This window comes from Erpetoichthys calabaricus, chromosome 10 (assembly GCF_900747795.2).
Source record: "Erpetoichthys calabaricus chromosome 10, fErpCal1.3, whole genome shotgun sequence".
Taxonomy (NCBI): domain Eukaryota; kingdom Metazoa; phylum Chordata; class Cladistia; order Polypteriformes; family Polypteridae; genus Erpetoichthys; species Erpetoichthys calabaricus.
Window position 1 is genome coordinate 138,522,888 of NC_041403.2, and position 144,179 is coordinate 138,667,066.

General features: G+C 39.4%; 2 protein-coding genes across 2 annotated transcripts; both read right to left on the bottom strand.

The window, feature by feature from the left end:
• Positions 1-27,634: 27,634 nt before the first annotated feature.
• On the bottom strand, positions 27,635-101,994 carry bpifcl (BPI fold containing family C, like). Its single transcript, XM_028811935.2, has 16 exons — positions 101,855-101,994; positions 91,479-91,595; positions 85,976-86,090; positions 83,801-83,929; positions 78,069-78,224; positions 72,896-72,959; positions 72,530-72,590; positions 57,873-57,964; positions 56,304-56,480; positions 53,721-53,780; positions 53,005-53,172; positions 51,376-51,443; positions 47,931-47,973; positions 42,096-42,159; positions 31,246-31,322; positions 27,635-28,011 (listed from the first exon to the last, which is right to left on the bottom strand). The coding sequence occupies exons 2-16, from the start codon at positions 91,585-91,587 to the stop codon at positions 27,955-27,957; spliced, it is 1,440 nt and encodes a 479-aa protein (XP_028667768.2). The 5' UTR covers positions 91,588-91,595; positions 101,855-101,994; the 3' UTR covers positions 27,635-27,954.
• Positions 101,995-130,246: 28,252 nt separating this feature from the next.
• Positions 130,247-135,337, bottom strand: slc32a1 (solute carrier family 32 member 1). Its single transcript, XM_028811937.2, has 2 exons — positions 134,566-135,337; positions 130,247-132,326 (listed from the first exon to the last, which is right to left on the bottom strand). Exons 1-2 carry the CDS (start codon positions 134,944-134,946, stop codon positions 131,139-131,141), a joined length of 1,569 nt encoding a protein of 522 aa, XP_028667770.1. The 5' UTR covers positions 134,947-135,337; the 3' UTR covers positions 130,247-131,138.
• Positions 135,338-144,179: the final 8,842 nt, after the last annotated feature.

Consider the following 144,179-nt stretch of genomic DNA (forward strand, 5'->3'; position numbering starts at 1 on the left):
AGAATATAACTGAAGAAAAAGAAAATCGGGTTAGAGTACAATACTGACACGATCGCTTGGCTGGTGCAAAGGTAAGAACTTCTGACTCAAGAGATTGTGGGTTCATTTCTGGGTCCTTCCTGCATTTACTGTTTTGAGTAGTGAGCTACTCTTATTCTTAATATTATAGAACAACAACATATGTTTGATTTGAGTCTAAAAGCCGCTGTAAATTTATGGTGCTTGTAAAGGTTAACTGTTTATTATTCAGTTTTATTCTCTCAGTCATGTTCTTGCTCTTCCCAATCTGACACTGATAGTTTTCAAATAAAGATGTGCTATAACAGAGGTGAACTCAGAACTACATCTGAGAAAGAACAGAAGCCCTCCCCGCGAGAAACGTCCAGTCACACAACGCAGCTGCGCCAGGCATAAAGGCAAAAGGTGACATCGTTTGGATGCAGCAAGAGGTTGTGTGTCATCCTGCCAGTGAACCTGCCACACACTTGTCCTTCAACGAAACAGCAGGGCCTACAGACCTTGCCAAGGTATCATGCAAGTGCGGTTTGTGATTGTTTTTTGATGTTCTATCAAAAAAAAAACAAAAAAAAAAAAACATACTTACAGAAAAGTCACATCGAATGTTTACCTATATTTACTTATCTTATGCACATGTACTTTGTCAGCATGCCTATGTCGATCAAACACAGGAAGCTCTGCAGTCTACTTGAGCTGCATCGGTGAGGTGGATGGGATAGCAGGCGGCTTGCTGTTTGTGCTGATTGAGGCATTTTCAAAACAGAAGTTGTTGAGGAGGTGCCAATGAATTTAAGGTGGCCATGCATTATGACTTTTTGTGTAGGCTTCAGGGATTCTAGTGTTAAGAGCCACCAACGCACATCAGCTTTGATCGAGCAGATGCTGAAAGATATTTTAATATGTTGTCTGTTGCTTGCACATGAGTGTAGAATATCAGTGCTTGATCCAGACAATCGCTTCAGCACTCCTGTTACCATATCCTACCACAGCACAAGCAAACTTGCCAACTTCCACATTTCCCCTGATACGCACATGGACAGTTGCCACATTGTGAACAGTGCTTAGGACACAAGTCTTTCTTACCCTCCCTTGCTAGATTGTCACTACTGTACCAAACCACATCTTTTTTGCATTCACATGACCAGAGTCTGAAATATCACTACATTTCAGTCATATAGCACCATATGCTCAATTATCCTTTGAGGTAAACCTCAAGCAGATCAGGGGAAATGGGGAAAGTGTCCATCATTACAAAGTTGCCTTTTTTTAACAAAAGGGTCCACCAGCAATGGTACAGATGATTTAGCAATGCAGTTCTGGCTAAAGCGAGAGTAATTTCTGCAGCATCATGTTATTTTATCCACTAGATGGCAACAGAACACTATTCTGAGGTTTATTCTGGCCAAACACTGTAAAGCAGATCATTGCACATCCCTGCATGCAACTTTGGCTTCACCTTATTTAGAAAGAATTACACACCTGAGCCACCTTCAGGGTTAACATCAAGGAGGTTAACAGAAGGCATCACACACAAGAATCCCAAGTCAAGACACCGCAGACCCCAAAAGCTACAGACCTATCAGCAGTTTGCCTATGTGATACAAAATACTTAATACATGCATAACAAACCAAATCTACACACAGATGTTGATAAAATTACAGAACAAACACTTGACATGATCCCATGTGCAGCTAATGCAAATACAGTATTAATGGAAAAGCCAGTCTTTTGAAAGTTAATGCAACCATTTTCAACTATTTCTGTAATAAAATAATTTTTATTAGCCAGTTAGAAAAGTAACCTCTCTGCTAGGAGCAAGGAGTGCAAGATGGCAGCTTACAACTCCAACAATGGCAGATATGAATTGATGTCCAGACCTTCTGTGTATCCTGCAAGTGTAGGATAGGAACTTCAAGAAATGGAATGATGTCACAGCCATAAACTGGACTCTGTACAAGACCCTTTCCTATTTTACTCTGAATACAATTAACTTTTAAAATTAAGAAAGAGGCTGTTCACACGCATCACATTTATTGCCTGGATCATTTTGTGACATAATATGAAGCTGCAGATTTTAGGAAAAACACTGGACAAACATTTAAACTTGTACAAAATAGACACCCGTAATCAAACGCTAACAGGACACTGGAGACCACCACTCCATGGGTGTACCACGAACACAACACAGACGGAGACTCAATACAGATAAGATGAGACGTCATCCAGGGAGATTCACTTAGCCCTGTGTGGATTTGTTTTACTCTTGACCCACCATCAAACAAATGAAAACAAAATATGAAGAAAGTCAAAAACCAACAAAACCAACCATAAAGTTATCTGCAGAAACAGATGAGAGTTGTATAAATATTCAGTGTATTCTGGAATAAGCAGGTTAGAATATGACACCCCCAAGCTACATACATGGAGCTCAGACTGGACAAATGTAAAATAGGTTTTTTTTCTTTTTTAAAAAAAAGTGAATCTTTAGAGATGGTAGGCATTCCCTGAAAACGGGCAGCCAAATTCCAGGCCACGGCAAATGGTGAGCTATACAAATCTCGGTATCCAACAGGACAAACTTAAACATGCACATCTCTATATAAAACTTCAAAACTTCTGGGGCCTCAGGTATAAAGGGTGCGTACGCACAGAAATATTGCGTACGAACGTTTCCATGCTCAAATCGCGATGTATAAAACCTAAACTTGGCGTAAAGCCACGCACATTTCCACGGTAACTCATACCTTGGCATACGCAATTTCTCCGCTCGGTTTTGCAGACTGGCGGCACCCAGCGTCAAAGCAGTGCTACTGTTCCTGTGTGGTTACCCTTTCTTAGATCCACATCCACGGTGGTGGCTTTATCAAATACACTGAAATTAACCGCATATTGTTTATTAGTGTAATGCATCTGATGGTAATTAACCTGTAGCAATATAATGGTCCAGGGAATAGCCATAGTATTCCAAATACCATAACTGCTTTAGTGTTGTTACTCTCATTGCATCTTGTTCTTCTTTTTGCTGCTCCCGTTAAGGGTTGCCACTGCGGATCATCTTTTTCCATATTACTCTCACTGCACCACTCGGAGTATTTATATCACTGTATCTGAGTGTGAATCACAGCAGCAGCTGATCGGAAAGAGAATTACAGTAATCCCTCGCTATATCGCGCTTCGCCTTTCGCGGCTTCACTCCATCGTGGATTTTATATGTAAGCATATTTAAATATATATTGCGGATTTTTCGCTGCTTCGCGGGTTTCTGCGGACAATGGGTCTTTTAATTTCTGGTACATGCTTCCTCAGTTGGTTTGCCCAGTTGATTTCATACAAGGGATGCTATTGGCAGATGGCTGAGAAGCTACCCAGCTTACTTTTCTCTTTCTTTTGCGCTGACTTTCTCTGATCCTGACGTACGGGGATTGAGCAGGGGGGCTGTTCGCACACCTAGACGATACGGACGCTCGTCTAAAAATGCTGAAAGATTATCTTCACGTTGTGATCTTTTGTGCAGCTGCTTCCTGAAACGACATGCTGCACGGAGCTTCGCATACTTAAAAGCTCGAAGGGCACGTATTGATTTTTGATTGAAAAACAAACTCTGTCTCACTTTGTCTGCTCCTGACGGAGGGGGTGTGAGCTGCCGCCATCAACAGCTTTGTGCCGCGGTGCTTCACATACTTAAAAGAAAAACAGCCATATTGATCTGTTTGCTTTTCTCTCTAACTCTGTGACATCATCTGCTCCTGACAAGCACTCCTTTGAAGAGGAAGATATGTTTGCATTCTTTTAATTGTGAGACGGAACTGTCATCTCTGTCTTGTCATGGAGCACAGTTTAAACTTTTGAAAAAGAGACAAATGTTTGTTTGCAGTGTTTGAATAAAGTTCATGTCTCTCTACAACCTCCTGTGTTTCTGCCCAAATCTGTGACCCAAGCATGACAATATAAAAATAACCATATAAACATATGGTTTCTACTTCGCAGATTTTCTTATTTCGCCGGTGGCTCTGGAACGCAACCCCCGCGATGGAGGAGGGATTACTGTATCGGTATACAGTTTCAAGTACATACTGTACCTCAACCACAGCAAAAAGCGTCAAAGCCTTTCCTGTACGGACCTTGCGTTTCAGAAACAGTTTCATCCCAAGAACTATAAACGCACTCAATCAGTCCATCAAGTGCTCCTTGTAGAACTGTTTGTACTTATAAGTACAATCACCTCACTGTAAACTTACACTAGTTATAATATTGCACAACCTGCACTACTTCATAAAGCACGTATGATGATGATATCATTTTTAAGATGAAATGCAGCAAAATATGTTGCTTATAGTATACAGATAAAACTTTAACTTCATTTAAATAATCTGTATTGTTAATAATTAAACATGTGAGGACACGGTGCTGCAGCGTATAGCTAGTTCACGGATAGCTCCTGCCTTGCGTTGTATTCTTGCTGGTGCTGACGCGACACTGTAAGGATAGATGAACAGAATAATTAAACATGTGCTACAAAGATATTTCAATGTTCCTTAAAAGTTTTGAAGAATCGGCGTTCTAAGCTTACTAATGGCTTAACATCTATTACAGAGCTGATTGTGTGGCGATTGGGTATTTGGAGAAAGAAAAGTAAGGACAGGAATTGGAGGTTAGTACGTTTGAAAGAGACAGTACTTCTGTAATAAATTATTTGATCGAAGGTCGCACATGGCACAGCAAGCCTCTTGCGTGAGATATGAACAATCACTGTGCCACCTTGTTCCCATGTTTAATAACATGCTTTCATTCCTATCATCATGAAAATGATATCACGTATACATCTCAGTATTTTAATTATTCAGAAAGCTGTAATATCTCGAATGTAATGGATTCTGTGTTCTGTCGAAGAAAGAGAAAGAACGGAAGCACGTAGTGATTCACACACATAGAGCACATAGAAGATCAAATACAGAACAAAGCATTTATCGTGCTACTTGAGAAACTAGTAAAAAATGATTTTAAGATGAAGTTTATGATGTTCTACATTAATGGCAAAATAAACTACGTGATTAAAGTGGAAATTTCGAGATTAAAGTTGACATTTCATGCTTTTTTCCCACTGTGTGCCTATGTTTTTTGTTTGTACCCTAATAAGCTTTTATATGACACTCAGACAGTGGGCTACGACTCGCCTTTTCACGGCGACTTTGATATGTGATTTCTTTTTTATTTCGGGCACTGTGCGACTTTGTGAATTTGATCTTTCGAGTTTTTCCGACACTCTGTCACTCGATCAGCTTTCTTTTGTTGATTATACCACTGTTTAAACCAACAAATAGCACGTTTTTCCTTTGCCTCCACTTGGTATTCGCTGAAATTCTTATATTTTCCCCCGTGCTTTTCCCATTGTCTTTTCACAGAAGGCTATTTATATTGATTTGCATATTCAAAGAGGCGTAATTCTGGGAGGAGTTGGGGAGGGACAGAAGGCGCGTGCACGTGCGTTACTTTTCACGCTGATCGGGATTTATGTAGTGGAAGAACATGAAAGTTTGTGTGCGCACATATTCCTGCATCTGGATTTTTCTGTACGTACGCACAATCCCGCTTTTGTGCTTACGCCATGTTATAGTGTGAGTTCTACGCACGGCGTTATACATGAGGCCCCTGGTGTCTGGCATCCATCCATGCCCAGGTGTGACAAGGCAGCCTTTACAGGTGTTGATGTGGCTCATGTTGTCTGGCATTCCGAAGAATCTTTTTAAATGAAGTTCATCCTCTCTGATGTGTACCAGACCTAGTGAAGTGCAATCTTACACAAAAACTAATAATGCAAACACCAACAAACCTGCTACTCAAATGCAGCCATCAACACACACACCATACCAGTTCTCACATACTCCTTCAGGGTCCTACATTGGTCACAAACAGACCTAGAAGAGCATCCCAAAGCAGCCATAGAATGGAGGGAGGAAGAGGTCTCATATCAATCAATAAACCACACAACAGACTCAATTTAAAAAATTCCACTCCAGAAAAGAGACATCAAGACCACACAAAGCAAAAAGCTCCTGCGGACACCGTGCGCCTCACCGAACCTCCACACCAGTCAACAGAACTACCATGACCAATATGGACCAAGAAAACATCACCCAGCAGACCTCCTTGTGAACTGCCCAGCCGGATGTGGACAAAATGGTGTCAAACAGCTGGGAGATGTTTGGAGAAATAGATTATCACTTGATCTTGTATGACCAGCATAAGCCAAAGTGGAGAAACTGCAGACATTTTTTTTCTTAAGGATGCTCACAAAAGCAAAGGCAGAGGCGTAACCAGCAAAATTAGCACAGGACTTGACAAGTCAAAAACAGAAGTTCAGCCCAATTCGTGTCATCAAATCGCAAGTGAGATGGGCTTTTCAGAGCTCCAGCACAAACTTCTCTATTAGTCCTAAAACTTGTGGTGCTATAGGGATCTCAATATCAGGCAGAGCAGGCACCAAACATTGAGAGAAGATTTCTATTCAAGTTACATTTGTAGTCATGGGAGTGAATTGTGTTCGACAATCTGACAGGCACAAAACAACGCTGATCCCATTTTAAATGCAGGGGAGTTTGTTCTTCTACACTTTAGCAGCTGACTGAAATGGATAAACCCACCAGCCGTGCCACTGCAACAACAGTTAACAGAGCAACAGGCAAATGGGAATTGTGAAATTAAAGGCACGGCGTTGCCAAATATCTGTCAACTGCTGCTTGGAAAAAGCCTGTTTTTCATTTTACTAAACTCATTTTTATTCATTGTGTTATGGAAAAAACATGCATTCATAATTTAAAAGGAGCACATACTGTAATACCTGGCATTGCCCAAACCAAGTAGATGCCTACCATCTGACGATAGCAGTCGCTGCCATTGCCCTTATCATCCGTTTGATCCAATCTGATTTTGAACAATTTCTGCACCCATACAATCATACAATAAACCTTTAAAATTCCCTTTAATCAAGAAAAACTGGGGTCCCTTACAGCAACAGGGACCTCTAAAGAGAACACAAAAACACACAAATTGTTAACAGCCTGAACACAAAAGAACTCATACAACTCAAAAATTAACAAGTACATCTAAATCATCACTCGAACTGTGCGAAAAAAAAAAAATGTCAACCATGACATGCACGTAACAGTCTTCTGCCCCACCACCCAAAAGATTCACTTAAATTCACCCAGGACCAGATAACTGCAGTTTTATTTGTTGGTGGTCTTCTCTGCACAAAGCAATGAGTGCTCCACGCAAACATCAAGGTCTCAGAGTTATACCAAGTAAAGCCAATGATGACTACACAGGCTTAGCTGCAAAAAAAGAACAGTAAGAACCTGAAAAAACAAAACTAAGAAATGAGACAACGGGTGCTCCATCAAAGCAGAGATCTTCATTAGCCACTGTTGCACAGATGACAAGTTAGTCACAAAGCAAGGTTTGAAATGTCAATTCCAGATAGCTGGAAAAGCCTAGAAATGCTGGAATGTCAAACACTGGATGCCGTAGAAACAAGCTTCCATCACACAACTGGACTTTCTGGGTTTCTTTGCATTAAAGTCCGATCCGGGAAAACTCCAGCACCACCAAGCCCCTGTTCTGGATTAAGTGAGGGTCACACACATGCACATAGGAGGCAGTTTTTGGGCTTGACTAAATGTGTTGTTATGCTGGACCAAAGGTTGACAGTGTGCACTAATGCCTTTTCCTCTTCCTCTACAGAAGGAAAACTTGCTTAACCTTACTTCCGGTTCCTCCCCAGAATCCACTTCCAGTTCTTCCTCCAAAGATCTCCCATCCAGTGCAGGTCCCAAGACAACTCTTCCTCCCTGTCCTCTATAAAGCCAACATTCCCTCTGTATTATGTAACTCTTATGTTAGTCTCGGTCTTGGAAGGTTACTCTATTGCGTTTCCTGAAAATGTTTTCCAAACCTTTTTTGTGGTTCTTTTGCTTCGTTACAGCAAGTTAGAAAAATGACATGCCAAAGTCTTCATTTGGATCGCCATTTCCAGTTGACAAAGTCAAATGATCCAGTCTGTCAAGGTGGTCTGAGTGTTGTCTTCACCAGCCTGCGCTTGGAGGACAGTCACTCTGCACTGGCATTTATGACGGGCAACACCACATAAAGCCTGAAAGCAACATCTATGCTTGGGAAGTTGTCATGACACAAAATTTTTCAATCTCTAACAAGGAGGTGGGTTTAGAATCAACTAGCTAACCCACCCAGAGCAAGTAAGTATCAAAAACAAAAAAGAACACCAAAAGATAAAGTACAGTTTATTACCGTCCATCCTAAACCTGTGTCACATTGAGTGACATGTGGGAACTTAATAAAGAACATTTGAGCAAAAAACCACCAACCTTTAACAAATCCTTAAGAATTATTGACTTATCAAAAATTTGTATTTATGATTTGGCTTACTTTAAGAAATCATGTCAAGTACATTTTGCTTACCCATTGGCACAGGTGGGGCTGGGTGGTCTAATGACCTCTGAAACCCTGCAGATGGTTTTTCTCCTGCCCTGTGGATTTTTTTTTTATGTTTTCCATCCTCCTGGCCATTGAACCACACTTTATTCTTTGTTACTTAGTATTGCCTAATCTTATTTTTTTATATAAAGTTTTCTTCATCTCATAAAGCACTTTGAGCTACAACATTCGTATGAAAATGTGCTATATAAATACATGTTATTGGCAGATTTTTTGCTACACAAAAGCAAAACAGCTCCCATTTAAGTTTTTGCATATGCATTTTTGCAGTGTGAACACAAGTGTAAGAGATAATCTTAGAAAGTTAATGTTTATATAAGCACATGTAAGTGCTTGCTTAATTTCAACAGGATCAGTTTTATAGTTCCATAGAATATGTTATAGCCTTTTACCCCCTGTAAGTTAACATAAGGTAGAACTTTCTAAGGTACAGTATATCTGTAGAACAGAGTGTTAGTTAAGATATCGTCTTATTGCTAGCAAGGACTATTAGATACAGTATGTCTGCAAATAGAAGATGGCATACAGTTTCCGACTGTTTAACATGCTTGGTGTGCTTAAAATGCCTCAAGTATGACTGTATAAATTATACAAGTGAAACAAGACATATAAACCTTAAACAGTTCTTAAACAAGAAATTATTTTCTTTAATATCAGTTTCTTCATTTTTGTGCAAAATGGTTTGCCTCGAGTTTTTACTAAAATTTAAAATGAAGATATTTGGTCTGGAATTTGAACATGCATGACACTATTGCCTGAATCCTACTATGAAGCAACCTAAAAGCTACAGAACTTTGGTAATTTGGGACAAATGCAGCTGCAAGTGATATCAAAATAAATCACAATATACATGTGTAATAAAAAACATTAACAATTCTGGGAACAATCTAACGTTATACAGAATTAGAATAACCACCTAAAAACATCAGCTAATTAGCACAATAAACAGTGTAACCTTAATAGCCTCAAAGCAGCAGCAATTAGCACGTCAATTGCATAAAGAAAAACAAACCCCTTTTAAAACTCCAAGCTCCCCTTACCAGATATAAACCGTCAACATGGCATCTCACCAAATATCGACAACTGACTGGGCTGCCTGTGACGATGCGGGTTCTGCTTCATGCTCCCATCGGCTGTTAGGGAGCCCTTGAACCCAACACCATCGGTAATGTCACCGATGAGCTAGACAGTGAGGCAATAACAATGAGCAAGGGGATGGTAGAAGTGCAAAAGACAATCAAAAACAGTGTTCAAAGTAAAGTGCTGTGCAGTTCATTAAATCTATACTAATAAAAGGCAAAGCCATCACTGACTGACTGACTCACTCACTCACTCACTCACTCTCCAACTTCCCGTGTAGGTGGAAGGCTGAAATTTGGCAGGCTCATTCCTTACAGCTTACTTACAAAAGTTAGGCAGGTTTCATTTCAAAATTCAAAGCGTAACGGATATAACTGGAACCTCTTTTTTGTCCATATACAGTAATGGACGGCAGCTCGCTGGCCGTGGGAGGCGGGGTTGCAGGGGTTGCATATCGCATCATCACGCCTCACACATAATCACGTGAACTGACTGTGAAGGAGAAAGGACGGCCTTATATGGCGTTCGTTTATAAAACAGCGGACAGGCTGTGTAAAGGAAGCTTCACAAAAAAACAGATCCTTAAATTGTTATTGGTATATTTTCCCTCAGTTTAAAAAGGTTTTCTTTTCTTCTTAATAAAAATTTAAAAACAGAACTTCGCCGCTGCAAAGCGCGCCTGACTTTATTGAAAAGAAACTAAACTTGCAGTGCCTCCGCTATTCTGACACTTGCCTAACGCCTGACTTTATTGAAAAGAAACTAAACTTGCAGCGCCGCTCTTCACTGACGCGCCGCTATTCAATGACACTTGCCTAATGCCTGACTTTATTGAAAAGAAACTAAACTTGCAGTGCTGCTATTCAATGACGTGCCGCTATTCAATTACACTTGCCTTACGCCTGATGAGCCAAGAATTAGGGCGAAACACGTGTCGCGTACTCTTTGCATTATTTGACAGTAAACTATTTTCAACCATTCTATGATCTGCTTCTCACAACTGAAGGCACCGTGGCTGATGTTAGCTGACTTGCTGGCCAACCATAAGCGTTACCTGGTAGGTAACCACCCATACAATCAGATTGTGATTCAGACTACAAATGCCGTGAATGTAATTACCCCGATCTACATACTAGAGAAAACCTCAATGAAGAAGAAACAGTGTGTAAGCATACATATTAACACATGTGCAATTAAACGTGTGCATTTATGGGGTGATTTCTCAGGCTTAAAAGCTCACCTTTTATTAAAAAGGTAAATGCAAACTGTTTTCATTCTGAAGGGCACAAACCACGTTGGATTTCAGCCATTAAACGCGCAAAAATGTCGGTACACCAGATAAATAAGCGCAACATATTATCAGCTGTATTGTATGCTTACAATACATATAGAAATGTGTTAATCGTTAACTAATAGTATGGGATGGTGTTTTTCGACTCGCGCCTTGATTTAAACGATTCCATGTCTTGGTGGGTTTGCGTAGCTTATTGTCAATATCTTTACACCTGTTTTTAAGACTTATTGACTGAAATAGGCTTTCACGAAAAAAGTTAGGGCTTTGCTACAGGATACACCCTCCACAAGTTAAGGAAGTAAAAATAAAGGTATATATTTCTGTTTTATTTAAACCTTTTAAGTTCGTATGCATAGCCCCATTTGGCTGTTTTAGTTTTTTTTTTTTTCTTTCTTCAGTAATATTTAATCTCCTTAAAGAAAAACAACATATGCATTTTACTTTTTTGGTATCTCTTTAGTAATATTTTAGTGTAAAAGGATAACCAGTATTTAAACCTTTTAAGTTACTTTATAAAGTTATTTTACACAATGTTGAAAAATTAATAAGAAAGCTACATATTTTGGCAGCTGCTGCTTTAATTTTCAATGAAATGAAAAAAGCTCTCCAGGAGAAAACCTCAATGAAGAAGAAACAGAAAAGGAGAAACCCTCATTTATAAAGGTTTGCTGCAAATGACTTAACTGAAAATAAATGAATAGTTCCTATGTGTATAATACATATTTATCTATTTGACTTATGCCTTTATTCCAGCAACTTGCAACATCTGAGGTACAATTTGTTACATTACTTTTGTTTTTTGCAGCAGAGGCAGGTGAAGTGACTTCCTCAGGGTCACACAGTGGTGTCAGTACCAGGATTTGAACTGACAAGCTCCGGGTTTACTGAAATATTACTGAAGAAAGAAAAAAAACGAAAACAGGCAAATGGGTCTATGCATACAACGGTTCATCCATCCATTATCCAACCCGCTATATCCTAAATACAGGAGCCAATCCCTGCCAACACAGGGCACAAGGCAGGAAACAAACCCCGGGCAAGGTACCTGCCCACCGCAGGGTGCACACACCCACACACCAGGGACAATTTAGAATCGCCAATGCACCTAACCTGCATGTCTTTGGTCTGTGGGACGAAACCGGAGTACCCGGAGGAAACCCAGACAGACACGGGGAGAACATTCAAACTCCACGCAGGGAAGCGAACCCGGGTCTCCTAACTGGCACCTTTCACTGCGCCACCATACCGCCCGCATACAAACTTAAAAGGTTTAAATAAAACAGAAATATATACCTTTATTTTTACTTCCTTAACTTGTGGAGGGTGTATCCTGTAGCAAAGCCCTAACTTTTTTCATGAAAGCCCCTTTCAGTCAATAAGCCTTAAAAACAGGTGTAAAGCTAAACTTGCAGCACCGCTATTCAATTACACTTGCCTAACGCCTCTCCTAAGGGGAGATACTGTGGGATCTGGGCATCCGTCAAAGCACCAATCACAGGCCCGATTAGAAAGGGGGAAGCTGTGATTTGTCGTCTCCCTCCCATGTAACAATCACAGCCCGTGTTACAACACACTATGTATGTATATATGTATATATATGTATATGTAGATATGTGTATATGTAGATATGTGTATATATCCATCCATCCATTTTCCAACCCGCTGAATCCAAAGACAGGGTCACGGGGGTCTGCTGGAGCCAATCCCAGACAACACAGGGCACAAGGCAGGAACCAATCCTGGGCAGGGTGCCAACCCACCTCAGGACACACACAAACACACCCACACACCAAGCACACACTAGGGCCAATTTAGAATCGCCAATCCACCTAACCTGCATGTCTTTGGACTGTGGGAGGAAACCGGAGCGCCCGGAGGGAACCCACGCAGACACGGGGAGAACATGCAAACTCCACGCAGGGAGGACCCGGGAAGCGAACCCGGGTCCCCAGGTCTCCCAACTGCAAGGCAGCAGCGCTACCCACTGTGCCACCGTGCCGCCTGTATATATATGTATATGCATATATATATGTTTACATAACCTCTTTAACACACTACTTCTCCGCTGCGAAGCGCGGGTATTTTTCTAGGAAATAAATAATCCATAAAACAGTTGTGAAGTGGAGGTTAAAACCAATAGAAAAAACTCTTCTAAAAAACCACGAGGTAAAATAGCACAGAAAGCAATATGTTAAAATCAAAAAGCCCGATGTCTTCTGTTTAGCCTGGCGGCTCCCCTGCTACACCCATCTGGGCTGTTCTACCGGAGAGTCGCCCTACATGCAGCTGACCTTCTCTCTGCCTGCTTCAGCTGTTTGGATCGCCTCACCGACCCCTGGCTCCGGTAGGCTCTTCCAGACAGCGACTTGGGTTCCTCAGCGACCGGGGCGCCCACGCTGGGGAATACACACCCCAAGTCTTAACTCCCGCTGCCGTCCGCGGCCTTATGCAGAGAGTCATCCATCTTCTGGTCACTCCCGCCCTTCAAAATCAACGCTGCGGGAGCGACCACTACTGCTACTCCTCGGGTGTCGGCCTAACACCCAAGCTACCTGTACAGCTGCTGCACGAGCCTTCACTCGCTCGCTCACTCTCCTGCACCGACTTTCTCTCTCTTTCTCCACTGCTTCCTGCCTCCTCCTGCAACCTCCATTTCTTTCCTTTTCTCTTCTACTTCTTTTTCCTTTTTTCTCTCTAACCGGCTCACGCTTCTCTATATATGCAGAGAGGACATGGCAGCTGCAGCCCATTAGCCACAGGAACGATCACGGATGTGGGCAGTCTCTCACCTGTGCACTTAGGTGAGAAACGCCCACACCGCAGATCGCCCTGCGGCTTGCTACAGTTACCACGCCCTCTCGCTAAGCCGCGAGCGTGGCGATTATTTAAAACAAAACGGCCTTTGCTGGAAGAGCTGTGGACCCATAACACCACACTGCCTAAATCGAATTAGGTCCCGCCTACTACACCAAGACTGAAATTTCTGCAGTGGATTTAGTGCTATATCCTCTGAAGAGGAGGATCAGCTAAGCACTGCGCTACCCTGCCACAAGCTGATAGCCATGCCCAACACTAACCCTTCACCTCTCCATCTCCCGCGCTCTTTTCTACTGCCCGACTACAGCAACAAATCAGCATTATCTCTGCAATGTATATTGTTTGTTAATTTTTCCTGGATGGATTTTCAGTCCAGCCACAGGGGATGCACAAATCAGTGTTTCTTTGTGCTGGTCCCAAGCCCAAATAAATGAGGAGGGTTAAGTCAGGAAAGGCATCCGGTGTAAAATTTTGCCAATCAATATGCAGACAACAATACAAATTTCCATACCAGATCAGTCAGGCCCCTGGTTAACAGCTGCCACCAGTACTGTTAGCCAAACGATTAAGCTTGCAGCAACCTAAAAGTAACACTATTTTATAATGACAGGAAAAGTTGAAGTTTGCCATTCTGACCCAATGCCATATTTGTTTGTTGCTTTGGAGAGATCATCAGCCATTACTATAGCAGTCTATCCCACGATCATCAAGGAGCACAGTAGACCCCCACGAAGTCGCGGTTCAGTGTTTGTGGCCTCAGTCGTTTGTGGATGTTTCATTAGAACCTAACTAATAATTGTTAGCGGAAACTGCAAATATCCTCCACAATTTTTTTATGGCTTTTTTCGTGGCAGTACTGCACTGTAGAGAGAACACAAAGCAACCGTAGAGGGAAACATGGCTTGGGATGGTGAAAGTAGCCAATCCAAGAGCATTATCCATTTCTCCTTGCTGCTGATTGGCTGCTGCCCTGTGACGCATCTCCGGCAGATGCAGCCTAGCTTTCCCGCATCATAACAGTTTACCGTGTGTAGCTATCTTGAGTGTTTTGTCGAACGTGCTTATTTTTCATTTTGTACTTCTTAAATCCCTAAGATGCCACCCAAACACCTTGCACCTTCTAAGGCTTCTGACAATGAACTAAACACCAGAAGAAGTTTAAGACACTCCAGGAGAAGGTTGAACTACTGGATTTGCTCCAGGAACTGAAAAGTTATGCAGCAACTTCCCACCACAACGTACCTCAAACCTATCAAGAAAAACCAGCACGAAACCTCACCAGAAGACGACCCATCAAAAGATACGACTCCTCCTGAAGCGCCTGAAGAAGAGCCGCCATAAATCCTCTGCTTTGCAGTAATTATCTTCATTACATACCTTCATCGTACTGCACAGCCAATTCATCCTCAACATCTTCAATCAATATTTATTATTGGCGAGTACCTGTACATTTTACTGTATTTATTACATTGTTACATATTTACCCTACTTATACCAAAGAAAACAGCGCATACCAAAGAAAAAGTGCTCGCATGAATTACAGTACATACAGATGTAACACTGGTATTTTACATTCTAGCACTGCGGGAGACATAGCAGTACAGTACTGTACAGTATAGTATAGTATACTGGTTTACCTTTACATTCTTTTTTTTAGGGTAATGTACAGTATTAAGCCAAGTTTCAAATGAAATTAAAGTTTTTTCTTCTTTATTTCACCTTATACAATTTCTTGTATTAGGAATTTGTTAGTTTTTGCATACCCATTGGGGTCAGAACACAGGGTCAGCCATTGTACAGTGCCCTTGGAGAAATTGCAGGGTAAGGGTCTTGCTCAAGGGCCCAGCAGAGTAGGATCTCTTTTGGCAGTGACAGGGATTCAAACCAGCAACGATCCTTAGCCTCAGAGCCACCACTCCACCCCAAATATCGGGGGCATTTAGGGTTTAAACTATAATAGGCATTTTTTGACAACATCCAAAATTCACGGTTTTTCACAATTCGCAGGTGCTCTAGGAACATAACCCCCACGAATTTCGGGGGTCGTCTGTACTTGACATGTGACACTGGCATTATGAGTGCAGGGATATAGAAAGAGGGCATAAGATGGCTGAATGGCAAGTTTTCATTAAATAATTACACAAACCAGGTCATCAGCAAACCCAACCAATTTGCTTAACAAACTACTTTTGGGGCTCCCTGCAGTCTGGGGACCCCAAGCTACCACCCCAGTAAGCCCAAGTTAAAGCCGGCCCCCTCCTAAAAATGGAACACACTCCACTCCTCCCAACACAATTCCCAAACTGTGACTAAACATGCCTTTTGTTAGTGAAAGCTCAAACGCCCTCAATGAAAACCTTGTGCTCCGTCCATAAAAGTTCATCTTAAGACACACTGACTGTGACTTTCTGGCTTTACGACATTGAGAAGACCTGCCCATAAAACCATCATATCAGTATATCCCACAATTTTGAATTCATAAAGCAGCAAGTTAAAGCCAGTCTGGTCCCTTTGCTCCTCATTTCTATTAAGGCTGCAGTTTGTCAGGTTTTTAAAGCCAAACTTCACCTTTCAAATCTCTGGCCTCCCTCATTAGTGTCCACTGATGTTGAATTCCGCTGTAAACTGCTGTAAAAGTTTAACTCATCCTTGTTTGTATTATCACGACAAAGATTAAGAGAAGTAGAGGTCTAACCAGGTGAAGAGACAATACTAAAATGTGGAAAAGCCAGAGCTGCCTTCAGGGGTCTAGTTTAAGCTGATGCCATTAATTAGTTGTCAATGAACGCCATAATGTAACTCGTTGTTCAATTCTGTGGTTTGAATTTGGCAGCGTCATTTCGCTTTTTGTCTTCCTGGTATTTTACCACCGCATGATTAGTAGTTCTCACCACCTTACTTTGTCCTCTTCCATTTCTTTCCAAATATTTCACTAATAGAAGTAATGACCACTCACAGGTGTTAAGGGGGCACGTTAGATGGCGAGCTGCCCACCTCGTTGTTAATTAAGAGTGCATGAACAAACCACCACTGAGAACATGAAGTGCAGCAGTATTACTTCCAAAAGTGGTCCGAGGAAAAACCTGGTGAATCAGCGACAGGATCATGAGTGTCCAAAGCTCACCAGTGCATGTTGGGAGTGAAGGCTAACCTGTTTGGTCCAATCCCACAGAAAAGCCACTGGAGCACATAATGTTGAAAGGTGACATAAAGGTGTAAGAACACACAGAGCATCACAGCTTAGACAGCTCGGAGTGTCCATGCTGACCCTTGTCCACCACCTGCAATGGGCATGTGAGTGTCAGAACTTGACCAATGGAGCATTGGAAAAAGGTGGCCAGGTGTCATGAATTCCATTTTTGCCCTCGCCAAAGAATGTTGGGTGTTGACTAAGCATCCGGATTCCTCAGATCTCATTTAGAATGAGCATCTGTGGGATGTGCTGGAAAAACAAGTCTGCTCCATGGAGGTCCCAAATCACAACTTGCAGGATTTAAAGGATTTGCTGCTGGAATCTTTGTGCAAAATGCAGCTGGGCACCTTATACAGAACTTTTTGTATCTATCTATTATATAGTACCTTTTATTTCTATTTCTTTAACTATTATATCATGCCTTTCACATCTATCTATCCATCTATCTACTACATAGTGCCTTTTATTTCTATCATTTTAAGTATCTACTATAGAGTACCTTTCACATGTGTCTCTACTATATACAGTAGGCCTTTCATCTTTATCTCTTTATATATTGTGACATGTGAGTCACCTTCTTGCACCCCAAAATACGAGGCTGAGTCTCAACTTTAGCAAAACCAGCTTTATTCAATGTGAAACAGGAACAGCAGGGTTATTTATGGAAGCGTGAGCTACCACTCTCTCATACACAGACACAGCAAATGGGTATAGTCGGGGCCAGGTCAGTGGCCAAGTTATACTGTTCCCTGCATCACCTATTGGTGACAGGCGCTTATAGCGTGACTGCGTTTGGCTCGCATTTGTTTCCATGGCACTATGCTGCTGTGTTGTGAACCTGCAGTTGCCTCGGTGATGGACAAGCAGTCCTTCACAGACAGGCTGCACAGCTGTCAAGCTTCTGTGCATCATCCCGTTTGTCCTGAAAGAGTTCAGAAACCTCACAATATACGGTAGACTTCAGACTTGTGCTGCCAAGTATTCATGCCTGACGTTGAGAATGGCATGAACCAGCTCGCTTTTTGGGGGCAGTTTTGCCAATGCTGGAATCAGCTTGTTCTGATATTCCATACCATCTCCAATGAGTTGAGAACCGGTGACCTGGAAAGCCAGTATGTTTCAGTTAAAAATACATAAAGGGTGTAAATAATATAACAAAATAATGTTTAATTATACCGCTGCCATGATACCTAATTAGGAGGTGCTTTAAGCTGTAGTGTATTCCTTCAACTGCAATGCACTTGGCTGCATTATTATGCTTCAGGTTGTTGTCTATAAAATCTGGGCATTTAACATCATTATTTGTGAATGCAGTTGTATATTGACAACAAATGCATATTTACTTTTAAAATAAATCACAATATTCTGGTAAGTGCAAAACATACTTTGGGAAATGCTGTTTGAAGTTTTGTCTTATATAACTCTTTAAAAAATGTGGCTGTGCCAGTTGAGGAGCTAATCATTTAACTGTCAGTGTCTGTCTTGATAAAATGAATGTAGTCAACAACTGTAATTCTGTCATCACTATTACTACATTGAACTGTTTCATTTGTATCTTAAAATTGTCAAGTCAAAAATGACTTATTTGATTTGTGTTAGATTAATATATTTATGTATATTTTATTTACACAGTACAAAGTACAATGCACAAAGCAACTTTTTTGTTGTTCTAAGCTAATACCAGTTATATTTTCACTCACAAATGAATTGCAATTCCTTGTTTTAGCTTTAGGATGTCATCCAGTGTTTACAGAACCCAATTCATGTTGTCCAGTGGAAAAAGTGCTATTTTGAAAATAATCATAAATTAGCTTCCATATCCATAAAAAAAAAAATCAGAACACACTGAAAAATTTTTGATAACCATGGTTTCAGCTGTAGCATTCAAGAGTGGATAACAGATTTGTTCTGTATTTACCAACCTTCAAAAAGTAGATTTTGCCCAGTTCTACTTTGGGAAATTGCCAACTACCTGTGATTTTTAATAGGATTCTGAGGTTTAGGCTGAAGTGGAAATGTCCATTTCTCCTGTATGCTGTCAGGGTGTGCCTTTTAGGCTGACAAGAGGGCTCATCTGTGAAAATAGCATCGTCAAACATTTCTTTGACTTGAATTGATTTCTGTGCGTGATACTTCAAAGCAGATAATTAATGACGTATACTGTAGAATACAGAGAGCTGGATCAATGTTACTATATCGTGCACTCCCATAATTCCAACCAAATTTAATCTGTAGACTTGAGATGCTTTTGAAATAGAATGCCAAATAGTTTTCTGATCATATATATGATGTCCCATTCACTTCTTGTGCCATCTTCAAGCAGCACTGCGTTGTTTAAAAAAGGTCACTGAAAATGCAGATCAGGTCTGAAATACAGTATTCATGGAAACAGGGAAGATAAAAAACACACAGTTTGTCTGTCAGTGTTTATTTCTTACCAGTAATATTTCCTCGAGTGGTATAACAATGTGCTGGCTCATTTATGGTGTCATATGATGTCTCCAGTTACTGTTTTAATCCCTGCATCCAGTAAGCAAACTTGCATTTCTTTTTGTGTCTTTCCCTTGTTCTTCATTTAAAACAAAATATTCCCTGTTTCTTTGTTGATCTTTGTTATTTTCTCTAACTCCCAAAAATCTTGCTTTTCCACAATTAAATGTTAAATGTTTACTCTCCAAAGGTTCTGCTAAGTGAATTACCTTTTTGAATTGTTTTGTGTGAGCATTCTTTTTATTATACTGTAATTCGAGACAAAAATGATCTCCCAAAAGTGCAGCGACCTTATAAAGACTGGACAAGATTGCATAAGACTCATGTGTGTGCGCGTGCTCGTGTGTGTCTCTCCTGCAGTGAGAAATTCTAAGTCTATGAAACTCAGAGATTATTAAAAATATGCTTAGGTTTCAGAGTTTAAGATGAAGGACAGCAGAGACAGTCTAAACTTAATGCCAGTTCCTTCCATTAAGAGATTTTTTACAATAAAGTACAACTTATAAGAAAGATGGTAGTGGAAGAAAAATGTGAAAGCAAGGAAGGAACACCATGATTACATCGTGTAGATATCAATTTACAGACTGTGAGTCGGATGCAGACCATGAAAGCTCAATACCTGAAAATCCAGAAAATGACTGAAACATAGACACAAGCAACACTCTTATTAAGGGTCCTGTAATTGCACTTTACTGGGTTGTGTGGTTCCTCATAGAATCATTGCTTGACAAAGACCTATTTCATTCTGGGAAGGGTACTTTGCATACAAAATCAGTTATTTGGGCTTTGAAAAGATTCTTAATACTTGGACAAAACAGAAATCTTATATGGTAGGCTACCTAACAGGATACTAAAAGATCAAGAAAATCTGAACTTAGCTTGTGTTGTTAGAAACCAAGAGTCCTTTTAAATCATCATCCCATTGGTATTTCACAAATCTGTTATCATCTGTTTCTGATTATGGATATAATTAAAAGTTTTTTTTTCTGGATCTTTCATATGGATGGTTTTTTTTTTGGAACCAAAAAATGGTTCCCCTGTGCCATTACTTTGAAAAGCCACTGTGGCACCTTAACTTTTTAATCTGTATAGTGATACTCTGCAATCTCAATGAAACACACAGCTGGCCCAGCTGAGATCATCGATTTGATCTTCCTTATGATGACAAAGACAGAGAGCTGCACAAATACTGTGCTGTTAGACCCGAGAGATAGTGTTGTGAGCAACTGGTTCAAACTGATATCCAACCACTATGAGTATCCAGTTAGAGATGAATCAAGCTGACTAAAACATTTATTAATTATTGTCCAATATTCACTTAAATCAGGAAGGTGTGGTCTAAACATGTTATGAATTGAAAACTAGTTATTACAATGAGTCTAATCTCTCTATTATAAAAAAAAAATCTTGGAAGGAGACGAGACGAGACGTGATTTTCTCGGACAGACACTTATACGTCCCGCGAGAAAGAGATTTAACCACACCCGGGGCCCGAAATAAAGGACAAAGAATAGATGACAAAGTAGAACGTTGTAAAGAATTAAAAAACGTTGGCATGGTACACATGCAGAGCAGGTTAGAGATGATGGAAGTACAAAAATTCAAAAGTCTCAAAAAAAGGACAGTAAAGATCACATTAGCACAAACAAATGGAAATTATTACTCGGTGAAATAATGGAACAGCAAAAAGAGATCGAATATATTGTTCGGATTTAAACTAGATCATCTAATTCGTGTTGCCAGCGAGAATTAAAAGATTCCAAAAATGTTGGCGCAGTATGAAATCCTGTGAGAAGGAGACTTTTAACATGAGATTCTTTCAAGTCACGCCCTACTTACAGCTATTTTCAAACAAGACCACAGTCATCTAACCTCAGTCGTGTGAATGCTTTTGTCAGACACACTTCCAGTTCTTATAAGTTTTATCAGAAAATAATTTTATACATTCTAGTTGAGACGTCAACAACAAAGCAAAGAAGAAAGAGCATGGTCAAACATTCGAAAAAGTTGTTTTATTTATTAGAGAGAAAGAAACGATATTCACTCATAGGCAGTTATACATTTGGATATAAGTCCAAACACGGAATCAAAATTCAATGCAATCTTGAAGAAAAGTTAATTCCAAATATTGTTTTTACTAAAGTTTTAAAGTAAAAGTGAAAATAATGCATATGTAACAATTCCCATGAAAATAACAATCTCTTTAATTTGTATATCCGGTACATCAAACCCTAGAATTTGTGAGCGAAGCGAGCAGGGGGCAGAGCCCCTAGTATTAATTTGTTACTGTCTGTTAATTGTGTAAGTTAGAGTTAACAATACATTAGTTAGGAAAACAATTTCATGAAAACTCCACTAGATGGCATGCTAATCTCAGAATTCGATCAATAAGGAGGCTATAAGAAATAATTGTAAATATGAAATATATAAACTACTAAAATATGTAAATCACTCTTCATATATATAAATATGAACTCAACAGTATTACATATATATGACATTAATCCTAACTGAAGATAGCATGCATGTATTTTCCAATGTGGTGTTAGTTTGCAAGTACTTTAAATTCTCTTTATTCTGTGAAATGTTAGTCAGTCAGTCATTCAGTCATTTTCCATCCCTCTATATCCTAACACAGGGTCACAGGAGCTGGAGTTGGAGCCAATCCCAGCCAACACAGGGTGCAAGGCAGGAAACAAACTCCAGGCAGGGCGCCAGCCCACCACAGTCTGTGAAATGTAGTGTAGGTAAATTAGATATATATAAAATGAAAGACCTGCCTGTGTGAGCGGAGTGGTGGCTCTGAGAAGATTCGCAGTTTGAATCCCATAAACGCCAAAAGTGATTCTACTCTTTTTGGCCTTGAGCAAGGCCCTTAACCTGCAATTGCTCCATCCTGGGTATGATGTTAATATGCATCCAGCCCTGCAAACAGGTCCCCCAACTTGCAGGGAAAACGTGGGGGTTGGTGGCAGGATTTGCACTCCAGCCACAATAAAAACACATCACGCTGTTCAGTGTGGTGCTGAGGTGTCACCTGCTGCACTTGGATCCCAATCTGGGTGGTTTACCGTGTGGTGGGTGCATCATCATGTTGTAATCAGTGCATGCTCACAACCACCTCTGCCTGTGTGTATGGAGCTGTCTGCTCTGCCTATGGTCAACCACAGCCATGAGCATTGGTGTGAATTCTATGGAAGATGTAGAAACGTATACAATTGTGACTTGTACATGGTGAGAGGGGTATGCCTGCACTTACATTTTTTTGGCGCTTTCATGCTTCTCATTCAACCCAAGCAGACAAACTCAGCTTTGTGATAGATTCACACAACGAGCTACCACACATTTGCCTAAGACAAGCTCCAGCCTGTCCCGCTCAAGTTGTGCCACAGCTGCACTCAATGACACATCCGTCTTGGACATGATATGACCTGTCCTGGCCCACTTAGCTGACGCCTCTGCAAGTTCACCAATATAGGAAAACTGCTAGGGAGTCTTTGGGTTGATTTTTGTCTCAAAGGCCACATGCAGCTAAAATTATACATTTAAATTTATAAAATTAATCAGCTATGTAACATACTTTAAAAGCATTGTGAGAAGACAGCCCGGACACAAACAGATGGACACCAGCAGTTCAAAAAAAAACACACGTTTATTCAACAAGGTCCCAAAACACAAGTCCCACACACACACAGTGCTGCAGCACCAAACACCCTTTAGTTCAGGGCCTCTCAATGGTCATCCTTGGGCCGCCTTTCCTCCTCACTCCCGAGGGTTGCCTTCTTCCACCCGACTCCAGCTCTCTGACTGTAGGAAGGCACCCCCTTTTATATTCACCTTGATGTGATCCAGGTGCTCCCTGACGTCCTTCTGGTGGCACTTCCTGGTGTGGCGGAAGTGTCGCATGAGCACCTGGAAGCACTCTGGGTGTCCCTGGAAGTTCTTCCACCCGCACTCCCAAGTGTGGTGGAAGTGTAGACATCCTAGGCTGTATGAAGCCACCCAATGGGGTTGAGCCCCTATGCTCCATTCCCGTGGTCCCCACACTAACCAGGGCGGTTGCCCCCTCATGGCCTGAGGGATGTCTAGTCCACCTCCAGGTCCTTCCAGGTGTCCCAGCTGGGTCTGATCCCCAGCCACCTGCCACAGCATATAATTTAATCATATTGAGATGAGATTCAGCAGAGTGTTTCCTGCACAGGTGAAACAAATGCAGATCGACATAATGAGCAAATCTGAAAATCATTAAAATTTGTAACTTTGAACCATGTGTGAAATTCTGTGAAGAAGCTCAAAACCAAATTCACATATAAAAAGAATTAGATCTTCGAGCACGTTGTTGCCTGTGCAATGATATTTTCATAACAAAAACGAGGACTAGAACTAAAAATATTGTTTTTCATTTTACAAGTGCTAGAACTGAAATTAAGGCAAACAGAGAAACTAAAACTAAATAAAAATTAGTGATATGTGAACAAACTAAAATAAAAACGAAAATAGAGTACAAATGAAAAAAAACAACAATAGCATTTTCGTTCATTTTGGTTCAGTCGTGCAGAGGGGTTGTTTGTAGGTCACCCTGAGCATTCAGTTATGTTGCGCTGTTCACTATGCGGTGATCTTGTACCTTGGGCTTACTATAGTCATGTGGCGCAGCTTCCGTAAAAATGCAGTTGTAGGCCTACCTATCCAGTAAAATCCAGTAAACTTTCGTTTGTTTGTTGAGCACATTTGGCTCATCGGGTTGAAGCAGTAAGTACTTGTGGTTGACGATGGCGAGTTTTGCACAGATGTTTGTGTGTAGAAAGCGAGAAAATAAGGTGTGGAAATACTTTAATTACAACGCAGATGATAATAAAAGCAAATGTAGCGTGCGAGAAGAAGAAAAAGAGTCTTGACTTTCAGCACAGGGCCAGCTGGATCAGCATTTAGTGGAAGTCCAGCACTTCTCTGGCACCAGGACTGCACTTCAGTACTGGCAGCAGAAATCGTCAACATGCAGTCTGCTGATGCCAGTGGCCGAGGACCTCGTCTGTGCACCTGCATTATAGGCGCTTGTCCAGTGAATATTTTCACTGTGTGGCTATCTATGCAGTGGACGTCGTTGCAACACGAACAAATCTCTCGAAATGCGTGCTTGTTTAAAGCTTAACAGTAACGTGCTTACACAGACTGGTTTCTTGGGTTGAAACCTTTGATCTTGCTGACTGTACTCATTAGGCCACTTAATCTGTTTGATTATTGATAGTCAAGCTGTGTTTAATGGCATTATGAGCTGCGAGTGTATTTTGTTGACTAAAACATAACTTGCATTGAAATATGTGTAGGCTGGTGTTTGTGGTCTTGCAACAGAAAAAAAAAAACTAAAATTGTGTAACAACGCTTTCTCTTCTAAGATGGATGGAATCCTTTTTGGGTGCAAAAAGAACTGGATGGAGACAGATTTCTGTTGTTCATACAAGCTGTATTCTCTGCAGCTGTTAGCACATGGTCAGGCCAAAACAAAAACAATAACAATCTTACTTCCTCTCACATATCCTTCCAGGGGGGTATTTTTCGTACGTCGCTTAAATCATCCGAGATCAGGTGCCTCATCTTGGATAAGTTAATGCCGGTGACACTCATCCGGGATAGGTCGGTTTTTCAAACGCAAATGTGTAGTAGATTAGTCGAGCTGGATCTAATCATACGAGATGAATGCGCACGCCTGCGCTGAGTGAAAAGCCCATATATATTGAGTCTAGAAAACATGATCAGCAAGTCTTTGATAGGCTGCAACAAAATGACGAAAGAAGGGGCGCATTATTTTCCACACACGCGGCACAAGACCTTTTATTCGAAGGACATGAAGAATTTCAAGATTTAATATGCACAAGGGGTAACACTGCAAAAGCAGCCCAGACCAGAAAAGACGGCTGGCAAAAAGTGGCAGACAAATTAAATGCTAAGTAGTGTGCATTGTACATACTGAATGCAGCGTTTCATTTCCTATGTGTCAGATTAATTATTATTTAATATGTCATAATTCCAGATCAAACGTGAGCACAAGGAGAACATGGGAACAGGTTAAAGTGAAGTACAAGAATATACTTCAAACTGTTAAATATTGGTATATAACTATTTAAAGAATTGTTGACATTAATAATCATATATAATATAAAAAACATTAATTTTAAAGCTAATAAGAAGGCAGACAAGCAAAAAACAGGTGGAGGTCCAGGCGGTCCAGACCTAACCCCTGCAGAAGAGTTGGATCTCCAGCAAAATGCCCATCGCCCTGTTTCTGAAGGGCATTCCAGGGGAAGCTCCTCCTCAGAACCAGTGGCAGGATGCAGTGGTCACTTCATTTCAGGTAAAGGATGATCATTGCATATATTTGTCCTCCATGTGTGCCATAGTTATGTTCCATATAGCCCTCTTTTTTGTTGGGTCAGTTGCAGGGAATGTCATATCCCTTGAACCTGTGTCTGACCAACGAGATATTGACGAAGGTCATATATTTCATGAAGACACTGTGTCTGATTATTCATCAGGAGGAGAGGTACATTTTACAAATAATGTTTGATCAAACTCCACTCTGATCAGTCCCATGTGCCCCAATCACATTTGGAAATCCAGGTAATGAGAATGTTAGGCTGATTGAGATTCTTCATGGAACTGTGGGTGTTTTAGCCTGTGTATTACCTACCTGCAATGGCATGAAACGCCTCTTTTATTGTCTGCACACGCAGGTGTCCAGGAAACACTATGAAAACCCTCCATCCATCCATCCATTTTCCAACCCGCTGAATCTGAACACAGGGTCACGGAGGTCTGCTGGAGCCAATCCCAGCCAACACAGGGCACAGGGCAGGAACCAATCCTGGGCAGGGTACCAACCCACCGCAGGACACACACAAACACACCCACACACCAAGCACACACTAGGGCCAATTTAGAATCGCCAGTCCACCTAACCTGCATGTCTTTGGACTGTGGGAGAAAACCGGAGCACCCGGAGGAAACCCACGCAGACACGGGGAGAACATGCAAACTCCACGCAGGGAGGAAGCGAACCCAGGTCCCCAGATCTCTCAACTGCGAGGCAGCAGCGCTACCCACTGCCACTATGAAAACCCGAAGGAAATATTTCAGAGCCAAACAGATTTTACGAATTGCCTGGCAAACTGCACTTTGTTAGATTTTCCGCATCACCTACAGTATAAAAAAAGTGCCGCTTGTAAAAAACGTCAAAGCAATGCCTACTGTCTGTGTGGTTGTGAGAGCCCGACTTCACCGAGTTTGACTTCGAATATAAGGTGCTAATAAATCTTTGAAGTACAATATTCCCCCTAGGCTAAAGCGGTATCTTACGAAAAGAATTTCCTCTGGGAGCAATAAAGGATCTTGCTGATCGCGCAAAACCCTCTCTATATGAAATTCTCTTCTTATAATTTGAGCACCAATATCAATTGGTCGCTCATTCATGGACGGCGAAGCCATGACTGGATGACTTCCACGCACCGTCACTGATTACGTGTGTAAACTAATCCTTGTTTACGAAGAACAAACCTGCTCCGAGCAGGTTTGAGGATTAGGATGTGCTGCTATGACAACACGTCCAGCAAGAGTTTCGAAAAACCGACAGATCCAGGATCAGGCCAAATCGTCAACAATTACATCCGGCTAAACGACTAATCCACGTACGAAAAATACCCCCCAGATCTTGAATGCCTAAGTTTATAAACACTACTTTCTAACACATTACAATGTAACAGAGAGATTAATATTGCAGATCTAAATGTAGGTATATTCCTATTCTCATTCTAATATAATGAACATTGACTTCTCTAATTTAATACTTGTGATAACATAACTTTACATGACTCCTCCCTCAGGAAAGAAACATCCACGTTTCTAGCCTTGTAAATCTACAACTTAGAAAATACATCAACAAGTTAACATTGTGGCAGTGATTCCTAAACTTATGTTTTCATTTAGACAGAACTTTCCAATGTATCTGGAATAAAATGTACACGTAAAAGCTGAGAACATTTCTTTTTACTTATACCTGGGCTTTTTCTTTTGTTTGTTTTGTTTTTTTTTTTCCTTTTCTTTTTAAGGTTCAGCAAACTTTTTCAAATGATGAACATTCCTTCAGAAAACCTGACATTATTAAATGATTGAATTAATTTCAAATACCCACATAAATAAAAAGCGAGTTACAGATAATGAAATAACCAAAATGCTGCTTAAAATTTTCATTTTAATATGCAAGTACTTTTAATGATGACCCATGTAAACTCATTTTAGGCTGCAAACAGCCTAATAATCATCATACTGCGTCACAATATTTTTTTGTTTCTCTACATGTTTTGAAGGAAGTGATAATAGAAATGATGGCTTCACAGTATTTAAAATTTGGTGAAACATCTCACTCATAATCAGACTTAAAGAAAGTGAATTTAGCCCCCATGGCATCTTGGGTAGCTTAGGGAGACTATAACAGCAATGGGCGTCTTCCTTTTCCAAAGGGGATACTTGTCCTTACAATATCTGACAACTCTTCTTTTATTCAGCAGCTGACTGAGACCGGTATTTAACATCTGTGGCAAACATTAGAAAGCCCTAGAAAGAAAAAGACAATAGTGAGGATTGGTGTGCAGTGCATAGTACAGTCTGGTGCTCTTATTTTACCTTTTGGGTAATAATCACAGTTATAATCATACCTGTGCTTGATGGGACATTCACTTTGACAAAAGGTGTCTGTGTGTGTCTGACTGTGTGCCCGTTTGGATGCTATTTCTCTGTTACTCCAACAGATGGTGCATCACAAACATTCTTCGTAAAAAAACATTGCCTTAGTTATTCCAACAGATGGCATATCACAAACATTAAAAATGCAGTTACAAATCCCATTCTAAATGGCTTATTACAGAGACATATGCATTGTATGGTGCACTGCAAAACATTAATGCTGAGGTCTACATTGATTTCTTAAATTTCAACCCATCTTAGATGGGTAGCAGATCTAGTTTTTAAAACAAGTCTTCAGCACACAAACTTAAAGGATAATGTAATAATTTTCCAAGTCAAAATAATTTCTTCACAAACATGATATGTATGCATTTGCCAGGCAAAAGTCCAGTGATTTCTATAAATTTTAAAAATGCTCCCAACACTGGCATTTAACATTGGAGTGAACAGAGCACAGGTATAGCCTTACAACTTACCAAATACTTCCATTTTTCAAGCCAAGATAGTTGTCGAGTATTGATCTGTGTCTTGTGATTACACTAGCATATGCATGTTATTTTTGAACAAAACAATTTGGACATGAGTGCCAACTGGCTTTGTGTACTAGGAACCTGAACTACTGTATTTTATGACATTTCAGTAATTATTTACTACTGTGCTACTGATTTTTCTGACCATAAAATAGGTCATTAGGATAGCAATTGACAAGAAGAATTCATAATTAATTGCAGAATTACAGTATTTGAGGGTTCCCCTAGAGTGCCCCTTTATCTTGCATGATTTGGATCAAAATCTAATCAGCTGTGGCAGATGGCCGGGACCCCTGCCCGGCCAGGACGCCTGAAGAGCAAAAAGACCAGGAGAGGGACAAAATGCCAATATTATGAGATTCAGCCATTTTAAAAGACACTTGAAGTCTTCTGCTATCTTTTCTCCAAACTGGGCAGTTGTTTCCTCCAAATTAGGCCAAGTCACAATAAATTGTTTGTGCCACATGGTTGCTTTTATTTTGATTTACTTCCATATCTATGTGTGAAAACATCCAAGTAATTTATGATAAAAGAATATGCGATAAATTATTATTTTTAGGCATGTTTTCTAAAATTGAAAGAGGATGTATTTGTTAAATTTTTACGGTTTTATTTTCTAGTTGTGTTGTTCCCCCTTTGCCTCCATTGTAAAGTGCCAGTGCAGGCAAGATATATTTTTGAAATTTAATAGAAAATGCTGGACTTTGGAGCACTAGTTTGGCATGGTTAAGGCATACAATATATACCATGTTTGTGAAGAAACAACTTCGGTTTATCCCTTAACAAGTGCTCAGCCCTGTGACAATTGGTATTTTTTAAAACTGGTTTACTAATCAGCTGCTACCCGCTGCCAATAATGTGCATTCAGTTCTTTTTAAGTCATTATTTCCCTGTTTGCAGAGTAATGAACAAGCACCTAGCCCAGTCACTAAAGAGTATAGCGCAGACTATTAAAAATAAAAACTACTTAGATGTTCTGGAATCCTAGTAAATTTAAAGAAACTCCCGCTAAACAGTAACCCCTGGCATACGTGTGTTCTTCTAACCAGCAGTTGCAAAGACAGCTTGAGTTTGAGTTCTGTTTTGTGTGTTCTGCTTTGCAACCCAGTCCATTGTATTATAAAATTTACTTTGCACTTTAATTATTAGGGGCCGTTGTGGTGTGAAATTTTGCACAGAAGTTGATAAATATTTTGTATGTCTTTATTTGTAACTTACTGTAGGCAAAGCAATGTAATATTAGTGTTACATCAGTGAGAAGCATTCATGTTTCCCCCCTAAGACTAAGTCAGGACAATGAATTTTACGACAGATTTTGGGGAAGTACCTCAAACAAGTTTGGCAAATATTTCTCTGCCGGACTCTCTCAGTCGACCCCCACAGGACAGCCAGACTGCCTAGCTGGCAAACTTCACCTTAACACATGGTTTGGAGGGCAGGTGTGAAGGTGTTCTGACCCCCCATTTGTCTGAAGTATGGCTGTTTGGAATTGGCTTGTATCAAAAGCCTTTAAGTACCATGACGCCCTATTGGTTCTAGGGATTGGACAGAAAATCTATAAATTTGCTTGCTTTACGCAGCTCTCTCTCTCTCTCTTACCAAACTGATGAAAGACCATCTCACACACCATTTACTGAAAAGGACAACACAATGAAGAGCACAACTTGGCAGTCATATTGAGACAGGCATATAGCCTGTTATGAAGAAAGCTGACCACAAAATGAGGACTTAAGTAGAGACATTTTAAGTAACTAACAAGTCTGTGTGCTGCCTGAAACTCCACATCCACATTTATCAGATTGTATGGTTGCCAATATTCAAATGTACTTTGCATATTGTCATTATTTATGAATATTATCAACAATACATTTTTAAAATTGTAACTTAACTCCTGCTTGTCTTTTACTACACCTAATTGCCTGAGGTTATAAATGTAGAAGGGAAGGTGAGGAGAAGTTATATGGCACAATACCTTATAAACAGTGGCAAGTCTGGGAGTTTCGAGGCATTCTGACAAAGGCTACATATTAATAATACAAAAGGGGAAAATAGAGTAATATATCACTCTACCAAGACAAAACAGGGGCCTTGTATGTACATTTCCTTGTATTGCACTAGTTATCATATTTCATTTACTTGTTTCCCTATGTGTATTTAAAAGTGCCTTGTTATGTTTTTTTTGGTACAGTGTGCTTTATAAATAAATCCTGCTTCAGCTGTGTCTCATTTTCTAGCCATACTACCTTTAATTTCAGAGAACAAGGGTGCCCAGCCTGTTCATGTCCAGTGCTAATCATGGTGAAATGTAGTTTGTTAATCAACTCTAAGCCGTGCCCATGTGATGGTAGATGCTTTCAACACAGAATGAATGTTTCATGGGCCCAAGTGTCATTGTCTATGTTGACTCTCTCTGAACGTGTGTTGTGCATGAGGTTGTTCAAATGATCAAGCAGCATGGAAGAAACAACAGCTGCAGAAGTCTTATTTTGCACTGATCCTTAGCCAGACCCACAAGAAAGCTGTAGCCAGAAGAAGACAAACTACTTTAGAAAAGGATAGAATACAAAACGCTCACCTGGTTTACTCTGAGGAGCGGATTTACCAGGGCAATGCCCTTGAACTCTGGTATTGGGAAACCACTCTTCAGTTTTTCTGTAAAATATGTAATTAGAAGTTCTGTTAGATAACTGGAGGTAAAGCATCACTAAGTTAGCACAATATAAATGTTTGTATAAAATCTGTAGAAAAGGTAAAGTCATGGCTTGTTTTCTCAGGATACACAGTTAACAACCCCATAACTTCAGGGATTCTCCTCTAGAGCTACTGTATCTACTCCATGCAGAACTATTCTCATAAATCTCACACGCCATTTTTCATCATACAATTTGAGTGACACGTGAAACTTATAGAAATAGCAATTGACCGTCCAGTGTTAGGATGTGATGAAGCCTGGCTGGTAAAGTGATTAGTGTGAAAACTTGCTAATTACCAAGGTTTATGATATTTCCTAAATTCTATATGTTTTCATTCAAATGTCTTTCATTTCACGCCGCTATCTTAGAGATCCACTAATGAAATGAACACATTAAGTCTCATTTGTCCACAGACGTTTACACTTCACAAACAGCATTATATTTACACACAATCATCTGAAAGAATTAAAAATGTTAATGCTAAAAAAGCCTACTTGTGTGCAATGTAATTAGCTTAGGTTTAAAGACCAAAACAATGTCTTTTATTTAAAAGTCTTCAATATCATTAATTATTATCAATTCAGTTGACATAAAATAAATGGGAAGAGTGATCCATTTTGGCCTTTCAGTGTAAAATGTAATCTACGAGGGGCGTTCAAATATAAACAGAAATTTTTGAGCTAAGCTTTATTTATTGAATACAATGAAATGACTTACACACTATTTTTCTATGTGATCTCCTGCCACTGCAATACCCTTGTTCCAGTGCTCAGGAAGCTTCTTAATCCCCGAAGAGTTGAAGTCTTTTGACTGCATGTTGACCAACAGTGTCAGAAGAGCAGCTTCAGCGACAGACTGCTGTCACTGTCCTGCTCCACAGACAGATTGAGGAGATCGTTCCTCCCCCAAACTATGCGACTCTTTAATTCCACCAGGGGGGGTAAACGTTAATATTTAACATTATACATAGTTACTGTCTGTTTTTTTCACCTGTATTATTATCATTCTTTAATTTAATATTATTTATTGTATCATTATGCTGCTGCTGGAGAATGTGAATTTCCCATTGGGATTAATAAAGTATCTATCTATCTATCTATCTATCTATCTATCTATCTATCTATCTATCTATCTATCTATCTATCTATCTATCTATCTATCTATCTATCTATCTATCTATCTATCTATCTATCTATCTATCTATCTATCTATCTATCTATCTATCTATCTATCTATCTATCTAATAACCTCCTCATTTGTCTTGAAAAATTCCTTAAGTGGACCAAAGAGATGATAGTCCCTCTCTGAATGACTTGCACCAATCATACACTCTTGATTGAGAGACACTCATCCCCAAACTGTTTTTAAGTCTCAAATAAATCTGAGATGGAATGACTCCTTCATTTGTCAAAAATTGAATAATAATGCGCTGCGCAACACTACTGTGTACCTCCTGCTCCGACATGTTGATGACAACTGACAGGAAGGGGGGAAAGAGCAGCTAGCACTACTAATGACAAGTTTATATATGCGTGTGTTTGTTCAATGAGTCAGGTCTACTTTGCACTATTTATAAGAACAGAGCATGAAAATCCCTGTTTATAACTGAACAACCCTCGTATTTGACTGTAAATTACAGAATTTGGATCCAAACATAATAGGCATTCAACAAATTTCCAGTCCAGGATCCTCCCTTGAACTTCCTCATGAAACTTGCAGAACTGGTTCTTACCCTCAAAGATTTCACTTTTGATTACAACTTTTTTTTGCCAGGTAGGTGGTGTTGCAATAAGTACTAGAATAGGACATGGCTATGCCAACATCTTCGTTGGCTGGGTAGAAGAGCGCTTCTTTTCTTCCTACCTAGGCTGTGTGCCATATCTGTACAAAAGATTCATCAATGATTGTGTTGGTGCTGCCTGCTGCACCAGGAGCCAGCTAAAGAATTTCATTAAGGCATTTATTAGTTTCTATCCATCTCTGAGGTTTATTGTCATTTCCACCAAAACTCGACTGTTTTTAGGTATCAGTCTTTCCATCTGCTTTCCTGGACTTAAAAGTTCTGTCTGTTACGAGCCAACTGACTCAAACAGTTACCTTCTCTACAGCTCCTTTCATCGCTGGCATACTAAAAACTCTCTGCCTCTTTCCCAGTTCCTTAGACTCCACCACCCCTGTGAAAATGAATCTGCCTGCAAAACTCTCTCTGAAAAATACACATTTGAGGTGTGACATTGCAGAAAATACATTAGAAGTAGGCTGTACTGGCAGGTTTTCTTGTTTTCCATTCTTTTCTAAAAAATATTAATCACATGAATTGAAAATGTATTATCTTTAAAAGACAGTATTAACACGTGTTTAGGGTTTCCCTCTGTTTAAACAGACAGGCTACTTCACAAGAATAATTTTACTACATTGCCCCATAAACTATAATCATATAGAATATATTATATTTAGGCTTTTGAACTGAATTAACTAACCAAATATAATCACAAATTTATTGAAATGGAAGTGTAATAATTAGCTCTAAACATTAACCCACAATTCCTGTTTAACTTATTCACACTAATGTATGAAAGGAACACAATTTCACCAACTAATCAATGCACAACATCAGTTCTTCCAGCTAGAGATCAACCATGGAGAACATTTTTAGCACACCAGAATAAAATGTCAATAGCATATTCATCAAATCATTGATACTGGAGAACAACAGAGGATGAAATTTGGAGTTTTAATACAAGCCCATTTAAGAGATGCTTATTTGAAAAAAAAATCAGTCAGTAGCAATGTCTAGTTGCAGTCCTGTGGCTGTGTTAATTGTTATTTTACTTTGCCATGTCTACTATGCTAGGGCAGATTGTCAGGATTGTTATTACCATATATACTCACGTATAAGTCAGGTCTTGAAACCCGAAAAATCAATCATAAAATCAGACCCCGACTTATACGGCCGTTCAAAAACACGACACTTAATTTTTTTTTTTTTTTTTTACATCTTCTTGCTTTCTCCACTCTCGCACCAGTTTCTAAGACACATCAAATTTTTTTACAGTAGCACAGCCACCAATTTCTTTCGCCACTTCAACAACTTTTAATTTAAAACCAGTTTCATATTTTCTTCTGAACGAACGCTCCATCGTAGATAAGGGATGTTCTTACGATTAAATTGTATGAGGGTGTGAGATACAAAAAAATACAAATCAGTGTAAAGGTCACTTTGGAATAGTTCAGGTATTACCATGTAATCACATAGGCACAATACATAGGAAAAAAAGGCAGTGTGCTCCGTGGTTACTTTCCCAGGTAAGGAAGCGTATTAGGGCCACGGAGAAGAAAAAAAAATATGGACACAGTGAAGAAAAATAAAGCATATGTTGAGAATAAAGTCAAGGAGATGAAGTCAGTTTAAGAAGCATGTACCGAGTTGGTCTCGTTCGTTATAGGAGATGGATGTCTGAAGCAGAGCTCCGCTAGCAGCGGCTTTATTTTCCCATGTATTTCATATTATTTAGAGGTAACTTGACCAAGGAACTTCCACTACAATATACAAGCATGAGTAACAAGAAGCAAAGTCAGAAAGAACCGGAAAAGAAACTTAAAGCTGAATCAAAGTCTGAACAGACATCCGGCCCGAGTGCAAGGTATGGCCTCTCGGAGACTGACCTGGAACAAGCAGACGAATGCGCAGATTTCCTGGGACACCGCTCCATTGTATCTTCTCCAGTTGAGAGTGAAAATGGGAGCGAAGGTGCAAGTGATACAGGTCGCGATGGATCACTGATTTCTGAGGATCATTCGAGATGATGCGGGATGTGCTCTCATCTACTCATCACGAGTCCGCAGCACCTGCTGTAAGAGGAGCTGCATTTCCACTCGCGGAGCATGAAATCCGAAATGAACTGTCCGAACTGAAAGAGATGATCGCTACACTGGCCACTGCCATTGCTATGGCCATAAATGAGCTTAAGAAGGATAACAAGAATGAGCTTATGAATGAGCTTATGAATGAGCTTAAGAAGTCTAACATTGAGCTTAAGAAGGATAACAAAGACTGGGAAACGCGTCTATTTAAATGTTTTGACGTGAACTTTAAAGGCATGTTGGAGAAATTAGAGGAACACATCGAAGAAAATAGATCCAAACTGAAAATACTTGCCGACCAGATTAATGACGTTACAGATCAGCTGGATGACGCTAAGCAGGCATTCACGGCTCGAGTTGAAACAGCAGAACAGTTGGCGTCTAACGCCGATGAAAAAGCTACAGCTGCGAATTTCGAATGCAAAAAACTCGGAGACAGACTTGCAGCCCTGGAAGATGGGTGTAGAAGAAATAATATAAGAATTGAGGGTATACCTGAGAAACGAGAAAGCTCAAGCCCAGTGAAATTTGCAGTAGAATTAGTCTCTAAAATAATTGGAGATGATTTTAAACTCGACATTGAGATAGCAGCTGCTTATCGCATATACAGATCAAGCACCTTCAAACCTAGGTCTTCTATTGTCCGCTTCGAGCGACTACGATGTAAGCTTGATGTGATGGCACTTCTCAGACACAAGCAAGAGATTATATTTGAAAATAATCTTATTCGTATTTTCCCCGACTTCTCACCATTAACAGCTGCAAAACGCGCAGCCTACTTTAACATTAAAAAGTTGCTACAGAAAGCCAATATCAAATACAGCCTCTTGTATCCAGCCAAACTGAAAGTGGAAGTTCAAGACCAATATTATGTATTTTCAAGCAAGGAGGAAGCTGAAAAGGAACTAAAGAAGCTGTTTCCGACACTCTTTTGAAAGTTAATAAGGAGCCATATTCTGTCAAGGCATGGGAAGGACCTATCATCTGCTGTCGGATCCACTTTTAAAGAGACTGGTATTATAATTATACATCCTTTTCTTTACTTGGACATTATATGTTTGTCTTAATTACAGTTATAGACGTGAGTGTAGAAGTGTGGAAGTAATTAAAGTAGGGGTTTTTTTTTTTACTACCTTAAAGTAGACTGTTTAACATCATACTCTTGGTTTTTAGCTACTTCTACTATTACATTACTATTACATTACTATTACATTTATGCTATTACATTAGGATTTACTGTTTATCCTAGACTACTTTTTAAAATCATTCCCAGGGTTCATTGTTTTATTATCTTAATATCTTAAAATTGCTGAAGATTATTTTAAGCTTAAAGACTGTTAATGATTATATTTTCGGCAGATAGTATTTAGAATTCAGCTGCAATAGATATCCATCCATCCATCCATTTTCCAACCCGCTGAATCCGAACACAGGGTCACGGGGGTCTGCTGGAGCCAATCCCAGCCAACACAGGGCACAAGGCAGGGAACCAATCCCGGGCAGGGTGCCAACCCACCGCAGGACACACACAAACACACCCCACACCAAGCACACACTAGGGCCAATTGAGAATCGCCAATCCACCTAACCTGCATGTCTTTGGACTGTGGGAGGAAACCGGAGCGCCCAGAGGAAACCCACGCAGACACGGGGAGAACATGCAAACTCCACGCAGGGGGGACCCGGGAAGTGAACCCGGGTCCCCAGATCTCCCAACTGCGAGGCAGCAGCGCTACCCACTGCGCCACCGTGCCGCCAGCAATAGATATCTCTTTGTTTTAATTCTCAAATGCTGCTGCGGGGTGGGGTTTGTTTTGTTTTGGACGTGCTCTGTCTCTTTGTATGTCAGAGGATCGGGATATCGCGAAGTGGGATCAAGCCTCATGTGGGGAGGCAAAATGGGGGGGGGGACAAAGGGGTTAGAGAAGGAGAGCAGGCTATATCTAATCTATTCTTCTAATCCTTATAACTATAAATATCAATGCAACAATAGGCTAAAATGCAATAACTCATGGGGAATTTTGAAATTAAGATTAAAACTGCCTCACTACCAATTAAGACTATAAAATGACATTAAAAACTCAGAATCAATGTCTCCATGATGGGACAGTTAACTTTGTGAGCTGGAATGTTAAAGGCCTGAATCACGAATTAAAGAGAAGGAATGTATGCTCTCACCTAACAGGCTTAAACGCTAAAATAGTATTTTTACAAGAAGCATGTACTGAGAAACATGGATCAGGGAACACTTAACACAAAGCATTTGCATGTAGCATGTGCTGCATTACTTATGACAGGTTTTGAGAAAATCTAGTAAATTTAACATTGATTTTAAAATGTTGTTTACGACGTTGTGCTTTAATGACAAAATAAACTATGAGAATAAAGTCAACATGTCAACTTTAATCTCAACATAAACTTCGAGATTAAAGTTGAAATGCCTAGAGTAAAGTCAGCATGTTGACTTTATTCTTGACATACACTTTTTTTTCTTCACTGTGTCTGTATTTTTTTTTTCTTCTCCGTGGCCCTAATACATTTCCATACTCAGGTGGCCGTTAGCATATAATCTCTTGGACTAATAGTTTTCCGCATTCGACTTCTATGACCGACATTATAAAATACCTGAAATTATATGGTAAAATCAAGCCCCGATTTACCCGTGGGTGAACTTAAACGCGAGTATATACAGTATCTCTTATATATATTTCTTTTCTGGTTTGTCCTGCTTCCACTTCAAAATCGGTCCCGCCCACATGCCACTGACACAGCATTTCTCGATTCCTATTCGTCCTCTTCCATGTCTTGCACTATACTGGCCTGCTGAGCGTAATACATCCAACAAGTACTCGAGATGCTGCCACAATGGTAAAGTAGCTTTACCACCTTTGCAGGAGCTACCTGTGTCTTTACAACAGCTTCTTACACAGCAAACATCAGAAGCTAAAAATTATCGTGAACACATTCGAGAATACAACTCTTCTCTAGTGATTGCTTCCATGGGTGCACAGATAACTCAACCTCCTGGCTACGGACCATACTGTTTTAAAATACACGGACAAATTTATCACCAAATCTCTCCACTATACGCTAACACTTCTACCTCTCCAGGATATGGACAGTTGTATGTTTTTGACACAGCGCAACCTACTGAAGTGCGCTTACAAAACAAAGCAAACTATGAATGCAGCAAAAATTTACTTCTCCAGCTAGATTCCATGCTCAGAACCATCAACCCCTTCGCTAAATCATACAAACACATGCACGAAATCGCTTAGTCCAATCCAACAGCATCTGTACAAATGGTTTTCAAGGAAAACCCTAGGCAGCATTTACGATGATACAATGCCCCAACATGTCACACCGATGCTGCAGCGAGTTTCATCTGAGAAGATGGCGAACCGCCTGCCGAAAGAGAGATTTGCATCTATCCCATAGGCAACTCCTGTAACCAGATTTCCACGCTCAATATGAATTGCGATCCTATGGTTTACCCACTTTTATTCCCTTACGGAGACATTGCCTGGCACAAAGATTTACAACATGTTCCCGATAAAAGAACCACCAAGCGAATAAGGCTTACTCAATGCCTTATTGAGTATGCCTCAATTCCTTAGAATCTACAGCGGGCGCCGGCTAGTTTTTATTATTGTTGTTGTTGCTGAAATATTACCTATGTTGTAGCCTAGAATTTTTGCCCCCCTTCCTCCAAATTTTACCATAGGTTAGCTTCCATTCAAGATGTTATTCACAATGTCTGCTAAAAGTATCTTAAATTTGCACTCCGCTTGTTTTGTTGGAATGCCTGGAATATTTTAGTTTGGCAGATTGAGCTTTAAACTGCAAAAATATTTAGAGGAGCATGACAAAGTATTTCACATTAAGTTTAATATCATATAACTGTATTGGTTTTAATTAATTGTTTTAATGGTAATCTTTTTTAATGTTTAACATTTTTTCTAAAAATAAAATTTTATTTTTGTCTGATGTTGAGTGTATCGCAAAGCCTGTTTATTAATAATTATTGTATTAGAATTAAGGTTACTGTATCACGCCTAGTAAGGATAAGGGGGGGGGCGTTGGAAAAACTGTACTTTGTCTCAGACAGCTTTATTTAATGTGATGGCCCTGACAGTTGTGTCCTTCATCTTTGGAACAATGCATCCATTGTCATTCACTTTTATAACTCTCTGACCTTAACAACCAAACAATGAATCAACCGTCACAAAATCGTCATGCTCCCAGAATATAGCAAGACCCCATGCTGTCCATATGTTCACAGTAAAAGGCATTGCACTAAATACTGGCAACAGTATGCAATTTTATTAGGTGATAATGTAACAGAATAACCCTTCATATCCAAATGTTCACCAAACCCATATTCTACTAGCAGCGTATGAAACAAGGGCACTGCTTGTGATGGGGACCCTTATTGTTTTCCCATAGGAAGCATACAGAGCACAGTCATTGTATATACTGGTGTACATGTAGGCAGCATTTTGAGGACAAAGACAGAGAAAGCCTACGTGAGAAAACGAATCAGCAAGTTGGTAGAGAGTTTAACTCAATACTAAAGAGTAAAGAACACAGAGAACAGGAGAAATTGGCATTTTATTTCATCAGCTTGATTAGTGTTTTTCTTCTTCATGTTAAATTCAGTAGCAGCAGTGAATTTCACACTGGCTGAATAATGAGCATTGTACATAACAGGGATATCAGGAGAGAGTGCAGGATGAATAAATGAATAAGAGGCTCTCAGCTCAAACTCCGATTGTCGCAGACAAATCATCCCATTACATAGATTCAAACACTATTGCAATACTGAATCCTATTTTTGATTTAAATTTAGAGATGGTTTACACACATTTGCACGGTAATTAATACAAATATAGACATCTGCTGGGGCGGCACGGTGGCGCAGTGGGTAGCGCTGCTGCCTCGCAGTTGGGAGATCTGGGGACCTGGGTTCGCTTCCCGGGTCCTCCCTGTGTGGAGTTTGCATGTTCTCCCCGTGTCTGCGTGGGTTTCCTCCGGGCGCTCCGGTTTCCTCCCACAGTCCAAAGACATGCAGGTCAGGTGGATTGGTGATTCTAAATTGGCCCTAGTGTGTGCTTGGTGTGTGGGTGTGTTTGTGTGTGTCCTGCGGTGGGTTGGCACCCTGCCCGGGATTGGTTCCTGCCTTGTGCCCTGTGTTGGCTGGGATTGGCTCCAGCAGACCCCCGTGACCCTGTGTTCGGATTCAGCAGGTTGGAAAATGGATGGATGGATGGATAGACATCTGCTTGATTTTCTCTTGAATATGCAAATGTCATGATTAAGTTTTGTGCAAATTCATTTGGTATTTTCTATGTCTTGAATGCAGTTTTTATTTTATTATTACCACACTTATTTTTTAACTTCACCTGTTTGTTGTCTGGTACAAATCTTGTAATCGATATTTAATCTACTTCCTATTGTCCAAATGACTTGAAATTTTGCACACTTACTCACTTCTGATGACAATACATGAATCAATAATCAGTTTTACTAATTAATCAATTAATCCATGTTAATTAATAAATGAAATTTTCATATGAAGAATAGTTAAAGATTTCACCAATAGATGGCGCTAGTAACAGATAGAAATATTAAAGGAAGTGTTAAAATATTGATTACAAAATTACTAAAACAAACCCAAGACTAAAATGTTGAAAATAGTATATATATAAAAATACTTTTTAAAAACCAAGCATATATTAAGTTAAAAACTGTACTAAAAAGTAAAAAAATAAGTCTCTCATATACCAATCATAAAATAAAACCGTGGGTGCTTTTCATCAATCAACATTCAAAAAACACTTCTTAAAATCTTAGCAAATGCACCCACCTTTTATTTTACTTTAATGAATGAGAGACTTATTTTTTACTTTTTAGTACACTTTTTAACTTAATATAAGAGTGGTTTTTAAAAAGTATATATATATATATATATATATATATATATATATATATATATATATATATATATATATAATTTTTGTTGTTGTTTTGGTTTCATTTTTCATTAACTTCAACTCCCACTGGTCCCTGCAGTGTCTCTGATTGGTCATCTGCTTATGGTGCAGGGGCTGCTGGGGACAAGGAGGCCAGCATGAGAATTAAAAGGAGGCCAGTTATACAAAGGGAAAGTCTTTTGTTGTTTTCATGCTTGGAGTACCCCGTCTGTTTCGTCTTCCTGTTCAATTCCCGTGGATTCTTGATTTGTCATGGATTATCTCCTGTTCATGTGTATGGACTGTCTGGTGTTTTCCTGCTGTGTGAGGACTGATTTGGATTCTGAGTCGACCTTCAAAGAAGGGGGCACTCCTGATCCCATCATTCGTCATCTTCAGGAAATACAGGTAGAACTGTCTTTACATTCACATACAGTGAGTTGGTCTCTGGACTATCTATCTCCATCATTTCACACATCAGTTGTCGATTTCATGGACTTCGTTGTGTGTGGTTTTTGTTTGTTGTTTGTTATTGTTGAATTTGTGTTTATTGTACATCGCCATAAAGGGAACTGGGTTGGGATCGTTTAGTTTGTGTAGTTCTATTTCTTTTATTATTGTTTAATACATTCATCAATTTCTGTTTTATTACCGGTTGATTTTTTGTCTCTGTGAGGGAGTGTGTGTAAGTCAAGCCAAGGCTGGGTGCGTTCCTGGGATCCCCACCGAAAAATAAATAAATCACTATCAGAGGTGATGTGAATCTTAGCTGGGTTTTTTAGTCCGCTACAGATTGTCTGTCCTACACAGGACAGCTAATAAGTGCCAGAATGCTTTCAGTTACTTTTACATATACAGCCTGTAACTGGTCATAGAAGTAAAATAGTCATACATACCATTGACCTTTGGCAGCACTGCAATCTGCAAACCAAGCCGAAAAATCTTCTCCATTGATGTGGTCTGAAGTATAGAAAAGTTACTGAGTTAGGTCTCATAAAAAACTGATTGGGCCATGACAAATTAAAGGATTAACAGCTTTTCTGCACAAATGGTCGATCTGATGCGGGCACAACCTCCTTTCATATTAGCAGCACCTTTTGTAAAAAATTTGGAAACACATGTTTCATTTAAAATATTACTAGAAGACTCTACATCACATGGGATTCAATGAATTCAGAAAGCCTTGCTATAGTGTGTCTAAATACTTGAAGACAACTATTTTCCATCACCCATGCACAATATCTAAGTTGAAATTGCTGTCTGAGCACTAGAAAGAGTTGATATTTTCATCCAGATTTGACTCATGGATAAAGTGACTTAACTAAAGAATGAAACCCTTGTGATGGATCATATACAGAAAACAGTGGAGATTAAATTTTATATACTGTATGTTGCCTCATTCCAGATTCCAGTAACACAACCTGCCTTTGTCTCCCTTGGTATGTTGCAGCTTCTGTCAGAATACACACAGATCCATAACTGGTGCATTACACTTGAATGCAATACCAATGGTGTGGACAGTCCAGTGGCATAGATGTCCCACAGCTTCTAAAACCTGGGCCTGATAATCATTGTATGCAGTTGGCACATTTTCTGCATGTCTGAGTAGGTTTTCTATCAAGAATTTTGGTTTCTTCTAAAATTCCTAATTCAAATTATTATTATTACTCCTAATACAGGAGAAGAACCAGAAGAACAGAAAATTGCAAGTCTGACTCTAGTTTACAAGAATGGAGAAAAAATAATGGACCCTGGCAATTACAGACCAATTTGAAGTCTTACTTCTATAACATGCAAAAATATGAAACCATAATAAGAAAAAATCTCATGAAGTACCCGTATGAAAATGGCATACTAAATAAAAGCCAGCATGGATTTGTGAGAGGAAGATCAATGCCAAGCAAATCTATTAGATTTTTAGAGAAGGCTATAGAAACAGTTGACAAAGCAAAGCATATAACAGGATTTACTTAGACTTCCAAAATGCCTTTGATACGGACCCACAACAAAGACAAATTCTGAAACTAGAATCTTTTGACATCAGAGGTCACCTACAAACTGGATCTCCAGTCGGTTAACCGACAGAAGACAACAAGTATAGACAAATGGTGAATGCTCCATATAGAGTGAGGTCATCAGTTCCTCAGAGGCCCATCCTTGGTCATCTGCTTTATCTAATTTATATTAATGATATTACAGTAGATTCTGGTGTAGTTAGTAAACTTATGAAATTCACAGATGATACTAAAATTGAAGGCATATCAGATACTGATGAGGCAGCACAAATAATTGAAAAAGACAAGGACAATTTTCAAATTTAATGTAGGAAAGTGCAAAAGGAATAACAATTGTAAATACACCATATGATGAAAGACTGGAACAATGTTCACAGTTCTCCCAGGACACTTGCAAACCCACTCAGACTCTCAGACACTCAGACTCCTTGCTCAGTCTCTCATGAGCTCCGATAAGAGCATCCATTGAACACTGAGAAGATCACAGCATCATCAGCAAAGTCAAGATCAGTGAATCTTTCTTCATCAAATCAATCAAATCAAATCCAATCAAAATCTTTATTGTCATTGTAGCAATGAGACATTGTACAACAAAATTTAGGTGCAATTTTCCAATGCAAAAATAAAATGTAAAAAAAACACAATTACTCAAGTTAAAACTAAAATAAATAAATATATAAAAAAGGTAATAAAATAAGTACCAAAAGAGTTCATAACAGCAGAACACTGTTTTCCATTCATACATTCGTCATATTGCACTTGTCCCTTAGCCAATGTTGACTTAGAGCTGTATTGTAAACATGAGAGTGTATTGTATTATAAACATGAAGGTGCACTTGGTCTGACTGACCATTTATCAGCATTCAGCATGGTGATGGCGGAAGGATAGAAACTGTTTCTCAGTCTATTTGTCTTAGTCTTTATGGATCTGAAACGTCTGCCTGAAGGCAGGCATTCAAAAAATGCATGTCCTGGGTGTAATGGGTCCTGAAGAATTTTCTTGATGTTCCTGAGACAACAGGAACTATGTATTTCTTCAAGTGAGGGGAGAGGACAGCTGACTATCCGCTGGGTGACCTTAATGACCCTGTGGAGGACACCAGCAGTTTCTCAGGGATGTTGTTCTTCCTGAGGACCCTCAGGAAGTAGAGTCTCTTTTGGGCCTTCTTCACTACCTCAGCAGTGTGTGTTCCCCAGGTCAAGTCCTCCCTAATGGTGACTCCCAAGAAGCGGAAGTCTGAAACCCTCTCCACACAGTCCCTGTTGATGATAAGTGCCTGGATGTTGTCTGCCTTCTTCCTGAAGTCCATGTTGAGCTCTTTGGTCTTGGCTGTATTTAGGAGCAAGTTATTATTTCTACACCACGTTGTCAGCTGCTCCACCTCATCCCTGTAGGCAGACTCATCCCCCCTAGAGACGAGCCTTACCACCGTGGTATCGTCAGCAAACTTAGCAATGGTGTTACTGTGATGGGCAGGAATGCAATTGTGGGTGTAGAGGGTATAGAGCAGGGGGCGCAGCACACAGCCCTGTGGGGAGCCAGTACTGAGGCTGATGGGTGTGGAAAAGTAGGTGCCCACTCTAACCCTCTGAGTGTGATCACTCAGGAAGTCCTTGATCCAAAGTCAGGTGGAGTGTGGAAGACCTATGTCTGACAGTTTGGTCACCAGTCTGTGGGGTAAGATGGTATTAAAGGAAGAGCTGAAGTCTATGAAGAGCAGCCGTGCGTACCTCCCCTGCTGCTCCAGATGGGACAGAACAGCATGGAGAACAGTGCCCACAGCATCCTCCGTAGACCTGTTTGCCCTGTATGCAAACTGTTGTGGATCAAGCATGGGAGAAATGAATGATATGATGTGGTTCCTGATGAGCTTCTCGAAGCACTTCATAACCAGAGGGGTCAGTGCAAGTGGCCTGTTGTCATTAAGACTGGTGATGGTCTGTTTCTTGGCTAGAGGCACTATGACAGAGGATTTCAGGCAGGATGGCACTGAGACAGAGACTAGTTGAATATCCTGGTGAAGACCCCAGTCAGTTGGTCTGCACAGTCTTTCAGCACGTGTCCTGAAATGCTGTCAGGTCCAGTTGCCTTCCATGCCTTCTGTGCATCTTACCTCATGCTCCTCCACTGTGAAGATGGGGATGTTGTTGGTTTCTGGATGGAGTCTGGCTGTCTCTGGTAGATCCACTTCAAACCGGGCAAAGTAGTGGTTCAGTTCCTCAGTCAGTGACAAATCACCTCCCACCACTCCAGGACTGGTCCTGTAGTTGGTCATATGCTGGACACCCATCCACTCTTGCCTGCCATTGTTGCTGTCCAGGTATTCCTCAATCTTCCTTTTATAGTCTGACTTGGCCTCTCGGATGCCCCTCTTTAGGCTGGCATGGGCTGTGCTGTAGAAGACCTTGTCACCAGACCTGAAGGCAGTGTTCCTCTCTTTCAGCAGCCTCTGGACTTCCCTGGTTATACAGGGCTTCTGATTGGGGTTGACCTGGATACGTTTATCCACTGTGACAATGTCTGTGCAATTCTTAATATAACACAGTACACTGTCACTAAACACTTCAAGGTCTGCGTGTTCAAAGATGTCTCAATTGGTCCTACTGAAACAGTCCTGCATCTGCTGAGAGGCTCCATCTGGCCAAGTTTTAACTGTCGTTGTGCTGTTAGGGGAAGTTTTCCTAAGTGGGATGTATGCCGGGATTAAAAACAGTGATGTGTGGTCAGAGTGGCCCAGGTGTGGTAGCGATGTAGCCCTGTAGCCCTATTTAATGTTTGTGTAGACTTTATCCAATGTATTAGCTTCTCTGGTGGCACACTTGATGTGATGATGGAATTTAGGGAGCACAGGTTTTAAATCCACATGGTTAAAGTCCCCAGCAACAATATACACAGCATCAGGGTGCTTGGTCAGCTGACTGCTAATTCTGCGGTGAAAAAGTTTGATAGCCGAGTTTGCATTAGCGTCTGGTACTATGTAAACAGTAAACTCTCTAAGGAGATATATGGGTCAGCATCTAATAGTCACATACTGCAGGTTCAGGGAGCATTTGTACACCAGTTGTTATTTACACACACAGCCCCCCTCCTTGGCTCTTACCGGAGTCACTGGTCCTATCATGGCACCGTGCAGTGTAGCCTGTTAGCTGAATAGCAGAGTCCGGGATCAATGAGTGAAGCCAGGATTCCGTAATCAACAGAACGCAACTGTTCTTTACGATGTTATTTGTTGCCCCCTGTAGCCTTTAACAGGCTGCCTAAGTTTTTTTTTTTTTGTTTGTTTCTTCAACAGATGCTCCACAGCCAATGGATCCCATGACCCTGCCCAACACCCAGTCCATGCAAGTCCATGAATCCCATGAATTCTACCTCTACTCTGCACAGCACTTACAGTACCAGTGTGCAGGCCGGCTATAATATACTGCAACTTCGGGGGATCCTGCAAAGTCTCTGGATACCCCACAGGGTAGTTCAATCAACTGAGTCGAACACTTTATGAAAATCGACAAAGGCTGCTAAGAAACTCTGCCAATAGTTGTATTTGTGCTCCATGAGAACCCTCAGTGCCAGGATGTTGTCGATGATAGACTTCTTAGGCATAAAACCAGATTGCTGTAGTCGCTAGTAGGTGAGGAAATGATCACGGATCCTATTGAGGATGACCCTAGCAAGGACCTTACCCAGCACCGAAAGCAGTGTTATCCCCCTGTAGTTGCCACAATTCAGGTGATCACCCTTCCCTTTCCAGAGAGGGAGGACAAGTCCTATTTTCCAGTCAGTTGGGATGACTCCCATCTTCCAAATGGAAGCAAAGATTGCATGCAATGCAAGAAGGACAGCCTTACCACCAGCCTGGAGAAGTTCATCCCGAATACCACAGATCCCTGCAGCGTTCATTCCCTACCCTCAGCTGGTTCATCACCTGCGCAATCTCAGTGAGTCTGGGTGGTTCACAGCTAATTGGAGGATCAGCATCAAGAGCTGTAGACCTAGAAATGTCCAACGTCATAGCTGGAAGATCAGCTTTAAACTGCTGTTCAAAGTATCCTGCCCAGCAGATCACAACTTCAGTGTCATCCATAAGGACCGTTCCATCACCTGCTCTGACTGAGACTCTCTGAGGAAAAGATTTGGATGTGCTCAGTACACTTAAGAACACAAATGGAAATTAAGGGATATAAAATTAAGAACATGGCACGGCTACTGTATTTAGGCCAGCAGATACAGATTACTAAACATAGCAATATCATTACACAATGGCAGTAAATATATAACAATGTAAAAATATTTTGATATATAAGTATCAGATATAAGCACACAACATGTAAGAATCAGAGAAGTAACTGAGCTTCATTGTGGTCAGTGACATTGAATTGGTAGTACTGGCTCTAATATACAGTAATTGAGTCATGGTCCAAGGTCAAAACAACGCCAGCTGTATGTAGGTGACATCATTTTTCATGTAGCTGAGAGAAATGTCAGATTGAAGTGTTGTCATGCTTTTGTTATTATTTCTTATTAATTTTAATATGCTCATTAATATTTGGTAAGAACTTCAAGAATTAATTTAATGATTATATATTTTTACCTTTTAACCAAAATCTGATTCGGTGTAACATTCAGTTTTATCATTGTCTCACCAAGTGACACCAAACCTTTCTGTTAATCTGTAACTGGCAGTTAATTATTTGTGTAGTTAGTTTAGAAATGTTTACCTGAAATGGACCAATTTCTGAGGATGACAGACTGAGGTTGAAGCTGAAAGGTGAAATAATAAAAAAATAAATTTAGAAATTAATAGGTTTACAAAAGTTTGACAGACAATGGCATGCCCATTTGATATTACTCTAATCAACACAGCAGAAAGAACTTACATATGAAGTCTAAACCACAGACAGAATTTTGCTGACTTTCATCTTTAAGAAAAACGCAACACAGAGAACCAGTCTATGCCGAAACTGAACATAGCATGAAATTGTTATAAAGGGGATTATAGTATGAGCAACACCAGCTATGTCAGCTTGAAGATTTGATGTGATGAATTTAAAAATAAGCTGTGTCAAAAACAACCTAACTTTAATATTTTTAGACTTTTTCTTTTTAAAAGGTGCTAATAATGAAAGACTGCTATATTACTGTATATACTCACATATAAGTAGGGTCTTGAAACCCGAAAAATTGATCATAAAATCAGACCCCGACTTATATGCCCATTCAAAAATGCAACACATTTTTTTTTACATCTTCTTGCCTCCTCCAATCTCACACCAGTTTCTCTGACGCATCGAATTTTGTTGCAGAAGCGCAGTTACCAATTTCTGTTGCTACTTAAATGACATTTAATTTAAAACCAGCTGCATATTTTCTTCTGATCGAATGCCTCATTGTAGATAAGGGATACTCTTACAATAAAGAGGTATGAGGGTTTGAGATACAAAAAACATGAAACAGTGCAAACATTTCTTCAGAATAGTTTGGGTATTAGGCCTACCGTTTGGTGTACGTAGGCACAATAGAGAGAGAGAGAGGTTAGGAGCACACACTGATACAGCACATTGCCACACCCACATAGATGAAAAAGGCATGTGTTCCATGGTTGCTCTCTCAGGTTGGCGTTAGCATATCATAATCTCTTGGACCAATAGCGTGTGTTTTCTGCATTCAACTTATACGACCGACATTATAAAATACCAGAAATTATACGATAAAATCAAGTCCCGACTTATCCATGGGAGAACTTATCCGTGAGTATGTACGGTAAATAAATACATGTTAAAAGAAATTTCCATCATTTTATTGAACTTTCTTAATTGACTTTCAGAGTTGATAGGAGCATCAGCACAAGAAAGAAGTCACCTCTAGACATCATACCAGTCCAGAGTAGGTTAGGCTCACTCACACCCAGTCAATGTACAAGACCTGCATGTTGATGAGATTATTCTGGGGACTGCAGACATTTTGCCTGGAAAGCCACAGCAGTCTGCTTTTGCCATACGCTTTGCTCAGATGAGCTATGACGAACTGTAATTGAACTCTGGAACTTTTACTCACAAATGTTTAATACATAGCAGCACCTCCAGAATTTGTGTTATTATTTAGTTCATTACACATTGTAGTTTGTCTAAGTTTAATTTTGCTTTAACTCAGTGTGTAACTCACAATTAATCTGAGGTTAGAATGATGAGTTAATGTATGACTCAAACGCAAGGTGCACAATATCTGCCTCAAGAGAACTGGACACAGCATAGATTAACAACCCTGACAAGATATTCTAAGGTGCCTATAAATATTATGTGAATAAAGCTGTTGGGACAAGCTGGCAATGACCAGAGAAGCTAACCAATTATCTGTATATAGCATCATAAGGTCTGGAACCCCACATGGGTTATTTCACATTAAGAACAGACCAGACAATGGTGAGAGTGAGATAGACTCCATCCAGTTGAACCTAAGAGACACCACCCATGCACCAGCGTGACTTCGGAGTCAAGACAAGTCACCTAGAAGACAAATTTTCTCCTTTCTTTCTCTCCCTCCCTCACACAGATGTTTCTTTTGATACTGTTCTTCAGCTTCTGTACACTTACAGAAAGTACTGTTTAAGCATTTTTGACTTTGAAACAATACTGTTAGTAGGCCTTTACATCCAACATTTACTACTATTCATTGTCATTTATTTAGTTTACTTATATCATTTGCTGCTATTATTAATAATTACTGCTATTATCCTATTTTATTAAACATTGCTTTGCTTTACATTTCTGTATTTTATCTGCACATCTTGAGTGGTTGAAGTAATAAATACTGGGCTCCTGGTGTGGGTAGATAGTCACTTCTATTTGACAGGGATAGTGGCTGAGATGGCACACCTAGTAAATAAATAAAATAAATAAAAGTAAATAAATAAATAGTGTGCAGCACAGAAGATAGTAAGGCACTGTTGGGTAAGTGGTTTTAACCAATCTGTAATAGCATTGTGCATCTAGGGTACATCCTGGGACCAAGATGTGTACACCTTTAGTGTGTAGGAGATGTTCAGAGACACCTGTGTGGGACACTTAGGACAATGCTGGAGAGTTCCCATGTACAGTAGAGTACCATGGAAGGCTGTAGAGACCCCGCTCATAATCAGTGCTTAAGTGGATAGGGTGTGTCTGTATGTGTGTGTCTTCCTGAATTAAGGAATTAACTTACTGTGTGCGAGAGTAGACTAATCCATAATGAACTTGATGAGCCCCAATCACACCACTTTAATACAATAATAAAACAGAAGTATGGGAATAGCCAATACAAGCTCTATGATGAAAGTAAGTACACTAGGAAAATAGGGAGATGCAGTGGGACCATCTACCAATCTCTAAATGTATTATAGTCTTGTTAACTCATATGTGCTTATTACAGATGATCATATATAAAGTTGACTGACTGATAGTTGGGTGGTATAATGGCACAGTGGTAGCACTGCTGTGTCATAGTAAGGAGGAGTCCTGGGACCTCTCTGCATAACGTTTGCTTGTTCTCACCATGTCTGCATGGGTTTCCTCCAGATGCTCCAGTTTCCTCCCACAGTCCAAAGACATGCAAGTTAGGTGAATTGTTTGTCAATGCTAAATTGGCCCTAGTGTATGCATGTGTTTGTGAGTTAGCCCTGCAGTGGACTGGCACCCTGCCCAGGGTTTGTTCCTGTTTTGCACCCTATGCTAATTAGAATAGGCTCTAGCTCCCCTATGACCCTAGTTTGAATTAAGCGGGTTAGAAAAATTATATGACATGGTTGACTGTAGATCAAAAATTTTCAAGTCCAGTCACAAATAAGAGAACATGAAGTAGTCCCACATCTGTAGTAGAAACAGCCCTAGAAAGGACCCATCACCAAAGTCATTCACAAGCACTCACCCAGGGATAAACATGGACTAGAACTGATGCTCACAGACGAAGAGTTATGGTGCTGACGCTGTGAACATGGCATATTGTACAGGGAGAGCCAGATTCAGAATGGAGTAACTCACATTTGATGGAACCTTAACTTTTAAAATGCAGATTATAGTGAAACATTACAGTATTGAAATAAAGAGATGAGAAGTAAAGAGAAGAATACCAGACTTCACATTTCTGAAGAAAATGCATCCATCAACAAATCCATACAAGAGGAGTATTTACCTTGTTAGCTGAATGCTTCCACACAACTTCTGGCCAGACACAGACAGATCAATTTTGAAGCTGGAATTCTTTAGAAAAAGAGGTGGTAAGATATAATAGGTTATACAATCCTATCTCCCCACTTGAAGCATTTATGAATATTAATTAAAAATCCTTAAATCCACTTCTAGTCAACAACAACAGCATTTACTTATATAGCACACTTTCATAAAAATGACGTAACTCAAAGTGCTTTGCATGATGAAGAAAGAGAAAAAAGACAAAATAAATAACAAAATAGAATTAGGGAATACTAATTAACATAGAGTAAAAGTAAGGTCCATTGGCCAGGGAGAACAGAAAAAACAAACAAAAACTCGAGACGGCTGGAGAAAAAAATAAACTCTGCAGGGGTTTCAGGCCACAAGACCACCCAGCCCCCTCTACCTAACATAAATGACCTCACCTTAGTCAAGCCCAAGTGTACGAGGAGGGGAGCTATAGATTTGATGTGATCATAGAAGTGTGTGCTTTCCAGTCAATTCCTTAGGAGCAGGATGCTAAAAAGTGTTAGATGATAAAATGAAGCATTTTGTGCTGTATCAAAGAAGGTGCAGTGCCTCAGTCAGCTCTTTGAGATAGATAGATAGATAGATAGATAGATAGATAGATAGATAGATAGATAGATAGATAGATAGATAGATAGATAGATAGATAGATAGATAGATAGATAGATAGATAGATAGATAGATAGATAGATAGATAGATAGATAGATAGTAGGGACCATTTGTAACCTAAACAGGGACCATTTGTAACTCATAGATAGATAGATAGATAGATAGATAGATAGATAGATAGATAGATAGATAGATAGATAGATAGATAGATAGATAGATAGATAGATAGATAGATAGATAGATAGATAGAAACTTTATTAATCCCAAGGGGAAATTCACAATAAATTTCGGTGTCTTAGGTGTCTTTATCAGTTTTGTCTATTCCTTCCCCCCTCCGTACATGTGCATTTTGCCCCCTTTCTGTTATTTATCCCTCTATCCACATATATTTGTTCCTGCTGTTGTTCATGGCTTAGGGGATTCACCCAGAGAACATCCACCCTCTGCAGGTGAAGTCCAAGCAGTCTCAGATTCCAGAATTGCTTGGTTTTTTTTTAAATCAATATCCATTCATCTACCTCCTAACATCTGTCTTCTAACACGCTTGCACTATGCAGACACATCCTAAATGAAACAAGATTTTTATGTTTGCCTAGAATCATTTGAAAATATGTTTTGATCCACATAATACTGGTACATGACTGAAGAGTTGTTAGCCATTATCCAGACTGAGAAAGTCTACTTAGAAAATCATAGTGATAGATAAAGAAAGTGCATTTTGATCAAATGTACAAAGCACTTCAGATAACTCTGCTTCCATAACACATAGCATTGCTCTGCAATATCAGAACAGTTTTTGTTTTTTTACAAACACTATTATTCAGCACAATTACACCATTTAAAGAAAATAGTAAAACCTTGCAAATTAAGAACCACATATTTCTGTTTTAAATAGAAATGAAACTGAGAAAGTCACAAAATGTATAAATAGCCAAATGGAATGCACTTTACTTTATCTGGCCATCTACTCACAATTTCCAGGGCAAAGGCAGGTGCCAGGGTCTTATTTGGTAGGACCACAAACATTTTGGCAATTCCAAACACGGATTCTGTGATGTTGTCAGCTTGAACTTTAGTAAGCGGTGGTTCTCTGGCAAGCAATAGTATTTCCATGGACATGTTGGGGTAGCGTTTTGGAAGCTGGAGAAGAATAAAGGAAGTGTAAATGACTCTGCACAAAATTAGACATATCTTAGATTTTTCTGTTCTTTTACTATACACAGCTAGAGCATCATATTCATCACATTGCATGATCCTACTTTATATCAATGTTTCAGTCCAAAGGCAAAATCTTTCCGTGGATGGGATCCTAGTCTCCTTGCCAATTTACAGTTGTGTCACATCATGAACTGATGGAAATTAAGGAGCCTTAAATTTGTGCCAAGTTTATTTTTCTATTTATTGTGCTTCTTTAATTGAGGGGCTGTGTTGTAGGAGATTAAGTAACATTTAGAAGGGCACTTTATGTGTGTCCATCACTGTAGCACTCTTACCATCCAGCACTGAAGTTAAATGCTGACCAGTGTGGAAATGGAAGATTATTTCAAAACCTCATTTTTAAATCACACTTTGGTACACATCAAGAGGTTAAATGTGACTCCAAGTAAAGTAAAATGTTATAAAGACTTGAACAAATCTTGCTAAAGCAATACAATTTTACAAAAAATGAAATAAACACTTATTCTTACCTCAGGTATAAACATTCCGAAACTATTGGTGGTAAGCCTGATGGGAGATGATTTTGGAACCTGAAAGAGTCAGAACAAAGACTGTTAGAAACTAAGAGATGTACCTATAAAAGCTTAGTTTATATATTAAAGGATAATATTCAAAATACCACTAGAAGACCTGGAAAGTTAGATTCATTCTGAATTTCTGGCTGCTGTGTCCTGAAGACAATCTCTTTGACCTCTTGGCATCACTGCTGTCTATTAGAACAACAACCATTTTTCTCTTCTATAGCCCAAAATCACACAAGGAGTTCTTTAACAGCTCCTGTTTTTTGACAGCCCCCCTAACCTTGACTCTGTAGGAAAACAGGGAAAATTCCCACAAGAAAACCCTTGAAGGAAAAAAAAACATTGAAGAAATCTTGGGAAAGACAATTAAGAGAGAGACCCCCTTTCAGGTAGGATGGACATGCAGTGGATATCAAAAAATGCAATACACAAAACTGAACACAAGTAGATGGCCAATCTATCACCTCAGAAATACAATACAATAGTACAAACTACTTTGTTCTTGTGTTCCTCTCTGGATCCTTTCTTGCCGCAGATCAGGATTGAAAATGGTTGCACCTCACGTACAGTGACCTTGACTGTAATAAAGATGTTCTTAACTACCTCTTAAACCAGTTCATTTTTTGAACCCCATTTTCCAACACCAGGATAACATAATCCAAACATGAGCACAATTGCTCAGGCCCAGCCATTTTAGAATTGCCAATCAGTCAAACACGTCCTTGGAGAAAGCTCTGATGAACACAGGCAGGAGAACAGAAGATCTGTGCACACTGTGTTTCAGTCAAGGATCACACTGGGACTGATATTCATGTCAGTTTAAAATAACCATGATGATAAACTAAATTTCCCTCTTGGGACAATAAAATTTTGAGTGGAACTCAGTTTGTCAGGTAGTTACATTACCTTTTGCACAAGGAGGTAGCAGAACTACCTACTTGGACCACAATTCCCAGCAACCCCAATAGTACAAGATGAGGCACTAATTTTAAAAAGTAGTTTTAAGATACCCGAAGAGGTGGCTGTGATCATCAGATGTCTATTTGTTGTAAAGCTTCATCCCACAACTGGATTACAAATTCTGCCACACATTGAAGTACAATTTTTTATAGATTTATGTTCTTGTCCTGTGCCTTAATGTTCATGTGGTTTCATTTGGGAAGTCCTCCTAATCACTACAAATCCTCACGTAACAAATAGAACGTAGTACGACAATACTTTATGTAACTGTGACACCCCAGGTAAGGACACTGTTGTACCATTCCCGACTTGGGGTGCCAGTAGGTGAGACCAAGCAACCAGGGGATGGAGTAAGAGAGACTCAAGCTGAAAAAGATTATTCAAAAACAGAATTTTGTTTTAATCCATCTGTGTCCAAACTATTTTACAAACGAATATCTTGCTAAATATTTACAAAGTCCAATGCAAAGACGCTTTCAAAACAAAAGAAAATTAGTGCAGGAGCTACAAAAGTGAAAAAAAAGTTACAAGACAGATAACGAAGGTCAGGCTGAAAAAATAATCAAAAACAATAAAAAAACTAAGCACCTACTACATGCACAAAGGTCAGTACGTATGTCTACTACTAAGCTAAGCAAACCAGTAGCACTGATGTATACTTTAACCTGAAGATCTGGTCAAATGACGACCCCTGGTGTTTGGACCATGATTTTATACCGCAAGCCCTTTTGTCCATCCTATCCTCATTTACATTACCCATGGACCTCCAAAAAACCGTCACGTCGGGACATGCACCGTATGACAACACCTGCTCAGGTGCAGTTCGCCCTATTTAAACGTTCCTGCACTTGCGCGCGCATACCCATCTGTCTTGGTGACGTGAAGTTTCCTCGTTCAGCCTCTAATAAGGGAGTGGTAGTAATAGTATTTTCATGTAAAAGCACACACCATCTCAAGTTGTTTCAAAGGAGAAAATGATTTCAATTCATTCCAGTAGCCTGCTTAGTCACCAGATCTCAGCCCAACTGAATGTGCAGGAACCAACAAGTCTGCAGGAATAGCCTGTGAGAAGAGGTCAAGATCAACTAATTAATACTTTCAGGGCTTGCTTGAATGCATGCATTGAAAGAGTCAGGCTGTTGTGGTGGCAAAAAGGGTTTGTATTCGGTACCACCTAAGTGGACCTAATAAGAGGTGCACTATATTTATAAACTTTGGTTAGGTGACATACCTAGTTGCCAGTACTTACACTCTCGTTCTCCCTAATAATGTTACCTAAATGCATTGTATCCAGTTGGCTGATAGTGGCCAGGCATGGGAGCACAACATTCACTTTCAGTACACAACAAAGTTTTGTTATGTCTGTGTTAATTATTTTTAGAAGAACTTCTAAAGTCCTAATCTTGCTTCTTCATTTAAAACATACACTAATGCACATGCACAGGGATTTTCTTTGGGACATACTGTGACATAATCAACCCAGAATAAACTGTAAAGTGTCTCTGCACAATATTAATGTTTTTAATTTGGGCATTTAGAAAAACAGTATAGATTTATGTAATATCTACTTACCATTTCATCAGTCACATATAACTTTAGGACTCCAGCTGAGAAATATGCAAAAGCTGCAGAATTTACAGAGAATGCTGACAGGCCAAAGTACAGCATGAAGTTGTTCTCCACTGGCAGTTTAAATGGACATGGTGTAAAGGGAGGCTCCTGGTGGTGTGCAGTACTGTACCACTCTCCCTGTCAGGGAAAGAAATGTTTCAAGACTGAAGATGCCTTGTATTATTTCTAACATGCTTAAATAGGGTTTACCATTAGCATAATAGCAAGTGTATGGCAGCCGTGCTGGGCCTCTTAAATGGGAGTTACTCCATCCATCCATTTGTCCATTGCTGTAACCTATTTGTTCCTATTCAGGGTCATAGGGAGTTGGAACAAGATGTAAGGCACAACCCTGGACTGGACATACATTTGCTGTAGGGCATACGTAGTCATTTGGGGACAGTTCAGAGTTATCATCTTCCTAGTATGCACATCTGTGGGATGCCATTTGGAGTAACCAGAGAAAAACTCATGCAGACATGAGGAGAATGTGCAAAAGCCACAGAGTCAGTGACAGGGTCAGGATTCAAAGCCAGCTCTCTGGCATTAACCACTGATCCACTTTATTGAAGCTGGGAAAACGCTGTATGCATAAATTATTTATTTTCAGTGATTTCTTTGCCTTATCTTTTGTATGTGGGCCAAATTTCTACATACTGTACCTGAAATAGAAATACCCACAGGTGACGCAATGGTCAAAAACTATGACCAACTCTTTCATCTACACCTACAAGTTATAAAGGGAGGAAATATACTTAGCTTGTATGGCACCCGGCTGGGGTTCATGCCCAGCCGGGATGCCCAGGAGGACCAAAGGAGGGCTTGTGCCTCCTCCAGACCATGAGGGGGCGACTGCCCTGGTTCTATTGGGGGCCACGGGTACAGAGCTTGGAAGCTCAACCCTATAGGGGCACCGTGGTCACCGCCAGGGGGCACCCCAATGCCTTGGGAGCCCTGGACCTCAGCACTTCTGCCACACCCGGAAGTGCTGTGGAGAAGAGGATTGGGGACACCCGGAGGACTTCCGGGTACACAGCCAGAGCTTCCGCCACACAGGGGTGTGTCAACAGAGGCTCCTCAGGAAGCACCTGGAGTCCATCCAGGGGTGTATAAAAGGGGCCACCTCCCTCTATTCATTGGCAAGAGTCGTTGGAAGTAGGACGGAGCTCAGAGGAGAGGAGTGGAGGCGGACCAGAGACAGTGAAGGCATTGTGGTGGCCAAGGACTGAAGGGTGATTGGTGCTGAGGCACTGGGTTTGTGCACTTCAAAACTTGTAAATATTGTAAATAAACGTGTGTGTGGTGAAACCATCATGTCTACCTGTCTGTGTCCGGGCTGTACCCCACACTTGCTAATTCAACTTTCAGTACTACTCTATTATAACAGTGTTACTTTCATTTAAACATTTTTCCCCAAGTTCACTAAAATGTTCAATTAGCATCCTGTTAGATTTTTTAAACACCATTTTCAAGTATCAAGTTGTCCTATTTTGCAAAAAATAAGAAATTAACAAATTTAATGAAACCTACCTTTATGTCAAGCTCAAGACTGGTGTTCTGGATAAGAGGAGGATTGATGAGTGGAAACTCAAGGACAACAGCTGGGTCGAGCTGAAACGTAACTAAGGAGCAGATAAAAATGCAGTTAATTCAGATTATCATCGTTATCATTAACATCATCATTATCACCGTCATTATACAGTGCCCTGAACAAAAATATTTCTTTTCTGCTAGCCACTTTAGTGCAGAACCATCAAACACAGAGTCACCATATGGTATACAGTATAGTGTCACACACGTGTGAGTAGGAGACAGCTAAAGGGCCTAAATGATAGTAATTCCATGCCAGACCAGGGGGCGGCGGGGTGCACTGACTGTCTCTCTCAACCTCTTGCAGACCACTCTCGGGAAATCCTGCCAGGTTTCGGCCCTAGAGAGGATGTCACCTCCGGTCCCAGGCCTAGAGAGGACGTCACTTTCGATTCCGGCCCTAGAGATGTTCACTTCCTTAACCGGCCTTTAAAGCCGCCATCTTAGCTCTAAGACTTCAGTTCTGTTTTGGACTCCGACTTGTGAATATATCACAATTATTTAAAACCTTTTGCAGCCAGGGCACATTATATGGGTGGCTGCCCCAAACCTTCATAATGGCTTTGTCTCATTATTCTGACAATAGCAACACTGTGCCAGCACCATATGGTATACAGTATAGCAACTCTGTGCCTGCAAAACGGATCACTAAACAAGGCAATGGCAAAGAAAAAAAAATTGCAACCAATTGCAATTGTATCAGATTAAAAATACAAATATCACATCCTAAATATCAAAATGGTAACAGTCAACCAATACAAGCAACTGAGCCACTGAATATTCATAATCTACGATTTGCAGAGCAAACAGATTGATAGTATAAAAGCTTTCCAAAGTCATTAATCAAGTCAAACGGCTGACTATAGAGGACATGTGCAGACTAAGATGAGGGGTGACTACTTTACTGAGGCATCTTATAAAAATGTCCTGTGTGATTGGGAGTGTCCCAATTGATGGTCATTTGAAGTACTTGCCACAGGGCCTTGTGGTCACTCATGCTGCAGTTGTTCTACCAGACTGTGATGTATCTGGCTGGTGAACCCTCCACAGTACATCTGCAGAAGTTACTTAGGATGTGAGGGAACCACCAATCAATGCCCAGCTCCCCAAAGTGAAAGCCATCTTGAGCATTCTTGGCAAGACTAGTTTGATTAGCTGTGCTACCTGTCTAAGACAAGTTGAAATCTAAGTAATCAATGTAGATCTCAGCATTAACGTTTGCAGTACACCATACAATGCATATGTCTCGGTTATATGGTGTTTGCTACGGGAATGGTAAAAGCAGTATCAATGTTTGTTTTGCACCATCTGTTGGAATGACAAATGTATTTTTATTACTACACATGTTTGTGATGTGCCATCTTTTTCACACATAGACACTTGTCCTTTTATTAAGTTGGATTAAAGGATCATGAGAGATCTTAAGTGATTTAGACCCCTAAAAACTAAAAGCTACTTAGTCTGTCCATAGCAACCTCATTATTATCCGTAGGCACATGACTTGTTCCAAATCTTGCAGAAGTTCACAATCCACTCCTTTGTTTTACTAATACTGAGTGACAAGTTGTTTTTATTGCACCATTCATGAGAAGTCTTGTTAGGGCAAACAAATCTAACACTGCAAACTTGAGGATAGAGTTGGTGTAATTCTTGATGATACAGTAATGAGTAGACAGATGAGTAGGCTGAGCTGCGGTATTTAAGATTGGTCTGTTAGATGTGCAGCCTACCAGTCAGCAAGTCCTTTAGCTGGATGGTGTTTAGTCCAAGAATTCTGAGCTTTGGGAAATGATGGTACTGATTAACAAGCTAAAGTTAATAAACAGCACTCTCTGTAAAGTGGTCCTTTTGACAAAATAGGTTAGTGCTGCATAGAAAACTGCCGAACTGTTTCAGATCCAGGGGTCCTGGTATGCTTGACTTGATATAGGCCAGCGGTTCTCAATCTGTGGTAAGTAATCAATGTAGGGGGGCGTGAAGTAACAAAAAAGGGGGCGCGAATGTTGCCATATGTGGTGTAATTTTGCTATTTGTAGGGAAATTTTTAACTTGTAGCGGTGTATCGGCAGCAAAAAATATAGGAATAAATTTTATTAGGGTTTCAAAAAAACATTCGGGGGCACAATTAAAACTGTTATGAAAACTCGGGTCGCAAATACTTAAAGGTTGAGAAACGTTGATATACAGTAGGCTATGACCAACATTTCATCAATAATAGGATTATTCTCCACCTGACTGCAGATTTCTCTATTAGTGGAACAATGGTAGTTGGGTCATGATGTCTGGTCTTGCTAGTCTGAATGTCTTGGAAAGGTAGGTTACAAGTTCTTCTTATTACCACCTCTTTCTTTGCTGTTTTGCTCTTGGCCTGGCCAGGAGGAATTCCTTCTTATTCTCCACTAAAATAAGTGTAGTCATGATGTTGAAATTTCCTTCCGTGTTTACTAATTTTATACTGGTTATTTGTATTTGTTACACACCTATGAAATTTAGGGATACTTAGTCATTTTGCTTTCTAGATTTGTGTGTGAGCAAGAATTTATATTATAAATATATATTATGATGCACTTGTGTCTCACAAATCTTCAGCAAGATTATGCAGCTTCGATAATAGATAAATAGATTATTAGGTCATGTATGTTCCATTTCTACATACATGGTCTGCAATGTCTGCTTTTCTTCTTTCTTCTTCATTGCTCTGATTATTGTATTTTAGATAGATAGATAGATAGATAGATAGATAGATAGATAGATAGATAGATAGATAGATAGATAGATAGATAGATAGATAGATAGATAGATAGATAGATAGATAGATAGATAGATAGATAGATAGATAGATAGATAGATAGATAGATAGATACTTTATTAATCCCCAAGGGGAAATTCACATACTCCAGCAGCAGCTTACTGATAAAACCAAAATTAATTAAAGAGTGATAAAAACACAGTGCAAGTTAAAAAGTGCAAGGTGGAGAGTGTGAGGCAGGTATAACAATCAATAACTTTATATAATGTTACCGTTTACTCCCCTTGAAATTGAAGAGTCGCATAGTGTGGGGGAGGAACAATCTCCTCAGTCTGTCAGTGGAGCAGAACAGTGACAGCAGTCTGTCGCTGAAGCTGCTCCTCTGTCTGGAGATGATACTGTTCAGTGGATGCAGTGGATTCTCCATGACTGACAGGAGCCTGCTCAGCGCCCGTCGCTCTACCACAGATGTCAAACTGTCCAGCTCCATGCCTACAATAGAGCCTGCCTTCCTCACCAGTTTGTCCAGGCGTGAGGCGTCCTTCTTTATGCTGCCTCCCCAGCACACCACCGCATAGAAGAGGGTGCTCGCCACAACCGTCTGATAGAACATCTGCAGCATCTTATTGCAGATGTTGAAAGACGCCAGCCTCCTAAGGAAGTATAGTCGGCTCTGTCCACTCTTGCATAGAGCATCAGTATTGGCAGTTCAGTCCAATTTATCATCCAGCTGCACTCCCAGGTATTTATAGGTCTGTACCCTCTACACACAGTCACCTCTGATGATCACGGGGTCCATGAGGGGCCTGGGCCTCCTAAAATCCACAACCAGCTCTTTGGTTTTGCTGGTGTTCAGTTGTAGGTGGTTTGAGTCGCACCATTTAACAAAGTCCTTTATTAGGTTCCTATACTCCTCCTCCTGCCCACTCCTGATGCAGCCCACGATAGCAGTGTCTTCAGCAAACTTTTGCACGTGGCAGGACTCTGACTTGTATTGGAAGTCCAATGTATATAGGCTGAACAGGACCGGAGAATATTGTGTATAGATCAATGATAGTGAGTCCTTTCTTCTGATGGCGTTGCGATGTTCCTGTATACGTGTTGTGATTCTTTTTGAAGTTTGTCCTATGTACGCATACTAAATCAACAGAACATACATTTAACTGGGACAATGTACAAGTAAAATTTAAGGCCAGTACTAAAAGTGCCAGAGAGCTGGCTGAATCTTGGCTATCAAATGAGAACGCTATCAACAGACACTTGGACATAAATCCAGCATATGCAAACTTAAGATGAACATGTTCATAATAAATAAACTGTACACCCAATACCTCCCCCAATCACACTGACTAAGCCACCTCCCCCACCCCCCACGTAATTTTGTGCTATATATTGCCTTTGATTCTTGTAAGTCTAAGCATTATCCTCTGATGAAGACCCCTGGCTGGGCTTGAAATCTCAGGAATAAAAACTACTTTATGATACGTGATTCATTTTTCTCCCTTTATGGATCTCCAGCTGCAAATATGCAAACCGTATCACAGACCTTCTCTTCCATGTATTTATATATATATATATATTGTGGACACAGACAGGCAGACACATTGACTTTACCCACACCACATTTATTTACAGTCATATTTACACAAGTGCACTTCAAAACTCCCAAAAGTCCCCAAAGTCCAGGCCAACCTCGAATGCCTTTCTCTTCAGACTGCCTCTTCTCCTCTCCACCTGAGCTCTGTCCTTCTCCCCACCCAACTCTCACTCTCGAATGGAGGGAGGCGGCCCCTTTTATCATCACCCCGATGTGCTCCAGGTGTCCCCGCATCTCTTCCCCCAGACACTTCCAGGTGTGGTGGAAGTGCTGAGGTCCAGGGCTCTAAAGGCATTGGGGCGCCCCCTGGTGGTGACCACGGGCCCCTACAGGGTTGAGCTTCAAAGCTCTGTACCTGTGGTCCCCCTTGCAACCAGGGCGGTCACCCCTACGTGTTCTGGGGAAGGTGCAAACCCTCTTCCAGTCCCCTGGGGTGTCCTGGCCGGGTCGCCCCCCCAGCCACCTGCGACAATATATATATATATCTATATATATGTATATATATATATTTATACTAGGGGGTTCGCTCCCTGCTTGTTTCGCTCGTCAATCCCTCTGGCCTGCGTTATGCACCAGCCATTTCATGTCTCTGCCACTCGCGTTGTGAAGAGGGCAGCCTAACGCACCCAAAGGAGACGCGGTCGCTCCTCCTAAACCCCCTCTTAAACGGTGATACAATGGGAAACAAATACAGTTTCTTTTTACCTCCTCTTTGCTCGATCAGCTGCTGGCTTGCTGCTGCTGCCGTGCCACGTGATCTGCATTTCGAGCGGCCTGTACAGCAGCTGTCCTACTCTTTCTCTTTTATTTCCAGCTCCGGGCATGGTTAAATCTCTTGGCACACAGTCTTGTGTCGCGGGACGTGAGTTCTTGATATTTTTTACTTTATAATTTAAAAATGGAATAAGAATCTGAAAATCTAACAACATCACATTAAAGTTCGATAAATTCTGAAAAGAATGATACCAAACATATATAGTGCATCCGGAAAGTATTCACAGCGCATCACTTTTTCCACATTTTGTTATGTTACAATTTTTTATTTTTATTTTTTTTAATTTGCAAAAACCTCAAGTAAACTTTTTTCACGTTGTCATTATGGGGTGTTGTGTGTAGAATTCTGAGGAAAAAAATGAATTTAATCCATTTTGGAAAAAGGCTGTAACATAACAAAATGTGGAAAAAGTGATGCTCTGTGAATACTTTCCGGATGCACTGTATATGTAGGTTTTAAAATAAGCTTGGTTTAAAGTGTGACAAAAAACATGACATAAAATCGGTGCACAAAATTGTTGCTCTTTTAGGCTTAGGATTTTATAGAGTAGATATATATATATATATATATATATATATATATATATATATATATATATATATATATACATATATATATATATATATATATATATATATATATATATATATATATATATATATATATATATATAAATATATATATATATATATATATTTAATATGCACATATTTTTCAGCTTTATAATGTAAATTAGATTTTGTTGGGATTTTTTGTAATTAATGAGTAATTTAACTAATTTACTTTTAAAAGTAATGTTCCCCACACTGCTCAGGAGACATAGGCTCCATGCTTGTTTTCAGGTTCAGAGTGGCCAACCGATGATGGCGTTTAAGTAGTTTTTGTGTGGTTTAATGACTATGAAGCATTTTGCCAAAGGAGAACTCCAGAAGTGGGCTTGCACATATACACAAAGGTTTTTGCCTTAAACGGATTACTTACCTTATCCTGGTTTTCTATGTGCAAATAAACACACTTTATTGTGTTTATTGTATTGTGTGCACACTTTGTGTTGCACCTTCCACTGGACTGCAGTAATGTGTGGCCTGTTCATTGGACATGACAGTTACTGTATACTATTACTACAGTCCTTCTTTTAATAACTTAATCACACCATCACTTATAGAATAAATAGTTAATAGTTTTAGCAATTTTTTTATGTTATCCTGTTTACTTTATATCTTAAATATTTCTTTCTCTAGTTATTATTATTATTATTATAGACTGTCAGTAGCATATTACTATGGAGATAGTATTGTAATTTTCGTAAACACTTTGAGCTGTAACCAATATATGAAACGTGCTATATAAACACATTAGTATTTTTATTGAACTTTAATAATCCATTCATCCATTTATGGAACCCAATAGATCACATTTTTGGGTCAAACAAGATAAAGCCGATCCCAGCAGAATCTGAAGCTAACTCTGGGTGGCACACCAAGCCCTTACATCCAGTTACTGTACATGCTGTGATGTCTAATACATGAACTCCACTTCTCCAGTTGTTTTCACTATCTTTTCATTTCCTTCTCTATATTTCTGATATGTTAATGTTTCTTCACTCTTGCAAACTGTCAGACACCTACACTACATATGTACTGTTTCTTAGAATTTTGGACATTACAGCTATCAGTCTGCTTAGCACAAGAATGCTCAGAGTCAGTCCTCTTTGTGTCGGTCTGCTCCTTGTTCACTGTCACCATTCAGGTACATTTCAGAATTACTACTATTTAAACTAATTGGGCAATCGGCTCATCCATTTCTGTTCTCATGATGTAGTCAGAAAGACTTGGCTGTGTGTATTTATATTTTCAATATATATTTTATTAGAGGGAGCGTCCTTTTTTCATTTTCTTCTTTGAATTGACGTTCGTTGTTCTGTAAGTTCACTTCCTTAATTATATTCAGGCAGTGACATTAAACAAAGAACAGACCAAAAGAGGAACACAACTAAGTACTCTTCATGGAAGAAAGTTGGCACCAATGATGGGCGAAACGTGTGGGAGTTAACTTCAGGAGCCAATGGTAAAGAGAAGCTGCTCTTTAAGTGTCATTTCAACAGATGGGATAAACAGCTTAAATCATATTAATATCATGGGTACAGTATTTCAAAAGCACATTCTTAACAAGCTTAGTCAGAAAAACTGAATAATGTTTGTTACATTCGTACAAAAATGGATGAGAATTTTTAGACTCAAAACGACAAAAGAATAATGGAAATAGGATGAGGTTTAATTGACAAGGGGTCTAAATAAGAATAGTTTTGAAAACCTGCAGATGTTACAATCCACTAGGATGAGGACTCAGCTGATATGACACAATAGAGAAGGAGACCACCACTTCATTTTACCAGCAGTTTTCATGTTCTCAGCTACTTGGTCCTGTCTTCTTCTTGGTCAAGTGGCTCTGGTTAAATGTTTTACAAGCTTGGATTTGAACTTCTCTTATAAATTACAAAACGCCTGTGGTAAAAGTAATTGATTGTCTATGGCAAAATTAATTGATCATCCAAGACTTGTCCTCTGAGTACACAGCAGTAAACACTGTGTTCGTCTCAAAGAACACATCTTACAGCGTGAAATATGAAGATAATGTGGCCTAATGGGTATTATTTCTGCCTCACAGCACCTGTTTTTAAGAGCATAATTCTGTTCTCACAGTGTGAATAGAATTTGTATTAAAGATTTTAATAGCAAGTAAATCAGAAACACAATTATTAGCCAGATATAAGGAGTTTATGACTGGCAGCCTGTCCAGGGCTGGTACCTGTCTACTGCTCAATGCTGCTGAGGTCATTTCTGGTCTCTCACATCTTTTAAAAGAAAACTGACTGAGAAACATGATGGATGGAAAGTGCACTTTATGTTTGCTTTGTTTCCTTTTTCATTTAATCTTATATCCCCTAACACTTGTTACAAAGTCTTCCACGGATAAACTACAGTGAATTCAGAAATGGTTGTAAAATGCACAATTCTTTCAGAAAACATGGTTTCACTTTGTCATTATGGGTTATTGAGTATGTAAAAATGACAGACTATTCAATTAAAATGGAAAGTGTGCAGAAAGTGAAGGGGTCTGAATCCACTGTATATGAGACAAATCTCGTGAAAAAGAAAAAATGAAGTACATGAATAAAAGAGCAGCAATATATATCTGTGTATCAGCTGTTATAACATGAAAGCCATAAATGTAACTTTGTCAGTAAACTGATTTTAAGCCTCACATTATTTATTCCATATTTCATCACAATGATCTTTTCTCACTTGGAACATGACTAGTTGGTCACAGTTCTTAAAATACACAACTAATTTAAATGTGAGTCAGCTGAGTGGTTTAGGGATGACAAGCAGCTCAGAAGATGAGAAATTAAACTTAGCAGAGCAAGAGCCATAGAGAAAAGAAAAAGGGTGAAGCCTGGAAAATCTAAAGCTGATAACAGAAATAGCAAAAAAAGAAAAAAAATTGAAGGATGAGGTAACAATAAATCCCCACAAGAGAGCACTGTGGGCTTTGGTTATACTCAAATTAGAACTCTCAGAAAAGGAGTGTGTTCTCGATGCTCAGTAACAAATCAAATGCCTTAAAGAGAACAATTTGAGAGCATATCATTCATTTATCAATGTATTGACTGATTGATTGATTATATATAGTAGGGTGGCACAGTGGCGCAGTGGGTAGCGCTGCTGCCTCGCAGTTAGGAGACCTGGGTTCACTTCCCGGGTCCTCCCTGTATGGAGTTCACATCTTCTCCCCGTGTCTGATTGGGTTTTCTCTGGGTACTCCGGTTTCCTCCCACAGTCCAAAGCATTGGCGATTTTAAATTGTCCCTAGTGGGTGTGTGTGTGCACCCCTGTGGTGGTTTGTTTCCTGCCTTGCACACTGTGTTGGCTGGGATTTGCTCCAGCAGACCCCCGTGACCCTGTAGTTAGGGTATAGCAGGTTGGATAATGGATGGATATAGTTTTGAGTGGCGGCACGGTGGCGCAGTGGGTAGCGCTGCTGCCTCGCAGTTGGGAGACCTGGGGACCCGGGTTCACTTCCCGGGTCCTCCCTGCGTGGAGTTTGTATGTTCTCCCCGTGTCTGCGTGGGTTTCCTCCGGGCGCTCCGGTTTCCTCCCACAGTCCAAAGACATGCAGGTTAGGTGGATTGGCGATTCTAAATTGGCCCTAGTGTGTGCTGGGTGTGTTTGTGTGTGTCCTGCGGTGGGTTGGCACCCTGCCCAGGACTGGTTCCCTGCCTTGTGCCCTGTGTTGGCTGGGATTGGCTCCAGCAGACCCCCGTGACCCTGTGTTCGGATTCAGCGGGTTGGAAAATGGATGGATGGATGGATAGTTTTGAGTCTGGATTCTTGTTTTTTTATGTTTCTGTTGCTGTATGATTCTGAGTTTATCTAATCTAACTTATTATAGTGATAATTCCTGAAATGAACACTTAAGACATCATTGCATCACTTGAAGGATTTGGGGATATAGTTACAGAAGTAATTCATCATCAAGCAAAGCCTCAAAATATTATGTTGTGTTTTAAAAAGAATATCCGAGAACAAATTCCATCCATCCATCCATTGTCCAACCCGCTGAATCCGAACACAGGGTCACGGGGGTCTGCCGGAGCCAATCCCAGCCAACACAGGGCACAAGGCAGGAAACAATCCTGGGCAGGGTGCCAACCCACCGCAGGACACACACATACACACCCACACACCAAGCACACACTAGGGCCAATGTAGAATCGCCAATCCACCTAACCGGCATGTCTTTGGACTGTGGGAGGAAACCGGAGCACCCGGAGGAAACCCACGCAGACACGGGGAGAACATGCAAACTCCACGCAGGGAGGACCCGGGAAGCGAACCCGGGTCCCCAGGTCTCCCAACTGCGAGGCAGCAGCGCTACCCACTGCGCCACCGTGCCGCCCCGAGAACAAATTTCATATGTTAAAGTAGCTTGCGATTTTAAAATTTTCAGCCATCATGGACAAATGTCTGAGGGTCCCCAGATAAGCTCGACTGGGGTAAGCGATACCACTCCTGGGCGAGAGAGGGTGCTGCCACCAACAGTATCCTGTCCTTCGTCCACAGCCCAGGGAAGCCACCCAGTGAGGGCACTCTTGCCATGTCGTGACATCCGGAGCAAGTCCAGCCTCTTCTGGCACAATCTGCCATATAATGCGACAGCACAGAAAGGTGCTGTGATTATGCTGACCAGGACCTGAGTCCGAGAAGTGCCAGAAATGCTTACGTGGGGGAATTATGTACGAGAAAACCAGAGTAGCTGACCTTACGTCAGTGTATTTTAAGTTGTGACTTTAAGCAATTGTTTTCCTTTTCTTTTTTGGTTTAGATAAAAGGGGTTACTGAGGTGGTACCCCAACACTTCTCCCTGCTTCTGCATGCTTCTTTACTCCCAGCCGCACAGCATAATCCATTATAAAGTAAATGACAAAGCAAATAAAATTTTCAATTGAAAAATTACACATGTCAAATTAGATTACAAATATTATTGAAAAAGGAAATTAAAAGAAAACAATGAAAGAAAACCCTATACAGAAAACAAATCACATGAGGTATATAAATATTTCAAAATTTTGTACAAATGTGAATCACAGTATATTGAGGGCTTTGGCTGCAGAATCAGGAAAAAAAAGCGTGCAAATTAAACAAGTCATTCATTTAAAAGCAAGAATCCATCCTGAGTGGAATCATAATCCATTCCATTCAGTTTCAAAGCATTTTCTGCCAGCAGCAAATCTGAAACCATTAAGAGGTGGCGCATGTCCCTGCGGCTAGGGTAATCAAGTGTAAACTGTTGGATCAATCGCTACCACTGACTCAATGAAAGATCCTGAGGAAGTCTCTTAACCTGCCTGTGTTTCAGCTGCAGACATCAAAACTACAATAAGTGTGTGACATTTGTAAGCTGATTTGCAAAATAACATCACAACATTTGCAAAATAACATCTGCATATGCATTAGAGTCCCACCTGAATCACTCAAAAAGCAGAATGTCAAGCCATCATCACACTCTGCCTGGGCTAAAAGCGAGCAATCAGTTTGAAGCAGAGGTCAAGTAACTAGGCAAGTGGGGGGGGGTTGGGGGGGGGGGCAACCTGGACTTTCTCAATTGCAACCCCTTAATCAGAATCAGAATAATGACCTTTGATTACATACACCTAGTTAAAAATGCTAGGAACTGACTGGCACTCGGTTCAGGGTACTTCCCCATTTTACATTCAGTGTTGCAAGATTACAGACAAAAGCGTTACAATCAAATCTGATTGAAGTGACCATTTTAAAATATATGCTACTATACTTATACCCGAAATTCCCATTATCCCTACTAATTACAATTTTAAATGTAAAAGAATTCAGTTTCCTGTTAAATTTTATTTTGCAGTGACCATCAACAAAACCCAAAATCAGTCACTAGGAAAAGCAAGAATTAATCTATGGTAGGAGTGTTTTACTCCTGATTAATTATATCTTGAGTAAGGAGTCCAGTGAACTGATAATATTAACCCCTGGTATACAGAGAAGTATGCAATTAGTTACATAGTACTTTAACTGCACTGTAACTGAGGCCTATTACCTTGGGAATTTTCCTGTGTAACATAGTTAGTATATCATAATATACTGCTGAAAAAAATTAAAGGAACACTTTTTAATCCTAGTATAGCATCAAGTCAATGAAACTTCTGGGCTATTGATCTGGTCAGTTAAGTAGCAGAGGGGGTTGTTAATCAGTTTCAGCTGCTTTGGTGTTAATGAAATTAACAACAGGTGCAATAGAGGGGCAACAATGAGGCGACCCCCAAAACAGGAACGAATGGTTTAACAGGTGGAGGGCACTGACATTTTTCCCTCCTCATCTGTTTTTTCACTAGTTTTGCATTTGGCTACGGTCAGTGTCACTACTGGTAGCATGAGGTGATACCTGGACCCTACAGAGATTGCACAAGTAGTTCAACTTCTCCAGGATGGCACATCAATACGTGCCATTGCAAGAAGGTTTGCTGTGCCTCCCAGCACAGTCTCAAGGGCATGAATGAGATTCCAGGAGACAGGCAGTTACTCTAGGAGAGCTGGACAGGGCTGTAGAAGGTCCTTAACCCATCAGCAGGACCGAACGGTATCTGCTCCTTTGGGCAAGGAGGAACAGGATGAGCACTGCCAGAGTCCTACAAAATGTCCTCCAGCAGGCCACTGATGTGAATGTCTCTGACCAAACAATCAGAAACAGACTTCACGAGGATGGCCTGAGGGCCCTGTGCTCCGCCCAATACTGTGGAGCTCGATTGGCATTTGCCACAGAATACCAGAATTGGCAGGTACACCACTGTGGCCCTGTGCTTTTCACAGATGAGAGCAGGTTCACCCTGAGCACATATGACAGACGTAAAAGGGTCTGGAGAAGCCGTGGAGGACATTATGCTGCCTGTAACATCGTTCAGCATGACCGGTTTGGTGGTGGGTCAGTGAAGGTCTGGGGAGGCATATCCATGGAGGGACGCATAGACCTCTACAGGCTAGACAGAGACACCTTGACTGCCATTAGGTATCGGGATGAAATCCTTGAACCCATTGTCTGACCCTGTGCTGGTGCAGTGGGTCCTAGGTTCCTCCTGGTGCATGACAATGTCCGGCCTCATGTGGCGAGTGTATGCAGGCAGTTCCTGGAGGATGAAGGAATTGATAACATTGTCTGGCCCCCAATAGATCCAATAGATCACCTCTGGGACATTATGTTTTAGCCTGTCCGACGCTGCCAGGTTGCACCTAAGACTGTCCAGGAGTTCAGTGATGCCCTGGTCCAGATCTGGGAGGAGATCCCCCAGGACACCATCTGTTATCTAATTAGGATGTTGTCAGGCATGCATACAAGTACGTGGGTGCCATACAAACAACTGAGTTTGATTTGGAGTTGCTGCAATGAAATTTCAGCAAAATGGACAGATGCGATTAGACAGGAGTCCCTGTGGACTATGATGTTTGCTGATGAAATTGTGATCTGTAGCGAGAGTAGGGAGCAGGATGAGGAGACATTGGAGAGGTGGAGATATGCTCTAGAGAGGAGAGGAATCAAGATCCATAGGAAAAAGACAGAATACATGTGTGTGAATGAGAAGGAGGTCAGTGGAATGGTGACGATGCAAGGAGTAGAGCTGGTGAAGGTGGATGAGTTTAAATACTTGGGATCAACAGTACAGAGTAATGGGGATTGTGGAAGAGTGGTGAAAAAGAGAGTGCAGGCAGAGTGGAATGGGTGGAGAAGAGTGTCAGGAGTGATTTGTGACAGACACGTATCAGCAAGAGTGAAAGGGAAGGTCTACAGGACGGTAGTGTGACCAGCTTTGTTATATGGGTTGGAGATGGTGGCACTGACCAGAAAGCAGGAGACAGAGCTGGAGGTAGCAGAGTTAAAGATGCTAAGATTTGCATTGGGTGTGATGAGGATGGACAGGATTAGAAATGAGTACATTAGAGGGTCAGCTCAGGTTGGATGGTTGGGAGACAAAGTCAGAGAGGAGAGATTGCATTGGTTTGGACATGTGCAGATGAGAGATGCTGTATATTGGGAGAAGGATGTTAAGGATAGAGCTGCCAGGAAAAGTGAAAAGAGGAAGGCCTAAGAGAAAGTTTATGGATGTGGAGAGAGAGGACATTCAGGTGATGGGTGTCACAGAACAAGATGTAGAGGACAGGAAGATATTGAAGAAGATGATCCGCTGTGGCAACCCCTAATGGAAACAGCTGAAAGAAGAAGAAGAAGAAGAAGAAGAACAAGAGTAGAGTAATGCCATAGAAGAAGCAGTTTTGATTCCTAAAAGAACCATCTACTTGAATGTTCCAGAGAAAAAAAAAATACACAACTTTCATTTATTTAGACCTGTAACAGGTTCCATTAATAGCCATGAATAGATGGTAACAGATTTGAGAAATACCAATGGGTTCCTGATCTTAAGAGGATTCTTTCTGTGTATAATAAACTTGACCTAAGTTCAGGTTTTCTTGATCTGTTTGTGTCCTGCTGGTTAGCCAACTACACATTAAAGATTTGCTTTTCACATATTAGGAACCTTTTCAAAGCACCAAAAAACATTTTTATGCAGTGAAGGCTTCACAGAATTAAACAGTTCTTTGTGTAGCAATGTTTCAAATCACCATTTTAGAACCATTATTTTTTAAGAGTGTACAGCCCTGTCACCAAAGTCATCAGGATGAGCAGGTATAGAAAATTAACTAAACAATCAGTGTAAGGACTGGGTTTGCTTTTTTATCTAAAGAAAATGTCCAAAAAACAAAATGGTGTTAACAACAATGAATTAATCACATCACTGCAGAAGACACTGTCATTATTACAGGCATTTTTTCTTTTCTTTTTTTTCTTTATTAATTATCTGCCTTTAAACAATATTAGCATACAGACATCCCTACCTTTCATGCGTTGAAGTTGGGATTCAAAGTCATTGATTTTCTCATTGACTGTTGGACAAAGCTGTAACATATGATATGAAATTACGCCCTTGCTTGTAGTTTGCAATTCATTCATGATTAACTGTCTCCAAACCCTAACATAACTGTAATCATATACATATTGAATGCATATGTTTTTAAGGAATCATAATTTAATTTATTAATATAAAGTAGGACCAGGCAAAAACAATACTGCTAAAACTGGAGAGCAGGAGGAATGATTCTTGATAGTATTTTACTGATAGAGAGCAGGACAATGAGGCATTCACGTTATCATTTTTTAAAATTTTAAATTAAATTGTTTAAATGCAACATTAACAATTTTACCTTTCTGTCTAACTCTTCGCGGATTCTCTGGTCAATGGTGTCACTGAAGAGGTTATACAGCCAGCTGTTGAAATACACACATTAATAATGCCTGGTGGTACTCTGTATATTGGTTTACATAAGATAGAACAGTGTGTGTTTTATATTAAAATGATATGAGTATTTGTTCATACTTATTGTATATTAAAAGCTTCTGAGTAGCTGCTTTGCCTTTTGGTAATTACTGATAATCTGACTTTAGATAAGATAAATGATCAGAATTAAAAGACACTGAAAGATTAAGAAACCTGTATAAAGGAAAATCACAGAAAAAAATGAATGAAAAAAAAGAAAATCCATCAGCCTAAACATACTGCCAATGGAACATGCCCTTCAGCCTGATTCAGCCTATATTATATGACCCGCTTCTCCATGAATCCTTTGTCTTGCCTTTCTGCTCCACTATCTATATGATTCTAAAAGAATAAAGTGGGAGATCCTGTCATTCCCAAAAAGGACAAAGATATCCACCACCATGTGGTAGCAAAGGACAAAAGAATACAGAAAATGATTATTTATGTAACCACAGGTTCATATAACAGGCAGGGCCGGATTTACACATTTCTACGCCCTAGGCCAAAGTACATAATTCTGCGCCCCTCCCCATCCTCAAAAAGTTGATTTAAAATTTTCAATTTAATATGTAATAGTTTATTTTTAAAACATATAAGCCCTTAATACAATCTTTATAATCTTTGAACACCATTATATTTTTAATTCAAAACTACACTACTACACTACTTATGAAAGTGCATGGGAAGTTGATGGCAGCCATTGTTTCAAGACTTCGCTGCTTTTCTTTTCATCCTGCACTTTCAGTTTTACTCTCTTTCTGAATTCTGCCCCAGATGGTCGTTGCTTTGGTTGATTCATTTCCACTCCTGAAAAAATTGTCCTTGTGTAAAAAAGCCAAAAAATCCATTCCAATTGTTTTTTATTTTTCAATTATGATTAGACAGTAAACTAAGTGCCATGCGTAACCACATTTACAATAATTTTTTAAAACTACCACATCTTGTCTTGACAAGACGATACACAATAGATAGTTGTGGGAATTAAAAATTATGGAATAAACCATTTGAATGCTATGCGAAAATAAATTAAGACTATGAGTACTTATCATTATTGTATTATTTGGGATTTTTTGGAACTATAGGTGGCACGCCGAACAACTGATCAGCTGATACGAAAGAAGTAATCAAGATTTTAAATAATAATTAATTATTTTAATTAATTAATTAATTTTTATCTGTGGTGGGCTGGCGCCCTGCCTGGGGTTTGTTTCCTGCCTTGTGCCCTGTGTTGGCTGGGATTGGCTCCAGCAGACCCCATGACCCTGCAGTTAGCATATAGCGGGTTGGATAATGGATGGATGGATGGATTATTTTTTATTAAGAAATAATAAATTTAAAATCACTACTTTAAAACCAGTTTTTAAAGGTAAAAGTAATTAACCAAAATAGCCTATATAACCCATACGTGATACGATGATTACTTATTTGGTTAGGTCAAATTATTCCCCCAGATGGCGTATTCAATATGATAAACAGCAAATAAAATTGACATAAAATGCAAAAGATTTACATCGATTCTCATCTGACATTATAGAATTTTATTGAAATTTTTTGAATTTTGTGTCAAACTTACATTACACAGTGGCGTAGCGTAGTGGGGGTGGCAGGGGCGGCCCGCCCCGGGCGGCACTTTCAGGGGACAGCAAAATTTCACAATAAATAATAATAATATCTTGTAAAAATTTGAACCATACCTAAATAAGGGGGCGGCGGAATTTTCCTCCACCCCAGGCGGCTGACACCCACGCTAAGCTACTGACATTACACCACATTAAATGATGCTGCATAAACAAGCCATAAGTTGGGTATGTTTCATGTTTTGTAATAAAAATCTCAGCCCCCCTTATAATTTGGCGAACAACTCTGTCAACTTTTTCTGTTTATGGCTTTCAGGCTTATGGCCCTGAGTAAACTAAACAGCATATAAAAGTAGTAACAATATATTTTAGGTACCTACTATTAGTAGATATGTAGAAGTCAAGCGATATGAGCGTAATGGATCACTTGGAATCACTATTGTAATGCCAAATCTGGAATTTTCCTTTAACACGTGGTTTATGCTGAGTGTGTGAGAGAGAACTAGAAAATGCTTTTTGCCTGTGACCGAGCAAGACAGCGCAATCTGTAGAGATGGGCAACGTAAATATACCGCTCAATTTCTTTAATGTATATGGATGTAAATTTAAAAAACAGCATTTTATATGGCCTTTTAAAAATAATATTGAAAAATGTATAAATATTTGGTTGTTATTTCTTCTGTATATACGCCCCCCCTGACTGCTGTGCCCTAGGCCATGGCCTAGGTTGGCCTTATGGGAAATCCGACCCTGATAACAGGTAATACTTCTGTGACAAAGCTCAAAGAAAAAGGATTAGAGCTCTTTGCAACTTGTGGGGTGAGCTTGCCATTACTATGTAATAAACGACTCCATGTCAAATGATTTTTAGGGGCTTCTTGATGTTGCTTAGATTTTATACCCTTCTCTTCTCCTCCAGGATACCTACAGCTGAACCAGCGTTGTCCACTGTCAGCTAAGCTCTGCTTTTCTTACGAGGAATGTCTGGTAAATAATTTTCATACTGGGCTTTTCTGCTCAAATTTAAATGTTACTCAGTATTGTTCATTAAGATTGTATTTTTTTTGCCTCATTCAAATTTGTTTCGTATTTATTGCTTTTTGTAAATTGTTTTAGATAATAGACTCTGCTAAATAAAGAAAAATAATAAAAAAGGTAATGGACACAGGAGGCTTACCACATCAGTGTGTCAGATGGTTCTTATTCATGTTTTAATGTATTTATAATTAATATAGACTGAGAGAGGAGCTAGAGAGTTCATTGGAGGTTGCAGTTCGGCTAGACGTGGACCTGCGGACTGCCAAATATTGTTCCAGGTTCTGTCAGGTGAATGTTGCTGCACCTGGCTGAGTCGGTTGGGCAGTTAAAATGCCCCAAACCCAGGCCAGCCATACTGCTAATGTTTACATGATAACAAGAGGTTTAAATTTAAAAATTAGATTAAGCTTTATTTTCTTCAGCCAGATTGCAAATTTGAAAGCCGCATCTCCTTATGATTGAATGCCATGTTTGATGCAATATACTGTATGTACTAGATATACTTAATAAGACTTCACCTAAAGAGTGTGCAGGTCAGCTGACTGGTTTTAACATCTTACAGTATGACTGTAACCTGTGTGACTGGGGTCTCAACCTCGTCTTTGAGTCTGTGATATGTAAGGCCACACATTGGTGTCTGTTACCATAGGACAAAATGACTACATGGATTGGGCTTCCAGCTCTTGTCTCAACTAAGCATCCATATGTCTGACACTTTCCCAGGCATTTAATAATAATGCACCAGATTAGGTGTTTATGCAATGAAATCATTTGAAATCTACAGCTATCAGTGTGCAAATTAATTTTATTTTGCTTACTGAAATGTTTTTGATTTTACTTATTAACAATACATTGAATTAATGGCTTAAAAAAATTATATGTAAGTGTTTCCCAACTGTACAATCTCCATGGCTGAACATCAATAAAAATACAAGGCCTTTATGGATCTTTCTTAGACATTTAAACCTTAGACTTCACTACAGGTTGAGTATTGTGAACACTACACTAAGACATATTTATTTAAGGATGTTTACTTCCTCGCTTTAGTGTTAGCATTTGTTTATACTTTGTCACATATGCGTATCTCAGGGTCACATTCCGGCACTGCCAACCCTGGACACAAGGGGGTGCTGTCTTTGACAGTCTTGTCTCTTGTTTCACCCACGGCCAGGGAAACTGCTCAATAAAGGCAAATGACTTTACTCCTTCTGGTCCAGTGAGACGCACCTGGCAGGGGTCATCTCATTCCAAGAAGAGCAGAACATAGCACATAGCACAGAGCTCCTGCCTGATACTGTGACCACTCTACAGAGCCTTGCGTGATCTGTCAGGCCAACCTGGCAATATTGCATTTTTCTGCTCTTGTTATTCATGCCATCAAGTGCCCATTTATTTTTGAGACTTATCAGTTATTAACAGGGGTGAACACACTTGTGCCCCAATATTTCTTTGGTGGATGTGTATGTTCCCTTGGTTGACAACAACATGTATTTTGGTCTGTTTTAGAGTTTTTAATCTGAGGATTCCATTTCTTGTATTATTTTCACATTTTCTTTTCTAATTTACAAGTTATTTTCATGAACATTTTTGTGTTCTTTATTTATATGACAGTGTTCTTAAGGTGGCATGACTGCGACTGTCATGCTAATGACTGTAGAGAAGCTACAATAAAACTTACCTTATCCCTCAGTCGACGAAAAAATCTTTTCAATCTTTATAATGATAACTGACTTTTTCCCAATTGGACTCTAATGGCTGGGTTTTGTGTTTTGGTTGCACCCTCCTTCTGCATCTGACTTTCAATTTTTGTTTTGCTCTTTGATTCTGCTTATTTGTTCTTGTTTGGACATTTCTGGCATTCTGACCTTTGCCCATCTTTTTGACTGTGATTTCTCACCCCATCACCTTTAGCACTGATAACCTTCTGCAAATGTGGGACAGGTTCCTGAACTGAGTCTAACATAAGTTATTGTCAGATAGGATTTCGTTATATTTAAATGTATCTCTGCCCATTTACTTGGCTCCTCAGAGCTAAATTGTTGGCTACTTGTATCTGTAGAATGAATGCAGATGTCAGCAACAAGTAGACAAAATATTTAACACTCTGGAAGAATCAGCCTAACTGAAATTTCATAGCTCATCTGTTTTCGCTTCCTTGCAATTTGTGCGATTTGACCTTGAGAGAATGAAAGTATCTGTCTGTCTATCAGTCTATCATGAATCAATTAATAAATTAATACAATTTGCAGATCACTAACAAATTGAAATAGCAGCAGGGAAAGTAAACAGGATCTCTTCATGCAGTGTTAAATCATAATCAGTAATGCCTTATTTCTAACTGACGAAACAAAAAATTAGGTCCAAATACTGCTGAACTCTTTGCTGTTATCTAGCCTCTCTTTCTTCTCCTGAAAGGTAGTATGGTTAAGCAATCAAACTGCTTACCTTGCACCTCCATGGAAGGTTATGCCCAAATCTCCAACGCTTGAATCACAAGAGACACAAGCTAAAGACAACCGTCCAGTACTGTCCATACCAATCTGCACCACAACAGACAGAACAATATTTTTTGCCATCAAGTCAAAAGATCCACTGTCACTTCTGTAAAATGGAAAACAGACATTTTGGCACCACCGGTAATTTTAAGATAACAAGTATTAACTGAGAAAGATAAAATGGTAATACTTAAGTACTACAAAAATGCATCAACTATTCATTTACTCTTAAATAACAAAAACCTTAACAAACACTTCTTTGTGTCTTCATAAGACTTACAAAACATCACGTAAAGTGTTTAATCATTTCTGCAATGCGACATACTAACAAAAAGTCACTTTGAAGTGTAACTGAGTAACTGAGGCTCATTTCTCTTGATATTACATATTTAGTATAAGACCTGTGAATCCTTTATATGAAAAAGTCCTTTGCCACACTGCACAGAGATGAATAACCAATCTACTGGTTCTACTAAGTGTTATGAAGACCAAAAGAAGCCTTAGGTAAGGTCTTGTTACATAAGAGTAAATGAGTAATAGCTGCATATTTGTAGTATCTGAACTAAAGTGTTACCAAAAAAAAGAAAAAAAGGAACAGCTCTGAAAAATATAAACAGCAAACAGTCCAGTTTTGAAGAAAGAGGAACCCTCAGACATTTAGAGATCATGCGTTAAAGTTGTGTGAAAGACAATATGTCATATTGATAAGATGTTTATAAAAGTATGTTTCACATAAAATATAACATGTAAAAGAGTAGTCATATCTGTGTGCTTAAAAAATGTAAATAATTTTGTTATTTGAATATATCATATACTGCGGTGGGTTGGCACCCTGCCCGGGATTGGTTCCTGCCTTGTGCCCTGTGTTGTCTGGGATTGGCTCCAGCAGACCCCCGTGACCCTGTGTTTGGATTCAGCGGGTTGGAAAATGGATGGATGGATGGAATATATCATATATCAGTAAAGAATCACAAATACTGTAGAAATAGCAGAATAATCCATGTAAAATTCATGCAGAAAGTCCAAGCAACACTAGCTGTTAGGTTATATAAACATCTGCACATAAATATCTCCAAACTAACTAAATAAATTAATAAGGCATAAAAACTACAGGTGATGTGAAGAAATACAGGCTGACTATGAGGTGTGAGGTAAGCACTTTATCCTCCCTTCACGATCACCTTACTCTCATTTGACAAAATTAAGCTAGCTTGTTATCCTTCTCTGAATTTAAAACAACACCATGAAGAATTCACATGATTTCACACAACAATAGTAATGTTGCATGATTGGTTTTATTATGTATTTATTATTTTACCATTATTTTAATGATGTCCTGGCTGTTGCTATTTTCTATGTTATTTTTCATGGGCACTGCCATTTTGTAGTTTCAGGTTACAGGATCGCACAATTTAAATCATTCTTGAACTTTGTTTGAGAAATAATGGAATGACTCCTTAAAAACGTTTTTGTTCACTATATTGGTTAGAAGGTTGTAGTTAATAATGTAGTTTTGATAACAACTTCCGAAAAAATAACAATGAACAATCTATTGGACCATACTGACTTTGGCTGTCTAACTTCCCCTCTGTAGCATCACTGAAAGAATTCTCTGTCATTTGAAAAAAAAAATCTGGTAGGTCATAATTTGTATTTAAGTTCCTGATTTTATTGACAGTTCGCTGTGTTTCATTCATGCCCTGCATACCGATTAAAACCCTGCTCTTTTTTATAATTCTGTGCTCTTTGTTTGCACTTCTGTCTTTGCATAGTGTTTATTTTCTGATAAAAGACAATCATTAGACTTTGCTAAAACCAAAAAATAAAATAAAAGCAAATATTAAATTTAATTTAAAGCATTATATATTTTGATGTCCTAGTACAGTAGCTTGCAAATAATTTCTAACTTTTAAAATCTGCACCTGTCTTTTGACATTTATTTTGTATCTTTATTACAAATCTAATAATTACTCTAAAATGTTTATCCTCATCTAAATCTCATCCAGCTTACAATGAATTCTTATCTGCTTTCATCTACTGTATGTGTCTCACTCTTACATGATTAAGTTTTGATTCGACCTATACACTTTTTGTGTTCTTTTTGTTTATTTGGTTTATGCCATTTTACCCCCTTGTTATTATTAACTCATATTTTATATAGCACCTTCCCACCTCTCTGCAAACTCTCTCAATGTTAAATGTTGCATCCTATGTTTTTTCTTTGCTTTATATAGAACATTTCTTGTCTATTAATACACACACTGCATCCATGATGTCATTTATGAAAACCTGATTTTTTCAAAATCTGCACAGCTGTCTCTCTGTCTGTTATTTTGGATATTGTCTAATATATCTCAACATTTATCTTACCTTACAATTTAGTAATTTGATATGATATCCATCTGCATCTCCACACATCCACACTTTTTATTTCATATAGTTTGATACCTATTAGTCTCACTGTTAGTTTAAATACTACAACTCTGCCTTTTTTTACTGAATATACAGCAATTATCTACCTATCTCTAAATGCTACCATCTTAAGCATCATTTTAATCTGCTCATTCAACTCTCCCCCTACTTTCTTACTTCATTTCTAGATCTATCTATCTATCTATCTATCTATCTATCTATCTATCTATCTATCTATCTATCTATCTATCTATCTATCTATCTATCTATCTATCTATCTATCTATCTATCTATCTATCTATCTATCTATCTATCTATCTATCTATCTATGTGGTGTTATTCATATCTGCTTTGCAGTAGGGAGACTGTGGAAGATTGTGGGTTTGCTTCCCGGTTCCTCCCTGTGTGGATAGCGCTTTGAGTACTGAGAAAAGTGCTATATAAATGTAACAAATTATTATTATTATTATATCTACCTATCTTTTTTAAAAAGTACTTTCCATTATGTTCTGAATCATCCTGTGTTATTTTTTAATTTTTTCAAATTTAAAAAATCTGAAACTTAAGCATCAACTGAGCATTCAGTAAAGACCTGCATTTCTAAAATGCATTAACAGATTTAGAGACAGTTCTTATACAGAACTCAGAAGGTTGCTGAACAATAAGAACAGTCAGTCAGTTATTATCTAACCCTCTTAGTCCTGAACAGGGTTGTGGTAGGTGCTGGTGTTTATCCCAGCTAGCACAGGGTGTAACGCAGGAAACTGACCCTGGACTGGGCAAGAATAAATATTGTAATATAACAAATAGTGTGTAAGAGTTTATTTAAGGTGTGTGTGTGTGTCAGTAGGTTTACAGTTGTGAGTACATGAAACACAGAGTTTATTATTGTATTATTATTTATTTATTAAGTACTATATTATTTATTTGGATTATCTGTCTTCTTCCTCTTAAGCTATTAAATTATTGTAATCATTAACTGCAAGTGTTTTTTCCATACCAACAGCTGTAAACCTACTTAATAATATGTGTATGTATTATGTATATAAGTTAAAAAAAATACATATTTATATATATATATATATATATATATATATATATATATATATATATATATATATATATATATATATATATATACTAGGGGGCCCCGGCCCCTGCTCGCTTTGCCCCCAGGTTTGGTTAACCAGATATACAATTTAAAGAGATTGTTATTTTCATTTCATTCATTTTCATTCATTATTTATTTCTTGATATTTGCCAGTAATAAAGATGTGGTGAATGAGTTAATCCCCCCTCACCCCAAGGCAGGCTACGCGCCAGCCACTTCACAGCTTTGCTTCTCGCGTTGTGAAGAGGGGGGCTGAATGCACGCTAAGGAGATGTGGTCGCTCCTCTGAAACCCCCTATTAAACGGTGATACAATGGGAAACAAATACATTTTTTTTACCTCCTCTATGCTCAATCAGCTGACTTGCTGCTGCTGCTACTTGTGTCGTGCTGCGTGATCTGCATGTCACACTGCACGTCGATCATTTAAAAGCTTGTACAGTAGCTGTCTTACTTTCTTGTCTCGCGGTAAAGTGTCTCCTAGAAAATCATGTCTCCACCCAAGATTTTTTTTATTAAAAAAAATATATATATATATATATATATATATATATATAGATATATAGATATATAGATATATAGATATAGATATATAGATATATAGATATATATATATATAGATATATATATATATATATATATATATAGATATATAGATATATATATATAGATATATATATACAGTATATATATATATATATTATATATATATATATATATGCCACAAGTGTTACCTGGTGGGTAACCACCGATACAATCAGATTGTGATTCAGACTACGAATGCTGTGAATGTAATCATTCCGATCTCCAGGCTGTCAAATAAACGAACCACACGCCGTGCTGCAACATAAAGAGGCTTCGCCGCTGACGTCCGAGGTTCGATCCCTGAGAGGGGTGCAGACGAGTGTGTACGCCTGATGAGCCCAAACAAGAGCAAAACACGTGTCGCATACTCTTTGCATTATTTGTATAATATATAATATTCAACAAAGGGCTCAGAAATTTGTATGGTGAGGCTACAAGTAATGAGAGTGCTGCATGAAGATGGATGAAAAAGTTTAAAGAAAGTAAAACCAGTCAGCAAGGAAAACTAAGAAATCAGTCAGTACAGCAGCAGCACTCCACCTCCCCTAAGACCAAAGAATTCAAAAGCTGGAGCTCAACATTCAAGGTTATGGTGAATGTCTTCTGGAATGACAAGAGGATGATTTTGTTTGATTTCCTTTACCACTACATTGCATCACTCCAGAAACTTCTAGAATCCATCCATAAGAAAAGACCATAGAAACAGCCAAGTGCAATCCATTTTCACCATGATAACATATGACCCCACGTGCCTTTGGCGATGTCACAGGCTCTTGCACAAACAGAATGGTCAGTGGTGCCGCATCCACCTTACAGCCCTGATGTAACACCCTTCACACTTTCACTTGTTCGGTCAGATGAAGGAAAGCCTTTGTGAATGGTGCTTTGATGATGCAGTTGAAGTGGTAGAAGCTATTAGATGCTGGACCAGGAAGTGCCCAAAGGAGTTTTTCCAAAGTGGATTTGACAGATGGGTTCAAAGGTGGAACAGATGGAGACTATTTTGAATAATGCTGTACTGCAGACAAATAGTTACTTTACACATGTATGTAGATGCACATGTCTTGCGTTGTTAATATGACCTGACAGGCATTACTTTCAGTACAATACTCGTATGTATACTTTTATTTATTTGGTATTATGTTTTTGTTAATTGCTCTGAGGAACCATGAAGGTAAGGATTTCAATCAACTTTACTTGAAACCACTTAAGCTTTTTTTTTCTTTTCCTCAAAAATAAGCCATTTGTTTTTTCCTTAAACACTGTTGTTTACAAGATTGTAACAAAGAAAATCAAATATCTTTTTTTTGTTTGTTTGTTAATGTTTGAAACCTTCACATCATCGTCAACTGATTCACAAGATTCCTGGACTTGTTAACAGTTGTGTTCATATTTCCTAAAGCCAAGTGACACTCCTTGAAAACACTTCTCCTCCTTTTCTTTTTCCTTCTTTTCCTATAAAAAGGAGAGCATGTCCAACTTGCTTGCATCCTCGGAAATGAGAGAGAGCATGTGCACATAAACTGTAGCCTGGCTGGTGTTTTTATGCATGCAGTAAAATAAAAAAATACCTACATGAAGAGATACTTGACATGCCAGTATCCACTGGTTTCGATGTCCAGCACATCAATTCCAATCTGCATACCCACTCCTTCGTCAAATAAAACAACGGGGTCCGAGAGGCTGAAGCTGGTGATTCTCATACTGGGAATAAGGACAAAGAGAAAATATATCATAAATGTTCTGTTTTAATAAGTGCAATTTACTTTGATTACCAGTATTATATGTCATGAAAAAGATACAGTTTATGAGCAATTCTTCATTCAAGAGATATGAAAACCAATTAACTTCTTTTTGTTTGGATTCCTGATAACTGCAAATGTGACCTTGAACTTGAAATTCCATTTTCAGGCCTTATGAGTAATCCACCTTACCACAAAAGTTTCATTAGGAAAATAAATAACACACAAAAGGTCAATTTTATGAGCTAAAATTCAATTACCTTTTTAAACAATTACATGTGACATTTATTTTATTTATTGACCCAACAAAATGTCACTTTTACATACTGTATATCCGTTATTAATAACTACATGAAACTGTGCCCTCTAAACGTAAAATCATTTTAATTGTATAGTTAATGTTTCTCAAAAGTTCAGCAATCTACCAACAGACATTTTGGCACATTCTGTGTGACTTGTGACATCATTTGTATTTAATAAACTAGAATAATGATTTCAGAGATGTACATGTTTTGACACATGCTGGATGAAGAGGTGAACCTTGTCTCTCTATTATGTCCCAGATATTAAGAGGTTAGATAGTAATATTCAGAAAAAATCCCCAGAATTGTGAACTAGCTGCCAAGTTGATGTCTGGGGTAGATGCTCCACACTGCTTCTTTCCTACTTTTTTTGTTTGCTTAATTGTCTCCCTATTTTGGCATAATTATTTCTGTTTGTTTTATTCTACTTATGTTTTTACTTTCACATCACTGGCTTTGAATTTGAATTAATGCAAATATATGTAAAATGGCCCCATAGGGTGGCACACTAGTTAGTGCTATTGCCTCAAACATCCAGCATCCTAGGTTCATTGTTGTTTGTATTCCATCCCTTTGTGTTTGGGGTGTCACAAACTCAACAAAGAGCCATAGCAAAGTCTGGGGCAGCCACCCGTAGATTGTTTCCTGGCTGCAAAATTGAATAAAGTGATAGCACTGATGTGCACAAATTGGAGTCCAAAACAGAACTAAAGGGATAGGGGAAAGGTGCCGGCTTTTAAAGGCCAGTATAGGAAATGACACCAGAGGGGCTGGAAGCAGAAGGTTCTACATCCATAGGCTCGGTCCCGGAAGTGATGTCAAAGGGGTCGGAACCAGAATTGACGTCATCAGGGCCAGGCGAAATTTCCCATGAACGGTCTGCAGAAAAGTGAGGAAAAGAGTCAGTGCACTCTGCCCCATCCCGGTCTGGCTCAGAATTACCCTCATTCAAGCCCTTTAGCTGCCTCCCATGCACACGTGTGTGACAGGGTGTTTCTCCTCCTCCATTCCAAAGATGTGCACATGCCCTGGTCACGTTTGGTTGCTGCCTTGCGCCAGTGTTGCAAGAACAGATTTTGGCCCCAAGTACACTAAATTGGATTAACTTTTATTGACAGTGTTCTTGAAAGAGTATCATTTTCTTTGTGCTGGATAGATGGAAATTGTGGATTCAGGGTTAAAGTTAGGGAAACCTGTATATATTGGGTTCACTTCTTGTACAGAGGTCATTCTGCTCAAAGACATGAAGAGGACCAGGAGATGAAACATTTAACAACCAGAAATGAACTGAAACCGTAAGGTTAAACCTAACACATTAAACTAATTACACTTAACTAACTAAACTATTGAATCAGAAACCAGAAAGTCAAGAAAGAACATGCATTTCACTTATTAGAGTTTTTATCCAAATCATGAATACTTAAAGCCTCAATCGTGCCCGGCATTGTGCTCTTCAACGTTCATGGCATCCAAGAGACGAGTGCCGGTAACAGAAATAATGATATGGCAACGTCCGGTTAAATAAAATAATGTTACGGTACAGTGAAAAATTAATCATTACATTCCTGAAACATATAACTGTGAGGAAACCACACAAGACTGTGCTACAGAAAAAGCAGCCAAAATACCCCTGTACAATATTGTTCTAAACGTTTTTTAAGAGGGAGAGAAAAAAAGTGTATAATTCATAACCCAAGATGTCTTACCCTTGAAGTTCATAGTAGACATTTCCAATTGGATCTATGGAAGCACTTCCACTTACATCTGGAATATCCAAACTCTGCAGTTCTCTTTGTGCAATATCTTTTCCCACCTGTATTGCTAAAATGAATTTGCAAAGGACAAAAGAAAAAAACAAAGTTATGAAGTTAGAATACAGTATGGCTAAGTTGTAAAATTGTCCTGTTCTGTTTCCTTTTGACAAAACTCAAGGAAACACAGACCCAGAGATCCCCTTGGCTTCACCTGTTGAGGAATGAAAGGCTTCAGGAGTTGTCCTTCAGGCTCACTGTTTCATGTGTTCCAACCCAGGGCAGCATAAAGAAACAACAGCACATACAGAAAGTATAGGTCAATTAAAAAGGAGAAAGAAAATAGAAATACACTCAGTCTTATAGAGGGGAAGGAAGCATATACAAAGCTGATAAGACCACACATCTGTACCTCTATCAAAAGAAGAAGGGACACCAATCTTCAGCAGCTGATTGAGAAAACCCTTTTACTTTTATATTCCACCAAGGGTCATGCAAGAAGCTGACATCCAGTCGTAGATGTCAAAATTCTTGGACCTGGGCTCACATAACTTTGCCTCTTAGCTTCTATCATCTCATACTCCTTAATGACCACCTCACTTGATGGCTTTGCACCTGGGGATCCAATCTGAAATGACTACCCTTAGTCACCATAGACTTAACTTCTGGGTCCCTCTCTAGGTCAAATGACCTTTTAAATACACAAACACACATACAAGAATCAAGAAATGTGTAAAAAAATAAAGAATGTACCATCTTCTCCAGTTATTAAAAACAATTTACAAAAGATTAATATAAAAAACTTTCCAGTTCTTTTAATATGAAGCCTCTTGAACCACAGGATTCTGTAATCCCTATGCCCTCTTTAAATCCTGCAAGAGACATAACACACTTAAAAAGTCCAATCCAATGAAACATCAATATCAAGTGGCTATGCTTGAGTTTTTGCACTGCCAGTTGGTCACCTGCTGTTATTATCTAGAGCCCGAGTATTCAACACAATAGCAATGCTCATTTGTCCGAATCTCAGACACTCTGACAGCTAGCAACTCAAAGCGCTGCCATTTCCCTGCATAATAATCTTCTCCGTTTCAGTCTTCTCTTTGTAAATCTTAGGCCTCATTGAAAAAATGTAAATGTGGACATGAGCATCAGTCTGATTATATATAAAAGCAAATATAATTTAAAATTCATATTTATGAAATAAGCATTCACCATTCAATATAAATACATTACCAGATAATAAACCACACTTGATTGTAGGCAGTGTACATAGTATTAGGCGATTAACATAATAATATTCCCTCTTGATAATATAAAGGGATGTGCTTTGATATTGCATTGTAAGCTCTGTTGCAAGAAGGACAATGGAGAACTCTTTATAAAACAGGACATTTGGCACAACATCCCCATGTAAAAGTTCTCATTTATTGTCATGTGTGCACAGTACAATGAAAATTTTACTTGTGTATCTCTCAGAGACTATAATATTATTCAAACGGCAGACAATGAGTGCTATATTTTACATTAAATACAATATATGGCTGAATATATACAGTGTATGTATACATATCAAATACAGAAGCATGGTGACTGATTTGAGGATGCACTGGGAAAAGGAAGATATATGTTGAACACGTGTTAATACAATCTCCTCATCCACCCTTACAATGGAAATTGGAAAGAACTGAGGTCACTTCCACCCAATCTCTGACTGGGCCTAATTGGACCTGGGAATAATTAAAGAACACAGAACAGAAAGTTGGTAACATTTGACCAAAGGACCTCAGGGAAAAAAAAAATCATCTCATCTGAGAGCATTTTTTTATTTGAAATATATTTCTTTTACTGCTGTCATCAACTGTGGCAATTAAATGACACTAGACACTTCTCATAACATTTCTCCTGTTATGTACAGTAAATATACAGTACACCCTATGGTGTCAGAAAGCATTCAGACCCCTTCACTTTTTGCACACTTCATCGTGTTGTAGGTTTAATTTTAAATGAGCACCTCTGCCATTTTTGCCTGTCAATCTACACTCACTAACTTGTATTGACAAAGTTAAAACATTTATTCAGATAAAAATACTGAAATCTCTTATTCATGTAAATGTTCCCATCCTTTTACTGTAACCCTCCAAATTATGGTTAGCTGCATTCTGTTTGCTTTAATTGTCCTTCAGATGTGTCTGGAATTTGATTGGAGTCTACCTGAGGTAAATTAAACTGACTGGGCATCATTTAGAAAGGCATACACCTGTGTATCGAACAATTCACACTGGATGTCATGGCAAAAACCAAGCCACGATGTTCACATTGCTCTCAGCGGACCCCTTATTTAAAACTGTGGTGGGGTATATATCAGGGCATGGGTACAAGACCATTTCTAAAGCTTTGAGTGTTATTGGCCACAATAATTGTGAAATGGAAGAAGTTTGGAACCACCAGGACTCTTCCTAGAAGAGGCCAAACTAACTAACTGAGAAATAAAGGCCTTGGTAAGGGAGGTGACCGAGAACTCAATGGATACTCTAACTGAGCCTTGAAATGGAAGAACCTGTGAAAAGGATGATCATTTCAGCAGCAATCCATCAATCAGGTGTTAATGGTAGAGTGAGTAGACAGAAGCCACTCTTGAGTATGATAGCACTGCAATGACTCTGAGAGCATGAAGAAAAATTACCTGGGCCAAAGAGATCAAAATTGCACTCTCTGGGCAGAACTCCAAGCACTATCTATGATGAAGACCAAATATTGCTCATCACCTGCCTAATACTATCACCACTGTGAAGCATGGTGGAGGAAACATCATGTTTTGGGGTGCTTCTCAGAGGCAGGGACAGAGAGACTGCTCAAAATTGAGGGAAAGGTGAATGTAGCCAAATACAAAGAGGTCATTGAAGAAAACCTGCAATAGTGTGCATGCAACCTCAGATTAGGACAACAGTTCAGCTTTCAGCATCACAATGAACTAAAGTATACAGAAAAGACAATGCTGGATGCCTTTGAGACACGTAAAACGCCCTGACTTAAACCCAGTAGAACATGTGTGGAGAGACCTGAAGATGGCAGTTCGTAGACACTACCTATCTAGTCTAACAGAGCTTCAGAGGATCTTCCACAAAGAATACGATAAACTGTCCAAATCTGCCCAAATCCTAAATTCTGTTGAGGATTTGGGTCTGTCAAACATGTTCCTGTCAGAGTTTCCTCCAGATTCTAAGTTCCTTTTGATGGTGTAGAAGACTGTACTCACTGACACCCTAGCTTTCTTTTCAATTTCTCCTTAGTGAAGACTTACACTTTTAATGATTGTAACAGTCTTTGTGTTCTTTGTTAATTGCCATTATGATAGCAATATACAGTGCAATATTGTCCAAATAATGCTTCAGATGGCATAGGTTTTGATCCAACACTGCTTTAATGTAGACAGAAGATTTGCATGTAATCAACAAAAGTTGGAACACCTGTAGGAACTGTGGGTATCATCTTTCAAGGTTTAATTAACTTCCATTGCTAAAGAAAAGCTGTGAGTTATTAATCCATCATGCATTCCCAGAAAATCGTCTTTTGTGCAACTCTGTAAATTCCATTAATTTTTAGGGTTTGATAACCTAAACTTTTTTTTAGTGTCTCTCAGTTTACCATTTACCTTTGCATCATTTCAGGTTGTTTACTAAACCTGAGCTGGATAAGTTTCAATAAATACTAGAAATATGGGGGCGTTTTAGATATAGATATAGATGATATACCAAACACACATCATGTATACTGATGGACTTTCAAAGTGAGCAACTATTGAGTAACCCTCAAAACTGAGGATTAAAACTTTGCCAGAAAAGAAGAAGGACAAAAGTGATTTCAGGAATGCCTAAGGACTTCTTGCATTTCTAGGACAGCGTGTGTTATGGACTGGACTGAAAGTAACTGTGGGCCAATAATATTCTCAGCTGGCTTCACCACCTTCAGCAATGTTTTGCAGTTCTGAGTTACGTATTTGCCATACCAGGATGTCATATATTCAGTGAAGATTGAAATCTACAACAATACTTTAGGAGCTGATAAGTATAAATGGAAATATCTGAGGAAATACAGGCATTTAGGAGTCTTTCTGAGCATGTCTCAGATTTACTGTGTTAACTTCAGATCATTAGCAAAGGGTGGCTCCTAGAGATTTTAAGCTGCTGATGCTCACCACAACATCTACCTGAATGCGAATAGGACTGTAAACTGTCTCCTTCTTCATAGAAGGTATGACTAGCTCCTTGATTTTATTATTAAATGAGAAGTCATTGTCCTGACAGCACTGAGTCAGAAAAAAATTGTCTTCTCTATAATCCATGTCCTTATTGTCAATTATGAAGCCTGCGATAATGGTGTCATCCACCAAATTTATCGATGGATTTGGAATTGTGCTTGCTCACAAAGTTATAGGTAAGCAAGGATTAAACCTTGGGAAGTCCTTGTAGAGAAACAGTGTCAAGGATATGGTGCTGCCAACCTGCTTAGGCTGAGAACTGTTTGATAAAAAGTAAAAAATTTAGTTGTAAAGATTGACACAAAGTACCAAGTTACTAGATGAAAAGATGTTAAGAATTCTTAATTAAAAGTATTGAAAGATGAAACAAAGTTATTTGTACAAGCCATGGTCATAACCAAAAAGTCAAGCTGATCTTTCTCTAAGTTTCAAACATTAAACAAATATCATACAGTAGTTCTTAGGACCAAAAAGAAAGTTCTAAGTCTGGGAGAAAATAACAATCACAGGAATTAGACAACTAACACTAGGTTTATCCAATCTTTATATGGTCATACCTATGATGTTATATGTTGCAAAATCCTGGAGCATTCTTGGTAGATTACCTTAACAACTTAATGCACCTATGACTAAATATGATGGCATCACAGCATAATGATATCATAATCATCTTTTTCAGAAAATCTTCTAGAGAAAAGCATGGTGGTACAAGTAGACACATTCTATGCTTTAAACACTTCAGGAAATCCCATAATAAACAGCTCGATGATCAAATGCAGTGCTCAAAAGTATTAAAGGCTCTGCAAAATTTACTGTGGCATAGTAGCCTATGATTAAGGAGCTGCAAGTATTTTTTGATTTTGTCTAAACACTTCTGCCTAACCCAGTAAAGATGGTGTATGACTGGGAGAGGCAGACAAACAGAAATTAAGTGAGCATGTAAGGTTTTCAAGGATTGTTTGGCAGTTTTTTTGTCTAGATGTATGAGTTGAACATTTATAAGTAGATATTTCCAGGTGTTTTTCATATTTCATTCCAACTATAATATGTACACATTTAAATCTGTGCAGAACATGGCATGTCAAAGGCAGTGTACTATATAAAAAATTCATTATCTACACCAAACTACATAAAGTTATTGGGAACCCACCCTATACATAGCAATATGCATTTGATCCCAACGTTATGGTTTCCTACCATAGTCAATTGCTCGCTGCGTCACCAGGCCCTTCATGCCAGGGTTGGTGCCAGAAGTAATGGTTGAAATCAGGGAGATCAGAAAAACCACTTGCCAAAGCTTCCTCATGATTGAATCTGCAATAAAAATGAAAGAAAACACATTTTATGCAAGACCTTATTCACTTTTCACATTCACTATGTTTAGAGCAGTAATTTCACTTGTTACAAGTGCAGAAAGGCCTTTTAACCAACAATCATAAGACCACAATGGCTTATCTTCTCTATATTTTGCATCAAACACACTGATGTTAAACACTCTGTCTGTGATTGTGTCTTTCTATGTGATTTGTGATTCTGAATTCTTTTTTCATTCAGAAAGTCTGTGAGTTATTTCATCGTAAAAAGCGTAAAATAAAAAAATGTCTTGAATAGAAAATAGAATTAAACTTGGTCAGCTTTATTCATATTTATACATTTTAATTTCTTTTTTTTCTGAGGAAATATGGAAAGGCATGTTATTTACTCACACTTTTCCAGCAATTTCAACTTCTATATGCTGTCACTTGATTTGGCAAGTACACTAACCCCTTTTGGCACCTGCCAGCTACCCCAGAAATGTACCACTTGAGTGCCCATTCAAGAGCAATTTAAAGAGAGAATGATTTGACATTTCTGGAAAATGTGAAATGTTATCTTCTTAGTTCAAGACCTGGTTTAATTCTCAAAAGTTAACTTTGTGTGAAGCAGTTGTTAAAAGATCCAGAGCAAGTATTAATCAAACAGTCAGGGATAAAATGTGCTGGCATGAATCTGAGAGACCTATTATAAAAGACTTTTAGAAGTGGCTCGATCAATTTGCGCATGTCTGACCTGTTTGTCTAACAAGTTATGTGTCAAAAAGAGCTGGGAAATAAAATGGATTCTGAAATAAAGGAGTTATTCTTCATTCAAAAGGAGTTACAGTAATCCCTCGCTATATCGCGCTTCGCCTTTCGCGGCTTCACTCCATCGCGGATTTTATATGTAAGCATATTTAAATATATATTGCGGATTTTTTGCTGGTTCGCGGATTTCTGCAGACAATGGGTCTTTTAATTTCTGGTACATGCTTCCTCAGTTGGTTTGCCCAGTTGATTTCATACAAGGGACGCTATTGACAGATGGCTGAGAAGCTACCCGGCTACTTTTCTCTTTCTTTTGCGCTGACTTTCTCTGATCCTGACGTAGGGGGATTGAGCAGGGGGGCTGTTCGCACACCTAGACGATACGGACGCTCGTCTAAAAATGCTGAAAGATTATCTTCACGTTGCTATCTTTTGTGCGGCTGCTTCCTGAAATGACATGCTGCACGGAGCTTCGCATACTTAAAAGCTCGAAGGGCACGTATTGATTTTTGATTGAAAAACAAACTCTGTCTCACTTTGTCTGCTCCTGACGGAGGGGGTGTGAGCTGCCGCCTTCAACAGCTTTGTACCGGCGGTGCTTCACATACTTAAAAGAAAAACAGCCCTATTGATCTGTTTGCTTTTCTGTCTATCTCTGTGACAGCCACTGCTCCTGACAAGCACTCCTTTGAAGAGGAAGATATGTTTGCATTCTTTTAATTGTGAGACAGAACTGTCATCTCTGTCTTGTCATGGAGCACAGTTTAAACTTTTGAAAAAGAGACAAATGTTTGTTTGCAGTGTTTGAATAACGTTCCTGTCTCTCTACAACCTCCTGTGTTTCTGCGCAAATCTGTGACCCAAGCATGACAATATAAAAATAACCATATAAACATATGGTTTCTACTTCGCGGATTTTCTTATTTCGCCGATGGCTCTGGAACGCAACCCCCGCGATGGAGGAGGGATTACTGTACTCTTCATCCGGAAGGAGAAATTGTTGAACCCAGTTATTCAAAGACGAGCTTGGTACATCATCTGCTGTATACCCACTGCTTTTATCAAATGAAAGGAATGGTGTACTCAGGAGGCAGTGATGCAGCATAATAGATATAAAGTCAGATCTGTCTAATTTTCAAGCAATGTAGCATAAATTTTATGATCATTGCTCCTGTGAATTGGATTTGTTGCTTATCAGTTTCTCATCCAAATATATTTAACGTGCCTGTCTGATTCAAGCATGTTTTACACAAAAAGTATATTAGCCTGGAAAGTCGCATTGAAGTCATGTATTTGAAAACATTTGTGATAATGGTGGCACCAGATAATGCTACAACTACTACTAATAGCACTAGAACCAGGGCCTGGGACAGAAATGTACCAATGGGCCCACCTCAGCATCACAACAAATTAATCATTTAATAACACCAAAACCAATACAACATTATCAAAGAAGATATTAAATGGCAAAACTGTTCTGCTTTTTTGGTAAATTGTACATAAGTAAGTCATTTTTCATCCATTTCAGATCAGCCACTGTGGAATAAATGAAATCTGGCCTGGTGGGTGAAGTGTTCCAGTTTCCCCCTCTCTAGACGCACCTGACTACAACATATAACTGGTATGGTCAAAATCCTTTATTTCTTTAAGTCAAAACATAAAGAGCTGCGGCAACGTCAATGTCTTTCCACTCTCCTACCTGGGACTGTTATGCATGAACATTAACAATTAAGGATATCATTAGGTCATCCTGGCCAATCTGAATAAGAAAATCCTGGAGTGATCATACCCTGGAATTTCATGGTCCTTTATTAAAAAGTGGCCAGTATTTAAAACCATGCCAATACTGCACAAGTGTATTCTTTTATCCATTTTTTTGTTGTTGATCCTGTTTAATTATGTATCTAGGAGACGGAGCCTCTCATGTCATACAAATCTGCACAGCTCAATTTTGTCTGCTTGATAGAGCAAAGCACCATTAGCCCACTTGTTCATTTTTTGCTATTCGCTCCCATTTTTTTATGAAGAAATTGGTGAGCAGCTGGACTTGGTCACCAATCAGATCTCTAGTTTATGAGGAACAATGCAGATTCAATTGGGGCTTTCCCAGTATGCTATGTTTGCCTATCCAAGATTAGACTTACAAAAGGCTAATAGCCATTTACCCTGGGATGTTATACTGCAGTAATATGGGATTTGGGAATGGTCATTACACAGACCATTCTACAGATGTGGACACATTTGTTGCTACCCTTTCAATTCATTGAAAACGTTCTGTATGCTTCCTGAAAGGTGATTAAATGAAAAGCAATTGTTCCATGTATACCTGCATGCATTGGATATGACAGCAAGTAAAGCAAAGTAAGTGTGAAAAGAAATCAAGCATTGCTTATTCTACAAATATATTCTGAAATTGCCTGGACACATTTGTTGGTGCTCCTAGAAAGAATAATAAATAATTGGGTGATTTTCAAACTAGCTGTTGTTTTTAATTAGTATCAAACGTGCCTTCAATCTGACAATTGGTCATTCAGTGTATCTAAGTGGAGAACACTCATCACTGTGCTGTTTGCTATGATCATGTGTCCTATGATAAAAGCAACGGCAAGAGTTCTCTGAAGAGGTCAGAAAGGAAATTATAGACAAGCATTTTAAAGGGAAAGGCTAGAAGACCATCTCCAGGCAGCTTGATGTTCCAGTGACAACAGTTGCAAATATTATTAAGAAGCATAAGGTCCATGGAACTGTTGCCATCCTCCCTGGATGCACCTGCAAGAGGAAAATAAACCCCAGAATGGGCAGAAGGAATGTGAGAAAGGCAAACAAAAAGGCAGGGACAACTTCCAAGAGATACATGCAGAAGTCCAAGGTCAAGGTCCATCAGTGATGATCGCATCATCTGTCACTGTTGAATGACAGTGGCCTCAATGGAAGAAGACCCAGGAGGACTCTTCTACTTAAAATAAACATAAACATAAAAAACTGGACAGGAATTTGCTAAAATGCATACTGACAAGCCACAGTACTTCTGAGAGAATGTCCTTTGAACAGATGAGACAAAAGTGGAGCTTTCTGGCAAGTCACATCAGCTTGAGTCTGTGCAGGGTATGATTAAAACACAAGACTATCAAGACATTCTGGAGAAAAATGTACTGCCCAGTGTCAGAAAGCACCATCTCGGTCACAGGTCATGGACTCTTCACACAGGATAAGAACCCAAAACACACAACTAAAAGCACTCAAGAATGGCTAAGGAGAAAACATAGGACTATTCTGAAGAGGCCTTCTGTGAAGCCTGATTTGAATCTTCTCAAACGTCTATTAGAAGAACTCACACATACAGTCTGGAGAAGGGACCCTTCAAACCAGACACAGCTGGAGATGTTTGATCAGGAAGAGTGGGCCAAACAACATGTGGACAGGTACAGAAGTCTCATTGAGAGCTGCAGGAATCTCTTGCTTGCAGTGATTATGTAACAAAACATTGGGTTAAGGGTCTCATCATTTTTGTCCATCCCATTTTCATTTGTGTTATGATTTGAAAATTTCTGTTGAATCAAAACTCTAAAGCAAAATCTGATTCTTGTTAAATACGGAATAAACAAGATGGATGCCAATTACTTTTGTCAGTTCAAATTATTTCAGAGACAGGTGTCTCTTGTCTCCACACATGTTTGCACATTTTATTAGCATGCATTTTCTAGAAACATTTGTTAAAAATTATTTACAATATCAGGTTACACTGTAATTTTTATACAAGTTTTTATGACTTGACCACCACTGGGCTACATGACAGGGTCAGAGAGTGAGTCAGTGGTGGGGACTGAACTGCCAGCCTTGTGGCTTAAAGTGCAACATTCTTGCTACAAAACACATTCCTCCCCCATGTTTATGGACCTGATATAAATGCACTAGTGAGAATTGCAGAGTATTTAGTTTGGTTATATGAGAGTGTCCTTTGGACCGCTTATGACTTTAAGATTTGGAACACTTCACAGTCAAAGTGACACAGTTTACAATAAGATTCCTCCAATCCAGACCTCATGCTTCTCTTACAGAGAAAGTGTCTGTCTCTCTCCATGTAAGACAGGAGTGGTTGGCACTTGAAGATCTTGGGGTCTTGTTCATGTGTGACTTTAGCCTTCCTCTTGTGTTAGCTTTCTGTTATCATCTCTTATGTTAACGGGTCGGTTTTGACCCATGTATTAAATCAGCTATAAAATACACTAAAAACAATAAGCTATCGTCCAATTTGTTTCTCATCTCTTGGTTACCTTGTTAGGCTTCCTTATCCATGAAAATGTTGGTTTTAATACTTTTGGTGTGGGCCTCTGGGCCTTTTTTTGTCAGTATACCCCTTGATTTCAATTTTAAAAAATGGTAAAATGAACCTCAAGAGAATCATATTAATAAATAAAAGGTTCTTGTGTTACCTGACTAATAATGAGGGGTATAGAACACATCTCTTAAATAAATTTGTTTTATTTATTTTTTCATTTTAATATTAATAACTAAAGTGACATCTATGGTGTTACGGGTCAATTTCGACCCATAGATATTTACATCAAGAAAAGGCAAAAAAATATTTTTTTCAGCAATAGAACTTTAATATAAACTGAAAAAAATGAAAAGCAGAACAGGTCATGACACAAAATATATATTTGCATGGTCAAATAAACAAAAACCAATCAAGAAAATCAAACAAATAGAAATCAATTACAAGTTCCAAAACTAATACAAAGCTAAATCAGAGTAAAAACCTCTGTGTACAAGAACATGCTTGTGTACGTGTGTGTCTAGAGGCATGTGTGGTTAAAAGTGACACTTTTTGAGTGTTCTTTGCAGAGATATTTCTTGCAGTTGAAACACAATACATTTGTCTTTCTGTCCTTACTGCTTGGGCAGACCTGACACCTCTTTCTTTTCGAATCAGGCGGCCTGACTGGGGTTGGGGCTGTTTCGGTTGGTGTTGAGGCAGGGCTGGCTGAGGAGGATGCTGATGCAGATTCTCTCTGTGTTGCTGATGGTGAGGATGGAGTGCTGGGTGAGCTCTGCAGCTGTCTCGGGGCACCCGCTCCCTTCGCCTAATGTGTGGCTTGACAAGGGAATTTCCCAACTCCTCAAGAACTCCTCAAGAAACAGTCTCCGCTTGTTTTTTTTGGTTGAGTTCCACCCTTGGTGGATGTGGCTCCACAACACAAATGCATTATATGCAGACACATCAAGGATGTTGTAAAACACAACCATTGGCCATCTTCTGGTCACTCGCTGGCATGTGTATGTGGCTGTCAGCTTGTCCAGGTTTTCCACTCCTCCTTTGTTTTTGTTATAGTGGTGGATAATTGTCGGCTTTTTGTCACTTCCTGATGATACAGCTGTGTCTTTGTGAAGAGTAGACATGAGTATCACATTCCGGTTTCTTTTTGGACAATATGAGACAACAGTGGTGGTGTCTGTAAAAGCAAACTTTGAGGAAACTGGAGCCCTGCCCTTCACCTGCAAGATTTCAGCAGGCAACTCAGGTTTATTTTTCTTCACTGTTCCCACCATGGTAAGTTTCCTCTTGAGAAGTTCTTGTCCGAGGTCATAGCTGGTAAAAAAATTGTCACAAGTGATATTGTGACCCTGCAGTCCAGTGGTCATATCGAGGACCACACGTTTTCCTTGGTTTTTCTCAGGGATGCCACTCGCAGCTTTGCCTGTGTAAATCTGTAGATTCCAGGCATAGCTGGTTCTTGTGTCACAGGCTGCCCAGATTTTTATTCCGTATTTCCCTGGCTTACTGGGTATGTATTGCCGGAAGGGGCATTTTCCTCGAAAAGGGACAAGACGTTCATCCACTGTCACCTCTGGCCCTGGGTTGAACATCAGCGGAAGGAGCTGCACCCATCTCTCCCAGACATCCCTGATGGGACCAAGCTTGTCAGATCTCACTCTGGTCTCTCTGTTGTCAAATCTGAGGACTCTTGATATCATTTGAAATGTCTGAAGTGACATTGTTGCCCGGAAAATATTTCTGCCTGTTGATGCGTCCCATAGACTATCAGTGGCCTCATTGCAGGATCTGTACACTCCAGCAAGAAGAAGAACACCAATGAAAGCATCCAGGTATTCCTCATCAATGTCTTTCCACATGTCGCCATGGACTTTTTTTCCTTCAAGGTTCATCATAGTAATGATGATTCTTTTTAGTGACAATGGCATATAGCTCAAAACATGTTTTGATGTCACTGACTCTGGTCAGAGCAAACCTTGTGATTCCAGGGGTCATTTTGATGACATTTGCAGCAGCTGCCCTGCTATGTACATCATGAGGTACTGAGCTCCAAAAGATCTCACCATTTTTGGACTTGAATCTTTCAGCAGGAGCAGCTTCAGCACCAGTGACCTCCTCACCCGACTCATCAGATGTGTCTGTGTCTTCTGGATGATACTCCACATTGTCTTCCTCCTCAGAAACCTGCTCATCTGAATCGCTATGCTGCTCTGTGTCCTCTCCTTCATTTTCACCAAAAATATGATCCAGAACTTGGCTCACTGTAAATCTTCTTCTCATTTTTGCATGCTGCAAATTGTAAATGTGCACTCTGCAAGTCAAATGGCCACTCAAATGAGTGAATTCACCTTACATGTCTGGACAGGCGCGTCTTTGTTTGTTTTGTTTTTGTGCAGGTATACTGGAAAGCAACGCAAAATGAGAAAGCGCACATGATTAGGAGAGGAGCTGGTGGTCAGTGTGTCAGCTGACAGTGCACTTAGGATTTCAGTTTTGGCTCTAATTATTGCTTTATCATCGTATTATCATAACTGGGTTGAAACCGACCCTAACAACACAAAGGTCATAATTTCAACCAGAGCATTTTATAATTTAGTAAAAAAAATTTTTTTGCTTTATTTTGTTGAAATAGAGGTTCCTGACAAAGTCAAAAAGCCTTGATGCAATAAACAAATTTATGTGATTCTTGTATGCATTTAAAATTTAAAACGGGTCGGTGCAGACCCTAACACAAGAGGAAGGCTAGAGGAGATTGAGGATGACCTACAGGTTGGTATGGCAGCAGCAACAATAATGGGTGTTGTACAGTACTGTGAAAGTAATGTGAGATTTAAGGGTTTAAGGGTTGTGAGCCTTTGATACTGACCAAAATAATTAAATTATGGGCTCAGTTGGCTGAAATAGTAGCAGGATTCAGAGAAGTATTCATATTATACAGAGTACAGTGAAAATCTGACATGCATATCTGACCAACTTTCTAGAAGTTTTGTAGGATTCAAGACAAGGATCTGACAATCATATGAGACCTTGAAATAAAGCCATAACTTTTCAACATCAATAAGAACTAGCTGACATAATTTTGAACATCTTCTTAGAATTCATCCAAGCAGGTATAGACACAGGTCTGAATCCTATTTCTCAGCAGGTCTGGAAGCCAGGAAAGGACTTACATTTGTCTCAGTTCAGTAGACTCATGAAGCAGAGTCTAAAGATGGGCAGGCAGAGAAAGAGGTCTTGGGATTGAGAGATGAGAAGAGGGCAAAGGCTTCAGAAGGTTGAAGTAGTAAGCATCTCATACAATGACTGAGTCAGCAAAAGGTCAAGTAAAGTTTGACAGTTGTGGTATGAGTCTAAAAACTGGTGAAAAACTAAACCTGTTCATGTGCTTAGTATTTTTTCATACTTTCTTAGTTTTACCTTATAAACTGACAACACCTGATATTGTGAAAATTAGTAAGTGCTAGGATCATGTTTTTAAAAATCCTCCATTTCCCTTTTTTTCTCTTTTACTCACTGTCAAAATAGCTGAACAATGCTGCTCCCCATTATTTAACATTGCATATTCCGCCTTTCCATATTTCTCTCTGTCTCTCTCATCTTCGCAGAAGTCATTTCTGTGGACTTTGTGCCTCTCCGTTCATTTATTGGATACTCTCACACTGCTATTGTGGCTATTTAAGTCTTGGCGATCTTTCATCGCCAGTTTTTCTGTGTTTCCCTCAGTAGAGCCAGTGGGACATGAACAACAAACTTCCGTAAGTCTGTCCATTGCTGGTTTCAATTGGCGGGTCATACAGTACCATTAGACTCTTCTTCGGTATGAAAGCTGACACCTTCTGACATCCATCCATCCATCCATTTTCCAACCCGCTGAATCCAAACACAGGGTCACGGGGGTCTGCTGGAGCCAATCCCAGCCAACACAGGGCACAAGGCAGGAACCAATCCCGGGCAGGGTGCCAACCCACCGCAGGACACACACAAACACACCCACACACCAAGCACATACTAGGGCCAATCCACTTAACCTGCATGTCTTTGGACTGTGGGAGGAAACCGGAGCGCCCGGAGGAAACCCACGCAGACACGGGGAGAACATGCAAACTCCACGCAGGGAGGACCCGGGAAGCGAACCCGGGTCCCCAGGTCTCCCAACTGCGAGGCAGCAGCGCTACCCACTGCGCGACATATTTCTTCAAAACGTACTCTTAAAACATGTGGTCTGTTTTTTTGATTGGACCGGTGAAAAGCTGCAGCCCCACCTTCGACTTACGGTCAATGTCGTAGTAATACGTCTGATTTTGGGAGACGCGGTAAGTAAGATGCCTGTGGTTCGTTAGTGCGATGTTCATTATGCAATTCGTGTGAAGGGTTCCTCAGTATATTTCTGCAAAACAAGCTCTCGTTATCAAATCTATTAATCGAATCGAGAATTTATTCTTTCCCCCCGGACCTTTAAAACGTCTTTTCAAGCTGTGTATTGCTTTGTTTCAGCACAGTTTGCTCTTGCTTGCTCCTCACTTCGAACATATCAGTGTCCATTACTGGTTTAAGGGTGCAAACTCTCACCTGACACCAAAGAAACAAACAAAAAAAAAAGCTTTGCCTCGGTGACCTAAGATGCCCAGCGTGATGGCACCGGAGAACCGTTTTGATTTTAAAAAGAACCATCCAAAAAGAACTTTTTTTTAATTTTGTTTGGTAAAAGGTTCGCAAAATAATCATAAACAGATTATATCAAGATTCGTGAAATACCAATGGGTTCCTGATTTTATTAAAGGACTCTGTAGCATACGCTAAGTTCGTTTTTTCTTGATCTGTTAGAATCCTGTTATAAATACTTTATAAATTCCTGTTATAAATAATACCTTAAAGATTTCAGTTTTGTCCACTTATTATGAACATTTGCAAAGTCTAAAGAGGCCATTACATTTAGAACTCTTCCCAGAATTAAATAGTTATTTGTCAATCAATGGTTCTATGAGGAACGACACAACAACCCAGTAAAATTCAATTTTTGAAAACCATTTTAAGAGTGTTGCAGTCCTCTAATTTATCTGCACTAGACTTCGACCTGTCGTTTATGGTTTTCTCATTACCGTTCATCATTAATTTTAGATCGCTGGTTACCACTTACTGAAGTGCAGGAATGTTAAGACACAACCTAATGCAGTAGACAACTCAAATAAGCAAGATGTATAATGAAATGCGGCACGGCGGATTTTGACACGCACCTTAATAGCTGCGGGAGAGTAACTGGCGACTCGCTTCTTCTGACGGCTTTCCAGCAACGCTTCTTAGCGGAAGGCATAAACACCAACGTCTGGTGCCGTTTAAAAGGACATCTGGAAAGCAGTGATAAACTAGAAGAAGTAATAAGTCGGTATATGTACGCGCTTAAAACATAGAGGAAGTAACACTTGCTATCACTTTTCGTTCTGCTTTCTCGCCTTTCCTATACATATTAGTCATATATCAGTTATTTCCGCAGAATCTGAGAGTCTAATTGTTATCTAAGCATGCTCAATTTAAATTGCATTTTAATACCCCAAATAAAATCAGATCATTTGTGCACTGAAGTTTGCTTTATCCTGTCTCACTATGGTAGTTGGTTTCTTCATGTGTTCTGGAGTTTCTAGTACAACACATTTTAATGTGTAAGGTGAACTAGCTTTTCCTTCATATTTAAAATATTTTAATTACAATTCGCTTTTTTATTTGATAACTTAAAACACTTTGAAAATGCTAATTACAAACTTGTTCCAAAGAAAAGGTGTTTTGAGTATTATCATCATCTGCGACTCACGGGATGCTACTTTGCCACTGTGCTTCCTCTTTATTGTTCATGAACCTAAGTAGAAATACTGTATGCCATTTCACGCAGTCATGTTGTTGCAAACAGTTTTAACATCATTGGTTAGCATTTTCAAGTAAAATTGTGACAATCAACGTATAAAAATATGTCTGTTATGTCACAAACCAAAGCCATGCAGCAGTTTGACCCTAAAAATGTGTTTGTAAAGCTCTTAATAATAATAATAATAATAATAATAATTCTTTGCATTTATATAGCGCTTTTCCGCATTCTGTTTCTACACTTCAGACGGTGTTGTCCAGCGGGCAGGCAACGCACTGCCATAAGCTTTGGCAGATGTGTTAAGTGGCTGGGAACTTAGACATCCTGTTTCAAATGAAAAGAAATGAAAAGAAATCATGTCACCCAACCACCTGGACTAAGTTACCCAAACGTTTTTTATTATTATCAATGAATTAATCAATTAATGAAAATTAATTGAAGTTGATTACAATTGTAAGTTGTATTTAATTATTATTATTGTGTTAGCACAACGTATTAAATAATGATTGAGATTCAGAAAATTTAACAAAATCCTTAAATCTGAATTTTTAACTTGGAACCATGTCTTTAAGTATTGGCTAAAGGTCCCCTGGTTTGTCTTTTAGAGTGTACTACTACTACTGCTGTTTTCACACGTTTGACAGTGTTTAGATATTGTTATTGAACAAACAAAAGTTCTCACTGTCTCATGTTGCCAATTAAGTGACTACCCTGATTTTTACTCATACCTAAACTTGACTTTTTTGTTGTTATTTTTTTGGATTGCACAAATTCATTTACCCAGGTTCGCTTCCCGGGTCCTCCCTGCGTGGAGTTCGCATGTTCTCCCTGTGTCTGCATGGGTTTCCTCTGGGTACTCCGGCTTCCACCCAGAGTCTAAAGACATGCAGGTTAGGTGCATTGGTGATTCTCAATTGTCCCTAGTGTGTGCTTGGTGTGTGTGTGTGTGTGTGTGTGTGTGTGTGCGTGTGTGTGTGTCTGTGCGCCCTGCGGTGGGCTGGCACCCTGCCCAGGGTTTGTTTCCTGCCTTGCTCCCTGTGTTGAATGGGATTGGCTCCATCAGACCACCGGGACCCTGTACTTAGGATATAATGGGTTGGATAATGGATGGACAAATTCATTTAAATTTAAATCGGATATGAGCACAGATGTCTAGCCTGAATTTGACCTGCATGCGCAAAATGAACAAACCGATTTTGTTAGACAGATGCAAAATAATGTTACAGATGACAGATTCCATGATTTTTTTTTTATTTATTTGTTAATCTCACTTCTCTAAAAAAACATCAGATTTGTGCACATGAGTAAAAAATGGGAATTGAGCTGCAGTGTGAAATTTAGTCTATTTTGGATTCAGAAATTCAATGCAAGCTTGGACGTGCAATCTGGTGTGCAGGCTCAGGCTCCATTGGTTTAAGATCGACGCAGTGGCTTTCAAAAGGATACGAAAAGGAATTACAATCAGTAACAATGATAAGAAGAGTCATTTTAATACTATGGATTAAACAAAACAAATCAAGAAACACCTCAAACTGGATCGTAACTATTAATTATAAAAATGGCTGAAATTAATATATAAATTAAAAAAAGAAAAAGCAAAAACATCCACAGAGCCCAGACCTGCACTGATGAGAATATCTTTGAGAATTTCCTGTACTTAATTTTTTTTTTCATAGGTGTTGTCTGCAAATGGTGGGCAAGGAGGAAGCAGAGGAGGAGGAGAAGAAGATGAAGAAGAAGAAGTATTTTCTGTTGCACTCACCATGATGCTTGAAATCTCCTGCCAGTGAGGCATTTGCGCCATTGGTGACACAGCTAGCATGTCTCCAATCCCCTGTTCCATTAATGCTGTAAGAATTAAGATGTTAATTTTCGGAACAGTTTGGTAGTGACTTGTATTGTTGAGCTGCAGCAATTTGACATTTTTCTTGTCGTCTTTTTATGATGTAACTGTTCATTGTCTGTTACCTTACAGGGTGATTTACACTCTTATTGTGCCCACACATCTCATGAAGGAACAGACCAGTTTCACAGTTTTTTTTAGGCTGAAAAATGCACAAAATATTTTTTCAATTTTCAAAAAATAAAATACATCTATTTTTTGGCTGACTTTGTCAAGGCCTGATGAGGCGACCCTTTGGATTTGAACGCCTGACCTGAGGGGCCTGCAAAGGCATACTCTATGCCATTGGTGAGGGCATTTATCGTGTAGCTGAACTCAACATGTTTCACTTCTGTTTTTAGGTTCACAGGAACCATAACTGTGGTAACTGTGTGAAAAATCCAGCACAGCTTTAGACAAAGCATGAGCAAAATATAAATTACACTATTAAATCTGATGCATGCTGCCCAATGACTAAGTCAGGATGGGCTCCAACACATTGCAAAATCAATCTTAGACAAATCAAACTACAAAATGGAAGGAGGATTTTGGTACAAGCTCAATTCTAAAAAATAACATTATCACAATTTAATATTTTGTGGTTTCAAAAATAAGTCGGTGCACATCTTTAAAAAAATCAACAGTGTTTTAAAAAATGTTCCTTTACTTTCAAGAAAAAGAGCATACGGATGGGTAAATATTTGAAGATATCATCTTCTTCTTCTTTCAGCTGCTCCCATTAGGGGTTGCCACAGCGGATCATCTTGTTCCATATCTTCCTGTCCTCTACATCTTGTTCTGTTACACTCATCACCTGTATGTCCTCTCTCACCACATCCATAAACCTTCCCTTAGGCCTTCCTCTTTTCCTGTTACCTGGCAGCTCCAACCTTAGCATCCTTTTCTCAATATACCCTGCATCTCTCCTCTGCACATATCCATACCAACGCAATCTCACATCTCTGATTTTGTCTCCAAACCATCCAACCTGAGCTGACCTTCTAATATGTAATGTTCTAATCCTGTTCATCCTCGTCACGCCCAATGCAAATATTAGCATCTTTAACTCTGCCACCTCCAGTTCTGTCTCCTACTTTCTGGTGAGTGCTACAGTCTCCAACCCATATAACATAGCTGGTCTCACTACCGTCCTGTAGACCTTTCCTCTCACTCTTGCTGATACCCATCTGTCACAAATTACTCTTGACACTCTTCTCCACCCATTCCACCCTGCCTGCACTCTCTTTTTCAATTCTCTTCCACAATCCCCATTATTCTGTACTGATCTTCCCAAGTATTTAAACTCATCCACCTTTGCCAACTCTGCTCCTTGCATCCTCACCATTCCACTGACCTCCCTCTCATTTACACACATGTATTCTGTCTTGTTCCTACTGACCTTCATTCTTCTCCTCTCTAGAGCATATCTCCACCTCCCCAGGGTCTCCTCAACCTCCTCCCTACGATCGCTACAGATCACAATGTCATCAGCAAACATCATAGTCCACGGGGATTCTGTCTGATCTCGTCCATCAACCTGTCCATCACCATTGCAAATAAGAAAGGGCTCAGAGCCGATTCCTGATGTATTCCCACCTCCACCTTGAATGCATCCATCACTCCTTCTGCAGACTTCACCACTGTGACACTTTCCTCGTACATATCTTGTACCATGCAGTACTTCTCTGCCACTCCCGACTTCCTCATACAATACAGTGATCCCTCGCTATATCGCACTTTGTCTTTCGCGGTTTCACTCCATTGCGGATTTTAAATGTAAGCATATGTGAATATATATCGCGGATTTTTCACTGCTTCGCGGATGTCTGCGGTCTACAGTACGTGTGCTTTTTCAGTTGATTTGCCCATTTGAATTCAAACAAGGGACACTATTAACGGATGGCTGAGAAGCTACCCAATCAGAGCACGCGGTTAAGCTCCTGGGTGCTGTGCTAACTCTCGAGCGTCTCACGACCATTCAACGAATGGCAAAAGATCTCCAGTCATCAGTTGAAGAATGGGACCCGCAAATGATTCGTTCTTTGCAATTTAAAAATGCTCTTGACGGCGCCACGGAAGTGTATAGGAACCTCTTTACACAAATGAAAAAGCAGCGCCAGCAACTGCCCATCACGATGTTCCTTACACGCAAAACACTGCCTAGTACGCCTTCAGTGGAAGAAGACGATGGCAGTGCTACACAGTCGCCTGAAGAGGCTCCTTTAGAACAGCTGTGACAGTGCAGTAAATGTCATCGTTATCCGACAAGTTGGTGAGTACCCAAAACTATTTTTCTACGTACTTAGTACATGTATGTACGTTTATTGTAACTGTGCACACATTTTATACAATTTTTTCCTTGCATTGTTGGTATTTATTGCCGGTGGCCTGTCTATCGTAATGGCTGTAAGAAATGTGATATTGGAGACGCTCTACAGTATCTTTAAAATAACATTTTGGTTTTATGTACAGCATTTACATGTTATAGATTTTTCACGTATTTTTATATTACCTACTCAATTACAATATGTTTAAAACTGTATTACGTATTAAATAAAACTCCTCAATGATATACGATATGTATGTTTGTGAGTAGTATATAAACTGTGTTTACATACATAATTTCAACGAATCTTACCTAATAACTAAGAGAATATAAAAGGGTTTATGCTGTATAACTGTACGGAGAATATTTATAAACCATGTGGGAGAGTTTATAAGGACTTAAAATATATAAAAATAACCATATAAACATATGGTTTCTACTTCACGGATTTTCTTATTTCGCGGGTGGCTCTGGAACGCAACCCCCGCGATGGAGGAGGGATTACTGTACCACAACACCACTCGAGGCACCCTGTCATATGCTTTCTCCAGGTCCACAAACATGCAATGTAACTCCTTCTGGCCTTCTCTAAACTTCTCCATCAACACCCTCAGAGTAAACATTGCATCTGTGGTGCTCTTTCCTGGCATGAAACCATACTGCTGCTCACTAATCATCACCTACCTCCTTAACCTAGCTTCCACTACTCTTTGCCATAACTTCATGCTGTGGCTCATCAATTTTATCCCCCTGTAAATACTACAGTTCTGCATATCACACTTATTCTTAAATATCGGTACCAGTACACTTCTTCTCAAACAATTTGGTTAGAAACTCCACTGCCATATCTCCTAAACATCTCCATGTTTCCACAGGTATGTCATCTGGATAAACGGCCTTTTCATTCTTTATCTTCTTCATAGCTATCCTTGCTAATCCATTGCACTTCCTGATTCACTATATCCACATCATCCAACCTTCTCTTTCTTTCATTTTTGTCATTCATCAGTCTCTCAAAGTACTCTTTCCATCTGCTCAACACACCCTCTTAACTTGTGAGTACATTTCTGTCTTTATCCTTTATCACCCTAACCTGCTGCACATCTTTTCCAACTCAGTCCCTCTGTCTAGCCAATCGGTATAGGTCCTTTTCCCCTCCTTAGTATCCATCTTCTCATTCAACTTTTTTTTAGCCTTCACCACCTCTGTCTTCACCATGCGCCTTATCTCCTTGTACTCTTGTCTACTGCCACCCAGTGCCTGTCTCACCTTCTCCTTAAACTCAACCTTGTATTCTTCTTTTTTCAACTTCCACCATTTGATCCTTGGCTCTGTCCTCACTCTCCTCCTCTTCTTGATCTCCAACGTCATCCTAAAGACCACCATCCTATGCTGCCTATCTACACTTTCCCCTGCCACCACTTTGCAGTTTTCAATCTTCTTCAGATTAACTCTTCTGAATAGAATATAACCCACCTGTGTTCATCTTTCTCCACTCTTGTATGTCACCATGTTCCTCCCTCTTCTTAAAATACATATTCACCATAGCCATGCCCATCCTTTTCAGAAAATCCACTATCCTCTTACCCTCTTCATTCCTCTCCTTGACACCATACCTACCCATCGCCTCCTCATCTCCTCTGTTCCCTTCACCAACATGTCCACTGAAATCCGATGCAATCACCACTTTCTGTTCCTTGGGTACACTGTCTATCACTTCATCCAACTCACTCCAGCAATCTTCTTTCTCATCCATCGCACACCCAACTTGCGGGGAATATGCACTAACAACATTCATCATTACACCTCCAATTTCCAGCTTCATAATCATCACTCTATCTAACACTCTTTTCACCTCCAATACATTCTTAACATAAATCAAGAATAACTCCTACCCCATTTCTGCTCCCATCCAAACCATGATGGAACAATTTGAATTCACCTCCGATCCACCTGGCTTTACTCCCCTTCCTTTCAGTCTCTTACACGTACAATATATCAACCTTCCTTCTCTCCATCATATCGGCTAGCTCTCTCCCCTTACCAGTCATACTGCCAACATTCAAAGCTCTTACCCTCAGTTCCACTCTCTTTACTGTCCTCCTGCCTCCGGACACGTCTCCTCCTTCTTCTTCTCCTTCTTTGGCCAACAATAGCCCAATTTCTGCCAGCACCCTGTTGGCTAATTGTACTGGTGGAGGCCGTTGTTAACTCGGGCCTCGACTGACCTAGTATGGAAATTTGTATTGTTGTCCGCATTTTTGATCTGGCAAAATTTTACACTGGAGGCCCTTCCTGACGTAACCCTCTCCATTTATCCAGGCTTGGGACTGGCATGAAGAAACACACTGGTTTGTGCATCCCCTGTGGCTGGGTTAACCATCTGAAGACATATTTTAAACAAAATAATATATATACTCAGACCCTATTTTCCAAGAGACAAAATGTGCCACTAAATATGCATAATAATTTTCACTCATTTTGACTGTAGATCTTTTTAGGTGAATCAAGGGGAATAAATAAGAAAAATGAAAATAGTTTTGTCTGAATATTGGCTTATAAAATAGATCACTTGTTAAGTAAGAATGCATTTTCCAGTTAGAGCTAAGGCACAGAACAAGACCGCAATTAGGGGTCAGTTATATTGGATTTAACTCCCACGGTTAACAACACCACTTCCTCATCATGGAGTCCTAGGGAATGTTAAAGCAGTTGTGGAAATGCTCTGTCTGTGATATGCTAGTCAGATCCTGTCAATTTAGGCAGTTCTTAGAGATTGCAGCTCTACACAGTCAGGAAAAAGTGTCTGAAAAAGTGTACCAGACAGACATGGTGTAAAAATTAATCAAGTAAGTTGACAGGATCAGATTCACTGAATGATCAAAATGCCCTTGATAAGCAGCAGTGAAGACTGGTTTGTAGATGATGCCCCTCCATAAAATGATCACCTCTATTCTGATAGGGCGCTGACTTTTCACTTTTGTCTGCATTGTACCCAGGTATTAATTCAGTGGTCATTATGCCCAAGGGATAAGCAGTATGCATCATGATGGATTGATGCCATTATACAACAATCTTCATGAAACAAACACCACTGGAGACAAAAACAACAATCACAAACAATCACAAGTCAACCAGGCACTACTATAGAAGATGTTGTCTTTCCCTATAGTTGATGAGAAGCTCTGGTATAGGCACTGTGGCAGATAGCCTGTTATAAAAGTAGTCAAGCTTCTTGTAGTGTTGTTATTATGGGCTTATCAGATCATTCATTACAACAGTGTCCTTTCTGCAAATCATGAACTACACTGGTCCATTGTTACATGTGCTATGATATGTTAAGTTGATCTCCCTTCCATAACTAGACCATCGGTTTTCCTCTTAAAAAATCACTCAGCAATTTGTAAAACTGTTGAATGTGGCATCAAGAGATCATTTGTGTACTGCAGCAGCATTTCAAACATTCTGTGGCTACCATGACCAAGATGTACTAATTCACATGTGTCATCAAGTTAAATGGGCATTATTTAGCTGAACTGGCCAACCAACATTCCCAGTACTGGTCAGTTGGCCTAGTCAGGTAACTAGGTTGCATGCTACATAAAAGAGTGATGGAATAATCTTACCATTGGACAGCCAGGGACCTCCCTCAAAATTACGGTCATTACCTTTCTGTTCAGCACAATGATTAATATCCCTTATGGCAAATGGGGTTGAGTGTGGTGTAATTGGTTTAAAGTGTTTTATTTCTCTCAGCATCATGGCTCAAGATGAATGTTACCATTGACCAAGGACCCAGGGGTGTATAAAGTAATTACATTTTTGTAATTGGGTATTAAAGCTTATTGATCACCCAGTCAGTTGTCAGCCTTGATTACATCTTGGTGTCTGCAGCTCTTATTTTGAACCTTTGCATGAAACCCCACCAAGTGTATTTATGTTTAGCATCAGGCTTAGTTCTTGGGGCATGAAATGGTCCACCAGTATATAACATGAAACCTCGGTACATGCAGACTGTAGCATCCTGGGCTCCATTTTACATCATCAGAGGTTTGTTGTAGAATTGACAGAAACTATCTGACCTCTCCATCAACTGACCTTTCCAATGGATACATCTATTCTCACATTACTGGAGCAAAAGAATGACTTTAGTATTAATACTGATGGTGGCATATCACTCACATTATCCAGAGATCATATATAAACTTCTTCTGCACATGGATGTTTCGGCACAGCTATTTGTAACACTTAGTACACTGAGTAAACAAGTACCATAAGCTATACTAATTCAGTTACCCTATTGGACATGGACTGATACTAATAACCATGGTCTACAAACAGAAGAATAGGAACACAAAAACTGGAGAACATGGTCACTACGGAACTTCTATCAGCCATTGCTATGCTGGGCTTCTCTGTAGAAAGGCTCAGATCTCACCACCCATTGACCAAGCAGAGGGAATGGTGTTAGGATAGTTAAAATGGGTTGTGAACAGACCTTGGATGGCTTAGTACCCCTATAAACCTTCTCTAGAGGAAGAGTGTTACTGCTGGAGCAAGTTACCATTAAAGACCAATGTAATAGTGAAATCTGGACATTTTATAACGCTGAAATGCATGGCTGTCATCACTGTAAACTCCTTCGCTTTCAGTCTCACTTTTCTTCCCCTACATGTCAGGATGTGGCTTTGGACATGCATTACCTCCTTTATCACGTGACATGAGACACAGAAGATTACCCAGGATGCTAAAATTACCCCCAGGCAGCAGCTGACCAGAAGCTCAAACTCTTAAAGGAGCTGCACAGTGAGCAGAGAGAATGCTTGAATCTGAAGGATTTTATGGGTGGTATTATTTAATGGTGATCAGGAAGACTTATATGTTCAGAAATGAACATATTTCATTTGATAAGATACTTGCCACCCAGACGGCTTTGCTTATTTGGGTAAGGAAAAAGTGACAGATATTCCACTTTAATTTCAACTTTTTGCAGAAAGTCCAGTATTCTGATAAAACTGCATATTTTCTTAAACCAAAAACATTCATTTATGATCTAATGAAGTTATTAATGATGTTTTCGCCACAACACTGTGTTTATCATTTGGAAGCTATGCACAAGCTGTATGGGCTGGGTGCCAGTCCACTGCAGGGCACAATCACTCACAATGGGCAAATCTGCATGTCTTTGTAATGTGGGAAAAAAACAGTCACTCTGGAGAAAATCTCAAACAATCATGGAGAGAACATACAGATTCCACAGTATTTGGAATTATAAAGTAACACTGATTTCCACTGTGCCTCCAGGATATAAAGACAGATAATAATGCCTTGATGTTTTGTCTAGAACTTGCAGTTGATCATAATGTAGTCTCTTTTAAAGCTGATATGTGCATTTCCTGTAAAGGATGTTCAGGTATGGACCACAGATGCACCACAAATGATTTGGATAGGAGTTAAGCTATAAAATTCCCCATTGCAATCATACAACAACTGTCAATGGGTGCTATCAGGAGTGCTAAAAGGGACAATGCCACCCCTGAAAGTTCACGTGCCCCACTATCATGTTGCATATGTGTGAGTGAAATATCCAAGGGACCCTAGTGTTGAAAACGAAAAAAGGAGACATTGTCCCCTCCATTCTTGTGTTGTAGAGCTTGAAACTGTAAGGGGACATCTCGCAATCCCTGCTCCTCCAGAGTTCTGGTTGCACTGCCAGTCAAGGCATCCTAAAAAAGGCCCTGAGTGCTAAGGGCAAATGGAAAATTATGCTTAAAATTATTTTAGAACTCTGACTTCTGATATTTCACCTTACCACTTATGAACATTCACATGAATTTCCACTCAGACCTTTGAGAAAAATGCAAAATCGACTTAAGATTAACTGTATTTTATTTTTTGTGAAAATAAAGAACAAAGTAAACAAATTAAATGTGTATCACTTCACTCCAAATGCAATTCAACTACAATAATGGCATTTCTGGCTGACCAGGTTATATTTTTTAATACATTTGACTGAGGTGAAAGATCAGTGTTACATCACAACATGCAGAATTCAGGTAGCTTTGTTTTCTTCAAATTGTCTGACTGGGAGCTCCAGCTTCATCAGAGGTTTATGTGGAATTAATGATTCATGTGTCAGATTGCACATGAATGCAACATACACTCAATGGACAGTTTGTTAGGTACACACCTGTTCAACTGCTTATTAACACAAATATCTAATTAGCTAATCATATGGCAGCAACAGCATGCTTTTAGACATAAATGCATTGTAAAGTTGGCCTACTGAAGTTCAAACTGAGCATCGGAATGGAGAAGAAAGCTGACATAAGTGACTTTGAATGTGACATTGTTATTGGTGTCAGATAGGCTGGACTGAGCATTTCAGAAACTGGGATTTTCATGAACAATCATCTCTGGGATTTATAGAGGATGGTCCAAAACAGGGAAAAATATCCAGTGAGAGTAAGTTGTCTGGTCAAAAATGCCATGTTAATGCCAGAAGTAAGAGGAGAATGGCCAGACTGGTGTGAGCTGATAGAAATGCAACAGTAACTCAAATAACCACTAATTACAACTGAGGTAGGCAGAAGAGAATCTCTTAACAGGGAACATGTCAAACCTTTGAAGCAGATGGATTACAGCAGCAGGAGATCATACTGGATGCCACTCCTGCTAAGAACAGGCAACTGAGGCTACAATGCGCACAGGTTCACAAAAACTGGGAAATACAAGATTGGAAAAACATTGCCTGATCTGATGAGTCTCAATTTCTGCTGAGACATTTGGATGGTAAAGTCAAAATTTGGCATCAACAACATGAAAGCATTTATCCATCCTGCCTTATATCAATGGTTCACGTTGGTGGTATAATTAAGTTGTGAAGGATATTTTCTTGCCACACTTTGGGCCCCTAAGTACCTATTGAGCATTGTGTAAATGCCACAGTCTTCCTGAGTATTGTTGCTGTCCATTTCCACCCCTTTATGACCACAGTGTACTCATCTTCTGATGGCTACTTTCAGCAGGATAAAGCACCATGTCACAAAGCTCAACATCATCTCAAACTGTTTTCTTGAACATGACAATGAGTTGCCTGTACTCAAATGGACTCCACAGTCACCAGCTCTCAATCCAATAGAGCACCTTTGGGATGTGGTGGAACAGGAGATTTGCATCATGGATGTGCAGCTAACAAATCTGCTGCAACAACGTGATGCTATCATGTCGGTTATGGACAAGGAATGTTTCCAGCACCTTGTTCAATCTATGCCTCAAAGAATTATGACAGTTCTGAAGGTAAAAGTGGATCTAACCTAGTACTAGTAAGGTGTACCTAATAAAGTGGCTGGTGAGTGTAAGTATCCCAAGAGGTACCACCTATCTGGGCATCAATGTATTCAAGGAATTGTGATGGGTAAAATAGTAAAAGTGCTGCTTAGTTTACATATAGCTTCCTATTACCTTGCGTAGTGAACAAAGAAACAGGAGATAGTCTGTCTCTTTAAAGTGGTCTTGGATGACCAGAACTGCAGAGACATCTGGGGCTACTAATGGAAATTCTGGCAGAAATGCCTCAGGAGAACCCTAAAACAGTCCTGACCCCAGCAGTAATTCGTAAGACTTTCTGGTTGGGGCTTAAAAGACCCTTCCAACCACACGACAGGTGATCTTGGAATTAGTGGAATTGGTGCAGACAACAGAAGAAAGAGACACCAGAAAAATGAAGAGGTAAATGGGAGACAATCTGAGGTATTTAAGCCACACTAACAGGAAGAAGTATTGAACATCACCTTCTGTGTTTTTATCTAACTTGTACTGCCTTTCTTTCTATCTATCTATCTATCTATCTATCTATCTATCTATCTATCTATCTATCTATCTATCTATCTATCTATCTATCTATCTATCTATCTATCTATCTATCTATCTATCTATCTATCTATCTATCTATCTATCTATCTATCTCCTTTTGATATTGCCCACCATGACCAGTCCTTGTTATTATGTATGGATTTACACACAGCATTGCTTGTATTCAATTGCATTATGACAAAGAGTTCTTATTATAAGAATGAAAAAAGGTAATTCAATAATAAGAATTAATTGATTTGGGAAAGCAAGTAAGAACAACACCACCTCCAAAATTAAAAATCTAAAATAGCAAAAATGTTGGTGCAAAGAGAGGAAAGCACTATCGTTAAAGCAGTTAAAGGTAGACTCTTGACTTCTGGCAAACATTTAGAACAATATAACAAATCACAAAATGTTGAAGTGTTAACAAAGTGTGTTTGGTTTTGCTTTATTTTTTTACATTTTGTTCTGCATAGAATTTAATCAGTTCTGTCTTCTGTGTACGACCAGAAAGATTTGTTCAAGAGTGCTTTCAGTAACCACGGCGATCACTACAACATAATCTGCATACTAATTAAGAGCAGGTGTGAGCCTTAGGATGAGAGGGAAAAGGGGCTGGGGGGGGGGGGGGGGGGGGGGGGGTGTGTGCAAATTCTAGAAAAATATGCTTTTGAAATAAAGAAGCCCTTGAGCAAATCGCAATAAAAAGAAAACTCAGCATTATGTTTTGTCCTTGTGATCATTTGGATCTCTAATGAAAAAATGGATTCAGCAATACTAAAGGAGCCAACCTTATACCTTGAAACACTACAGTATGTGGAAAGGATACAAAGAAAATACATTTTCATTTATTTGTCACTGTACAGATTCTCACTAATGCCGGCCTGTTCTAACACTACACAATATAAATCCCTTCCTTCAGATTCATTTGAAATATGTAACCATAATTAGTCGTTAACACTTTCAAACAGCACAGCTTTTACCTTTCTAAGTAATATGCTCTTATATTATATAGTGACCAATCGGGCTCTGCTTTCATTTTCTAGGGCGGCTTCGAGTACCGAGAAAACACACTTTCAGACAGGTGATGCAGGATGCTGAAATGGATGCAGCTGATGCCATGTGCAGAGTCAACTGCAGTTCAGTGCATGAACTCATATATCTCACGGTGATAGGACACTTTAAAGTTGAGGAACTTACTCAATACTCAGTTTCCCTTGCAGATTTGTTCTGTCTTCAGACAGTGCGCAGCGCAGCTCCTGCATCCCTTCAACCTTGATTCTCCCAAGGAAGACTGCTTCAAATTCTATTAATCCATAGAAACCATCACTGCAGGAGAACAACTAAAGAAATTGTCAAGTTTGGCATGTGCTAAATAAATGCTCAAATCCTCTTTCTTCGAGTTTAAGAATACAATGATTTTGTGAATACCCTCTTACCTGTTTACTGAGCAACTCTGAAGTCCAAACATGACTCAGACTCACAAAGTGTTGTAGAGAAAGTGGTCAGTCCATCCAATTCTCTGTGGCTGCCTCACAGCTAAATGTATTGGGTTCAAATCCTGACCCAGTCACAATCCACATTATTTACATGTTCTCCGCATATGTGGTGCAGTTTCCTCTCATATCACAAAAACATGTAACTTACCGCAGTCTAAACACGCTCAAGTGTGTGCATGAGATGCCTTGAGATGGGCCAGTTGCCTGTCCAAAGAAGTTTGTTTTCCTTGTGCCCAATATCAGCTGTCAGTTTCCCCATCCTATATTGGCTTAAGTGGGTCCAGGAAATAGATTTAGGGCTTTAGGCAACCACCCACAATACCTGACTAATTAAAAGCAGAAAACCTGTCACCTGTTATCAACTAGTAGAAAACCTAAGAAAACAGCAAAACCCATGCAGGGATTGCAGTTAATTAAGATCACAAACTGTCACAACATTAAGTACCCACCTTACTCTGAGACAGCAGCCTGCCCATGTACAGTGAATTCACTTCCCAGTGGACAGAAAATCAAGGTAACAACAAGCAAAAATGGCACAGAGTGGGCAAAGTGCATAGTCTAGACCCAATTCAAACATTAGTGAGATGCCAACTGCTTTGCCTAGGAGAAGATTAGATAATGGCAGCTGAGAAGCAGTACTCTACCCAGCGTGGGAGTAGCTGATGGGCAGCAGGCAACTTAGAATGATGGTAGCTTATTAGAATTCGGCTTACCACTGCATCAGCATCAGTAGAGCCACAAATTGCCAGCTTGACAGCAGGTATTGGGGAGCTGACTACCCATAAACATTTGAAGTCCAGCCTGTGTTTACCATCTCATCTCAGCATCTCCAAAGCAGCAGATTCCACAGAACCATGGCAACTCATTAGCAGCCAACTCCCTCCATTATCTTTGTGGCGGTATGCCAAGTAGTTACATTCTAGCTGGCATACCCTAAAATAAAAAGTACTCACCAGATCTTTTCTTCTGGTTCTCTGATTCCAAATGTTAGAGTTTGGGGAAGTGAGCATTATCATCTTTCATTTTTAATTTAATATCTATTTATTCAAAACTACCCATGGTACCTGTCAAAGACAGGTAATAGAATAATTAACAATGTTTGCTATCTTTTGTTCTACATGTACCTTCAGCGCCTTTCCTCTATGTTTGTGTGTATCTGAATGTCTCTTCACTGGCACTCCTTTTCTCAAGCTCGTTCTTGTAAAGCCTGCTTCTCAGATTCTCATTATTTTTGAGGCACCTTTCTCACCTCCTATCTGGTTTTATGCATTCATTCTTTAGAGGCGACTCTGTCAGCGTGCATCTTATGCCTTTACTCCTTCCTTGTGTGTCTCACACACTTCCTCTTTCAATTGCATCTCATTGCACAAAGGGATTGGACATTCAGACCTTGGTGTTTTATTATATTGTAGATAATAAATAAACAGCAAGTATGTGTATACTACCTTCACATTGCATTTATTGTAGCTGTCTGATGTCCTCCTATAAGACTTCATCTGTTGATTATTACTTGTAAGTTAAATTTGAACAGCAAAAAACAACATAGCTTCATTAGTCTACAACAAAAGCATAATTTGTTTTTTTATATAAATAATGCAATATGGTAAAACCACTATGTTAAACATTCCAACAAACATACTGCAGGAAGTTTTCAGTCAGCACTTTATTTTATGATTTATTTTCTTTAATTGAACTATGAAACATTAAAAGTGTCAGCACCGCATTCCCTGTACTGCTACCGTGCATTGACTTTTACAAGTGTGTTAGGAATTTGTGGTCTACCAGTACACAGGGGTCCACTGTTGGAAAATTGATGTGTATGTGTTCATGCCACTTACAGGATGTGGTGGAGAAGCTTGTATACCTTAGGGTTCCATAGTGCCTTTCTAGGCTTGTTATAAATTGGTTTAAAGAGATGGGCCAGACAAAGAGCCCTAAATTTCTATCTCATGATGATTCTTTTTAAACATAAATGAAAGTCACCCTGAAGCAACACATTAGAGCCCAGTTTCCAGTCATTGGCTGATCAGGTGATTTACAAAGCTGGGTGTTGTCCAGCTTGATTGAGCTATATGGAAACCACCATGAGCATCCACCAATCTGGGGTCAGTTGTAGTGCTATGTGGGTGATAGGGACAAGTGAGACAGATTCAAACAGCTTGGAGCATGGTGATGTGAACTGGCTTTTGACATGCTAAATATTTTTCCCAACAGTGAAATGTTTACCTTAGTATTACTTCAGGCTATAGAAACGAAACATATTTGAAATGTATTTGAAATCATCTGTCAACTGTATTCACCCTTCAAAGAGACAGTGGGCTCAATGCTTAAAAGCATACTGCCGACTGACTCTGTAGTCTTCATGAAAAGAATTGCAGAGATACCCTGATAGGTATGAGTGACAAGAACAGCCAATTGTTACTGGACTCCTGATGTAGTCATGAATTGCCTGCAACAAACACCAAGGCTGTATATTCTGGACACTTGTGTAAAGAGTGATACTGGATTGACAATTGACTATCACTTGGTGTGATGTAACTCAAACCATCTGAGCTTTTCAATAGATAGACTCAGGAGAATCAAATAACTAGTGGCAGTGTGCAGGATGAGGTTAATCATCTCAATGGAGATTAAGGACATGAAGTGGACTATGTTCAAGCTCTGCTTAGTGGAGGTGGTTCAAAGGGGCTGTAACCAGCAGCTGGCTGGTGCCAATTTGAGGGAAGCCTGGTAAAAACGCAAATGACAAATTTCATAGGAAAAAGAGTGTTGTCAGTTCTGCTGTGTCTAATACAAAGATGTACGTGAGGACGATGTTTGGCATTGCTCTGGATAAAGACTTTTGTACCGCAATATTTAGGGTAGGTGGAATTTAGCTCTGGCTGTTCTCCACCTGGAAGAAATCCTAAACCTTAATGGAGGCAGCACTCAAAGCATCCAGCAACATCTTCCAGGAGTGGCTTTCCAGCAGGGGTTTAGGAAATCTTGCCAGAAGAACTAAATCATCTGATTTTGAGATATCTCTAAGATAATACACCTCTGAATATTGCATGGAAATTGGACATCACCTTAATATTGAGCTTAAAACAGCACAAAAGATGCCTTCAATTACAAAGCAACCTCACTCTTTAGTTTCTTTAGGTATACTTATACAGTAATTCTGTCTGAAAGGTGAATTTGGGATTCTGAAAAAGCAGAATGAATTCCACCCTGACCAGCTCTTTGTGGTGAAGCATTAGCTAACTCCTTGGAGAATGTTATCAATTTGCCAGTCAATCTAAGTCTCAATCCTCACCAATAGTCACAACCTTTGAGGAGTTGCTGAATGATAGAAGTCCACACGTGACTCCTGCGCAAACATGCTAGACTCCTTCACTGTGAAAGATAAAGAGTTTGACAGTTTGGGAGACACTCCTGGGTAGGACTGAAAGGAGCTATAGCTGAGATGGTTTGGGTATGCAATAAAGGTGCTTAATGGAGGCCTACTACAACACGTGTATAAAGAATTTACCTGGAAAATTGGATAAAGTGGAGGAATTATATTCGGAGAATCCTGAGGTATTCACAGAGAGTTGCTGAAGATGATTATCAGTGATTGGAGGCTCTGGTCTGCCCACCTTGGCCTGTAGTTAATGTGAACCATGGTTAGTAAAGAATGAGTGAGTGAAAACAAATCAGGCTGATAAGTCAGTGCAATTGAATGTTGGTAATTACTGTATATGTTTTGTAAATGTTTGTTTGATATATAATTTCTCAATTAACATATTGAGTGTGTTTACATGCACACACAAAACGGGGATAAGGTGGGTAACCCAATTAAAGCAGAAACCAAACCAAACTTGTGTTTGCATGCAACTTATACAGTTCCCCTTGGCAAAATGATTATTACTTATTTTAAAAGTAACTAAATATGTTCCGTAGTTACTTATTATGAAATGTAATGTGTTACAAAAACAGTGCGTTACTTTTAAATTTTTCTTCTTTATGAAAATTTATGTATGAAAAACTACATATTTCACTGACCAGCATCCATCATCAAATCTGAAGCCCACATATACACGTTCATCAAACTGACCAGACACACCAACAAACATGATCATTTTGTTGTCCTTTATAAATACGTTTAGTCCTTCATGCGCTATGAAGTAAATAACATCCATCCCCTTTTTACATCCTTTATCTTTGTGGACGCGACCACCATTTTCTGGAAGTGCGTGTGAAGCTAACACATACGCAGGCTAACAAAGTGCAACAGATACAGTATATATGCAAACTACAAAATCCTTAACTGTAACTCAACTAAGGGTTTACATGGATAAATAACTTTGTTACTTGTGAAGAAATCTATCTGTGTAAACCCAGTTTCTCAATCCAGAATGAGGGGTTACATGTCATTTAAGAAACAGTGTTTCTGTGAATAACTGTGTTGTTAAAGTACATGTAAACATAATCACCATGACTGCGATAGACCCTGTAGTTATGTATTCCATTATTTTTAAGCAGTTATATATATATATATATATATATATATATATATATATATATATATATATATATATATATATATATGGTTGAAATAGTTTACTGTCAAATAATGCAAAGAGTACGCGACACGTGTTTCGCCCTAATTCTGGGCTCATCAGGCGTACACACTCTACTGCACTCCCTCTCGGGAATCGCACCTCGGACGTCAGTGCTAGAGGCGAAGCCCCTAAAGTTGCGCCACAGCGTGTGGTTCATTTATTTGACAGTATGTAGCTGACTTGCTGACCAACCACAAGCGTTACCTGGTAGGTAACCACCCATACAATCAGATTGTGATTCAGACTACGAATGCCATGAATGTAATTACCGATCTACATACTGTCAAATAAACGAACCACACGCCGTGGCGCAATGTTAGGAGCTTCGCCTCTAGCGCTGACGTCCGAGGTTCGATTCCCGAGAGGGAGTGCAGTGAGTGTGTACGCCTGATGAGCCCAGAATTAGGGCGAAACACGTGTCGCGTACTCTTTGCATTATTTGACAGTAAACTATTTCAACCATTCTATGATCTGCTTCTCGCAACTGAAGGAGGGCACCGTGGCGGATGTTAGCTGACTTGCTGACCAACCACAAGCATTACCTGGTAGGTAACCACCCATACAATCAGATTGTGATTCAGACTACAAATGCCGTGAATATATATATATATAGTTATATTTTAATATTGAGTTAATCCATCATGTGTGTTATGTACATAAAAGAATGTTTACCAATAATACACTCTGCTTGCTTTGGTGACATTAGTATTTTGCTCTATGCTCACTGCCAGCAAAGGCTTCCACGTACCAAATGACAAATTAAACTCTCCCAGTGTGAGCATATGCGGTAATGTGCCACATGCTGAGTGTGTTTCCTGCCTTGTGTCCTACAGTGCTTTTGGGACTCCAAGGTGCCCTGACATGGTTTAAGCAGGTTCAAAAAATGCATGAATATTTTTGGCCTACTGTTTGACCAGTAGTTGACATAATTCTCAATTACTACTAATATAGCTGTGAATGTACTTTAAAACATAATATAACATTCAAACCTGCTTAATCCATTTCAGGATTTTGATTGGACAGAGCATCTACCAGCAGGATTGAGGACCAGGCAGAATCTAGCTCTGGACAGGGCACTAGTTCATCACAGTGACGACTCATAGGCTTACTCACAGCCAATTGGGAAATGCCAGTTAACCAAACACATGCTGTATGTCTTTGTGGATATGGGAAAAAAACCCATGCTGGTATGGGAAGAACATACATACTTCACACGGATAACAACCAGGCACACTGGATCCATGAAATGGAAACAGCACTACACTGTGCTGCCACTTCATCCGTATGCAGTTTATTCTTGCCATAATCATGCTGAAGCGCACATAACTCATTTGTTAAAAGCTTTGAATGGAGTAACACATTTTTGGACTTTAAACGACTGATCATATTTAGCTATGTTAGGATATGTAATACAAATGATCAGATTTACATTATGTGAAGTAAGAGGAAAGGTACCAACTGAGTTCCCCTTCTGCTCTTACACTGTGGAAGAAAATCCATTTTAGCTCAGCATTCTACCGGATTTTTAAAAGAAATTAATAATGGCGTCACTGTGATGTGTTCTGCTGCCTCTCCATGAACTTGCACTTGCTTTCAATCCAGATACTATCTCAGTGCATTTTGTACATTCTCACTGGCCTTCACATGTCTTCTTCAGAGACTCAGTTTAGCTTCCTCCAGACAGGTGCACACTTTAGCTGATCTGTCTGTACTAAATCATTATATTTGCACATGTGAATATTTCCTGCAATAAACTGGCATCCCATCTAAGACTTTATTTGTTGTAGCCCCCTGCTGCAGAAAAAGCACAATCAGAAAAATAAATATATGAAGATGTAGCACATACCCTGAGACATACCTGCAACCACAAGCAGGGCTCCAGTTTTTATGAAAATTGCCATAAAGGACAAATCATAAATGAGTAAGAAACTACTATAAAACCAGAGTAAGGAATCATTTTACTGACTGTAGAAGAAGAATGTTCTCCTCAGCACCATATATTTTGTGTGTTTAGTAAATTAGAATTTTTATAATAACTATTTTGTAACTTGCCAGTGAGAGACGCTTTGGCTTATGAACTAAGAAAAATATGTTATTCCAGGGTTCAGGAGAAATAGTGTCCACATGAATAAAATGTGGGCGGCACGGTGGCGCAGTGGGTACCGCTGCTGCCTCACAGTTGTGAGACCTGGGGACCTGGGTTCGCTTGCCGGGTCCTCCCTGCGTGGAGTTTGCATGTTCTCCCCGTGTCTGCGTGGGTTTCCTCCGGGTGCTCCGGTTTCCTCCCACAGTCCAAAGACATGCAGGTTAGGTGGATTGGCTATTCTGAATTGGCCCTAGTGTGTGCTTGGTGTGTGGGTGTGTTTGTGTGTGTCCTGCGGTGGGTTGGCACCCTGCCCGGGATTGTTTCCTGCCTTGTGCCCTGTGTTGGCTGGGATTGGCTCCAGCAGACCCCCGTGACCCTGTGTTTAGATTCAGCGGGTTGGAAAATGGATGGATGGATGGATGAATAAAATGTAAGCTGTTTCTTGTTTTTCCCTTTCTCAGAGTGAATGTTTCAGGGACAAGGTCACAAGGCTGCAGAAAGTACATGTAGTTTATGCAAAGGCGTCTCTCCTGTGCTTAGCTTCCAAAACACAGATAATGCTTAGCTCAACAGACATATTGTTTAACTTTACTGTTTTGATAAGGATGTTCTTTCTGTCTTATTAATCATGAGATGCTGAAGTATAAAAAACCCCTCCTGGCTTTTGATCAGGGTTCAATTGAGCTTTGCGGCAATAAGTTATATTCTTTTGAGTCTCTACTTACTGCGACTCCGAATGAATAAATAAAGAGAATTGAGAAAATATTATCTGTCTGCTTTTCAGTGTGCCTTTTTCGTCCACATGACCCAGAAAGGGGCTTCATGTGTGGACACAATTAGTATTCAGTAAAATTTCATTGGTGGGCATAGCAGTAGAATGTTGTACTGTGTTAGCCATAGATTAATACAGGAGAAAGTAGGGTGAAATTACACCTTTTATTGGCTAACTAAATAGATTACAAATGCAGCTAAGGCCCCTTCATCAGGCAAGGTGTAACAAAGAAACTGAAAAATACTCTAGCTTATATTGGGACAGCAAAGTGATTTTTTTCTTTCATCTTAACAACCTTTTTGTTCAAATGTTAGCAAAATGAATACACCTGAGATGAATTAACCCTGAAAGAAGAGAACAATTAACTAATAAAATGTAGAGATAAGAGAACCATCAATAGAGAAAGTCCTGCAAGGGTTTTTTGAAGTGCATTGTCTGTAAGATAGGCCACTGATGTAGTCAGCTGGTCAGTCAGTCTGTTAGTCCACATATCTGGTCATAAAACTGATGGGCATACAAACAGCAAACTACTCTGGAATGAAGATGGCATCCTGTGTTGTATCCAGCCAATCACGGTGCAACTTCTGCTCCAGAGAGGAAATAATTCCGTGAAAGATGTGGACAGAATTGTTCCTGGCATCCCAAAATATCCGGCACAAGCTCAATCAGAGACAAGATCGGAGATGTAGTTGAGCACCTGATGTCAGCTATGTATGAGTTGGTTGAAAATGGCATCAAGTGGGTCTGTGACAAAAGAGTCTACACTCGGAAGACCCTAAAGGAACTCTTTCATGTATTGTTGCAAAGTGAAGTTGGCCAAACAAACAGCAGAGGTGACAAATGTTGTAGTAGAGTTCCAATTCAAAATGGTTTCTTTATAGTATTCTCAAATGTGTGGTTTCCATGTAACAAAAAGGTTGACATCGAGGGATCAAAGAAACTCATCACTAAAAATGACCAAAACAATAATAAACAGCAATCCAAATATTTCAAGAACAAGACTGATCCAAATTAGGTGCATTGTGGGAAATTAATATTATTAGATATCCAAAGTTTGCTTGCCATCAAGCCTATTATTTGAAGTGACACTTGCAGATCATCCTTGACACACAAAGAATAATGGAAAGCATTCACGCTCATCCTCTAGTGGTGTTGCTCATCTAGGACTTGCAGGATCCACCCCAAGAGGCATTTGCAACCATCATTGTCAATAAATCTCCCCAAGTCACAGCCATATGGATATGTGGTGGGTTCATTAGGCCACCCACTTAACCTCATGGCAACCCAGTTTTGTCCATTCAGGCTCAAAGACCAATGCCTTGTTGGTATAAGCTGTTGTGGAAGTACAAGTGACTCAAACTCACCATGTTCAAATATGAGCACCTGTCACCATTTGGCCCAAAACCCAATACACAATCCACTAGCAGCTGTGGACATAACAAACTTAAATATCTGCCAAATGTCAAACCTTACATTCCATTTCTAAATTACTCATCTGGCCTGCAGCACTGGGTGCAAAGCAGGAGGCAAACCCAGAGAGGCCTCCAGTAAGGTGCAACCCACCAGTAGTCCATTAAATGTACTTAAGTAAAAAGAGTTGGATTATTTTCATGAGATAAAGTTTAGCTAAATTAATTAAGTGTATAAATAAATATGTGTTGAATGATTCACTCACTTTACAAACAAGGAAATGATGATGTGAATGATACGTTCACATGAAGCAATGCAGCATATGGAAATTGCTGGGTATCCCGCACTTTGGAGATCTCTGTATGGACAGCATAGGTGCTTCTCTTAAACTGCTGTCCTGTAAATAGAATATGACAAAAAAACATTTTTTTTCTGTGCACATATTGTGAATAATCTTTTTTTCTCTCTCTTATTTTTTCTCACCTGGCTAGTTTTGACAAGGATCCAGGTAATATGTTTCAGTGTTATCCAAAAATTGAAGGAATTCACGTGTGTAAGATCTTAAGAGGATGATGGGGAAAACGATCCTTCTATTAGATAAGGAATGGAACTTAGCTATTCATGAAAAACACCTTTAATTTGTAAAAAAATATATTATAATGAGGATGAAAATGGTACATCTGGCAAACATAGTTAATTTAAAAGACTAAAATGTATTTTGAAACAAGTCATGACTGCTTTATAGCTTTTGCATATCTTTACAATTGCCTTGAGTCAAATACTAATATCAATATTTGGAGTAATACCAGATGGTGTATTGTGTTGTTCTACTTGAAAGAAGGAAGATACAAGTTTTGAGTTAAGGTTGCTACAATTAATCATAGCACTGTTTTACATGTTGATTAAAATTGTTTCACAATATCAACCCTTTCTACTTCAAGAAAAGGAGAAGTGTCTGTGTGTCTGTCTGGTTGATTTGTCTCTGTCATTCCAAAAAATGGTGCACCACAAACATTTTTAGTAATAAAATGCATTGCATTTGTCATTCCAACAGATGGCACATCACAAACATTAACACACTGCTTTTACAAATCCCACACCAGTGGCGAATAACAGAGGCATGTGCATGGCATGGTGCACTGCAAACATTAATGCTGAGGTCTACACTGATTACTTAGATTTCAACCCATTTTAGACAGCATGGCTAGTAGACCTACAAACTTTTCCTGCATTGCTTGCAATGCTTAACTGGAAGAATTCTAATCCATCTCTCATAACTCAACAGTACAATGACATCTTTTATTATCTTAAATTGGAAAAAAATAAAATTTCCCTCTTTAATGGACAGTACAAGAATTGTTTTGGCATTGTGGTTATTATAAAATAGCACCCCCAGTCTTTTCTGTTGTTTAAATGTATATGGGGAATCACCTCTTTTTTTTTTTTAATTTCTCTCCGATTTGGGTAGGGAAAGAAGTTTTTCATTTTGTTTTTAGTTTGATGAATTTTTTGTCTTTCCTCTTTTTTGTTTCAGAATTCAATGGTTATACCATATATTACTCAAGTCACTCACTGAATGTATTCTGTACTATTGCGTTCTAAAATATAAACAAAGCAATTCATCGCAAAAGCTTTAAATCTGCCACCCACCTTTCCCTTTTTACCTCCTACCTATGACACCATTAAAGATTAGAAGGAACTAAGAGCCACATCACTGGTAACCATTATGAACAGTAGTGCTTAAAGCCTTGGACTTCAAACCCTGAAGTTGTGGGTTCAAATCATGTTACTGACAATGTGTGACCACCAGCAAGTCACTTCACCTACATGTGCTCCATTTGAACATAAATAAATAAATAAATAAATAAATAAAAGATTTAATGAGTTTTCTCTCACATGTTGTAAGTCACTTTGGATAAGGCTGTCAGCCTACTGATAATAATTAAAATAATAAACACGTGAGCGAATATGGTCAACGCCGGAGTCGAACTACGTGCCGGTGAGCCCAAGGTTTGTGCGAAGCTATAGCAGGGTTCTCAACCTTTTTCGACTCGTCTATCCAATGGGTGCTCGAAAGTAAATTTACCCCCACAAGTTTTTTTCAGCAATTTCAGTTAATACTACTACCATAATAAAGCAAAAGACAAAGAAGAAATTTTAAGATACTGTTTTTGACATTTTTATTTTAATCACAACTAATGATTTGCAGATCCTGGCGTATACCAGACACTGCGTCAATGAGAGCACATCAGTCGGTGAGACGCTTGTTCGTCATGCTTTTCACTCAGTACGGTTGTTGAAAACGTCGTGTATAGTCTTTGGGAATTAATTGAGATCTTCGCCTCGTCATTTTCTTAAAGTAGATTTACCCCCGAATTACAGCGTCCTGCAACACGCCCTGACCACGACCATAGTATTTCTGTGGATCAAGCTTTGACGGTCAGGACCAAAAACGAGAATTAGGAACCGCATTCTTGCCTTCTATCACCCAGCCACAGTTCAACCACTGTGCAAAACCCACCATCTTTAAATGTAGTGCCGCTTTTGTTAGAGTGACATTTATAAACGTGTTTTACTCTAAAACGATTTATTAAAAGCCTATATTTTGAAGATCAATCATTTATTACAATTATTGCTAAAAAATGCATAATCTGTTAGGCCAGCAGTAGATGTTTATATCTGCAGATACCTAAACATATGTATTAGGTGCTCTATCGCTTTAGTATGGTACACGAACATTGAAAGAGGGTTTGTCAAATGAAGCGCGTTCACTTTCAATTAAGGCATAAATGCTGTATCGCCCCTCTTATTTATACGTGTCTTATTACGACTTCATCAAAATAAGTTGCCATACTATACTTATTTTTAATAACCACGCCTTGTAAAGACAAGTTAAGAGCTTCAATCTAGCACCTGCGACTTGTAAGTCTGCAAGCTGAACACAAGGTGGCGCGCTTTCGTAAAATCTTCGTGCCGCATTGCGGGGGCCTTCAGGCGAAGCCATCAATTACTAATTTCTACTGACAGTGTAAGAGAGGCATCCAAAAATATTAGCTGGATACACTTGGTGAACAGAAAAAAAATCAGCGCCAACCCGTCCCCTGTTCTGAATATTGGACAGCTGGGGCCTTTCTTGACCGCAGTGGGCGTAAGGCAGCAGTCAACTGTGAGCAGCACGCCTTTCAGTACCACACATACTTACACAAATAAAAAAAATAAATCAAAAATTTAAACACACACGATTAAATGTTAATAGAAAGGTTAATCAATGGAAAAGACTCCCGACTGTAAAATAATTCAGTCGAATTGATTTGCGTCCTTTTGTCATTTCCTCCGTCGGTTTTCAAACATGTAAGACCTATAAAGGAAAATTAACAAAATAAACTATAGGTGCAAATCACAACAGACTTAACGGATTCCAAAGACGACCGTCTCTTATACAGAACTGGTCAGGAAAAGGATGGCAGGGTCAAAATTCCAGTCCAAATCAACATATATTTGATATTAGGCCTACGTTGTATATTACGCCGTGCATTTTTTAAATTGCAGCGTTTACAAAAAACAGAAAAAAATGAAATTATTAGGTCAACGAAATATTTTGAAAGAAATTTAATCAGCAATTTTTGTTCGCGTTGCTGACTTGTAGAAATTGTGATTAAAAGTAAATTTAGCCGATCGTAAAATAAACGTCAGTTACACAGCTTTAGAAAGTTAAAATTGAAAATGCGCAATTTATCATCATTATATTAAAAAACGGAGAAAAAAATCTCTATTTTACGCTTTGCAGGCAATTAGCTTTATCGATAACCTGGAGCAACGTTATTTGGTCATTAATGTACTTCTGGTCAGTTTTCAGCGCTTGCCATTTTGAATTTGCGCTCTTCGTTCTGTTTTTTTTCACGTTCATTCTTCCAATTTCCAACAGCAACATGTTATCTTCTAGGACGGTGCAGCGAATAATCCAATTAATGTATTAATTAAGAAGAAATGAATAGTTGTTTCGTTTCTAAACGTATCCAGATGGAATCCCAGCTCGGCCGTATAGTTTACCTCGTCTACAGTTTGTATATTCTGGTTAATTTTGTTTAGTGTTTTACATGTGTTTTAGATTGTTCCTTAAACATTATAAAATAAAATCGTGTCAGTCTGAGTGGACAAAGTACTTGGGTTTGTCTAATATGCATTTTCACAACAGCTGCTAAAATAATCATGTTTCATTTAAAATTTTCGGTTTTAAATATCGTTCCATCAACTTAAACCTTTCAGTTTAAATAACGTTTTCTGAAATACGACAGGAGTTTTTCTTTCTTTTTCAAATGCAAATGATCATCCTGTCACCCAGACACGAGAGTTACGGGCTTTTGGTTATCGATGCCAATCCCAGAAGCGCCTTTCCGATATGACGTCTAATTAATCCGCTCCATTTCGGCGTCTGGTACTTGAGATAAGAAGCGCTTAAAAAAAAAGGCTCAGCCACTTAATGAAAGACATAACAGCTGAAGTTGTGTTTGCTTTTCTTTATTTTTCGATATATTTATTTTCCACGATAAATGTTGAAAGATACTCTGAGATATACATTCCATCTTTTTGAAACCACAATAACATCACACATACGTTTTTTTTTTTATAACACTTCCACAGACCCGGTAGATTGCACAAAATGAAAGTCATCTCACTTTTTTGGAAAAAAAAAATTAACATTGGACTGAAATAAGAAAGGTTGTCAAGTTTTATACATTTGCAGAAGGTAAAATAAATGTAAAAATAAAGACCAATGAATGGGAAGAGTAATCTGCCCAATGAGGAACTTCACTCCACAGCGGTATTTTAATTATTGGAAGCTTCCTTGACGTTGATTAGTATATTACTTTAGGCCAGAATATTCTGTAAACTATTTTTCCGCATCCTTTCATAGCCTTCCTAGCCTTGGCTGCATTTTCTAGCCATTCCTGTTTCTTCTATCAGGAAGTTAAAAGAGCTCTCTAACCCCTTTCTAATTTCCATGCCTGGCTGTCTTTATACTAATCTGGGAAGCTTCGCGGCGAATGTTGATACACCATGATCACTTTACCCTAACAAGAGCAAGATGGAGATAATCGATTCGTACCTAAAACTGCAAAGTAAGTCCACCTGTTCAGTTCACAAGTGATCCGTCTCTCTGGTTGGTCAAATGTTCGACTGACCTGGAGGGCTGCCTTGCGGCGGGACCTCCAGGCCAGCGGCAGCGACTCAAGGTGGAGTGGGAGGGGCATCGCAAGGAGTAGCCGCAGTCCCCGCGAGCTGCCGACTTCTGGACATTTTAGGAGACGTGAAACACGGCTGTGACAGCGGGCTTGTAATCTCACACTGAAGGACTAGAACCAAGAATCGTGGAGTATATGTATGTCTAACACTGGGGTATAGTTACTGCACTGATTGTTAGCTGTGCCTGCCGATGAGCATTCCAGTCATATAAAATGTCTGTCAATCTTTTTCCATGTATAGAAAATAAAACAACTACCTTTCAAACCATGGCTGATCTAAACTGATCAGTTAAGCAGCATTATTATGTCCTTTATACACGTGTGTAGTCTTTTTATCTGCACTACACTTCCTTTAGGAAATCCCTATTGTTAAAACCTAGCTTTTAACTACTGCATGTTTGTTTAGTTTTCTTACTATCCTTTTGCCACATATAAATCATTTACATGCAGAGGGCTGGATGCTAATTATGTCTAAACTTGATGAAATATTAAAACTGTAAAAAGCTCAGCAAGGCTTGCATATTTCATTCCTCCATATGATCTAAAAGCCGACGTATTCCGGACCGATTTCTCTGAACTGAAACTACCCAGGATTACAGAGTTCAGCTTTTCACACACACCAATTTTGAATTTGTCTTGCAGGTCCTTTATAACATTGTGATATGTATAAACACAGCCGGTCAAGGCCTTCCAGAAATCCATTACAGCTCTCAGCGTCATCTTGGTGAGATATTGGATGCATATGCTATGAAGGACATATACAGTATATTATATATTTATATTTATATATATATATGTATTGGAATGCAACTGATAAGGAAAATAGAAAAGAAAACACTCATTAGTTTCTGTTTGTTTCTGCTGGGTAATGTAAATCATTCTTAAGTTTTTTTTTGTCTCAAAATTGCACTGTACACAACTTGAATGCCTTCATTTCATGGAGGTTGCCATTTTCAGCTGGATGTGCACATTTGGTGTTTTAACACTGTTTGCATCCAGTTTCCATTTAGTCTTGAATGTTATATCTGAAAGCTTCTATAAGCCCTTCTAGCGAGTGAATGAAGCCAGAAATACTACATATCCCTCCTATTACAAATATGGAAACATCGAAAAATACCTGGTGCCACAGAAGCTTTCTCCACAGTAGTTTGAGATGGAAGAGACTGGGCAGCAGAAAACAAAGGCCAGCACCTGTGAGACTGCCAGTGAGGCCCATCAGAAGGGCAAAGTGTGGCACATAAATGGCCATCAATAAAGTGAAGACTACAAGGGCACACCTGAGAGTGAGACCCCAAGCTTTCAATCTTCCATCCCCCCCATAACAATTGGGAAATATAGCTCTGCCTCCATCTTGGAAAAGGGATTTTTCTATCACCTCCACTGCAGCAAAGAACGGCAATGGATAAGACAGCAGGGCTTTGGCTACAAGAAAGATATTGACCACAGCTCTAATGGTAGACGGCAAGTTATCTGTTATGACTTCCTTGGTTTCGTCAGCCCATGTTAAATAAGCCACTAAGGCAAAAAGTCCCTTCAGAATGCAAGCTGCAATATGAGTCCAGTTCATCATGCAGTGGAACTCCTTTGGCTTCTGCATGTTGCCTTCCAACGAAGGCAGAAAAATCTGTGAGGTGTAGCTAAAAACGATGATCCCAATGGAAATGGGAAACTTCTTGACATCAATGTAAAATTTGACCTTGTCCCAGGCCCAGTCCCTGGCCCTGGAAAGGCAATAGGCAATCACCAAGATGTTGATAACAAAGTGTGCCAATGTACACAGCAAGCTAAATTTGGAGACAGCTTTGAGATTTTTCAGGAACGCACAAGGGAGGAGCGCAGCAGTAGCAATGATTGACCAGGACTTCTGTGAAACTGGAAGGCTAGGAAAACTGTTGTACATCAGGTTACCACTGACTACCACATATAAAATGCAGGTCATCACTAGTTCAATAATTTGAGCTACGTTTACAATCCTGCCCCCTAGCTTGGGGAATCTTGGTGCACAACAAGCATTGGCAATATCCACATAGGAGTCCCTCACACGCACCAGCTCGCCATCTTCGTTTTCTTCGTAGAGACATGCAATAAGGATTTTCCCAGTATAGCAGCAAACCACTGCAGCAAAAATGATAAGAAAGAGTCCAAGGTATCCACCGTGAAGGATGGCATAGGGCAACCCTAGAACAAACATCCCCTGCAAGACAAAAGCATACAGGCATTGGAGCTCAAGAAGGCTTCCACAAATGTTGCCTCCATCAAAACAAAAAGTCACAATTATATCTAAACTGAATCAGACATTTGCCCTTTGGTTAGTCGTTCAAGTAAGTAATTTTATTTAGCTGAACGCTCTACTGTATTTTACGTTATTCAACTTAAAGATCAAGAAGGAATTTCCAGAAATAGTCCTTGAAGTCACAGAACCCTAGTTGCAGATATTTTTGATGAAATACAAGCAGAATGTATAGGCCTCTTTGCATTTAAAATCAGACACCAATAATAACATCTTTTTTTTTTGCTTGTTTTAATAATTCTTAACAATTAAGATGTCATTTGAAATCACGGATTCATTGCTAAAGCTGGTATTAGGATCAGTATGTTAATATTGTGTGAGGTGTTGATGTAAGGTTCATGCGAAAGGAAAAGACAGCAGCTTGTTCACATAAGTAAAAGTAATATCCAGATGTCTGAGATTTATTTAAATTCTCTTATTGCTGGACTGCTGAAAGACGATGAGCAACCAGTAAGAGCTCCAGCTGTTCCAGTGCCTGGCGCAGTGCTCTTACAGGTTTCAGTACTGATCAGCCTCATGAAATCATTCCTTACAATTTCCTCTTCAGTAGCAATATTGTCCTTCCTGGATATATTTTGGGTAATTTGAATCTAGAAAATTGCTAAAGATTCACAATGTTAAGAAGAACTTCAGCATGTTTTTAACATTTTGGTGAAGAATTATGCATTATGAATGTAGTATATGAATACTATTAAACCAATTGTAATATGCTTACAGTAGGTGAAAATATGAATAAATATTGTGGCGCATCATGGTGTTTCGTCTCATAAATTAGATAATAATGATTTGGAATGATTTATAATGAATTCAAAAATATTCTGTAAGTTTTATACGATCTGCCAAATCAATCTGCTCCTAAAATTTAAGGATTCTAAGAAAATAAACTGTTTATTTTTGAAATAGAGTTAAAATCAATCATACATTCTCTCGTTTCTTTTTCTTAATTCTTTTTGATATGTTTCATCATAGCATTTAATCTTAACAATCGTATGTAAATTGGGAGGGCACAACTGAAGTAAGCGACATCATTACTGCGAGCAGGTAAACGACAAGGCGCGTGCGTGTCACGAAGCTCGTGAGAGGGCGCTTTGCTTTCGTCCGAGTGACCAGTTTAACCTTCTTCAGTCGTTCTGTCCTGGTGTGAGTCGTGTCCGCTCATTTCATCCGCATTGTCTGACCCATAGGGGCGTTGATTTCAGGTAAAAACGAAAATATACGCGTCACTCGTGGACCAAATCGGAATCTAAAGCTGTTCTCCCCTTACACTCGTTCTTACAAATAACGGCACTGAAATGGCATTTTGCTGGGTTGTGTGTGTCCTGCTAGAACCATTGCTTGGCAAAGAACAATTTTTATTCTGCGAAGGTTTCTTTTTCTTATAAAATTGGGTCTTCGGGTCTTTGAAAAGGATCCCAATATGTGAACAAAATAGAAACCTTTAAGGCGCTATATACATAAAATGTATTCTTCTTCTTATTATTATTATTTATAGTAGGAGACCTTGCAGGACCATCAGAACGAGATAAATAGAACTTAGCCCGTGTTATTATGCAACAAGAGTCCTTTAAAAATCAGGAGCCCATTGGTATTTAGCACATTTCTGTTCCCTTTTTTTACTGAAATGTTACGGTTCTAATTAATGGCTTTCTGAAAACTTTTATGGGGGTGGTTCTTTTTAGAATCAAAATGGTTCCCCTTTTGGGATCACTCTGGCACCGTTATTTTCAAGAGTGCACTACTAACACATCGCTTATAGTGTTATTGCGAGTAGATAATTAATGTGTATAGGAAAAAAAATAAAAGTTACCTTTTTTGTGTTACATTTTTATTACATTTGTCATTTATTTATTATTATTGCAGTTATTTAATGGATGTACAGACGGCTTTTGCTACGCATTTCTTCACACTGGCCAAAGTTCCATGGGAACCATCTCGAAAAGGTTCAGAATTATTGCTGTGCACTCTTATATGCAGTCAGACATTGCTCTAAATTATCAATACAATGTACACCGTGTGACCAGAGATTTCTCGGTACAGTGTCCTTCTAATTAACTACCTGAATACATAATATAAATTCGCGTACTGAAGAGTACGCAGGCCTTTATTCCCTAAGACCCCCCATGGTCATGTAAGCCCCTCTCACCTGGATGGCGTTAGTCACGTTCCAGCCCGCCTCCCAGGCTGTGATTCTGGGCCTGTCCTGGCTGCCCAGTTCGGCGCACATCTCATCATCTTTAGAGGTGTAGGGCGGCGGTCCCGTTTCGTCCCTCTGATAATGGCTGTCCCCTTCCACGACGGTTTCCCCGACTCCGTCGGCTCCCCCGTCTTCGGTCTTAAGGATGTCCATCTGTAGCCCCTGCCGGTGCTCGTAGTCCAGATCATCGCAAGATGCAAAGCCGAGCGCTTCTTCGTCCGTGGCCGCCTGAAATCCCATGCGAGCGAACATGCCGCTCACCTTCGCCTGGGACTTGTTGGTCACCGCTGTGGCGGCACTTGATATTTTGCTACGGATCAGGGTTGCCATTATTGAATCGAGCAGTGACCCCTCTTATAAATGACTTTACTTTTCTGTGCGGGGGATGCGCTCCGGAAAAGCGCAGTCCGTGGATGTCGTTATCTCCAATTCTTGCTGAGGATCCCTCTTTTCTGGTACATGTCACCGTCAAGGAGACGTTTACAAGAGCAGTTCCTGCATCTTCTTGGGGACCGATGATCAACCGCTGTCTACGGCCAGTTTAGAGGGAGACAATGAAAATCACACAGCCTCGCCTTTTCGTTTTATTTTGCTTCTCTGACCGCACAACTGCCAGAGCTGGTTCGCCTCCGCCAGCGCTGATGCCAATGCGGCTCCGGGGAGCAAAAGGGACGTGTCATCGCCAGACTGCCTCACTCCCCAGCAACTCCCGAACTCAGGCAAAGGGGGGAGATTTGCTGCATTTCTGGGGGAGGTGCTTCTACTACCCCCCATCTCTCGTTTCTCCTCTTCAAATACCCAATGACATGCGGGTGCTCAATGCTTGCATAACTGCACCTGTATATATAGCGCCGAGTCACAAAGCCAAGATAGCACACAGTGTGCTTACACTTCCATGTGCACAAACTAACACCGATACAGACAAGCTCACTCACTCACATACACCTAAACACTCCACAGTCACGTAGGCAGGTGCAAGCCTTCACTTCTAGACACTTGTCCACAAACTCGCATGCTGTTTAGGACTTCATCAAAGGGAAAAAAATCAAAGGATAAAGGAGATCATTGCATTTTCTTTCTACTTTCTTTTTCTTAAAAGGATGTTCATATTTCACTTTGATTTTAAAGGTGACATCGTTTACTTCAGACTAACTTGTTTGACGGGTTTGTTTTGTTTTTTCGTCGTCTTGGGTCAGTTATTTGCGGTTTATTCGGCATTTTCGTTAACAGAGAAACTACTCTCACAGATGGATTATATACTCAAGAAGAATGCGATGTTGGGGAGTCTGGCGAGTCGTATGTTCAGAAAAGCATTTCTTACAATTTCGGCTTAAATAAAGTATGTGCTTTCTGGGTCCTGACATTTGCGACATTTTCCTAAATATGTCAGAATGACTTTTAACGGAAGTGTCACGAATCCTGTCACACGTGCGTGAATTTCAAACGGTTTCGATTATCGCGTTTCCTCTCCGTCTGCAATCTTGATCGATGATAACGCGGGTTATGGCGTTTTAGTAATGATTTTTGATAGAGATGGCCTTACCATGTAAGCTGACTTGCAAATATTTAGGGTTTGCATTAAATCTTGGCGACACTTCGTCACGGTATAACGACCCCTAATTAAATTTTGAAAGTAAATGTGCGGTTTCTTTATCCATTATTGCATGTGTGGTCATATGTGTGAAACTCAATATGTCACGTAACAAATTTTGCGTTGGAGCAGCTTCTGGACCCCCGTTTGCTTTTCATTTATGTCGGAGGATCAAACTGAGCGTAACCAATTTTCATTGAAAACGCGGATCGCCGTGACAGAGGATGTTTCAAAGATGAATACTTAGAATAAAAATAATTCGTTTTATTTAAATGAATTGTACGGAAGTAAATTATACACTAAGATCCCTTCGGTTTGGACCCCAGTTTGATATTTCTATAAAAGATCTTCGTGCGTATTTAAAATTGATAGAGTGTTATTGTGCATAGACTTAATTTACTCGCGACCTCTCGAGCTGTGGATGTACCTGACGATAATCGTCAAAGAGCATCCAGAACAACTTACATCTCTGCCTGCATTGATGACTAATTTCTGAAGTAAAAAATATAAATTATCGACACTGACAGAAAAAAATAAGTAGATATTCGTGATACAATGCAATCGTAACAAATCTTAATCTGACACATCAGAAACAGTGTGAGTTTCGTCAGACTTTTTTATATGTTATAATCCCGATTGACACCATTAAACTCTGTTGTTAAAGAACAACCCTCTAGTCTTTCGTTCACACAGATAATTACCTTAAAGACAGTGAGGCTCAACATTACATTCGTACGTTGTTTTTTCCCTAGTTTTATATAAGTCACGTCTTCAACCGGAGAATATGGTTTACAAAAAGAAATTGACGTTTTTTTTAGTGTTCAATGTATTATTTGAGAAAAGAACTTTGGAAAATCCGCAGCTACCTGAGCTCACGTAAATTCTGTAAATATATTTAACTTAAGGAGGATATTTTGGTCGCATGTTAATCCCCTGCAATCCAAGAAAAGCAGAAAAACGAACCTTCAAAACGGTATTATACTGTGTTTGTGTGCGCTATCGAAAAATACGGCAGTAATGGGTTAATTAATCTCTCTGTAATCAGGTCCTTATATCGAGTCTACTGCCAGATTTACAATTTAGAAATACAAAACACGGCTTTCACTAAATGCACCACCTATTGTTGTTGCTGTTCTGTTTTGGCTGAATGAAAATTCTTAAAAGTGAACACATTTTATTGAAACACCATTATACTATTGCTATTATTATTAGTAGTAGTAGTAATACATCATGGGGGGATGGGGGGGGGGGGGCCACATTCCGTTACAGCTTCAAAAGTGAATGTAAAGTGTCATACACTGAGTAATAAAAATACATTTTTGATAATGTTACTGGTGATGTTTATAAATGACTAAGACATGAATCAAATCCACTTCGGATTATTTTCGTCACATTGCATGCAACATCGGCTTTATGATTTTATTTAATCTATATTCGTAGAAGGTATTTTACTGCTTCTAATGACGTATTCATACAGTGCCTTTCAGACATGACAAAGCGGACATGTGAATACAACAAAAACAGAAATGCCTTTTTTCAGGAATAATGTATGTTTACTCTCAAGATAGGCTACGATGTTGTTTCTTTCACATAAAGAATGTGTCACTAAAAATACACGTGCACATTACTATACGTAAAAAAAAAACTGCAAATGTACCACAAATATTTTTTTCTCTGCGAGGTGCTGACACTTTATTCAGAACTGACTCTTGCCCTGCGTAGTGCTGCCGGGATTCAGTCTGGAATAATATTAAACGGGTTTAGGAATGTTATGTCAAAGGGGAAGGCAAATATGAATGCATTCATCAAGGTTAAATATTTTATGTTTTACTAAATCGTGCATATTATTATTATTATTATTATTATTATTATTATTATTATTATTACTATTATTATTGCGTGCCTTTTAACAAGCATTTATAAAGAAAGACCGGGACTAAAGACAATGAGAGAGGACTAAACGCAGATACGTTCAGGCTAAATAATCGAAATTTTTAAGGCTTGGGTCGGCGTGCGGATACAGAGAAAATGTTTCCCGTTCGGCTGTTATTGTAAGAGGCGGGACTAAAACGAAAATAGAGAAAGAAATCGGGTCACAGAATTGAGGATGAAGGAATCAGATGAGCTCAGCAAATGCGACAGTCGTTTAAATGGCTTTCTGGGTATCCTGTCGTTTAAATCTAATAAAAAGTAAGTGATCAAATACATGCTTTCTAATTCTGTGACAGAATTAATTTGTGTCGTAACTGTGCAAAGAGAATTCTTATGTACACACTATATACACCTCATTTTCACCTTCCTTATGTAAGTGCAAACGGGAAATCTTAAGCATAGGCGCCGAGTCTAACTAACGTACAATCATTTTAATATTGGAATCAGCAAATAAACGGCGATAAATTAAATAAAAATCGTATTGCCTTTTATTTTACTAGGGAAATGTTTGCTCAATTTATCTTAACAATTACACAGAAACAAACACTTTTAATTAACGTTTAGTGCGTTACGAATGAGTTTGAAACAGGACAACTGTGGTATATTAAATGCATCGTGTAAACACAAATAAAATAAACAATTTTTTCAACCCTTTGTATCTTTATTATTATTATTATTATTATTATTATTATTATTCCAAGTGGTTGGCTACTGCAGGAAGAATTCCTTCAGGTCAATGGAACCTCTCCACTTACACACAACCAGACGCGTGTGCGCGCTAGCGCGTTCTGAAATGACAAACCGATTCAGCCAAATGTAAAGCAGCTCGTCAATATAATAACACGAGCTGATGGATTTAGCACAGGTAAAGCTTTGTGTGCAGCTAGTCTTAGCTAAACAACTGTTGATTTCACATTTAAATTATTTAAATACATCGCATTATCACTGTTAGGCGAATGTGAAAGCTCGCTCATCGTAGTGACAAATATGTATGGCCCGTATTGGCGGAGCAGTCTGAAAAAAATGTTAATTATGTTAATGTAGTTAAGAATTTCTGATACAGAAAGATGCATTACACGTTTCACTTCGCTTCAGCACAAACCATTCTGTGCTTGTACATACGCATATCTCGCATTGTACATAGAAACGAAGCTGTAAATGAAATGATTAAAATAGAAGTGTTATAATTATAAATGCGCCTTAGAAGGTACGCGTCGCATTCCTTCACTCCATTCAGTCATGGAATACGGTCAAAAAGTCGATGATACGTGCACAGTTAAAATTAAATAGTCTAACTGACGTTTGCAGTGACAGACAAGTCATTGGGAGTCCGTAAATTTGTCAGCCGAGCAGACTCCGTTCTTAATCGCTTTAAGTGCTGACGACATCCTGAGCGTCAGAGGCCGAGCCAACCTACCCAGCACGACATGACCTGTGACAATTTGTTTGTAACAAGAACAGGTCGTTACCAAATGTCATCAACAAATTTAATCAAAGAAGTTAAATTCAATTGCTTTATCGTTTGTTCAGATGCCAAAGAACACAAACGTTTCAAAATAAAAAAAGAAATAGAAAAAATACTAATTTCATATTAGCAAATGAAGTTAAACTAAAGGAATCTGATCCGAACCCGGCGTGCTATCTTAAACCTCCGATTTCGACGGCGTTGAAGGCTGTTCATGAATATTCTGTTGTTAACAACACGTAGATCATGAGCAAATATCATGGCAGACGCAGGGAAAACGGTAGCTGTCCCGATGTATCGCTTTAACAAGGCAGCCATTATTCTTAATTAATTGTAGAATTCATTCAGGTGGATTCCTCGTTATCCAATTGGTCAAATAGCAGCGCTTTGATCTTTGAATCAGTAACATTGGTTCGGATTTAATGTGCTCATACCGAGGTTTCTTGCTGCTGGCATCCATATCTTCGTCTGTTTGCTTGCCTCGTCCGATTTCTACATCCTATATACGACATGCCTTTAGGATTTCATTACAACATCTAAAGATAGCGAAATGGGTAGGGGAGGTGTGTCAAGTGATGATTACGGTGAATTTATCTTAATTTTAAACACTGTCTGGAATGCTGTATTGACTCTATTCTTGACTGAATTGTGTTTAATCTACTGTAATGGGATATAAACATGGAATAAAACTGACTGATAAAAATCTAAAGATTTCAGGATACCATAAATACGGAACCTGAAAATTGTGTATGCCGCTTATTTATATGATCATTTTTGGTTATCTTTAATAAATTTCAAAGTAAATACATTGTCACTATTTTAGCCAAGTACCCTCTTAAAATGAAGGTGCCATCGTGGTTCTTCAGAGCGATGCCATAAGAAAATCATTTTTGATTCTCAAACAGCCATTCATATTAAGGTTCCAGAAATAACCTTTATTTATTTATATCCGTAAACGTTTCCATTAATGATGGAAACAGATTTGTGAAATACAAGCGGTTTGCTGATTTTGAAAGGACTCTTGCTGCACACAAAACACAGGATTCGTTCGGGTTCTTAGATTTGTTAGTATCCAGTAGTCAATAACGATTTTTGTTTTGTCCACATATAAAAGGACATTTTCGCATACAATAACCCTTTCCCAAAATTAAAATATTCTTTGTCAAGCAATGGATCTATGAGGAACCATACAATACAGTAAATTAATTTTTTAAAAATGATGTACGTCTGTAAAATCTTCTAATTGAAATATTCGGACTCCTTGGCCAACAGGTAAAAAGATGGACTGCAGTGGGCACTTGAAGAGCGGGGAGACATAAATAAGCGCTTAGTGTGGACGTCATAGCCTGAGCGGCACAGAATAATATGTCGACACGTCACACCACTAATCTTCTTATTTATTTTTTAACATCTATAAATATCTTGGCAAGATCACAAATAGAAGAGAAAGGCGCTGCGGTTTTCGGTTTTAAAAAAATTCTGTTTCTGTGGGATAGTAAAAATGACGGTTTCAGCCATTAAACCAACAAGCCTACGAAAATTCGACGTGTACTACTGCCTCGAAGTCCGGAGCTGACAGTTTCGAGAGGGTAGGTCTTTGCAGAAGTGCTCAATGTGATGTACAGTATTCATTTCCCCCGAGCTGCCATATTTAAATGAGGCGTCGACCTCCGGCAGGCTCAAAGCAGGAAACAAACCTGAGACGCCAGTCCATCGCAGGGTATACTGACTGGCACATCTACAAGGAGGCAATTTAGAGCTGATCACCCATAACCCTACATTCTCTGACATGTGTGAGATGTGCAACTGGGCGAACGGATACACGTCATATAGACAAATTCTGAAGAGGGACTTGAAGCGAAAATTCTGGCGATATGAAGCCACATCCAGTCACCGTACTGGCCACTGAACTCCACTGGGTTTAAATAAGTTCATTCTTAATAAAGTACACTAAATAAACATTCGTTTACCTTCGCCTTTTCACAACTCCCACAACTAAGGATCAATACACAGCGTGTGCGAATGGCTTTAGCTTCTTCTCCCATGTGAGATTTCTTGTTTCCTTCAATATCCAAAGAAGCGCCCGCTCTCTTAATTAGTGGGTCTAAATGGGACGTGCGGGTTGGCGTCCAGCGCAAGGCCATATCCTACCTCGATCCCGATGTCGGCTATCTGTACTCCTTATAGCGATCATACAAACGGGGAAAGGCTTTAAAAGTTGGTTTGACGGATTGTTCGACATTGCAAACAGAACTCCCGGAACCCCAAAACAAATATATAGAACAAGTAAATTATTCTGACATCACTGACCGGGACATTAGAAGAGGAGTAACGTCAGATTAGTGCCCGGCAGATTGGCACACGGGGCACAAAAGACATATAGCGTATACATGTGATCACGAACTATTCGGCCCCTTCACTTTTTCATATTTTGTTATGTTGCAGCCTCAAGCTAAAATCACTTAAATTCGTTATTCCCCACGTCAAACAACGCTCAATATGACAAAACAAAAAGGATTATAGAAATTGTTACAAATGTACTAAAATAAAAATAAAGAAAACACTGAAATATCACATTAACCCATGCATTCAAACTATTTGAAACTTCAGATTCGGCTCAGGTGCATCCAATTCTAGTGATCGTCACTGAGATGCTTGTACACTTTGTTTGGACTGTGGTCAATTGAACTGATTAGACATGATTAGGAAAAGCACACACGTCTATAGAAGACCCACAATTGAGCATAAACCATGAGGTTGAAAGAATTGCCTGCAGAGCTTATAGGATTGTGCTGAGGCATGCATCTGATGAAGTTTACAAAAAGTAAATAAATAAATTCAGCAGTGTTGAAGGTGCCAACGAGTACAGTTGCCTTCTTAGTTCATAAATGGGCAATTGTGGGAGAAAGACCATGGTAATAGTGGTGATCAAGAAACTGATGGTCACCCTGGCTGAGCTCCAGAGAACCTGTTTGGACAGAGACGAAACGTCCAGAAATGCAACCGTCACTGCAACATTCCAGTACTCAGGGCTTTATGATGGAGTGTCAAGACAGAAACCTCTTCTCAATAACAGACACAAGGCGTTTGCAAAGTGGTGCCTAAAGGACTCTCAAACCGTGAGAAATAAGATTAACTGATCTGATGAAACCAAGGTTAGAATCATGTCTGGAGGGAAGCAGGCACTGCTTGACACCTGTGCAATATCATTGCAGAGGTGAAGCTTGTTGGTGATAGAATCATGTTGCAGGGTTGTCTTTCAGCAGCAAGGACTGGGAGGTCATGGTAAGGGTAAGATGAATGGAGCAAAGTACAGGGATATCCTTAATTAATACCTGCTCCATTACATTAAGGACCTCAGATTGGTCCAAAAGTTCACCATCCAACAGAACAACAACCCTTAACACAAAGCAAAGACAACACAAGAACGACTCGACTTGACTTCAACCCGATCAAACATCTCTTGGGAAACCTGAACAAAGCTTTCCACTGACAGTCTCCATCCAACCTGACAGAGCTCGAGATGATCTGCAGAGACAAATGGCAGGAAATCCTCACATCCAGGCATGCAAAGATAATTCTCGAGACATAACCAAGAAGACTCCATGGCTGTAATTGTTGCCAAAGGTATACAAACAAGTACAAAGGAAAGAGTCTAAATATTGGACCAATGGATGATTTTAGTTTTTATTTTGAAACATTTGCAACGATTTCTAAAATCCTGTTTTCAATTTCTCATTTTGGAGTATTCAATATTTCTTGGGGGGAAATAAATGATTTTAGCTCAAGACTGCAACATAGCAAAATTTGAAAAAAAATAAAAGGGTCTGAATACTTCGTGAATCTTTTATGTAATAACCCCTTCCTTTAACAACAATGTGTATGTATTCTAACAATACGTGAATGGCTTCTCCAAGAGAAGCATTTCAAATCCCCCGCACAACTTCAACAGCTACTAATTTACAAGAATAATTTACATACATTAAAGAAGTATTTAAGGTGAATTTCCGTATTAAACGGTTCCATGAAGAACCATCTGCAAAGGCCAGGGCACTTGAGACAAACAACAGGGAGCGGCACATCTGTAAAGAGATGTTTAAATACACATTTATTATTTTTGAATTTAGTTCTATAAAGATTTCTTTTTTTTTTGGTACTGGTTAAATCCAATAGCGTTTTACGGTCATACAAAAATAATAGGTCACATGTGAACAGTTTTACAGTATTCAGGTTGGTTTCATGGTAACAGAAACCAGCGGTCGATCAGCCTCGTGTCGATCGGTGTTTTTTACAGGCAGCCAATGGCCACGCCTTTCAGGCTTCTAAACGCACAAGCCTTACAATTTGATTCTGTGCTGTCAAGCCGCATCTTTGCATGAGAACTTGCCTCTAGAAAACCCTTCGGGTAGTTTCTTCTGTTGGGGGCAGCTCATCAGATTACTCTGCGTGTCGTGTCTGTCTTTTTTTTTTTTTTTTTGCTCTTCCATTACACGCTCGACTGAGCTGAGAATGACGAGCACTCCCCGGTTGAATTCATTTTGCGCAGCGCAGAGGTGAAGGTGAACCTGTGGCCAA

Coding starts and splice junctions, on each gene's coding strand:
- slc32a1 (XM_028811937.2), bottom strand. CDS start 134,946: ATGGCAACCCTGATCCGTAGCAAAATATCAAGTGCCGCCACAGCGGTG. Junction 132,327..134,565: donor ACGTGACTAACGCCATCCAG/GTGAGAGGGGCT, acceptor TTTGTCTTGCAG/GGGATGTTTGTTCTAGGGTT.
- bpifcl (XM_028811935.2), bottom strand. CDS start 91,587: ATGAGGAAGCTTTGGCAAGTGGTTTTTCTGATCTCCCTGATTTCAACC. Junction 51,444..53,004: donor CTGCCTTTGCCCTGGAAATT/GTGAGTAGATGG, acceptor CTTTTTCTAAAG/AATTCCAGCTTCAAAATTGA. Junction 42,160..47,930: donor CAGAAATTGGTCCATTTCAG/GTAAACATTTCT, acceptor TCTATACTTCAG/ACCACATCAATGGAGAAGAT.